At 34.3% G+C, this 144,179-nt stretch overlaps 1 protein-coding gene across 1 annotated transcript; it reads right to left on the bottom strand.

The window, feature by feature from the left end:
- Nucleotides 1-32,445: 32,445 nt before the first annotated feature.
- Nucleotides 32,446-116,109, bottom strand: Ndufs4 (NADH:ubiquinone oxidoreductase subunit S4). The gene is made up of 5 exons (XM_047556847.1): nucleotides 115,984-116,109; nucleotides 88,652-88,730; nucleotides 58,301-58,473; nucleotides 48,938-49,011; nucleotides 32,446-32,659 (listed from the first exon to the last, which is right to left on the bottom strand). Exons 1-5 carry the CDS (start codon nucleotides 116,079-116,081, stop codon nucleotides 32,556-32,558), a joined length of 528 nt encoding a protein of 175 aa, XP_047412803.1. The 5' UTR covers nucleotides 116,082-116,109; the 3' UTR covers nucleotides 32,446-32,555.
- Between the last annotated feature and the right edge of the window lie 28,070 nt (nucleotides 116,110-144,179).

The raw sequence follows: 144,179 nt of genomic DNA, 5'->3' as shown, positions 1-144,179 counted from the left end.
GAATTTCAGCATGCTCCAGTCAGAGATATAGACAGATAATTATTTCAGAATGTAGATACATATTCAAAGGAGAACAGGGCAAATCTCACAAAAAAGACCTTTGGAGTAACGCAATGATTATACGTTCATGGAGGATGCTGGCTATCTCCAGAGGAAGAGATAGTGACCCACTGGTGTGGAGGGATGGTTGATAGTGACTGAACTAAAGGTGGAGACTGAGTAGAGCTACCCAATTTCTTGCTAGTTTTCCCCATGCTTACACATTGCCCTGATATTTTAAAGGGTGTGGGTCAAGGACATGGACCCAGAGCAGGATGCTCAGGAGTTGTATTTGTTCATAGGTGCTTTCTGCATTTCAGTGGTTCATGGGTGTTTCTTTTTAGACTCAGTATTCTCCCTTTATTCTCAAGTTCCTATTTTACCACCAGCATGAGCTACAACTGAACCCATTTGAAGCATGGCTATCATAGATTCTGAGTACCCTTCCACCTGAAACAGATCTGTTTTAGTCAGCTTATTCCTTGCTGAGACCAAAGGCCTATCAAAAACCATGTGGAGGAGGAAACGTTTATTTGCGCTCATGGTTTCAGAGGTTAAGTCTGTAGTTAGTCAACTTCAGCTCTGGGCCTGAGGTGAGGCAGAATCATGGTAGAAGGGATGGTAGAGGAAAGCAGGACCTGGTAACCAGGAAGCAGAGAGAAGAGATATTTCTATGCATCAGGAGCAAAATATAAATCCTAAAGACATGTCCCTAGTAATTTACTTCCTCTGTCATAGTCTACCTGCCTACAGTTATCACCCAGTTAATCCATACCAGTGGATTAGGTTATACTGCTCATAATCTAATCATGTCACCTCTGAGCATTCTTTCATTGTTTCACACATGAGCGTTGGGGGAACACCGCATGTCTAAATTCTGTTCCTGGCCTCCAAAGCTCATGGCCATATCGTGATGCAAAATACATTTAGTCCATTTCAAGAGTCCCCATAGTTTTCACAGTTCCAGCATTCCCTAAAAGTCCAATCCAACTCCAAAATCTCATCTGAGACTCGAGGGAAACTCAGATGTTTTCCCCTATAAAGGTCAAAGAAAGTTATATATGTTCAATATATAATGACACAGAATAAATATTTCCATTTCACAAGGGAGAAATGGGGGCATAGAAAGAAGGGATGGTTACCAAAGCAAGACCAGAAAACAAGTCCTGTAATTTCATGTGCAGAATCTGGGGCCCATGGCATTGTGATGTTCTTCCCAAAGCACTTATGTAGCTCTGTTCCTGTGGCCTTGCTGATTGCATCTCACATGGCCTCTTTATTGGCTTATTTCTGCTTGATTACTGCAGTTTTCCTTGACAGTCATCCCACATTACTGACATCTCTTTTTTTTTTTTTTTTTTTTTCCTTCTTTTTCTAGGGCTTTGAGCTATAATGTTAGATCATTTTGTTGTTGACTTTTCATTCTTTTCTGGAATGCGCTCCATGCAATGAATTTTCCTCTTAGTACCATTTTAATAGTGTCCCAGAGATTTTGATATGTAGTATCATCGTTCTCATTGACCTCTAAGAATTTTTTTATCTCCTCCCTGATGTTTTCTGTTATCCATGTTTCATTCAATAGCATATTATTTAGTCTCCAGTGTTGGAGTAATTTCTGTTTTTTATTTTGTCATTGATTTCTACTCTCATTCCATTATGATCTGATAGAACACAAGGCAGTATCTCTATTTTTTTGCATTTCCTAAGGGCTACTTTGTGGCATAACATATGGTCTATTTTTGAGAAGGTTCCATGTGCTGCTGAGAAAAAAGTAAATTCACTCGTTGATGGATGGAATATTCTATATATGTCTATTAAGTCTAGGTTATTGATTGTGTTATTGAGTTCTATGGTTTCTTTGTTTGGTTTTTGTTTGGAAGATCTATCTAGTGGTGACAGTGGTGTGTGTCTTCTTTGAAGAAGAAGCCATCTTCTTCAAAGGCTACAATAATTAAGATCAGGGCATTTTACTATTAACACTTCTACAGTTACTCTTCATGTTTCAAAATGTTGGGATTTTCATATTTTCTGCCAAATTATAGCAAACCATCTTTCAAATGCCACTATTAATGAATATATTTTGAATTCAAATGCATTCATCCATAGGTTTCATGCTGCTAAGTGTAGATTTGCAGAACCTGCAGGCATATCACTAAGCTTAAGAACCTGTGTGCTGAGAGCTGGGATTACTGACATCTCTTAATCTTGAGGCTCTCCACTGAAGCTTCAGCTTCCTTTTCACACCTTCATGCATCACCCTCACAGGGACTCTAACCCTACTACACTTTGCCTGGTCTTCCATGCCTTCCTTTGAAACCTTGGTAGAATCCTCCATGACTCTCAGACTTCAGACTTCTGCATTCCTGAAGCTTCAGCACTGTGTAGTTGATGCCGAAGTCTGCCACCATCTTGAGCAGCAGCCAAACCTCCTGGGACCATGCTGTAACTGCATCTGTGTGCTTGGGTGGCTGAGCATGGTGAAAAAGCTTCCTAGGCCACCCTTGTGCAAGAAGAGTGCCCCCGTTGTATCTTCTTAAATTAATTTTTGTTTTATATCCTTGATACTGAGATGAGTGTGGTCTGTCAATTCCTGAGATGCCCTCAAGCCATCTTTTATTTTTTTCTCTGTGCAAAGTAGTTAGCATCTCTTTAGTGACCATAATGTTTAACAACTAGAACTTCCTTATCCCCAGTTTTACTCACACTTTTCTGGCCAAATTGATAATTTTCAAATGTTTCTCCTCTGATTTCTGCTCCTGATTATCACAGGATTATCACTGATTAAAAGGTTCCAGCAATATCTACACCATTGCCTGAATGTTGTGCTGTCTTGAAATTTCCTCTTCCTGATTAATTAGTCCATCATCTTTAAATTCAGACTCATAGAAAGTCTCAAGACACAGCAAAATGCAGACAACTTAGCTAGAGCATATCATGAATGACCTCTAGTCCAATTTCCAGTAGAGTCCTCCCTTCTCCCCTGAAACCTCATGGGCCCAGTCTTTACTGTCTATAGTCCTATTAGCATTCTGGTCTTTTAAGGTCACACCAAAATTGCTCATTACAACATTATGCAGCTTTTACTGCTTGCATTTCTAAACTTTTCAAAATTACTCTCCCTTCAAACTAATTTCAAAGGTTTCTGAACCACATAGTCAGGTTAATCACAGCAATGACCTCACTTGGTACCAATTTCTATTTTAGTCAGCTTTGTCTTTGCTGTGACTGAAAGACCTGACAAGAACAACAAGGAGGAGGAAAAGTTTATTTTGGTCCATTGTTTGAAAGGTTCAGTCCATGGTTGGCCAACTCAATAACTCTGGGCCCAAGTTGAACATCATGGTACAAGGATGTGGCAGAGGAAAGATTAGGACATGGCAACCAGGAAGCAGATAGAGATCTCCTCTCACAAGGAATAAAATATAAACCCCCAAGCTAGTTCTCCAATGACCTACTTCCTCCAACCACATCATACCTGCCTACAGTTACCAGCTAGTTAATCTAGACCATTGAATTAATCCACTTATTAGGTTCTAACTCTCATAATCTAATCATTTCACTTTTTTGTTTTTTTAAATATTTCTATTAGTTGTAGATGGACCTTTATTTTTTTATTTATATGTGGTGCTGAAAATCAAACCCAGTGCCTCACACATGCTAGGCAAGCACTCCACCACTGAGCCACAACCCCAGCCCTCATTTCACTTTTGAAGATTCTTGCATTGTCTCACATGCGAACTTTTAGGGGACATATCGTGCCTAATCTACAACAAGAACCCAAAGAAATAATATCTTAGTTGTTTCTGGACAAGCAGGTTACCCTAGGGTTCTCCTTTCAACAGACTTTGAGCATGAAAGTCTTTGAAACAAATTTGCATTTATACATATCTGAGAATTTGATGGCTATGACTTGACAATTTTCTGAATTCTCTTCAGGATTTTTGCTATTGTTCCAATGAAAGCCCTTGACTTCTTTTTAATGGTGCTAATGTCCTTAGCAATTGTACCTGCCTGGCTGCATGTTTAAATGTGATCCTTTTCTGACCAAACTGCAAATTTTGAAAGTCTTTCAACTGTTTCTCTTTGCTCCTGAGTCTCACTGTAAAATGAGCTAAAAGCAACCAGTAATACCCATGGTATTACCTATAGACTTTCCTGCTTTGAAATTTCCTCTACCAGATAAACAAATCCATCACCTTAAACACCTCCCACAACATAGGACATCAACGAATTGCAGACAATCCCTTTGCCATGGTTTAGCACAATCAACCTCTAGTCAAATTCCCAAGAGTCATCATTTTTATATGAAACATCATCTGCATAATCTTTACTGTACACATTGCCATAAGCATTTTGGTCTGTTGAACTCCCACCAGAATCACCCAGTAAGCTCCATTTCCAGGCTTCTAGGCTTTCATTAGTCTGCTTATCTAAACTTTTCTAAATTTCTCCCATAAAACAGTTTGAAAGCTTCTTTACACCATCTCAGGTATAATCACAGCAATAACCTCACTTCTTAGTACCAATTTTCTGTTAGTCAGTTTTCTACTACTGTAATGAAATACCTGAGATAATCAATTTACAAAGACGAAAAGCTTATTTTGACTTACAGTTTTGGAGGTTTCAGTTCACAGTTTGCCCTGTTGATTTTGGGACCTGTGGTGAAACAGTGTGACAAAGCAAAAAGTCACTCGCCTCATAACCAAGAGGCAAAGAGAGAAAGAAGGATCCAGGGTTCTAATATTCCCTTCAAAGTCATGTCCCCAGTGACCAGAAGACATACCAGTATTCCCTGTGTCTTAAAGTTTCCATCACCTTTCCATAACTCCAAGTTAGAGACCAAGTCTTTAAAACAAAACTAAAGCAACAACCAAAATCTTGTTCCAAAGTATACTGGAGTGATGCTGGAGTGTTTTTGTTTTGCTGGACAAAATAAGGAAACTTTTGTGCATGTACATATTCAAATGTGCACATATATATATGTGTATATATATACATATACATATGTACACATACATATTTTAGAAATAATGTTTACATTGATGCATTCAATTCTAATTAATCCCACAAAAGTTCTTCTTTTCTTTTTCTTGTTTCATATTTATATGTCCCTTCTTCCTTAGTGAAAACTTTATCTCCCAAGAACATCACCACATTTACTCATTTGGTCAGTCTTATAATAAAACCAAATTTGTTTTGGAATTTTTTTGTCCGTGTTATTATACAAAACAACCATAACAAAAAAAAGAGTTTGATTCATATGAAATTCTCCCTCACTTTCCAACCCCATTCAATACTGTAAATATAAAGTCAAATACTATGTTCAAAGCAACTTGAATAAGTTCTTTCTTTTCTCTTCACCATGGTTATGGTTTTCATTTAAAATACATGTGGGATCATTTGTTTCAGTTTGCTTTACATTTTAGGATTTCTTTTTTTCTTTTCATCTTTATTAACTTATTATTTTTTAGATATGTAGAATGTAATGAAACTTAAAGTTATATTTAGAGTTTATCACTCACTTTCATGTCCCTCTTTATGCCAATGCCTTGGAGGTAAAGAATTTCATAATTTTCTTTGTTACACAAAAAGTACACATGTTGTATGTATGTATAATGTATGTAGATGTGCACCTATCTCTATATCTGTATATGTAAGTGTATATAATGTATATTGTGTATACATGTGAATATACACACACTGCGTGGTACTTGTTTTTTTGGTAGATAATAACTCCTAAAAAAATCACTCCATATTTACAAGAGTTTCTCACACTTTTCTCACCATTGGCCCGTCCACTCATACTCCAGTAGAAAACTGTTCAATTATAGATTTGTGGTACATTTAAGTATCTGATAGAGATATAAACCCCTCAGGGTTCATTATTATTTTTATTATTATTATTATTTAGTGTTTTAAAAGGATTTTTACATGCAAACTGTAGTATCAAATTATTTAGACTCATTAAAAAACATTGAATCTTTTATTTGGATCACATGATATTCATAAATTAACAGGGAAAAGCAACATCTTCATGACATTGAGCTGTCCTATCAAAAGGATAATAGTAATGCATACACACCTATGATTACAGCAGCACCATTCACAACAAACTATGAAACCAGCATGGGTGTCGGTCTGGATGAATGGCTAAAGAAAATGTGGTATATATACAAAATTGAGTTTATGCAGTCATAAAGAAGAATGAAATTATGTCATTTGCAGGAAAATGGATGAAACTTGAGAGTATTATGTTAAGTGAAATAAGCTAAATTTAGAAAGTCATATATTTTCTTCATTTGTGGAAGCTATAGAGGAAAATGGAGGAAAGTAGGGGAGGAATATTATGAATATTGAAAGGAGGTCAGTAGAGTGAAAGAAGGGATGGTGTGGGGGAGGGAGAGGCAGAGGGAAAGGGGAGGTAGTGGGTAATGAAACCAAACAAATTATATTGTTGTATTGTGTGCAGTTATGAGAATGTAACAAATCCCACGATTAGGTATGATTATAATGCATCAAACTTTTTTTTCAATAAGTAAATAAAAGACACGTTATTATTTTTTTCTGACATAAATAATTTGTGTACTTCAGTTTGTATTCCTTCATCTAACTTGTTCCTCCTTAGGCATTTTGACATTTTTTTAAAATTCATTTTATTGTAAACAAATGGGATACATCTTGTTTCTCTGTTTGTACATGAAGTAGAGGCATACCATTTGTGTAATCATACATTTACCTAGGGTAATAGTTTTTGATTCATTCTGTTATTATTTTTTCTACCCCCCATGCCTCCCACCACTCTTATCCTTCTATATAGTTCCTCCTTCCTCCATTCTTGCCCCCCTTCCACCCCCCATTATGTGTCATTATCCACTTATCAGTGAGATCATTCGTCCTTTGGTTTTTTGAGATTGGCTTATCTCAGCATGATATTCTCCAATTTCATCCATTTGCCTGCAAATGCCATAATTTTATTATTTTTTATGGTAGAGTAATATTCCATTGTATATATATACCACAGTTTCTTTATCCATCCATCAATTGAAGGGCATCTAGGTTGGTTCCACAATCTAGCTATTGTGAATTGAGCAGCTATGAACATTGTTGTAGCTGTGTATCTGTAGTATGCTGATTTTAACTCCTTTGGGTATAGGCCAAGGAGTGGGATAGCTGAGTCAAATGGTGGTTCCATACCAAGTTTTCTAAGGAATCTCCACACTGCTTTCCAGAATGGCTGCACTAATTTGTAGCCCCACCAGCAATGTATGAGTGTACCTTTTTCTCCACATCCTCACCAATACCTGTTGTTGCTTGTATTCTTGATAATTGCCATTCTAATTGGGGTGAGATGGAATCTTAGGGTAGTTTTGATTTGCATTTCTCTTATTACTAAAGATGTTGAACGTTTTTTCATATATCTGTTGATTGCTTGCAGATCTTCTTCGGTGAAGTGTCTGCTCATTTCCTTAGCCCATTTATTGATTGGGTTATTTGTATTCTTGGTGAAAATTTTTTGAGTTCTTTATATATTCTGGAAATTAGTGCTCTATCTGAAGTATGAGTGGCAAAGATATTCTCCCACTCTGTAGGCTCTCTCTTCACATTGCTGATAGTTTCCTTTGCTGAGAGAAAGCTATTTAGTTTGAATCTATCCCAGTTATTGATTCTTGCTTTTATTTCTTGTGTTATGGGAGTCCTGTTGAGGAAGTCTGATCCTAAGCCGACATGTTGAAGATTTGGACCTACTTTTTCTTCTATAAGATGCAGGGTCTCTGATCTGATTCCGAGGGCCTTGATCCATTTTGAGTTGATTTTTGTTCAGGATGAGAGATAGGGGTTTAGTTTCATTCTGTTGCATATGGATTTCCAGTTTTCCCAGCACCATTTGTTGAAGAGGCTATCTTTTCTCCATTGCATATTTTTGGCCCCTTTGTCTAGTATGAGAAAATTGTATTTATTTGGGTTTGTGTCCATGTCCTCTATTCTGTACCATTGATCTACCTGTCTATTTTGGTGCCAATACCATGCTGTTTTTGTTACTATTGCTTTGTAGTATTGTTGAAGTTCTGGTATTGTGATACTCCTGCTTCACTCTTTCTGCTAAGGATTGCTTTAGCTATTCTGGGTTTCTTGTTCTTCCAGATGAATTTCATGATTGCTTGCTCTATTTCTGTGAGATACATCATTGGGATTTTAATTGGAATTGCATTGAATCGTATAGCACTTTTGGTAGTATGGCCATTTTGACAATATTAGTTCTGTCTACCAAGAATATGGCAGATCTTTCCATCTTCTAAGGTTTTCTTTAATTTCTTTCTTTAGTGTTCTGTAGTTCTCATTGAAGAGGTCTTTCACCTCTTTTGTGAGATTGATTCCCAAGTATTTTATTTTTTTCGAGGCTATTGTGAATGGGGTAGTTTTCCTAACTTCTCTTTCTGAAGATTCATCACTTATGTATAAAAATGCATTGGATTTATGAGCATTGATCTTATATCCCACTACTTTACTGAATTCACTTATGAGTTCTAAAAGTTTTCTGGTAGAATTTCCCAGTTCCTCTAAATATATAATCATGTCATCAGCAAATAGGGATAGCTTGATTTCTTCTTTTCCTATTTGTATCCCTTTAATCTCCTTGGTCTAATTGCTCTGGCTAGAGTTTCGAGGACTATATTGAATACAAGTGGTGAAAGAGGGCATCCCTGCCTTGTTCCAGTTTTTAGGGGGAATGCTTTCAGTTTTTCACCATTTAGAATGATATTAGATATGGGCTTAGCATAGATGACCTTTACAATGTTAAGGAACGTTCCCACTATCCCTATTTTTTCCAGTGTTTTGAGCATGAAGGGATGCTGTATTTTATCAAAAGCTTTTTTCTGCATCTATCGAAATAATCATGTGATTCTTGACTTTAAGTCTATTGATATGGTGAATTACATTTATTGATTTCCAGATGTTGAACCAACTTTGCAACCCTGGGATAAAACCCACTTGATCGTGGTGCACTATCTTTTAAATATATTTTTGTATGTGATTTGCTAAGATTTTGTTGAGAATTTTTGCATCAATGTTCATTAAGGATATTGATCTGAAATTTTCTTTCCTTGATGTGTCTCTGTCTGGTTTAGATATCAGGGTGATATTGGCTTCATAGAATGAGTTTGGGAGGGTTCCCTCCCCTTCTATTTCATGAAATACTTTGAGAAGTATTGAAATGAGCTCTTCTTTAAAGGTTTTGTAGAACTCGGCTGAGAACCCATTTGGTCCCGGACTTTTCTTTGTTGGTATGCTTTTGATGACTTGTTGTATTTCATTACTTGAAATTGATCTATTTAAATTGTGTATGTCCTCCTGGTTCAGTTTAGATAGTTCATACATCTGTAGAAACTTATTGATGTCTTGGAGATTTTCTGTTTTGTTGGAATATAGATTTTCCATTATGTTTTGTATTTCAATAGCGTCTGTTGTGATATTTCCTTGTTCATTCGGAATTTTAGTAATTTGAGTTTTCTCTCTCCTTCTCTTTGTTAGTGTGGCTAAGGGTTTATCAATTTTGTTTATTTTTCAAAGAACCAACTATTTATTTTGTCAATTTTTTCTATTGTTTCTTTTGTTTCAATTTTGTTGATTTCAGCTCTGATTTTAACTATTTCCTGTCTTCGACTACTTTTGGTGTTGCTCTGTTCTTCTTTTTCTAGGACTTTGAGCTGTAGTGTTAGGTCATTAATTTGCTGATTTTTTTCTTCTTTTATTGAATGTGCTCCATGAAATAAATTTTCCTCTAAGTACTGCTTTAATAGTGTCCCAGAGAATTTGATATGATGTTTCTTTGTTCTCGTTTACTTCTAAGAATTTTTTTATTTCCCTCCTGATGTCTTCTGTTATCCATTCATCATACAATAGTGTATTATTTAATCTCCAGGTGTTGGAGTAGTTTCTGGTTTTTACTCTGTCATTTATTTCTAATTTCAATCCATTATGATCTGATAGAATACAAGGTAGTATCTCTATCTTCTTGTATTTACTAACAATAGCTTTGTGGCATAGAATATGGTCTATTTTAGAGAAAGATCCATGTGCTGCTGAGAAGAAAGTGTATCCACTCTTTGTTGGATAGTATATTCTATAAATGTCTGTTAAGTCTAAATTATTGATTGTGTTATTGAGATCTATGGTTTCTTTGTTCAATTTTTGTTTGGAAGATCTGTCCAGTGGTGAGAGAGGTGTGTTAAAATCGCCTAGTATTATTGTGTTGTGGTCTATTTGATTTTTGGAGTTGAGAAGAATTTGTTTGACATATATGGATGAGCCACTGTTTGGGGCATAGATATTTATGATTGTTATATCTTGCTGATTTATGCTTCCCTTAAGCAGTATGATATGTCCTTCTTTATCTCTCTGACTAACTTTGGCTTGAAGTCCACATTATCTGATATGAGGATGAAAACTCCGGCTTTTTTGCTGTGTCCATGTGCATGGTATGTTTTTTACCTTCCTTTCACCTTTAGTCTGTGGGTATCTCTTTCTATGAGATGAATCTCTTGCAGGCAGCAAATTGTTGGATCTTTCTTTTTAATCTAATCTGCCAGTCTATGTCTTTTGATTGATGAGTTTGATTTTGTTGTCAAATCTGAAGGTAAGTTTTGCTGGGTATAAGATTCTTGGTTTGCATTCATTTTCTTTCAGGGCTTGAAAAATGTTGTTCCAGGCCCTTCTAGCTTTTAGGGTCTGAATTGAAAAATCTGCTGATATCCGTATTGGTTTCCCCCTGAATGTAATTTGATTCTTTACTCTCGTGGCCTTTAAAATTCTGTCTTTATTTTGTATGTTAGGTATTTTCATTATAGTGTGCCTTGGTGTAGGTCTGTTGTAATTTTGTATATTTGGAGTCCTTTAAGCCTCTTGTACTTGATTTTCCATTTCATTCTTGAGATTTGGGAAATTTTCTGATATTATTTCATTGAATAGATTGTTCATTCCTTTGGTTTGTTTCTCTAAGCCTTCCTCAATCCCAATAATTCTTAAATTTGGTCTTTTCATGATATCCCATAATTCTTGAAGATTCTTTTCATGATTTCTTACCGTCTTCTCTGTTTGGTCAACTTTGTTTTCAAGATTAAATATTTTGTCTTCAATACCTGAGGTTCTGTCTTCCAGGTGTTCTATCCTATTGGTTATGCTTTCTATGGAGTTTTTAATTTGGTTTATTGTTTCTCTCATTTCAAGGATTTCTGTTTTTTTTTTTTTTTTTCAGTATCTCTCTTTATTGAAATGATCTTTTGCTTCCTGTATTTGCTCTTTTAATCGATCGGTGCGATCATTCAATGCCTGCATTTGCTCTTTCATCTCCTCATTTGCTTCCCTGATCATTTTAATTATGTACATTCTGAACTCCCTTTCTGATATTTCTTCTGCCATGCTTTCATTGGATTTTATTGCTATACGGTCTAGGTTTGTTTGGGACATTTTCTTCCCTTGTTTTCTTATATTGCTCAGGTATCTACCCCTCTAGTAGTGAAACTCTGGGATATTGCAGATTTCCTCTATTGACTAATATTGTCTCTGTAGATTTCCAATAACTCACCTCTTAGCCTTCAGTAGCCTGAAGTCTTGGAGGAACTTGATAATGCGGTGGTCCACTAGGAAGCTGCCCCTCTAGGGGTGGTGGCCTTCAGGTGGGGTATATTCCCTGTCAGTGGGCAGAGGCGTCTCCACTTGTTGACTGATGGTCAGTCAAAGGGGGATTAGACTGCAGAATGGGGCACGTCTGATCTGGGCCTGTGTCTCTGGTTCTACTACCCTGGTGGGAAAGCCTCGCCCAGCAGGGAAGACTCACCCAGTGGGGAAGCTGGGTAGCTCTCCTCCGAGAAGTTCCCTTCGGTCCAGAACTACCACCTGGATTGGGAAGCCCTCCTGTGTGATGTTACCAGGGGTCTTGGTCTACCGCCTGGGCTGGGGAGCCTGTCCCTGTGAGGGACTACCTCTCTGAGCGCCCTCCTCTGCTATGTTCCTTGGGGACCGGAGCTACTGCCTGGGCCTCAGACCCTCACTTTGCGACGAAGCCTCTCGCTGTGCGGCCCTCCTCTGCAATGCTCCTGGTTGACTGGGTTTTCGGCTCCAGCAGTGGAGTCTCATGGGGCCACTCTACTCCATGAAGTTCCCTGCTTTTCAGGATTACTGCCCCATCCGGGGAGCCCGACCAGAGGGAGAGACTCACCTGGTGGCTCTAAGTTGGTCCTGAGTCTCTCAATACCTCCTCAACTCCTGTGCCTTGTCAAAGGTCCTCTAGCCTCCTGTAGGTGTCTCAGGAAGGGAGCTGCCCTTCCAATGGTGATGGCCACACTCTGTGGAATAATTCGAAATGCCTACGCCAGCCTATAAAGAAGCCTCTGGCTAGCTCCGCCATGCAGGCAGGCTGGCTCATCTGCCGGCTTGCTCCACGATGGCGACAGATCTTGGCAGTGGTGGTCAGGCGGAGTCGCTCAGTGATGGCGTCTGTACTTGGCCTGGTGGTTTGGCGGGTTGGCTGCCCGCCGTCTAGCTCCACAAGGCAGGCGGGTTGTGTGCCCACCTGCTACCTCCATGGTGCAGGCGGCCTGACTCACCTGCCAGCTCGCTCTGGGACTGCTACCGACCGGTGATGGCGCCGCCCCGGGTGCAGGGGTCAGGCGGGGTCCCTCAGTGGTGGCGTCTGTCCAAACATTTTTTAAAATGTCCAGATTAGTTTGTTTGTTTTTTTCCTTCCACATTTGATTAAGTTGCTTTTTGGTAACAGCAACTTAAGGGGAGTACAATCATTTATTTTACATGTAAACATAAAAAGAGGACAGTTCTCATAAGGTGAAAAAAATGTATTATCTTTTTAAGATTCTAATAAAATGTCATTTCTGATGTTTAAAAAATAAGGATATCTCATCTACTCTAGTATATTTTTGTGTTTTTCAGAAATGTTTTATAGTTTTCTTCATGGAAGTTTGGTCATTTCTTATTAACTTTACTTCTATATATTTTATCCTTTATATTCATTGTTACTACTACAAATGGGGTTCTCTCATTTTATATCTTTTAACTGGTTGTCATTTGTGTATATGAATGCTATCATATTTTTTTTAATTAATTAAACTAGTGGTTGATAGACCTTTATTTTATTCATTTAATTATATGTGGTGCTGGGAACTGAACCCAGTGCCTCACACACGCGAGGCAAGTGCTCCACCACTGAGCCACAACTCCAGCCCCCAGATTCTTTTATTGAGGTAAACACATCACATAAAATTCACCATCTATCAATTTTTGAGTGTATTGTCGGGAATGTTAAGGATATTCAGATTGTTGTGAAATGTATTTCCAGAACTTTTTTTTTTATCTTATAAAAATCATTCCTGGTCTTTACCATGAAAGTCTTATAATGGTTCCTAAAGGTAAACCCAAGAGAATGTGATAGACTCTTAAAACTCTGGGATTCAGGAAGTCCTCACTCTCAGGCTAGTCCATTCTCAAACTTCAGCATTGTCAAAATGACCAACCACATCAGTAATCCTGCTAGTTTATGGCTCCATTAAATTTTGAAGTCAAACTGGTCTGGGCCATGGCCCTCTCTCCTGTTATCTCAGGGGTCCAGGGAAAATTATTGATTTTCAGTTTGTCCACTTATTTCTCATAAGTATATAAATTAAAACTTCTCATCTTTTGATATATTGGAGCTAAGACTAAAGTATTTAATAATTTTAAAAGTTGCCCTATTTTGTCAACCTTAAAAGCAGTTGACAATTGCTATTTTTCTTCTTTGGAATTTTATTATTCTCTCCACATCTCTTTAAGAGCTGTAACCTAAAACAAAATGCTACATGGACTTGATCCTTGAGAAGCTTAACTGAAGCAATTCTTCCCTACGCCACACGTAGCCCTTGTCTAGTAGAGCGACGTGCCTTCTGTGCTCCTCAGTGCCTTTCCATGGTGTTACATATTTACTCAACTCATCTTATGGTCTCCTGTTAATTACCATTTGTCTCCTCATTTCTAGCAATTTTCCTCTTTTTTGTGGGAAGTTCAATTATTCCCTGTCTTGCATTTGTGTAATTTATGTTCCCCAGAGTAATACCCTGTGTGCCTTTGGGGGAGCTGCCATTGTGAGCAAGTCTAGAGCACATACTACTTCAAACACACATGGAAATCTCTGAGGAATCACTTGATAGCTCTACATTTTTACAATATTTTTCCCTATTTAGTATCATAAACGGGTGTCAAGAATAAGTTTGTTTTTCCTATTTGTTGGCTTTATTGATTGGCTCATGTTTTGTCAATTATTCTCACAATTACATATAAATAATTTATTTAGAAAGGTATAATACAAACCCTTGGCTTATCAAGTAATCAGAGGCTAAAATAAACCATTTATGAATTCTATCACTATCATAAAAACCAAAAAATGATGTTCATCCTGAAGAGGTGATAGGTCAAAATGTAAAGATAAATAAAAATCTATTCTGTGAGCTTCTTTTTCTATTATAAATTTCTTCATTCATACCTACTTTATCATTTCAAGATAAAATCTTCAAGCCTGACACATAATCAGGACAGGATCACCTGGGTGCAGGAAGGAGGTCTTCCTTTCTGCCTTACACATATACACATAGGGTATAGCCTGTGAGAATGTGGGGCCTCTCACCTGCAGAAAGGCAAGAATAAACATCAGTTGGGTGGGGTGGAAAGCTAGGCAGAAAAGGTGACACACGTCTGGGCTGCTCCTGGCGGGAGAGAAGGAGCACAGAGCCCTTGGTCACTGGTGGTTTCAATTCCAAAGAGGATAAGTGGGAAGGTGATGCTCTGGTTTGAAAGTCCCTTCCAAAACTCAGGTTGAAATTCAAATGCCATTGTAACAGTGCTGAGAGGTGGGACCTTGATGAGGTGATTGGGTCATGGCGGCACTTCCTTCATGAATAGATTAATGTCATGATCTCCAGAATGTGATGCCTATAAAGGGGGAGTTTGGTCTCCTTCCCACACACCATCTTTTGTGTGTGTGCACAAGCTGTCTCTCTGTGTGACGTTTCCACCATGTAACGATCCAACGGGGAGGCCCTGACCAGATGAGGCTCCTCAGTCTTGGATTTCTCAGTCTCCAGAATCATGGGCCAAACCAACTTCGTTGTTTTTAAGTTACCTTGTCTGTGGCACTCAGAGATAGCAGCAGAAAGTGGACCAAAAAACAGGGGACAAGGTGATGCTGTGTATTGGGGATTTGGAGCCCTAGCTCATGTTCCCCAAAAGCACCTCCAAGTGACAGCAAGAAATCCTCATGAGTTGACTGAGTCATTCATCAGAACACTTTTGGTCTAGTAAACAAAGTTACATAAAGTGTAAATGCACATGAAACCACGGGATCTGAGCAGTGCCTGAACATGAAAACACCTGGCACAGGAGAAGGACTTCATGAAGGTCAAGTTGTCTTCCCTTCCAGTACAGCCTAGGCTCAGACAGTCAGATGATGTGAGGCTTGCTAGTAGAAGTCACACAAGTCTGTATGTGTTGATGGGGAGGGTGGTCTGCAAGACTCAGGAGTGAGAACATGAAGTTCAGCTCTTCTGTAAGAGTAAAATTGGGCAAGAGTAAAATCAAAGATTCAAAAAAAGAGAGAGAAAATCTTCAGATTCAAGCTCTTCTAGGGGCTGATAGTCATGTACTGTTTTAGTCAGCTTTTTCACTGCTGTGATCAAAAGAATTGACAAGCATAATTAGAGGAGGAAAAAGTTGAAGTGGGGGCTCATGGTTTCAGGTCTCAGTCCATCGAGGGCCAATTCCATTTCTTGGGGCTGAATGTGAGGCAGGCAGCATGGCAGAAGAGTGTGGTGACGAAAAGTAGCTTAAAACACGGCACCAGGAAGTAGAGAGAGAGAAAACTCTGCACAACAAAGACAAAATATGTGCCCCAAATGCACACCTCCAGGGACTCACCTTCTCCTGCCACACCTTACCTCCTGCAAGTTACCACTCGGTTAATCCCTATCAGAGGATTAATGCACTGGTTAGGTTAAGTCTCTCACAACCCTGATCATTTCACTTCTAAACTATCTTGCACTGTCTTACACATGAAATTTGGGGACACATATCTAAACTATAATATGTGTTAATGTTGAAAAATGTCAGTAAATATTACTTTGTAATCTTATTGGTAATTTATTCAAAAGATTTTATTTATAAGTAAATTTGAATGAGATGCTAGTAACAAAATTAACTATCCCACATTACTCTATGTAATGTATAAAGCTGCTCCCCAGTCCATCAGGTGCAGTAATTTTCCCCACCTCCCAACCACTTGTCAATCTGTGAACATTCTGGCTAGCTATTGGTTCATCAGTCAGCTTGCAAGTATCCTTCTCCCATATTGGTCCCCTGTTAGCCTGGCGAAATTCAACTGTTTACTATAGCTACCCCGCCATCTTTTCCCATTCTTCTGTCTGTCCTACACACTTTTCTCTATCCTCCTGGCTTTCCACTCTCTCTAGCGCACGCCCTTTCTTTTCCTTTCTCTTTTCCTCTCATTTTCTCTCACCCTGCAGAGAGATACTGTTTGCTTAATAAATTCCCTTATGTGTTTTCCCATGTCCGGCGTGGTTTCGTGGAAATTCCCTTATACTCTATATCCACACATCGTTTCCAACTCGTTGTTCATTCATAGAATGATTAATTCAAGAATTTACAATTGGCCAGTGAAGTCGTCTTTATTCTCAATTATAAGCACAACTTATGCTATGTCTGATGAAAGAAGTAGATAGTTGTGAAGAAACATGATTGTACAAAGAGGGTATAATCTGATGGTAATAAGTTGGGGGGGCTTTCAAGACCTGTTTGTTCAGATTCTTCTTGGCCTCTCTATGTGGTATTTCTTTCTTCTGGGTATAAGGCAGGACACCCATCATATAGGGGTCTTATTGTTATAGAGTTGGGTCCTTCCGAGAAACTGGGGCAGTGCAAAGACCCATCCTTCAAACCCTGATTCTTGTGATCAACTCAAAAAGATTTCAGGCATGAGTTTATTGACAGGATAGGAAAATGGAAAGAGGACACTCTCAAGGGAGAGAGTAGTTCCTCTCAGGAGAGGGACAATGTGTCTCTCCTGCACTCCATTTTCTTGGGGATCCCAGAGATGTTTCCAGAGAGTCCCACCCAGGTCTACCTACTGACTTTTGATTGACAGCAGGGTGACATCAGGTACCAATTGCCATTACAATTCTAGATCACCTTGGCCCATGCTGAGCAGTTCTAATTGGTTTTACGGTTGGGAGGAATTATCCTTATCTTCCAGAATCTGGTCTGTGGAAAGGATGACTAAAGTCTCTCCCTTCAAAGTAACTTGGGTTCCTCTTATCAACGTTATTTCCTTCCTGCATTTCCTTGTAGATAACAAGTAGTGTATTGAGGAATGTGACATATCTTGTCCACTTAGGCCAGGAGGGGTTGTAGGTAAATTGCTTTTTGGCAAAGAAAGCACATGGGGATCAGCATAGTGGGCCCATTTTGTATAATTATTCTCGGAACCTCCTGTTCCCACCACCCTCATCTGTTTGTCCCCAAACATTATGACCAACTTTCAGTGGAGGTAGGTCAAAGAATGAACTCTCTAGATTTTATAGCTTGGATGGAGAGAGGAGTTCTCATTTCTGCGACCTGTCTCAGGGGAGGACCTCTGGTTTCAGTGATAGCCACTGAGGAGAAAGGAAGATAGGCCTTGATTCTGGTACACTTCCACTGCCCTTCAGTTGGAAGTACTCAGCATGCCACAGTATCATACTTTGAGGAATCATTCTCTGGACCCTGACAAAACCTAGCGATCTATACAGGTGTGTAGCCACTGAGCCTAAAAAAACTGTTCCTCTAAAAAAATTCTTTACTAGCCTCTTCCATTTCTTATTTACCACCTCTTCTTCTCCATTGGCTGGAAATACTTGTCCCAAGAGACTGTTCTTGAGCCCTTCTTTCTCTTTCTCATGATCTTGCCCTTATTACCCTATTTACTCCCACAGCTTTAATTATTACTGAATAGTCAGTAATCCTGGCAGTTGGCTCAGCTCCAGACCCACACTTCCTATTGTTTATTATGGACCTTCAGCTGGCATCTTGCATTTGACATAACTAGGAATAAATTCATCTTCCCATGCATAGGTTTATAAACAGAAGGCCAAACTACAACAAAAAGCAAATGCTTCATCAAATAAGATATGTTAAGAATTTTTCTTTGTTTTGTTTTACATAATAATGGAAACTAAAGAAGTATCTTATTCCTTGGTTTTCACAGATGCCAGTTTTGAGTAATACTTCTTCCAATATTTCTTCATTTTGCCTGGCTCCACATGGGCTATCCTAGTCATGGTACAAATGATTGCAAGGATGGAAAATCTGGCTTTTGGATTATTCCGTATGTGAATTCTGACAATATGATATTCTCCACCAAGTAAGAAATTAATTCAAGTAACTTGGGACACAGTATTCTGAACTATCTCCCCTATAAATGTATTTATGAATACAAAAAGATTTGTAGCAAACTCTTGAACCTCACCTGTATAGTTTGTTGCTAGTGGAATTACAGCAGCAATTTAAAACCTTTGTGTGTGTATTATGGGGAAGAGCAATTGATTAAATGCACTGGTGTTAGAAATGGGCAGGGTTGGGAGAATGCTAAGCTACTAGACTGGAATTGGTTATCATGACATTGTGTGTGTGTGTGTGTGTGTGTGTGTGTGTGTGTGTGTACAAACTGTCCATAACATGGACCTGTTAGTGTAACAATGGGAACATCTTAGTTTTGATTTCTACATATAAATTCACAGTAAAAGAAAACATAGCTCCTTGGAGAAATGACTGATTCTAGGTAGAAAGGACAATGTACAAGAAAAATCTTGAAGATTTTCTTCCAGAAATCAACATAGTGTCCCAAATAGATGAAGAAATGTTAATAACATAGGAGTTAGTTTGAAGGAGCTCCCAATGGCCAAGTCTGAGCCACTGAACATGATGATAATAAACAGAATTTTGCCCAAAATTCAGGTGGAAAAAGCATATTTTCTTTAGGAGAAAATATGCTGTTAAAATTAACATGCTGTTACCAAGTGCCATAGTGGCACACTTTGTTTACAAAATCAACACTTCCATTCTTCCTCCAATAATGACATCTCCTGGACTCATTCCTGTTAAATGCCTTGAACAGTTGGGGTCCTGAAGTTTCTCATCAGTTTCCTAGAGTTGCCATAGATCCCAATTTTCAGTTTCTTTAGACTGGATTTGCCTTCAACCAGAGTTAAAAAAGCAGTTGTATTGCTTCTCTATTTAAGGGTGATTCATTAAATTACAAATCAGAATCTAATTTTTCTTTTCAATTTTGGTGTTTCAATTTAGGATTTAGACTTATGCTCAAAGAAATCTACTCTGTATTAATTTTACATGGAACATTTTCAGTTTTTGAGAATTTATGGGAAATTATTTTTAAATTATTAAACATAACACACATGATTTTTTTTAAAAAAAAAATTGAGTCCTAAAATGACAAAATTCATTTGTAAAATAATTTGAGGCTTCAGTGTGATTTTTAGATGAGTATTGACAACTTTATATTCATATAGTATAAATAGAGTCCCAGTAAATATGTACTAATAATTTCAAAGAGATACCAGCTGAAAACTGGAAGAGAAGGGGACATACCAGCTTTGGTTTGTATTTAGAGTTGTCTAAACAATCAACCCAATCATGGTTTATTGAGTTTTCCTATGAGTAAGGCTTTGTGGAAGATATTGAGAAAGAAATTACAATTCTTACCCTTCTAGTCATTCACAGTCTGACGGAAGAGGTAACAGTTTACTTATTAAGATATAAAGGTAAAAACATTTAATCTAAATGAAATAATCTCAGTGTTTAAAAACATGGAAGATTATAAGGTCTAGACATTAATTAAATGCCATGTTGTAGAACCCTGTCACAGAAAACAAAACAGACTACGTGAAAAAAGTGTTTTATATTAGTGCAGTTTGATTTCTTTTTTTTCTTTTTAAATACAATGCAACTGGAACTTTATTTTATAAAAGCAAAAAATGCATATGCATGAGTAGAAAAAGGACTGGAAGCATATCCATTCAGTTGTAAAACAATGATAATCTTGGGAAGGTAAAATTTATGATCATATTCTTCTTTATGACTTTCTGTATCAAATACTTCTGCAACATTTTCATCATCAGAACACAAATATTTTAAGTAGTTAACACCAGAGGAATTGTGAGTTCTATAAGACCAACTTCATAGGACTGGAACACTCAAGAGTGACTTCTGGTTCTAGAAGACAGCTCCCACACAGCACAGGGAGTTCTGAATAAACACTTCAACAAATACGCTATTAGTGCTGAACAGTCATTCTGACTACTGTCTTTTTTTTTGGGGGGGGGGTACCAGGGATTGAACTCAGGGGCACTAGACCACTGAGCCACATCCTCGGCCCTATTTTGTATTTTATTCAGAGACAGAGTCTCACTGAGTTGCTTAGTGCCTCGCTTTTGCTGAGGCTGGCTTTGAAATCAAAATCCTCCTGTCTGAGGCTCCTGAGCTGCTGGGATTACAGGTGTGTGCCACTGTGCCCAGCTGACTACTGTCATTTAATCTTTACTTACCCCCTTGGGCAGATGAGGAAACAGAGACTCTAAAGAATGTAATTAATTTTATAAGGATCGCCAAGCTGGTAAATGGTTGAACAACAATTCAAAGTAGCTGAACTCAGTCTATACTAAATCACAAGCAATTACTGGTGGAATATAAACTCCCTATTCAATACAAGTTACATGAGAACAGGGACCACTGTGACCCCAGTGTATTACATAGTATATAGTAATCAACAAAAAAAATCCCTTAATTCTGTTAGTGAATTGATTTTTTTTCTGACTAAAAATCAGATTACATAAATGTGGGGATCAGATTCAGTCAGTAAAAACAATAGCTTGATACCTATGGATGCAATCAATTGAAATGTTAGTATTAAAAATATGAAATTAAAATAGTGTGAAAGAATAAAGCAGATGATATTAAAGATGATTAAAACATTTTTATTGCTTTTTTACTTACATTTAAACTCGTTGAAATATCTGTGGAATTTCTTTTCTTTTGGCTTAACTAATACAAGTTTATTTCTCAAGTTCTAGAGGCTGGGAATTTCAAGATTCAAGGGCTTGATGCAGTTTCCAGTGAGGGATCTGCTAGCACAGGGCCAGCTGTGTCTTCCCATGAGGGATAGACAGAGACCCTTCTCCCTCTTCTTATCAGGCCACAGTCCTATTAGATTAGAGCTTCATCTTTATGATCTTATATAATCACTTTTTTAACTTTAAAATCTTTGGCCTTTAATTGGTTAATAAAAATTGTACATATTTATGAGGCAGAACATGTTTTGGACTATACATGGAATATACATTTGGGTATGGCCAATTAGAGTCATTTAACATGATTTCAAAAGAAGATACTAATCTTGTTTTTTATTTTATGTATGTATGTATATACATAAGTACCAAAGATTGAACCTCGGGGCACTTAACCCCTGAGCCACATCCCCAGCCCATTTATGTTTTATTTAGAGACAGGGTCTTGCTAAGTTGCTTAGGGCCTCCCTAAAATGCTGAGGCTGGCTTTGAACTTGTGATCTTCCTACCTCTATCTCTTGACCGTTTGGGATTACAGGTGTGTGTCACTGCACCAGGTTTTATGGTAAAAACATTAAAATCTACTTTCACAATGCCTATAGTTCTAGCTATCAGGAAGCTGATGCAAGAAGATTGCAAATTCAAGGTCAGCATGGGCAACTTTGGGAGACCCTCTCTCAAAATTAAAAAAATAATGGTCTGGGGATATAGTTAAGTGGTAGAGTGCCTTGGGTTCCATCCCCAATTTGGTGGTGGTTGGGGAGAACCTACTCAATAGAGTAGCTGCTAAGAAGCCTCTCAGCAATTTTTAAGAATAACTTTGTCATTAATTCTAGCCACTGCATTGTACAATAATGTCTTGAATTCACTCTTCCTGAATTTTTGTACCCTTTTACCAACATGGTAATAGATTCTATGCTTTGCTTCTATGAGTTCAACTTTTTATTTCATTTTTTAAAGATTAAATTTTATTGTGTATATTTATGGTATGGAAGATGTTATGGTATACAAGAGACAGCAAAAAGTTCACTATGATGAAGCAAATTAACATCTACTATTTCAATTACTCCCACCCTTTTTGTGACAATAGCAGCTAAAATATACTCATCTAACATGAAATCACAAGTATTAGTTTTATCACTTGCAGTTCTAAAGTTGTACCTTTGAGCTCTCTAGACTCATTCATCCTATGTACTTGCTACTTTGTATCCTCTGACTTATATCTCCCCGTACCCTTCCAAGGAAACCACTGTCTCAGTATAGCAAATTTTATTTGTAGATTTAAAATCTAAGTGAGATCATGTAATATTTTTCTGTGTTTGGCTTATTTCACTTAGCATAATGTCCTGTAGTCTTATTCACATTGTGACAAATGGCAAGATTGTGTGTGTGTGTGTGTGTGTGTGTGTGTGTGTTTACCACAGGTTTTTTATCCATTCATCCACCAATGGACATATAGGTTTTTTCCATATTTTAGCTATTGTAAATAATGCTGCATGCAGTGAATGTGGAAGTGTGAATATCTTTATGAGGTGATGGTTTAAAGTTTCCTTTGGCTACCTGCCCAGAAGAGGAGTTGCTAGGTCATAGAGCAGGTTTACTTTAAGTTTCTTTGGAAAATGTAATAGTACTTTCCAATGGCTGTACCAATCAACAATCTCACCAACAGTGCAACACCCTGGCTATTATTTTACCTTTTGACTTTTTATAACACATCCAAATGAGGTGGTATCTCATACTGGTTTTGATTTATACTGCCTGATGTTTAGTGATGTTGAGCACCTTATCATATACCTGTAGTTTTATGTTTTTAGAGAAATGTCTATTCAAGTCTTTTACCCATACCCACATTTTTGTCAGGTGGTTTTTTAACTATTGAGGTATATGAGTTCTTTATAAATTTTGGGCATTAATTCCTTATCAATCCATAGGCTACTGTTTCATTTTGTTGATTGTGTCCTTTCTGTGTGGGAGCTTTGTACTTTTTATATAGGTTCACTTGTTTTTGTTGCTTTAATTTTTGGTGTGATAAATAAAAAATATGGACAAAGTGAAAGCACCCAGAAACTACTCTGGAGTTGGGAACTCACACAAGAGATTTTATTAAGTGGACAGGCAGAGTGTCTGCTGAGAGAGAGAGAGAGAGAGAGAGAGAGAGAGAGAGAGAGAGAGAGAGAGAGAGAGAAGGAGGAGGGAGGGAGAGGGAGGGAGGGAGGGAAAAGAGAGAATATGATGGTGGAGTCATTCTTAAGTAGTCGAATTTCTCAGGCTAATAACAAAGGACCAATGACTGACTAGGGAGTTCACAGGCTAGCAGTCTGGACCAATGACTGCCGAGAATGTTCACGGGCTGACGAGCAGACCAATGGCTGGCTAGGATGTTCACAGACTGACGATCTGGGTGGAGGGGGGCAGAATACTGGCAGCAGCTGATGTCAATACAAAGTACATGTCTAGGAGCTTCCCCCCCATGTTCTTTTCCAATAATTTAATATTTTTGTTCTTATATTTAAGTTTTTATCCATTTTGATTTGGTTTTATTGTTTGAAGTAAGACGGACAAGTTTCGGCTTTGTTCTTTGCCATGTGGAAACCATTTATTAAAATACTTTCTCCAGTGTCCTTTTGCCTTTGTCAGAAATTAGTTGACTACATTTTTTTTTAAATTGATTACAGGGTTTTGTATTCTGTTCCACTGGTCTATATGTTTGTTTTTATCAAAGTTCATATCATCTTGATTACTGTAACTTTGTACTAGGATTTTACATCAGGAAATGTAATGTCTCCAACTTAGGTTTTCTTTCTCAGAATTGTTTTTCTTAATCTGGGTCTTTTATGGTTTCATCAAACTTAAGGATTATTTTTCTGTTTCTGTAAAAAATGCCAGTGGGATTTTGATAAAGATTATGTTGAAACTAGATATTGTTTTGAGTAGCATGGACATTTTAATACTAATTTTTCTGATCTGTGAGCATAGGTATCTCTCCATTTATGTGTATTTCAAGTTCTTTTATCCATGTTTTATAGTATTTAATGTAGAGATCTTTCACCTCTTTGGTTAAATTTATTCCTAGGTATTTAAATTTTTATGCTATATTAAATAGGATTTCTTTCTTATTATTTCTTTTTGTTATGACATTATTTGTAAAATGTTATTGGTGTTTGCTGATTTTATATTTTGTAACTTTACTGAATTAATTAGTTATAATGTAGTTTCTGTGGAATCTTGGCAGTTTTTAGATATGATGGTGTCATTTGAAGTTGAGAATTTACTTCTTATTATCTGATTTGGATGATCTTTCCTTTTCTTTGTCTAATTGTTCTTGCTCATACTTACATTACTGTGTTGAATAGAAGAGATGAGAGTAGGTATCCTTGCCTCACACTGAAACTTAATGGCAAAGCATTTTCCCTATCGATTATAATGTTAGCTGTGGGTTTTCATAAAGAACCTTTTTTTTATTATAGATATTTTATTGTCATTTTAATAATTTTTAAAAATTATTTTCTTAGTTTTTGCAGACTGCATTTTGATTCATTGTACACAAATGGGGTACATCATTTCGTTTCTATGTTTGTACACGATGTAGATTTACACCATTCTTGTAATCATACACTTACATAGGGTAATGATGTCTGTCTCATTCCACGATTTTTCATACCCCCCCCTTATTTCCTTCTACATAATCTAAAGTTCCTCCATTCTTCTCTCAATCCCCACTCCCCCACCCCCATTGTGCAGTCACTCTGGAAAGCAGTGTGGAGAATCCTCAGAAAACTTGGAATGGACCCACCTTTTGACCCAGTTAGCCCACTCCTCCATTTATACCCAAAGGACTTAAAATTAGCATACTATAATAACGCAGCCACATCAATGTCTATAGCAGTTCTATTCACAATGGCCAGATTGTGGAACCAACCTAGATACCCTTCAATAGATGAATGGATAAAGAAACTGTGGCATATATACACAATGGAATATTATTCAGCCATAAAGAATAGTATTATGGCATTTGCAAATAAATGGATGGAATTGGAGAATATCCGGCTAAGTGAAATACATCAATCTCCAAAAAAACCAAAGATCGAATGTTTTCCCTGTTAAGTGGAGCATAAAAAGCCTTTTTATAATGAGGAACTTTCTTTCTATGCCTAAACTCTTGAGTTTTGATTAAGAAAAACTGTTAGACTTTGTTGAATGCTTTTCCTGAATCAACTGAGATGACCGTTTTTGTGTGCATATATGTATAGGTGATTCTGGGGATTTAATCCAGAGACACTACCACTGAGGTACTACCCCTACCCTTTTATTTTTGAGAAAGAGTCTCTAGGGTGTTGAGGCGCTCTTTGAACTTACAGTCCTCCTGAGTTCTGAGTTAGCAGTCATGTGCCAAATTGCCTGGTGATCCTGTGGTTTTTAATCTGTCTTTCAAATGTGAGGTACCACACTGATTGATTTGCATACCATCCTTGTATGTCAGGGACATAGCTCATTTGGTCATGGTGAAATCTTTTGGATGCATTGCTGGATTCAGTATGGAAATATTTTATTGAAGATTTTTGCATCAGTGCTTATCAGAGAAATTGGCCTTTAGTTTCCTTTTCTTGTAATGTCTTTGGCTTAGGTGTCAAAGTGATGTTGACCTCATAATGTGTTTGAAAGTTCTCCCTTAGTTTTATTTCTTTTTAAGAGTTTTAAAAGTATTATGCATTCTTAAAATGTCTAGACAAATTCAGCTAAAAAGCCTTCCTGGTTCTGGGCTTTGTTGTTGGGATGTTTTTCTTTTTCAATCTCTTTATTTGATATTGGTCTATTCAGCCTTTCTATTTCTTCCTGATTTAATCTTGGTAGGTTGTTTTTTTCTAGGAATTTATCCATTTCCTTTAGGTTAGTTTGTTGTCATATAATTGTTCATAGTAATCCCCTGTGATCCCTTTTATTTCATTAGTGTCTGTTGTAATTTCTCCACTTATATTTTTGATTTGAATCCTCTCATTTCTTAAACTAAGGGTTTGTCAATTTTTAGTTTTTAAGAAATCAAATAACAATTTTATTAATTCTTCCTCTGGTTTTCATTTTCTATTTATTTCTACTTTGATTTTTATTCTTTCTTTCCTTCTGCTAACTTTGAGTTTAGATCTTTCTCTAGTTCCTTGAAGCATGATGTTAGACTTGGAATTTTTCTTATTTTGTAATGTAGATGTAAAGTTCTTTTAAATAGCTCGTGCTGTATTCTATGAATTTTGTTTTTTTGTATTTCAATTCCTATTTGTCCTAAGATGTTTTTTAGTTTGTTTTTTGATTTATTCTCTGACTCAGTCATTGTTCAGGAACATGTTGTTTAACTTTCACAAATTTGTGAAATTTTCAAGATTTCTCCTGTGAAATCTTGTTTTTACCATTGTGGTCTGAGATTGTAGTCTTATTTGTTAAGATTTGTTTGTAGCCTAACATATAGTCTGTCTGGGAGAATATTCTATGTGCACTGAAGGAAAATGTGTATTCTGCTGAAAACAAAGCTCTATATAGGTCTGCTCTATTCATTTGATTAAAAGTACAATTCCAGTAAATTATTTTTCTGTCTGATTTAACTATCTTGTGTTGTAAGGAAGGTGTTAAAAGTTCCCTACGATTACTCTGTTACTATATATTTCTCCCTTCATGTTCATTAATATTCGCTTCTGCTAGGTACAATGGTGCATGCCTGTAATTTCAGAGACTTAGGAGGCTGAGGCAGGAGGATTGAGAGTTCAAAGCCAACCTTAGCAACTTAGTGAGACCCTGTCTCTACATAAATAAATAAAACAGGCTAAGGATATGGCTCAGTGGTTAAGTGGTTAAGCATCCCTGATATCAAAACAACAACAAAACAACAAAAAAATTATTTTCTATAGGTGCTCCAATACTGAGACAGCTTTTTATTTTATTTTATTTTATTTTATTTATTTTATTTTATTTTATTTATTTTATTTTATTTTTTTGTGGTGCTGGGGATTGAACCCAGAGGTCTTGTGCATGCGAGGCAAGCACTCTACCAACTGAGCTATATCCCTAGCCCCTGAGACAGCTTTTGACTCTAAGTTTATTTTATCATATACAAATATAGCCACCCTGGCTCTCTTTTGATTGTCATTTGCATGGAATATCTTCTATCCCTTCATTTTCAGCCTGTGTCTTTAAAGCATAAGGGGATCTTTTTAAAAATTTTTTAAAAATTTGTCCTAATTTGTTGTACATGACAGTAGAATGCATTTATACATAAGTGGGTCTTTATAGGAAGCATATCACTTGGATTTCATCTTTTATACATTTAACCTCCCTGTCTTTTGATTGTAGCATTTAATTTATTTACATTCAACATCAGTATAGATAGGTAAGCGCTTAATGCTATCATTTTGATATTTATTTTCTGGTTTTATAGTTCCTTTGTTCCTTTCTTCCTCTTGTTGTCTACCTCTATGACAAACTAACTTTCTGTAGTTTGTTTTATGGCTACCATAAGGCTTACAGAAAGCCTCTGATAATTATAATCAACTATTTTAAGTTCATAATTTCCAATACATTCAAAAACCATAGACTTTTACCCTTTCCTTTGAAAAATTTTGTCACAATTTACATATTTTTATATTGTGTACTCTTCTCAGTTCACTGTATCTTTAACTATTTTTCACCATTTTGTGTTTTAAGCCTCATAGTAGAGATTTGTGTGACTTCCACAATGCCATAATAGCAGTGAAGTGTTCTGGATTTGACAATGTATTTATTTGCCTCTACCAGTGGGCTTTATAATTTCATATGTATTCCGTATAGTAATTATTGTTCTTGTTTCCATTTGAAGAACTCCCTTAAGCATTTCCAGTAAGACAGGTGTAGTGGTAATGAATTCCCTCAGCTTTTGCTTACCTCAGAAAGACTATTGTTATTTTATAACCTTGTGGAGTATGGTATTCTTGGCTGACAGATTTTTCTTTCAGCACTCAGATTACATCACCCTATACTCTCCTGACTGGCAAGGCTTCTTCTGAGAAATCCACTAGTCTATTGGCAGTTCTCTTATATGTGGCTTGATGCTTTTCTATTGTCACTTTAAAAATTCTTTCTTCAACTTTTGGTAATAATGTACCTTACAGAGGACCTCATTGAGTTGAATATACTCAGGGACTTGTGAGCTTCAAGAATCTGGATATTCTTATCTATTCCAAGACACAGACATTTTCAGAAAAAATGTTTTTTTCCCATTGTCTCCCTCCTGAAGTGCTATACTGTAGATACCTGTTTGTGTAGTGTTGCACAGGGTGTCTTTACTCTTTTCCTTCCTTTTTTCTTCTGATGGAGTGATTTCAGATAACTTCTTTTTTCAAGTTGACAGATTCCTTCTGCTTACTTTTGCCTGCTGAAGCACCCGGTTTACTTTTTACTTCACGGATTGAAATCTTCATTTTAAACACTTTTAAAAAATAGTTGTTGACTTTCTCATTCAGATCATGAATTTTCCTGATTTCATCTAATTGTCTATTTGTATTCTCTTGTATTGTTTTCTTAATCATTATTTTGATTTTTTTCCCAGGTAGTTTGTAAATTCCCATTTCTTTGAAATGTTACCAAAGAATTTTGTTCCTTTGGCATTTCTTGACTATTTCATTTTTTATGTTCCTGTGTTACTGTGTATCTAGTAGTGCAGACATGTATTCCAAACTTTGGAGTGGCTAGGGAGAATTCATCCATAGACAGGCATAAGGGGGTCAGTTGGTAAAAGTGTGGTACTGGTTTCATGTGGGTGTGGTGTTTCCAAGCAGCTTCTTTAAGTGTGATCAGTACTGGCAAGGACTGTAGGTGCCTCAGTGATCTAGACAGTGACAGTGGCTGTGTAGGTTATCAGGGTAAGGGCTTTAGAGATGCTCCTTTCCCTGTCTTCCTCACAATGGGGAATCTTAACTGAGGGAATCTCTTTTGTCACTGGGTGTGGCCATCTCACAGAAAACCACACAGGTGCTTGGAGCAACAATGGAGTCAGGTTTCTGGGTTAGGCACATTATGAGAATACTGCAACATCAGTGACTTGAGTCCTGAGCCCCTCGATAAGCCAAAGGCTGTTGCTCTGAGGTATCCTCCAGCAGCTCAGGCTCAAGGGGCTGCAGTGTAACCTGATTCCTACCCCAGGTAGATGGGCACAGCACTGGTATAGCTCCAAGTGACCTAGAGGCTCAGGGTACAGCAGCAGTGTGGAACCAGAAACCAGTAGGGCACACGGCATCCTGGGTGATGAGGGATAGGATACCATGTAGTCATGACTCTGAACTCTCAGATGGTGGGACACAGCAGTAGGACAGGCTCTGTGAGCCACGGTAGAACAGTAACAAGGACCCAGAATTGGCTGTTCCTGAGGTGGGGGTTACAGAGTTGCAACGAGGTAGGTGGGGTACCTTAGGAAGCTCAGAATGCAGGGCACATTCTACTTCTAGGTAGGTGGGAAATGCAATATTTAAGGATGGTGTGGTTCCATTCAGCCAGTGCTCTTGATTCCCTGGCATGTTCAGCACCACCAGGAAGCACAATTACATGGACTGTCTGCCTCCCTGGGGATGTGGGTGTCATATCAGCTGTGTTACTGGTAGGTACACGTGCTCTGCTTTGATGTTCCAGGTGCCTGGAACCCCTGGGGGCTGCTTCACAGGAAGGAGAGCGGTTACCCAGTGTGTAGGTAGCCTTAGTCCCCAGGAGGCAAGGAGCCACCTCTGTTCTGGGGCCAAGGATATTGGCTCCCCACCTGCCCTGCCCATAATGCATTTGATCTGGCTTTGGGGTTAAGGGCAACGCTGGCTTTGTAAAATACACTTGGAACTATTCCCTTTTTTTCAAAGTTTGAGGATTTTTATTAGTTCTTTAAATATCTGGTAGAACTCAGCAGTGATACCATCAGGTTCTGGACTTCTCTTTGATGACCTTTTATTACTGATTCGGTCTCCTTACCTGTTATTATTGGTCTGCTTAGATTCTGTGTCTTCATGCTTCAGTCATGGTGGGTTATACATGTCTATGGATTTATCCATTTCTTCTAGACTGATTTGTTGGCACATAGTTGTTCATAGTTGTCTCTTATAATCCTTTGTTTCTGTGGCAACAGTCTCTTGTGATTTTGAGTGTGCTTTTTTCCATTAGTCTAACCAAAAGTTTATAGGTTTTTTTCCTGCTTAGTTTTGTTGATCATTTCTACAATTTTTCTAGTCTGTTTCATTTATTTCTGCTTTCATCTTTATTGCCTTTCTTCTACTGAACTTTGAGTTTAAGTTGTTCTTTGTCTAGTTCCTTGAAATTTAACATTTGTTTGAGATTGTTTTTATTTTTGATATAGGTATTTATTGCTATAATCTTAGAACAGGTTTTGTTGCACCCTGTAAATTCTGTATGTTGGAATTCCATTTTGTTTGCTTCAAGATATTTTTAAAATTTCTTTTTTTTTCTTCCATGCATTTGTTATTCAAGAGAATGTTAATTTCCATGTGTCTGTGAATTTCATGAAACTGTTAACTTCTTAACAGCTGTATTTTTTATCATTCCTTAAAGCTTACGTTTCATCTGAAATAAAATTCTAAAGTATTAGATATTAAACAATACTTATTTTCAAAATAAACTTAAGATAGCCAACATGAATTATAGTGGGACTTCATGTATACAGTTATAAAAATTAATACATTTGCTCAGTAATATATTCAAGTAGTATACAGGAATTTAAATGTGAATAATCTATGCTTTTCCCACAGCCAGTGGTAATCATTAAAATCTGTTAAGAGTTTCTTCTATATTCCCTAAAATATTCAATATATACACACATATATGTACATGTGTGTATATATATATGTACATATATGTACATGTACATAGAAACATTTGCTACCCCCTCACTCCCACAAATGCCATTTTTTTCACTTAGCAATATACCTTGAAGAAAATTCTTAAAAGTTTACACGTTTCTTGCTTTTTTTAATAGGTATATAATACACCACTTATAATATACCACTTCATTTCTCTTTGAATAGACAGATTGTTTCAAATTATTAGCTTTTTAGAAACAATTCTGTAATAATATCTTTGCATATTTATCTCTGTGTATATCCCTAGGCTATTTGCCTAAATTTTTTAGGATTAAATGAACTATGCATTTAACATTTTGAAAAAGGACTGCCAAAATGCTCTACAAAACAAAACTGTATAGATTAATACTCTGATGTATTTTCTTATTGAGCTAGATCAATGTATTTATTTTTATGACATGCAATTTTGAGAACAAATATAACTTTTAAAACATTAAAGAACATATTAACAATTCAAAAAAATACGCTGCCATTAATCAAGTCTATTTCTTTGTAACTACAGTAGTTAAGGGTATTGGTTTTGAAGACAGATATGGGTGCCAGTCCCAGCTTTGGCACATCAGATCTGTGTGATCATGAGCATGTTATATATCCTTATAAGCCCTGATTTATGTTTTTACTTTGTAAATTAGATAATAGTGCCTACCCAATAGTTATCATGAGGGTTAGTCTATGAGTGTTTATTAAAAAGCTTAAGAGTATATAACCTGATAGTTAATCAATAAAAACATGTATTTACTTATATTTTCAAAAAAACTATAGTGAATATTAAGAATCCCCAACAATAAATTGTTTATTTTCTTTGAGTCTTTCATTTCCTAACTATGTACATGTATGATTACACGAATGGTATGATCTACATTGTACATTGTGTACAACCACAGAAACAAAATGATGTACCCCATTTGTGTACAATGAATCAAAATAAAAAATAAATAATTTTAAAAATCTTCACTGGAAACTTCACTATCATGAAGTGTTGATAGGCAGATATTAGTATGGAATACAATTCATTCATTTTATAAAAGTTTAGAGAATAAAAAGTTCTAATTAAAGAAAAGAACTTCAGTGAGGAGATTTGGGTTAATGTTTATCAGACTGTAGTGTTATATACTGCTCTACCTATGACAGAACAAAATAATTTCTAAACATTTTAATAATGATGGTTGATACCTTAAACACCATTAACTTGGAATTGGCTATATAAAAAATAAGTACAAAATTTCAAGGTTGCAACTGATTTCAAGCATTCCCTTTAATAGGTTCTAAGTACCAAGATTTCCTAGAAGTATGATAACCTAAAATCTCTCTACACAGGAAAATGTAACATGTTTGAGACATCAAAAAACATTTAAAATAGTATCTGTAATTTAAAGGTCAAATTTATTAGGCGATTAAGAGATGTATACATGGGCTATAAATACTGCACAGCTGACTTTATTCACAGTCAAGCAGAGATACAGTTGGTGCCAATCTATTTTGTGGATACTCTTGTTCTTTTGTTCCAAGAAAAGTTTGCACCATAAGACTTGGACTTGGGTTTCGGAACTTTCCTCTCTTCAATGTCATAGCTCCACCCTAGAGGGGGAAAAAAACAAAAACATAAACAAACCCACAGGAACAGAATTTAAAAGGATAACTGAAGAACATATCAAGCAGTGGCTATTATAATTTAATTTATCATCAGGAGTAAATGTCAACACAACAGAAATATAAATACTTAGTAATTTGTTCCTTTATAATCTGTGCCAAGAGAGTCCAAACATCACCTGAATATGATTTATCGTATCTCAAATTAAAGGTGTAATTTACGATTTTATTTTTCCTTTGTCAAGTACTGATGGTTAACATGTGACTTCAAAATAACTGCAATGAAAAACACTGAACAATAAAGTCATCTCACTATTCTTCTAAAATTTGATCTTTATGTGAGTTTAGAACTCAACTGAGATGGTAGAGGAAAAACTGTGTGTGTATGTGTATGCACCTGCATACATTCAGTTCCTTCACTAGTTTTTTTGACATGTGTTTCAAGGGCTCTCTGTATTAGAATCATGTGAAGTACTTGATAACTGCAAATTCTTAGGCCTGACTAAAGGCCCATTGGCTAAGACTGGCTGGGAACCAGAGAGCTGTCCTTTAACTCAATTCTAGAAGCTTTTATGTATAGAAAATTGAGAACCACTGGTCAAAACTATCTTCTCTCCATATTCTTTTCAAGGTTTACAATTTTGAAAACTGGTTTTATTTATGTCTATATATTCTGTTCTTCAGTCCTCCTAAGAAAAGAGGAACAGGTTGAGCAATCCCTTTAACTTTTACATTTCATAATAAGATTCTTCTATCTCTCTGGAATTTATCATTCTTCTATCTCAGGACTTCATTCATACAACTCATCTTGAAACCTCTGATTCATGTCAGTCATGTATAAAATGTCCAAATTGAATATTATATAATTTAAATAAGGGTATTTCTTGATCTTATGAGTTCTGAGGAACTCTAGTGCCTCTAAATGGGTACAGCACTTGCTGCCACAAGGCTTATGTCTCAATAGTGCCTTAGCTGTAATTTGATTTTGTCACAAAGTAAAACCTATGAAACTTAAACCAGTAAAGTATACCGCTTTGTGTCCAAAAAAAGGAAAATAATAATATTTAGCACAATACTTCTTTTAAACTACCTTATTCCTACTGCTAGAACTCCATTCATCTTCAAAGAAAAGTTCATTAGCTATATGGAAATGGGAAATATGAAGGTAAATTAAACATCAGAATGTGAGAGAGAAAATACTGATTCAACTCACTTCCTCCACATAACCTTACTTTCAGAGTAGAAAAAAAAATGTTTGGAATACTCTCCTACTCATTAAAAACACATTACAAAGCTACAGCTTAAGAAAACCCAATCCTATAAAATAAGTGCATGTACAAGTAGTTATTTCCCTTTCAAAAAATACTAAAGAATATGGAATAGGACCTACTTTATAAGGTTGTCATGAGGATTAAGCAAATTTACTTAAATAGCTTAGAAAGCATCTGGCCCTTAATCAAAGATACTTTTTCTAAAATCTTTATATAAATTAATACTATTCCCTTTGAATACATGAGTAAAACAAGGGTCAGAGAGGTTAACTAATACAAGGTCATTCAGTCAGGAATGGGTACAATCAGGATTTGAACATTTGACTCTGGAGCCCATGTCTTAATTATTTTGCTATATTACCACTTGCGGTTTATCATAAGCACTCAATAAAAGTTAAGCTATTATTCTAATTAAAAACTTATGTGTAAAGTGTGATGTGAACACATTTCCATCATATTGGAGCTTCTTAAATTTTAATTTGCAATGTTTTGAGTAGTTGCTACAATTTAAACTCGTTATTTACTACAGACAAAGGTTTTGGGTTTTGAATAAGCTCAGCATGATAACTTTAACACTATAAACTTCTTTTTGTGTGTGTGTGTGGTGCTGGGGATTGAACCCAGGGCCTTGTGCATTTGAGGCAAGTAGTCTACCAACAGAGTTATATCCCCAGCCCCTAACACTATAAACTTAAGTATATCCCACATTAATCAGCGAATGTTGGTAATTACAAAAAAATACCCAATTCAATAAAGCAGGTATAACCAATAATATTTACTGAATATTTGCTATTCACTTAATTACTGATTGCCTCATTTGTGTCAAAGACAGTTTAGATACATGATATAAGCCAATAAATAAAACAAAAATTTCACAAACTTCTTAAAGTAAGTAGAAAAGAGAAATGAACAAGCACATAATATACTAGGTTCTAATACAGTAATACCTAAATTAAAAATACATATAGGCTAATGAACACTAAGGAGACATTTCAGACCAGGAAGACAAAGAAGCACTCCGTCTCTGAGAAGACAACATTTCAGACTTCAAGGAGGTCAGGGAAAGAACCGTGTCCACATCTCTATAAAGAGCTTTCAGGCAAGAGAACAACTACTACAAAGATCTTGATGCAAGAGTACACCTGGTGTACTGTTCTATGCTCTAGACCCTGTGTTAAGTGCTAAAAATGTATTTTTATAGTTTTTTTTTTAAGTTTGTTTGTTCCTTGGATTATGAGGTAGGCATTATGTATACCTTAATTTTATATTTAGCTACAAGGAAAAATAAAGCAAAGAGAAAGTAAGTCCTAAGGTCACAGGGATAGTGAATCCCAAAGTCAGAATTTTAATCCAAGTTGACTTTAAAGCTATGCACCTAACCACCTCATACAAAGAATAAATTTCTTTAAAAATATGAGAATTGCAATTTTTATTTTGCTCATTTCCCTTCAACTCATGTGACTGCATAACTTTTTTCCAATTAAAAAAATATTTTGAAAAGACTTAAGAATCCCTGGAAAATAAGTCAGCTTCCCCCTCTCTGCCACCCCATCCCCAATTATGGAGAAAAGAAATGGTTTCAAGTGTAGTTCTACCTTTGGTTATAATGGCCATCAGTAAATTATTCAAAACCTCTATGACCTTTTTTTTTGCCAAATAATGGGAGTGAGAACCTGTGTTCTCTCCACCATTAAATGCTTCCAAATACACCTGCCAGATCAATAAAGACATAAGAGAGGAAATACAAAAGAAATGAGAGCGCATTTGGAAATATTCAGGAATCAGAACTACATACAAATACGGACCTGAGAGAAAAATAATTCATTTTACTACATCAGAACTCAGACACAGTTCTAGTATCTGTTGTGGTCAGGAAGTTTTCAAAATGCTGCCAGGGTCACTGCAATGTGAGAAGACTGGAGTTGTTCCATAAAGGAACAACTGGTTTGGGTTTTCTCCTGGGAATTGTGAGCCAGATTCTAGTTGCTGTTGATGGTGATAACAATAAATAGAAGTATCATGATAGGGTTTGGAATGTGGATGTGAAAAACACCCTAGGAAAAATGAACAAAAATACATGTGGAAGAAACCTGCATTTGCTAATATAATCTCTATATTACCAAGCTACAACCATCTATAATTGTTAGGTTTACTTCCCTCACATTTTCCTGTGGAAAACAACTTTGTTCCTAAAGATGAATAAACAATCAAGCTTCTCTCATTACATAAAAGCAAAGAATGCCATGAGGGAGTTTGATGGCAATTCATAATAGAATTGGAAAATAAAGTAAGACTACAAAACCCTCCTTTTGGTTTATGTATCCATCATTCAGAAAACTTTTCTATTATGTAGGGCTGTTATTACAGTAAAATTTGCTCCTTTTTGCAATACTGTAAAGAATCTGATCATATTTCCAAGCATCAACCCTCCAAAGTATTTTACCTTCCAGTGCTTGGAAGAACACACTTACTGGTCTCACTGTACTTGAATGTAAACATTACTCGAGCAAGCAATAAACTTTGGCCAAAAAGACAAAATAAGAGTAACAGCACTTGAAAAGACATTAAACATATACTCATCAATGGGAAAGTTACATGAATGACACTCATCTTTTCTATACACCACTTGAAATTTGTTTGTAAAAGGGAAGAAAGCAATATATCTTACAAGAAATAGAATACTGGAATTTAGGAATGAAATAAGAATCTTTTTTAACTTTTTTTTTTTTTTTTAAATAACCCAAACATATTTCTGACAAGTTCAAATGAAAACACTTGCACCCCCTGAAAAATGCTTATATGAAATGAAGGTGTAGTCTAGGACAATGGTCCCATATGTTCTCTTATTAGGACACTCAAAACCAGCCCTTGCTCTTCCCAGCTGCACAACAGAAGATCAAAGCAACTGAGTCTGAGGCAGCTGCCCCAGGGATGGGGTAAATCTCTCAGGGCTGCCATCACTTCCCACTGAGGAAAGTAGCCATATGGCATGGATTAGCCACAAATCCAACCACCAGCACCTAAATGATAAGTAGCTGATCCTTTCACTGTTTCACACACTGGAATGCTTTCACAAAAATATTTTGAACTTTAAGCCCTAATATAAGAGCGGTACCTATGGAAAATGCTCTAGTAAAATTAAAATATGATCTTTAATAGTTAATGTCCAATTTCTTTTTCAAGAAATATGGCAATTTATTTTGTAGATCACTACATTGTGGTTGAGATGTTCTATTTCCTACAATATGACAGTTTGGTGTGACCTTTTCATACACCAAAGGAAGGAAAAGCCCCTGAACAAAACCAGACAATGGCAATGAACTTATAACTTCCATATATGAGACAAAGAGAAAATTAATTCCATTCATCTTTGTTTATGGAACCATTTCATTTATGATTCAGTAAAGCAAAAATAAAGAAAATTTCATTGGTTCTTTTACTGCTTGTGAAATAAATATCTTACCTCTGATAATATTAATTCCTGTCCTGTGAAAGGTCTTTCTCCTTTAATAATATAATCACAACCCTGACATGGAAGTGAAGTTTAATTTATGCCAGAACAAGAACCATCACATAATTTGGCACAAGCTGACATAACTGGAAGTTACCGCTAACTAACACATGAGATCAGAACAGCAAAACTTTGAGAGGCTAAAGAGATGGACATTGGTACTTGCAATGTTTCAAGATTCCTCACTAGGCTGTATACTGACATTATACCTGATTGAAAGCAAAGCATAAATCTAATGTATAATTTAAAGGGGAAACAGCTTTTCAGGAATTTCACTTTATAAAATCTACTTTGAAATTAACCAAGTATCTAATATAGAGCTTGGGCAAGAGAAGGTTTAAAATAATTTAAAAGTATCTTAAATCTTCTTTTAGAAAATATTATAGAGGAGATATAATAATGTTTTAGATACACTAGCAAAGCAATTCTTGCCATGAAAATTGTGTATGATTTCAACAAGCAAATAATGTGCAAATATGAGGCATCTGAAATATTTATTATTAATATCCTTCAGCTACAATACCTCTGTAAGCAAAAACAAAAATTGACGTTAGTCAATGGTCCCCTCGCTATATCGTTTATTCTTATTTTCAAAGCAATAAGAGGAATCATGGTATTCAAAATTTGCCACAAAAGAAACCAAAATTTTAATTATCGTAGCTTTGTGTTCCAAAAGTACATTTGAAAGAATTGTTAGAAATGTAGAACATGTTTTTTGAAAAAAGAAACTATACATGAATAGCCAAAAATCACTCCTGAAGATTTTGATGTAATCGATCTGGTATGGGTTAGGCATAGGGATTTCCAGAATTCTATTTAACCCATAATACACTAGGAATCTCACTAAGCCACTATGTATAACTCTACTACCATGAGAAAATTTATTTCAAATTTCTCTTTTTCTTCTTCCTGCACCCCTTTTTCTGCTTCCACCCTGCCTTCCTCTTGCCCACCTGGGACTAGGGACTGGGAAGAAAGAAGCTAGGTTAAAACAAACCAAAACCCCCCCAAACCTTTGCAAATACAAATAATGCTCATTATTCATGAATTCATTTACTAAAATTTGTAACCCCAAAATTAACACTCACAGTGTTTCTATGGTCATTTATGACACGCACAGAATGGCAAAAAATTTGAGTTGCCCAATACACATGTTCCCAGTTGAGGTCAAACAAGGCAACGTTCTGCCCTTCTTGTTTCAGAACTCACATTGTAAACAAGTGTACTTTTCAAGGTCTATTTAGAGTCACATTTTTTTGTGGCTTTTGTGTGTGTGTGTGTGTGTGTGTGTGTGTGTGCGCGCTTCTTGCTGGTGAGTTCACTTTTTAAAATGGTCTTCAAAGCATAGTGCTGAAGTCTGTCTAGTTTTCCTAAGCATAAGAAGATTGTGATATATCAATATGGGTGTTAAGATAGGCTTGTTCAGGTATGAGTTACAGTGCTGCTGGCTGCAGGTTCAATGCTGATGAATCAACAATATATATTAAATGAGGTGTCTTTAAAACAGAAGTACTTGGTATTGATCTGTTGATGAAAGGACACACATAACCAGAGACTTGTAGGAAGCTGAATATGTTACTTCCCTAGAAGCAATTGATATTTGCTAATTTGGTGTTCCCGGTGATTTTACAGAACATGATTATCATGAATAAGGCGAATCAACTGTAATTGACAGATAACAGAAATTCTGTCCTGTCTTATTGTGATTTAATTCACCCTCCCACTTACCCTAGTCCTGGAAAGACCAGTTCTGTCTCCATTTGCAATTTATCTCAACATTCCTTTACCCCACATAAACTTGTGTTGTCTTGACTTGTTTGAACTGGTTTATAACATCTGCCAGACTCACATAAGTAAAATAAATTATTTAATATATGTTCATTTTATGTTTATGTTAGAATCATGACTATTTTTCTGAAAATTTTCTCTTAATTTTGGAAATCTCTTTTAGACATTCAACTTATTCACCAACTAAAAGCAGGCAAACTTCTCCACCAAAGAAATGGCACACCTATTCTTGTAAACCAGTTAATAGTTTATAAAGGTCTATTCTCTGTTGGGTAAGAAAAGACAGAGAATCTGGTTTATTAGTTTTTTCTATTTTGAGCTCAAATCAATTAACAATTTATACGCAGTGAAAAGAGAACAGCTCTTTGGCATGAACCAGTACATTTCACAATTCTGTGTTTATTAATACATGGCTGATATTTTAGAATTGAGTTTATAAATTCTCTGTGTGACTGATAGCTCTATATCTATCAACATATAGTAATTACACAATACAGAAAAACCTTTCCTGCTCATGTGTATGTAGATAATGTTTTTCTACCTCCAGATGGCATTAATGAATTAAATTATAAAACCTCATCAAGGAGTTCTGTTCTGATCAGTTTATAGAAAAAGATGTTATATTTAACTGAATAACCCTAAACTTAAAAAAAAAAAAAAACCCTGAATTTCTAATACATTCAACTTCTAGATTTAAAAAGTATTCTTAAAGAGATTAATATAAACATTTTAAGAACTCAAGTTCACATAATGTAGGTAAATCTTTGGCAAACAAGACTAATAATTTTGGCTTAATAAAAACAGCTATGTTTTCTGACACTGTTAGGTAAAATACAAACATGAATTATTTTACTTCTATATGTTTTTCTAAAGTTATGAGTTTACTGATGTAATAAGCTGGCATTATTTGTTTAATGTTTATAGTCATGGAAATTGTAAAGCTGTGTTTTAACCAACTTGATGAATTATTCTGGAATCTTTGTTTCAAAAGCAATTATATTCTATAGTTATGTTACCTTAAAAATGATTTTTAAGATTGTTAGGCTAACTTGAAAACTTGGATGGACATTTATTAGACACTTAGGTCATTTCTAAGTAAGACAGAATAACTGAGCCATTGATTATGATGGGAATTCAGGACACACTATCCCCAAATGTGCCACCTTGGAATTTGAGAAAACAGCAGAAATAAAGGGCAACTCTGACTTCCAGCCTTCATCCTTTGAAGCAGTTCATAATAGAATTCCTTGGTCTTCCTGTAATTTGTCCTACACCCAGAAGAAAGGAATGTCACAGAGGGACAAAGAATAATCTGAACTAACCTGCCTGGTTAAGTTCTTCTAGTTTACTACCATTGGGTCATACCCACTTTGTCCAATCAAATTTTGGTACAACTATGCACAACTTCATTGCAACACACAGGTTTCCCTTTCTGAAAGCTCCCATGTCATGTCACATAAAATTTATATTTAATGAATTTGTGTACTCTATTTAATCTGTTCTTTGTTATAAAGGTCTTAGCCATGAACCTAGTAGTAGATGAGAAAAAAAATCTTCTCTCTGCATAATTACTAAGCTAAATTTTGAGTTCATATGCTCTATCTTTGAGTTTGTCTACTGAACATGTTCATTTTTGCCACTTGGAGAAGCTGGAGCATGAGGCATACATATGGCTAAAGAAAGTAGTGTTGGGTGTATTTATGAGTTCCATCAGTTGACTAAAATACTGGCAAGTTTTTAAATTATTCCAGTTTCCTTATGAAATCATAGTAATTCTGGTTAAAAGACATAACGTAAATGAATGAAACCCTACTAGAAGTAATAATGGCACAGAGGTTATGACTTTATATTAAGGTAATGAAATAACTGTGTGCAAAGTGAGAAGATGTGAATTGTTTACTAAGGGAAAAATAGGCACGAGCTAAAGTAAAGTAACTGTGCCAGAAAGAAAATGGTAAAAGACAAAACCTGAATGGACACAGAAAGTTAAATAAGATTTGCAAGAAAGGAAATTTTATTTGCCTTAGGTTAGAGTTTGTGCAAAAATAAATCTGGAAAGTTATAAAATGTATTAAAATCTTAGCAAAGTTTGCTCAATTTTGCTGGGCTTGTTTCATTACTGTACTGTTTCAACCTATAATATCATTATTCTCTATTATGTCTAATCTTTCTAGAATGCAAAGGTTCTGGCTTATCAGAATAACTTTATAAGTTTTATGCTGACTTTTTCACTTAAGAATTAAGGTTCTGTATAGAGCAGTAAGTTTTATTGTGACTTTGAAAGGAGTAGTGAAATATCATTTCTTAGGTACCCATGATCCTATACCTATCCTAAGTGTTTACATCTCCTGGTGACTTTTTTGTTTTTGCAATGCTGAAGACTGAACTCAGAACTTGTTGCACATGCTAGGCAAGTGCTCTGAGTTACATCCCTAGAACCACAACTTTTAATTTTTGCCTTTCCAAAATTAAATCCTAAATGTTAAATAAAATTTTCAGGATATCTTTGCGCCTAAAATTATCTTTGAGATTCTGCAAGAGGGCCTCTGAAAAATCACAAAGACATACTCTTTATTTCTGTAGAAAGAGAACTGCTTGAAATAATTAGGTTTATTTGTTACTACTAATGAGGTTCTATGGAAGAGATGTCAAGTGAGGAGATGCATAGCCACCCTGATATTAAATTTAAGCGGTAAAATATTATTTAAGTAAGGTTTTTTGAAATTGTGTGATATATGAAGATTTGTCAATACCCTCGTCCATAATATGTTCCATTCACAAAAGACCTTGTACTGCTTTGCTTGATAAATAGACAAGTATTTCAATTACTTTTTAAAATGTTAACTTGGTCATATCTTTAGTTTAAATCTTATATCTTCTAGTCTAGTAAGTTATCAATTTGGGAATCTACATCTCTTATCTGAGATGTACTAATATACAGATGTTTAGGACCTATCCCAGACTTAATAAGTCTCTTCTCTTGATGTTTCTCCACAATTTTTGTGTAATACTATATGCTTGGCATATTCAAATCTCAAGGTTTTTTTTTTTTTTTTTTCCCTCTGTAAAGTCTACTGTTGGGACTCAGAAAAAAATGATACCCAAAAGTACAGTGCTGTGGCATGCTAAGTATTCTGAAATAAAGGAAAGAGCTCAGAAGGAAGACCTTTCTGACCTGTTCCTACAGGTCAGAGAAATCAGAATTCCTCTTTCCCAAAGGCAGGTCATTGGCACTAGAACTCCTTTTCCTCAAAACTAGCCATAAAATCTTAAAATATTACTCTAACCGTCCCTGATTTTCCATATGAGAGCTAGCCATAAGGATATTCTCTGATGCGCCTTATCTGATAGATTTTAAGACCCTGCTTCCCAGAAGAGGTCCTTTACCTAGAAGAATGCCACGCAGAGAGGCAAAGAAGAATCTGAACAGACATACCTTGCTGCCCTACCCCTCAGTATATTACCATTATGTGGTACTCATTTTGTCATATCTACAGGTCTATCAATTTTTCACTGAATCAAAGCATAATGGGTCTTTATGTCTTCCATTTCTAAAGGTTCCTGTGTCATATTAAAACTTTGATTAAATAAATATGTTGTACTTTTTTCTTGTTGACTGTGAACCTTGTGATAGGGAGAAAAGGCAGCATCTGTGAAGGTATCATTTGTCTGCCCCTATACCAGGTTCATCCATTTTTAAAAATCAGATGAATGCTCACTGTCGTCTTTGAAAGTATGCTTCAATGATTACATTTACAGATATTTTCTCAACTTTTTGGATTTGAACTTAAGTTACATTTTTCTTTTTATGAACTCATATTCCACTTGTGAAAATTACAACTATGATCTATAGTTTTCATGCTTATGCTTCCCTAAAAGTTCTTGCAATCAGCTATAGGTCAAAGTACTTTATCATCAACAAAGGAGCATTATCTCAGAACCCCACAGAAAAAGACCAACGGTACTTGGGAATATAGGTTTTTGATGCTATCACTTCATTTTAAGACCATTACTAGTTGAATGAATCAGGATTTTGAGAACTTCAGTTAAGAAGCAAAAACATGATCCAGTAGAACAAGAATTATATAGGACTGAATGAACTGATGAAGAATGACTGAAGTTTTATGTCTGGAGTGTCACTGGTACTGTTTTACTAGTCTACATATTTTCAATATATCAGGAAATCCTTTCTTTTTCCTCTTAAGATGTTATAACTCATTACAATTTAGTAGAGCTTTCTTTGTAAATGGAAATACTATAAATCTCATTCTACCACTGTGACACCTCCAGAATTTGGAATTTCTTACAGAAGATTCTTAAATTTTATGGCAATATAACTATCTGCATATGTTCAATAGCAATCTATCCTCCTTTTATTAGGATGTGATCTGGAGCATGGGATATCTGAGAATAATGCTCTTTAACCAGATATGCGCAGATACTTTTAAGGAACGAAGTTTGACTTTATGCAGCCTTCTAGGAAAAGTGGTCTGGCACCTGGCTTATAGAGTTCCCCATCTTACAGGGAAAATATTCTGGGGATTTTGAGAAGAGAGGATTTGCCTAAATCAATAGGTACTGTAGAACACATACAGTGGCAAATTCTTGGCTTGGATTCCTAATCTCAAGAGATTTAAAGTACAATCCAAGATTCTTTATGAAAACTTTTGCTTAAAGCAAATTTAAGAAAACTTATATGGTAAATTGATATCCTTAAAAAATGTAATATTCTTGCTATATGTAAATAATCAGGGTAAAAAAGTATATTGATCTTATTTTGTGATCATGAATAATCTCTATTTGAGATTATTTTCTCTCAAATAGGGAGAAGCCAGGCACAGTGCTGTATGCCTGTAGTCCCAGTTACTTGGGAGGTCAAGATGGGAGGATCTCTTGAACCTAGGAGTTTCAGACCATCTTGGGTAACATAGGGAGACCCAGTCTCAAAAACCTAAAAAGCCAGGGCGGGGGAGGGGGGGTGTGCTGGGGCAAGAGCAGAACATGATTTCAATTGAAAAATATGTACTCTAGCATATCCTTCTCTTTTAGCATTATAAGGCTTTTTGCTCCTTTTCCTGTCTTTCAGCTATTGAGCAACTCTTTTTAAGTTGTATACAACTTATACATACATAGATTCTGTCCTGTGTCCCACTGGTTCTTATCAACACCCTTCTTCCCCAAGGGAAATAACAATTTTTGTCTGCATTTACAACTGACCTCAAATTCTTTATTCTACATAAATTTGTCCTTGTTAGAGCATCTGCCTTGTTTGCTTATATGATGAATGAAATAAATTCTTTTATTTGTATTTTGTACCTGTATGAGTCATGATTCTTACTTTTATTTTGAAAGTTAACTTTTAACAGTCACCTGGATGTGAGGTTGAGAGGTAAAAGTAGGTGGAAGTCCAGCCTCAACTAATAGTGTTAACTTATGGGAGAAATTCTAAGTTCTAAGCGGTATCTCCAGCCATCTTTTTCTCTTTTTCAGGATCCAGGGCTGGACCTGTCTGCTTCCTTTCCTGCTTCTACCTTCTATTACTTCAGAGGTGGGTTTTCCTCTCCAACAGACCCACTGTGAACACAATGCAGTTTCACAGCTTGTCCTCTGCCCTCCTAGTCCTGAATGAAACCTTCCTTTATTTTGAGAATTTCAAAGAGTTTTTATAGCTAACAGCAATGAGAAAAACACAGGGGGCAAAATGACATACCAAAGAAAAGTCACAAAGTTTCAAATCAGATCAAACGGGGTGGGGTGGGGGGTGGAGAGGGTTTTCTGGTTTTCATTAGCATGTAAATGGTAGTAGATCTTAGTCTTCTACTACCCACATTTTCCACAGCTGTTTTCTGCCTCCTCTCTCCATGATGCAGCTTTCTTCTCCTCCCCATCCTTCACATAACACAAGGAAAGACAAAAGCCACAAGGGTGAGAAAGGTGGGTCTTTTCAGTACACAAAGAATTGAAGTAAGGTTCATCTACATTTCAGAGGAAGCACCAGATATTCTCATCTCTTTTAATAAAGGTTATCTTTGAAGAGTTCCCTTTGGAATAGATGCTGAGCTTAAAGAGATGTTTAGGATGAGGGCTTGCATTAAAGCCACAGCCACAGGGGTACTTATATTTTCTTTGCTTTTTGTATAAGTATGTTGAGGGTGGGAAAGTGAAGGATGGGGAATTGGAGGAGGAAAGAAGCTGTCAGAGGCACTCAGCCTTCTTTTCTACTCTGCAATTTCAGAAAAACCAAGCTTTCTTAGTTATGGTAAGAATAGACAGCTGTGTAAAAACAACAAAAGCAGATGGATAATTACAGAAATGATCAACAGAAGGTAGGAAACTTTAGTTTCAGAGATGAGTACACTCTTATATAAAAAGACCTGTAGAAAAATGGTTAAGAAACTGAAAACAGGTAGTTAACAGGGGATTTTATAATATTGGTCTTAAACACTTTATTTCATTATTATACACAGTATAAATTTCCACTTATCCTTGATTCATAATAGAACTGTATTTCTTAAGTATGAAATTTGAAAGATGGGTGCATGCCTGTAATATCAGCAACAAGGAGGCTGAGGCAGGAGGATCACAAATTCCAGGCAAGCGTGGGCAACTTAGTAACACCCTATTTCAAAATAAAAAATAGAAAGGACTGGTGATGTAGCTCAATGGGAGAGTGCCCTGGGTTCAATCCCCAGTACCATAATAATGATAATAATAATAATAATAAGAAGAAGAAGAAGAAGAAGAAGAAGAAAGTCACTGGACTAAACAGTAAGAAATAATGGCATATGAGCTGGTCCAAGGACTTAAAATCCTGAAATTATATAGTTTTGAGAATCACCCAAACTTCTCATTTCAAAGACAAGATAAATACGGTTATATGTAGTGAAGTATGAACTGTTCAAGCTCTCCTGTGAAGGAGATAATTGTGGAATTAGAATCCAGGTTACCAGCCTCTCGATCCTATAGAACTTACATAATAGTACTTCTAAACTAACACCTTAAAATTATCAGAACATTAGTTCGCCCAATCTTCAACAGCACTAGCTCAATAACAAAATGTTTGGTCTGGAGGGAAGGAGGATTCACTTTTAAGTTCCTTATCACCTACCCAAGAGAGGCAAATCAGAACAGAGGGGATTGCTGCAGAATTTGGAAAACACCCTCCAACACATGATTCTGCAGCACTCCAGCACTGTTTACTTAGATCCAGTTTCCACTATAGCTGAAGAAGCAAGACTCATTTAAGTAAAAACACATAATGCTGCTGGGTGTGATGGTGAATACCTGTAATCCCAGTAGCTCAGGAGGCTGAGGCAAGAGGATCGCAGGTTCAAAGCCAGCCTCAGCAACTTAGTGAGAGGCCCTAAGCAACTCAGGGAGACCCAGTCTCTGAATAAAAATACAAAAAAACAAAAAAAACAGAACAAAACAAAAAGCTGGGGATGTGGTTCAGTGGTTAAGTGCCCCGGAGTTCAATCCCTGGTAACAAAAAAACAAAACAAAACCATAATGGTAAATGTTAACAAGGCTGATTACAAATGAATTCTAGGGTGTAATAAAAGGATTTCCCCAGGTGATCAGATTAGCTTCAATTTTTTGAGTAGAGCAGTATATTTTAGAATGTCTTTAATTTTATTTGATACTGAGTACACATCATATGTCAGCTTTTGTGCCAGCGGTGCTTGGGACAAAGAAGTGACCAAGACAGACAGTTCCTGCTATGAGGTAAGTTAGAAATCCTGATCTACTTTTAGTCTACAGTTTTCCTAGTCACTATCCAGAAATATTGGAAAGGCACCTGATTTCAATAGCAGCATTGGCTAGTTCACACCTACAAATTCACATGGCAACTGCAGTCACACAGTCCTTGTGACCACTTAAGAGACTAACAAGGGATTTAACAGTTTAATTAAATTTCCTCTTATTAAACTCAAGTTACAGACCTCAAATTAATAAATTTTCAAGATGTCAGTGTCATGAAATATAGTGGGTTGAAAGGATGGAAAACATTAATAAAACTGTTTTTGATAACTTGTAGTTTAATTAAAATATTATTCTAAATCAAATAATATTTTGAGAATATTATTTTGACAAATAATATTGTCAAATAATATTTTGACAATATTATTTTAAGTCAAAATAATAAAGACTGATCACTTTGAGAACAATTATGTAATTAAGAAATTTAGAACTTGCCAAACAAATATTAATACGGAATTGCACTTAAAGTACTTTTTAAGTTTTAAAAGTCTATTTGAAAAACAACCATAATAGGATATACTATTATAATTATATACTTACTATGTGTCAAAACCTATTTTAAGCATTTTGTTTTTTAACTCAATCCTCACAGCAATTCCCATTTTACGTATGAGGAGATAAAAATACAATATCATAATGACCCAACCGAGTTTGGCTTTATACTATTTTTTGTGTACAGCACTGGGAAATGAACCCAGGGCCTTGCGCATACTCTGCTACATATCTTGGTCCCTAGTTTTAAAATTCTAATAGTAAGCTGCAATACTAAGTGGGGAAGAAAAATATTTTAGATAATAAAAATCTTCACAATGCTTTCATAGTGCTTTCGTATTTATATGTAAAATGGATTAGAAAACACTCATTTTTTAAACATTTGTATAATGGCTTATAGTAACAATTATGGAAGATATTGTCTCATTCAAATAGAGAACTATATTAAGAGTCAAGTTCGATTTGACCAATTTGGGACATTTTCTAACATGTATTGCCAAACAAAATACACTAGGTACACACGTACAACAGCACATTTAAATCTATGGGAAATAAACAACAGAAATGCCATACTGAGAGAGATGAGGGTCAGAACTAAGCTCTACCAATTAACTATTATGTACCAGGTACTCTATCTTATTTCAACTATGAAGAAGCATTAAGTCTGTTACAAAATTAATTCAAAATCATACTGGTTCAAAGACTAGAACCCAGAGTGGTCTAACTGAACATTTCCTTTCACTATACTGTGTTGACTTAATAGCAGAAAATAATAAAAATATTTTGCACTATTGTCGATAGTAAGATCAACACAATCCAATGGTGTAACATAGCTGTCTCCAAAATTAATATACTTTTAGACTATATCTATATAACTGTATAGTTGAGATTATGCTTGGTATCAGAAAAGAAGTAAATGCAGACATTTAGGTTTAATGAAAATTTGGGAGTGAATATGATAATGATAATTATTTTCAATAAAAAAAGGTGCTAGATAGAATAATATGCATTAGATTTTGGATCAAAGTAAAAGAGAATTTAATAATATAGGTGTCAAAACTACAGTATGCTACCTTATGGCATAGAGTTTAAATAACCAAATGTTGGTAATTTAGCAGAGGAATTCAGAAACAAGGTAGGTGTTAGACAAGTGGTCTTATTCCCTACCCTGTCCCTACTTCAGATTACAGCATTTTGGCTTTTACATGTAACATTTGGCATTCCATTTTAGATTTTTCTTTGACTTGACTTTTCTTTTTTTTTCTTTTGGAAGGAGGGTTGTTCATCCTGTTGCAGCAAAAAAGCTAAGAACCACAGAATTAGATATATGGAAAGATTTCTTTCAACTCAAATTTTATATTCCTGAATGGTTTTAGTTAAGACCATAAAATCATATATTGACTTTATTTGTGAAAAGAAAAAACAAAAACAGACCAATCATACCATTTTTTTCAGCAAAGGCAGCTGCATCTTCTTTACTACTGAAGGTTAGAACCATATTGGACAAAGGATCAGCCCTGTAAGAAAGAATTTTTTTCCAGAATTTAATATTAAGCTTTGACTACAAAAATAAATCAGTATTTAAAATAAATGTTTAGAAAATAGTTTAGAAAATAAACAGTTGTGCTAATATGGAACACATACATTCTTGATGGAATATTCTAATTGTAACAATCTCTTTGAAACTGTTAGCTGGGCACAGTGGTCCATGCCTATATTCCCAGTGGTTCTGAAGGCTGAGTCTAGAGGATCACAAGTTCAAAGCCATGCTCAGCAACTTAGTGAGGATCAAAACAATTTAGTGGAACCCTGTATCAAAACAAAACAAAACAAAACAAAACAAAACAAAACAACAAAACAAAAAACTGGGCTGGGGGCACAGCTCAATGTTTAAGTGCCCCTGGGTTCTATCTCCAGTATATTCCTCTTGTCCCCCAAAAAAGCTTTTAGTAATTTACCTTTTTTTGTGTTAAATATTGGGAGATTTTAATAACAGGTATTGTCAAATAATACAAATTATAATTGCAAAGACATTCAGCTGGTCTTTAATAAAATCATTTATTCAACTCTTAAAAAGAGAAAAGAGCAGGATATGGTGGCTCACACCTATAATACAAGCTAAAACTTGGAAGGCTAAGGCAGAAGGATCCTAAATTCAAGACCTGCCTTGGCAAATTCAAGGACAACCTTGATAATTTAGTGAGACCTGCCTCAAAAGAAAAAAAGGCTGGAAAAAGCCCAAGTTCAACCCTCACTACTTGGGGGGGAAGGGGGTGCGCAAGGTGCAGGGTGTGGAAGGTGGGGATTAGAGTTGAATTAAAAATAAAAAGTCCATGAAGATTCTCAAACTGATCTTATAAATTCAATATCAAAAGATTATCAAAAAGTAGAACTGCCAGTACAGATGGTTCCCAGCTTATAAGGGTTTGACTTAGGATTTTTTGATTTTACATTGGTGCTAAAGCAATACATGTTCAGAAAAACTGTACTTCGAATTCTAAATTTTGATCTTTACTTGGCTAGCAAAATGTGGTATGATTTTCTTGCATTGCTGGGCAGTAGCAGTGAACTGCAATTCCCAATTAAGCACATGGTCCACAATGATACCAATAACAACTGACACTCTGCATTGTGCTATACTGCTAAGCTATGACACTGGGTAGTTTAATTGTATTAAATGCATTTTTTATTTATGCTATCTTCAATTTGCAATGGGTTTATTGAGACATAACTCTATATTATCATTACAACAAAAAATAGACAACACTACCCACTCTTCTTAACAAACCTTCCACCATTAACTATACTGTTTTAGGGCACAGGCCCAGTTTAAAAAAAAAAAAAAAAAAGCTTCAAGATATGACATCCAATTGAGTTCTTCTACACATGTTTACAAATGTTTACTGTAAGCTCTCAGAGGAACTTCATTTAGAAATACGCAAGTAAATTTAGAAAGAACTTCAGAAGTAATTTGGATAATGGAGAACAATGAAATATAAACAAAAGAGAACATGGAAAGTATCTCTCCTGGACTCAAGGTACCACAAATTGTTGCTGAAATTCTGGTCATATATTACAGTGGTTATTCTGGAACTCCTAGAACTCCCTATAATCATATATGTTCCTATCATATACCCCTCTTGTATGCAAAAGAATTTCAAAAGGTTGGCTATATTAGTATCCATAACTGATAGATTTATATTGGTGTTCTTTTTGAAAGTAAATTTTCTCAGTTTTAATTAAAATAGTTATACTGAGAAGTGCCAACATAAATATGATCCAATAATCTGATGAGTGTTGACAGGCACAATGACTTAGTTGAAAACATGAAACAATAGCAAAAACAATTGTACACAAAACTTAGGAGCCAAGAGAACTTAACTCTATTTCCTACAAAGGCAGGAAAGCCTTTAAATTATCCTAACTTTATTTATGAAAAAATATATAAGTTAAATAGTAACAACTTGTATCAATTAAGTCCCCATACTTTCAGCTTTTTACTTTTCTTAATCTCCTATATTTTGAAATTCTTGATGGGTATGTTGCCACCAATATCTTCCTAATTGATCTTTCTGCCTCCTTTCTTAACTCTGATCTGTTCTTTGCTTTTACCAGATTCAGCTCAAAAACTTGAAATAGTTCCCACTTTCCAGTTTTTTGTTTGTGTGTGTGTGGGGGGGTTGGTATCAGGCACTGAATTCAGGGGTGCTTCACCACTAAGCTAAATCCCTAGCAACCCCCTTCCCTTTTTTTTTTCTGACACAGGGTTTCACTAGCTATAGAGGCTAGCTAGCTTCAAACCTGCGATTCTCCTGCCTGTCTCTCAAGTAGCTGGGATTATAGGTGTGTACCTGGTTTCCAGCCTTCTTTTTAATTACTCCTCTTAAAAGTAACGCACCAATCAAATCAGACTCTTAATTTTTCCTATATTCAGTCTGTACTTTCCCATCAGTTCAATTTATTCCTTTCATTTAGACTATTTTGCCACCACTTCCACAAATGGAGTCCATCCCAACCATTCCTCAGTGTTCACCATAAATACCAATCTTTTCTATTAAGTCTTTCATACCGTACTCTCCTCCAGCTGTATATAATTTCTCCTTCAATCTTCACTAAATATAAATTTGCTTTTATTTTAATGCTCGATTTGCTCAATTCTCAGTTATTGAGGTTCCAATTCAGACAATGACAGCAGTTCACAACTCAGTATATCTACCTAACAACTACATATATAACAGTCATAAACTCTCAACAAATCAGAAAAAATGTGTTTGAAGGGACCTAAGAGTGATCAAGTTCAAAAACTCTGGAGAGAATTCAATCTTTCAAAGGAAGAGGGGGAAAACAAACAAACAAACACAAAAAACATACTGGATTAGATCCAAGTGTATATCTCCCCTACCCCCCACCCTCTGTGGTCCAGATAGCTAGAAGCATATAGGAACTCAAGCAAAAATCATTCTTATCAGCACAAGGAATATGAAGATGGAGTTTAGAACACAGCAGTTTGAAATTTTTGTTTGGGAAGCGGGGAGTTGCATAAAAGGGAGATTCTAAACTACATATGAATGGGTATGGCTCTAACAATAACTGGGAAGACTGAAAGAACTGAGCAGAGATTTCAGCAGCCACCTATTACAAAGCAAAATGAGTCTGGAGTGAGGACTTGGTAAACCACATGTTTTGCAGTAGAACCTCAAAAAGATCATGCCTTTGAAAAATTTTAAACATTATATTCTAGTTGTAAAACATAAAACTGAAACACATGCACCCTAACAAAGTATAAAATCAATCTTCTCCACAAGTTCAAGGTGATCTACCAGTTATTTTTCTGCTAGAATAAAATACACAACTGCTGTCATTAACTTGAGAATAATAAGGGATCAGAGAATTAATAGATTATTGATACTTCTCTATAAATTGTTTTGATTATTAACTGATGACTGATGTTTTAGGGGTTAATTTAGCATATCAGGAAGTCACACATTTACCTAGATATGTAAAAGATCTTCACTTTAGTATTTTACATGCTGCTTGTTAATAGTGCAATGGATGAATCTTGCAAACATAAAGCGAAAAGAAACCTGTTTCAGAAGAGCACATAAAGGATGACTGTCTTTAATGAAAAATAAATCTATGTTGTTACAAGTCAGAATAGTGGTTATTTTGGAAAGGGGCATGAAATGAAATTGGGACAGAAATGCTATTTCTCAATCTGGGTACACACTGAATAGACTTCATTGTAACCTATTATCCACAGTATAATTATTATTTTTTTAATTTTAAAGGGACGTTTTGTTCACATGTAAATTTTAAGGTTAATACATGAAAATTAATATAAGTACTAACTGACATTTGACTTTATCTGAGAGCTATGATTGCATTAAAAATATCTGCAAAATCTCTGGCACTGAGAATTTTTATTAGATGATATCTAGAAAGCAGAGAATGGAAGTAAGTGGGCTTCTATGTGGAAAGGTTTAGCTTATTATTATTTTTTTTTCAGTTTAAATAGCACTGGCTGTTAGAAATTATCCTAAAAGCTGTTTTATTTATTTATTTATTTATTTATTTTTTGTACCGGGGATTGAACGCAGGGACACTTAAACCACTGAGACACATCCCTAGCCCCTTTTTGTATTTTATTTAGAGACAGGATCTTGCTGAGTTGGGTAGGGCCTCACTAGGTTGCTGAGGCTGGTTTTGAACTTGTGATTCTCCTGCCTCAGCCTCCCGAGCTACTGGGATTACAGGCAAGCGCCACCTTGATCGGCCTCTAAATGCTGTCATTTGATTAGCATCATTTAGAAATATCAGATCATCTTTCTGTAAATGGAATAAGAAACAGAGATAAATGATAAAGACTATGGAGAAAAAAGTAATGTTTATAATCAATCTTTTGCTTTTATTGCTTTAAAATATTTAATATATTTCTGAAGAAATGTCAAAAAGTCACACACACACACTCTCACCCTTAAGCAAATTTCACTGATTAATCGAGAACATCTTAAATACATTAACAAATCAAATCAAGTCAATACACCTAAAAACAGAAATTATTTAATTGGATCAGAGAATATAAAATTAAAATTCATTACATGACAAAGAGAAAATGCCCCTTAATAGATGCTGGGAGAATATTTAACAAATCCAATACTCATTCCTGATTTTTCAGATAGAGTCTCCCTATGTTGCCCAGGTTGATCTTGAACTCCTGGGCTCAAAGGATCCTCTTGACTCAGCCTCCTGAGTATCTGTGACTACAGGATTATACCACTGTGCCTACCTAACCATTCCTACTTTTTTTAGAAAATTATTTTAAGTCAAAATTAGGAGGAAACTGTCCATTTTATTTCATAGGAAACATTTTCACTGAAGAAGGAAAGAGACAATAAGGATGTTGGATATAACTACTCCACTAACAGTGAACAATGTGTGCCAAATTTTACTCAATGAAGGCAAGAAAAAGAAACACCTGGAAGTGTAAGAAGAGAAAACAAACTACCACAAGTTTTAGATTATACAACTACCTAGGATAATCAAAGTGAATTCTTGGAGAGTCATGAAAACTAATGGGATAATACATGGGACAGCTATACGCAAATGTAACTTAAAATACTGGTGATACTCAACCAGAAAATATACCCCCCCCAAAAAAAAATCATCCAAAATACTAATAAAAACTAAAATATCTAGGAATAATTTTAATTCCTACGTTAAGAAAACCATCAAGTTTTGCTGAAAGACCTATGAGGTCACATGTATGCACATAATGCACTGGAAAAAAAATCCAGAAATTGTTGACAGGTTTCACTTCTAAGGAGGGAGAAGGTATGTAGACAATAGAGTAGTTTAATAGGTATGGAGAGGAGTAACTGGTAACTTTCATAGTTTGTTCTGTATATGTCTATACTATTTACATCTCCAGGGCAAAACACACTCATTTACTTGTTCAACAAAGTCAATAAAGAAAAGTGACAGAATCCTTTATTGAAAGGTAACAAAAAAATTGAATCATGTGATTAAAGCAAATTTTAAAAGTGCCTTCGCAGTGAGGTAAGACAGAAAGATTGGGACAGATAATACTTCCATTTGCTACTTATAAGCCAAAGGACTATCTACAAGCCTAAGTATCATATCCACTTTGATGACTTATTATGGCTTAAGGATCAAGTATACTATGTGAATAGTTAGGCAATGAGAGAATTAGCAACATCTAAATTAGCATACACCTCTGCTTAAATTAGATGACCTTCTATGTCCATGATGACATGGAACAAATCCTTATTTCCAGAAGCTGAATGACAAGGTTCATAATTCTCTACTGAAAATTATTTTTTAAATTAAATATGGAAGTCATAATTTTATATATAATGAATTTAACACAGAAGGTAATGACTTCAACTGTCAAGGATGTCAATGGCTAAGGTATACTGATATAACTGAAGAAAAACAAATATATTTAGGTTTTATTAAACTTACAAGTCCTACTTATAGAAATAAATGAAAAGAATTTATTAACCCAACAGACAAAAGAAACATTAACCATCTTAACATAAAATTAATAGCCAGCAACTAGCTGTAGTATTAAATGAGAATGAATCAACCGAGCACCTGCCTTTGCCACCTTACTGGATCAAGATGAGTTAAAGAGTAAAACCCTTGGGTCAAACTCAAGGGATGATTTTGCATCTTATTATATTTTTCATGTTTACACAAAGATAAACCTTTTACCTTTGAGTTCTAACATTTAAAGATTCAGGCAATTAAAACAGCATAAGAAAACTTCCACTACAAATATGAAAAAGAAATGTAAATATAGTATTTAAAAAATGTGAATTTAAAAATCTAAAAACAAAGATCAAGCACATTTATCTTAAAAACCTACATGTGAACAAATGTGGCCTTTAAAAATTGTAAAAAATACTGTACATAAATAACCATGAAATTTATTTAGTGTATTTTAAAAAACAACCTATGTTAATTAGTCATTCAGACAACTTTCACAATAAGGCCTGCCTTCTGCACTCACTCTAAAACATTTGAGATTTCAAACTTCTATCACAAAATTATCATAATAACTTTAAATTACCTTTTCTAGTAGCATTACCTCTACTGCTCAAGAACATAAGTGTTGTTTTCTTTGTATTAATAGCAACTGCATGGAAAAAAACCTCCAAAGGTATACAAAGATTATCTCTCTAGGTGTTATATTTATATGTCATGGTTTTTATCCGACTTACTTCTAACTCTCTCTAATACTCTTATGTCATCAGGGTTAGGTGTCTATTAAATTCTCCATGCCACTCCATTCATGTGGTAGATTCTAACCAGATAGAGGAAATAAGTATAGTTAAGCACCACATCTCCTATATTATGAAACTTTGTATCTTCAAAACAAAAATATTTTAGGTATAGGATTGACAGTTGGTTCTCTTTTAGCATATATAGGAATTATTTCTTTAATCAATAGCAAAAAATATTAAAATATTAAATCTATTTTTCCCATTAATAAAGTAAGTGTCTCATTAAAAGGAAAAATTACAAACCTATCTAACTAGGTTTTAAATACTTTTCCTATACTCCACAAGTTAATGTTAAATGAATAATGGTAAAACATAAGCAGACTAAACTCAAACAGTGATCAAGCTATTGATTTATCTGGGAAACAGATTTCTTAGATAAAATGATGAACATTAAATAGATGATGAGAAATCTTCAGTTTCCAATAAAACAATTTTATAAATGGGCTTAAAATGTGTCACGAAAAGAATTCAGCATGTTCAAGAAATACTGAATACTAACATTTTGTGTTCCAATGCTAAGAATAAAAAAATATAACTTTGATTCTAGTATCAGCAAATAGAGTTCCTGGTTTTTTTTAATTTTTTTCAATTTTATTTTATTTTTTATAATTGTAGATGGACAGCATGTTGTTATTTTATTTGCTTATTTTGTATGTGGTGCTAAGGATCAAACCCAGTGCCTCACCATGGGCTAAGCAAGTACTGCCACTGAGCCCCAGTCCTGAGTCCCTGTTTTAATCAAATAAAATAATCAAATATTTAGTAATAATTTCTTTATTTTTTAGTAATAATTTCTATATTTTTTAATGGTTGCTTTTAAATATCAGAACCAAAAGAAATAGCAAAGATATTTGTGTTGTTCTTATTTAAGATTCAAAACAATGTTTCAGATAAACCAAATTTAGAGAGGTTCTATCATGTCAAAAATACTTTACTCTGGAAAAACTACATTTTGAAAAGAACTTTATTTTATTTCCCAAACATGGAGTATAGCTCATTTTCAATCCATATGCAAAAAAACCAGTATTTCCATATTTATGCATAGTAGGTTTAGTTTTGCTCCAAAAGTAGGAGGGCAATAAATAATAAATATTTCAAAATTTAATTGTGATATTTCTAGAAACAATGATTATAATGATAATGATTATAAAAACATTTGTGCAAGCAGAGCAAAAATATGGCATCTTGGCAGTTGAGAAAAGAGCAGAAGCAGGAAATTATCTCAGGCCTTTGCTTGCCATTCTCCTTTGAAGTAGGCTGTAACAATTCTCTGACCTCTTTCTGAAATGACCTATGAGATCATCATTCTAGAAGTGCCCACCCTGTACCCAGAGGAAAGGGATGTCTTTATCTCTGAAGACACAGGGGCACAGACAAGAAAATAAACAGGCTTTACTAAGTTCCCCCCGCTTATTACCATTAGATCATACCAGCTTTGTCTAATCATACTTATACACAACTTTTCACAAACCTAAGCATAAAATACATGTCTTCCTGTTTCTTTGGGTGTTCATTTGAGGGCTATTACATAAAAATTCCTATAAATGAATCTGTATGCTATCTTTATTACCTTTTTATAGCTACCTCAGTCATGATGGATATGAGGAAAAAATATTACTTTTTCTACTCTACAACTCTCGACCTCATCGATTTAGCATATACAAGGTACAAATATTCAAACAATGATCTATTATTGAATGTTGCTGGAAATGTTTTATGGTGAGTCTCATATATAGATAAACACATTAAAGTCTCATGATTCAAAAAGAATGAGCATAACATTGCAATCACTGGTTATGGACAAAGTTTAACCTTAATTTCTTTAGTCTTTAGAAGCATGTGATTTACAAAAAGACTCCATATATTTCACAAAACAAAATCTAAAGGCTATACAAATATCTACAAACTATGCCTATATATCATTTGCCTAATAACAAATAATTCTATTTCAATTCCAATAGGGAAGAGGTTTTCAACAAAAATTCTCTCAGGTACACTGACAAGATAAAATGTCCCTGAAGAGTTTATTCCAATGCACTGTAAAAGCCATTTACTGACCTCAAGAATTTACAGGTTTTCCTCAAATTAGCTAATTTCTGATCTTGCTCATTTCCCACCTCCTTACAAACAAGATATATAAAGAAATTTTACTTTCATTTAAAAGCAAGTTTAAAAGTGTCAATAAATTAGCATTCATGTAGTATCTTAGACTAGTATACCTAGCTTGAATACCAGGCTAACAATCCTTATAATGTCTGTCAATCATTTTATCCAATAGATAGTATTTAGAATAATATCTCTGGTGTAATGTGCTGAGCCACACTTATTTGATTATGTATATAAAAGTTATATAAAGAAAAATACATATCTGTGTTTGGTTACAGTGGTGTCAAAAATATTGTCATAGACTACATAAAAGAATCTGAAAATCAACATAAAGAGAAATCTACATAGAAATAGAAAACTGAAAACAATATTTATGATAAGACAAAATACTCACGTTGATGCCCACCCCATCAAAGGATTTTCCCATCGTTCCCTGGTATCAAACTCCATCCTCCATTTCTTTGTGTTGTTTACTCCAGACTGCATGTTATTTCGAGCAGGAACAAAGATCCTGACTTTTCTAGTTTTGATATGCTCTTCTGGAACACCAGTTAATGTAGTGATATCCTGAAGAAAAACAAGCAAACAAGTTGTGTTTCAAACAGCCTAATATTCCCACTAACATACTCGTTGTTCCCTATAATCATGTCTATTCAGAATCTATTATCCTTATAATCATGTGTCATTTGTTTATAAAATGAGATAAACTCTCTCACTTATATAACTACTACTTTGATATTTGACTACATAAACTTCCATTCTAATACCTGTAAATGGTATATTTGAGAGGTGGTGTTAGGGAACAGTGGGAAAAGGGTCATAAAAAAAAATTAGCCCCTCTGTCCAACAAAGTGTTGATACTCCCCCCAACTCCCAATGCTGGGGATCTAATCCAGGGCCTCATGCATTGCAGGCAAGTGCTCACCATTGAGCTACACCCAACACTGAAAATTTCTGGAATCTGCTTGTAAAACCTGTAGTCAATATGCTCTTATTTTGTGGGCAGGTTCAACAGGTCAGACAAGGAAAAAAAATGTAAGTGGATATTAAAAGTAAAAGGATGTAAAAGACTTAATTTTAGTAGGAAGAAATCAATTACTAGTGTTTTCTGTGTCAAACTGCTTAAAAGACACTCCCTTCAGGGGGAGGACTGAGCCTCTTCGTAAACAATCAGAATCAAATAACTTTAATTGGTAATTTACCTCTCTCTGATGAATCCTACTGAAAGAGAAGCTAGTAACGCAAATCTAACCTTATAAAGCTAAGCAAAAAAGTTTCACAATTTTTGCAGAAACGTGAAATGAAAAAAACAGGAACTTTTTAAACTCTCATTTTGTATTCTTTTATCCAGTAACAAATGTTCAACTGGAGAGTGCATAGAATTCTGATGCCACAGATTAGATATATTTATTAAAACGTAGCAATCGGAACACAAAATAATAAATTCAGAGTTGAAATCTTCAGTTAGTAATGATAAGTAATTCAGAGTTTAAATCTATAGTTAATAAAGGCAAAACACTTTATTCTAGCAAAGTAAAATCATATTAGGGTTAACCATATCACTATTTATAAATACACCTTTTAAAAATCATTAAGGCAAAGGGTAGAGCTCACCAGGAAAGCAATTTGCCCAGCATGTGCTAGGTTGTGTTAGATCCCCAGTGCCACCAAAAAAAAAAAAAAAAAAATTCACTTACTACAGTACATTTTGAATAACTAGTTAAAACCAAGAAAGTTAACAATAAATGATTTTATCAAACTTGTAAATACTAGAGAATTCAACCCATTTTTTGAATTTTCATTTCTTTATCATATATCTCCTAAAAAACCTAATATCTATTTGCAGTTCTAATCTATCAATGCTATGAACCAAATAATTATCATAAATACTTGGGAGTTTTGGAGCTGCAGTATGTACTGGGAAAACACCTAGTATATTTCTGAATTGACTAGCTTCTCTATCCACAAGATTAAAAAACAATTCTTTAAAGTTATTTAAGTTGGCAACCCATCCCTGCTTAACACCGTATTTTTCCATCTGCACCAGTTAGGTGTTGCTACTTTGTCATAACTTGTTTGTTTAGAGAAATGATCCATCAAATATCAAAATGATTCATATAAATATTTTAAAAAATATGCACTCCTAATACATGCCTACATTAATTTTTTAAGTTTCTTTATACCTAGGATGAAGACAAATGAAATTGGTACATTAAAATATGAATGTTTTAATTGATTATTTTTAATTGTAAGATTAAATTTCAAATAAAAGTAATTTTAAGTATTATTACATTTTAATGACCTTCTAAAGCACAGTCCTCTAGTCAAGAGTTTGAAGTGACTCCACTCCTGAGAGGTCCTCAATGTTTAGTTCTCCTTTGGACACTATAATATTTGCAGTTTGCCATATAAGTTTATAATCTAATAGCATATATCATGAGATTAATATGTCCTATTTCCTCAGTCATAGATGAATCAAGAAATGAACAAACACTAGAAGCATGTTATAGAATTATGGGGTGGGATATCTCCAAATTCCACAGCAAACCCTCCATTCTAAGCTAAGTTCTTAACAGGATCAGTTACCTGACTTTTTAAACTACCTATATGAAGGAAATGTTAAATTCTTAACACTAGTTGCCTCAGGAAAATGAGACTATAGAAAATATATTTTTCTTTATATAGTTCTATATTGTGATGCATACATTAAAAAGCCAATGAAAAATTTTAAAAAATTGAAATAGGGTCTTTCGATTTTTACCACATAAAGTAGAAAAGAACAGTGAATTTTAGGATGGAAAAATCTCTTCATGTGATCACAAACAATAAGCTGTTTACATTTTGAACTCATCACTACCAAACTTTCACATCTTCTCAAATTACGGCAATTATTTATCGATATCTTCTGATTTAAAGTTGGCATTTAAGCAAACAAGTGTCTGAATTTTGAAGCCAAAGTTCTGACACAAAATCAATTTTTGTCTGCAGAAGACTCATAAGGTACTGTAACCCAGTTGAGCTGCTGCCAAAGATGCAGAATAAAAAGGCTTGGCATCTCTCACATATTTGACACCTAAGGGGCACAGAAGCTCTTCAATTTCTAGTCCCTGTAGACACACTCTCAGTCTAGACAAACTGATTTCTCACACTTTTAAAATGCATCAAGACACTCTATTGTTATCATTTCATCCACACAGCTTCAGCTAGTGACAGAAGAACCTGTTTTCTAAGAGACATTTCAATGGGCTAAAGCTCCCACTCCAAGATTCCATTAAAACAATGTAACACTTGAAAGGCACTATGAGGCACTATGTCCAACTCTACTTATCTTCCATGGTGTTTTCCCTCTAAATTTTCAGTTACCTGTGACTCATACTTTCACAAACAATAAACATATAAAACATCTGAAAATTATTTTAATTATATTGAACTGATATTCTCCATAGATTTCTACTTCAGTATTCTAATACAAATCACATATGATTTTTCTAAAAACCTATTTATAAGAGAAATGCATTGAGGTTTTCAATATTGCCTTTTATAATTTCTCATCTTACTGGCAACATAATTTTTAAATAATAACTCAAATGTTCTGATTATAAAAGCATTAAATCACATAAGGTATGAGCTTTTGAGTTGGCAAGTGAATAATCTCAAGACTCACCAGATAATAATTATCTGTATATTATAATGAAGCAAGTTACTCTAGAGATAATACCTAGATTTACTGAATTGTTAAAACTTTCAATTTTTAAACAACTGAGTCATGCATGAAATGTACATTGGTACTATTAAAGATTATGTACATATGCTATTTTAGGAAGTGGTACTGAGTTAATCATAATTCCCAGATGAAGGCACCCAAATCAAATTTTGCTACTGAGAAGAAGCATATCATAATTCCAAAGTTCTAATCTTCCAGCACCATCTCTTCCATAATTTAAAATTTTGGAAGAACTGATAGCTAACCTTCCATTTTTGAAGTCTAGGTAAAACAGGAATTTGAAAACTAAGATTATATATATATATATATATATATATATATATATATATATATAATATGTGTGTGTGTCGTTTTTTCAAATACCAATTTTAAAATATTTGTTTTTCATATAAAAACTGTATGATTCGGTTATCAACTGTCTCCATTTATCTTGTGTGAATTCAACTTTTTTTTTTTTTTTTTTAACAAAGGAAGCAGGGAACAAGCAATGGGAAGTTGGTGTCAAAATGCAGAAAAACCTCCCAGCAAGCTTCTTGCAACCACCCAGGATTTAGAGTCTTGCTGGCCGCTCTCTTTTCAATACCAGAATTTCACACATTTCAATGACTATTATAACTTCAAAGAATCAAATTTTCATCATTGTCCGTCATCTGCCGGTTGATTTGTATAAAGGAGTTCTTCTGCAAGCACTCCAAACAAAGGCCTCCTTACTTTTGTGGCTATATATCAAGTTTAAAAGTTTTGTTTGTGACAGTTGTGTCTCTGGTAAATTAGGGTAACACTGAAGGAGTGCAGCTGCTCTGCAGGAACCTCCTTTTTGGCACCATTTCACTTAAATAAAAACTGAATAATTAGCTTCTGCCTTTATTAAACCACAAAAATGCCACTGGCCTTAGTAATTACTTCCGGTTGCCCCACCCACTTAACCTTAATGGCTTACACTAGTCATAAAGAGAAATAAATAAAAGGATTTTGCACTTTGGAATGAAATTTTGCTAGCTTTCTTAGTATATCCAAGAAAGGCAAAATTTTTATCAGGTTTTTGGGTAATAAGTTAACTAAACATTGCATTAGTATTGATCAATGTCATAGTTTTAATAGAGCATATACTGGAACATTAAGTACAAACATTTCTTACAGAAACTTGGTCTATTGCAGGCTAAAAGCACCAATCACGTGTTCAAATTTATTTGAGTTTAAACTGATCTAAATCTAAGGCCTTTTTTTTCCAAATTTTTATTGGTGCATTATCTTGTACATAATGGTGAGATTCACTGTTACATATTCATACATGTATACAAGACAACAATATTTCTTGGTCAATTGGTGACTGTATTTATATTCTATTTCAACGATGAAAGATGCTAAAAGAAAAACAATTTCAGATCCATAATATAAACTTCCTTTCAAGTAGCCTGCAGATACTTAAAACAAGAAACTCATTAACGGTCTAATAATTAATGACATTTTACAAAATAAATTTTAAAGTTAAAATATAGTTTGCAGATAGCATAATCATACCTGTTTACTTACTGTGGAAGAACTTTACACACTTCTAAAAAGTTAGTGTTCACAGGGATTCAGATATAATCAAAAATGTTATGGTAAATTTGAATTAGGCAGGTAAAACAAAATTTTGTTTGTTAAACCAACCCAGTACTGGAATGTGACATCTGTTACATTTTGCATGCTGGGCAAAGGTGTCAAGGAATCAGAAATATGGTTTTAAATGGAATACTGTGGAAAATGTAGGAATGGATCATGCAAATGATGCTGCTAATCATATAATGAGAAAGAATTCAAGATGTTTTTCAAACTGAAAATACTTTTATTGCTCCTAGATCCTTCTGAGTAGGCCAGAGAAGAGCAATGGCTAAAAGCAAAAGGTTGTGTCAAACTGGCTGAAATCTCCAATTTTCAACTTTGTTTCATCTTTATAAATCATTTTACTATGTAAAATAAAGGCTAAATAATGTATAACTACATTAATGTATACTGGGCATTCCTTTGTGAAGGCTCCTGTATCACATAAAATTTGGTTTAACGTACATAAAGCGCTTATCTTGAGCCACAAAAAGATTCATTTATTCAACATATTTTTCAGTACATACTATATATTAGATAATAGATATGATGTTCAACAGTATAGATGTCATCTCTGTTAGTAAAATTACTGGATATTTTTTAAAAGGATAGGATGAACAAGTAATGGGAAGCTGGTGTCAAGATGCAGAAAAATATGAGTTAGTAATTAAAGAAAAGTTTTATAATTAGTAGCTTCAAGTATGGGGCAGGGGAAAAAAACTTCAGTTTTTCCTTTTCTAAGGGATTAATCTTCATTTCTTGTTTATGTCAGTAACTGTACAATATGTTAAGTAAATTTAAGTGTACTGGGCACATATGGAGATGCCTAATGACATTCATGAAAATGAATAAGATAATTTACCATTACTTATTTGTTTTAATTCAAATTCAAAGATTCTACTGTATGCAAAGTTAAGTAGCCTAGGGGCTGCAAATGATATAATGATAAGACTTAATTCCTGAATCTAAAAAGTCTATATCTATGTATCCATGGGGTAGGAGGATGGGAATAACAAAATAATTCTACTTCAATATTAGAACAAGAAATTATGATTCCAACAAATCTGGAGGAATCAAAGCTCCATCATTTGCTACCTGAGGGGTATTCACAAGTTAGTTGCTTAAACACTGTATGTCATTCTCTTCCTCTAAACTCTATAGAACGAAACCTACTTCATACCACTATTTGGAAGGATGAAATCCAGACATGAATAAGAGAGAGATCTTATTTGGTTTCAAAGATGGAAGAAAGTTAGAAAATACCGGACCAAGGAGGGAGGCAGAATATCAATTCAGGATGTTTACTTTTAAAAGCTATTATTAAACATTACAGTAATATTAGAGGAAAAATTTAAAACAACATTCCTATGTGAAATGCCCTAGTAACTGTCTCCTTAACTGTACTATCTACCAATAACTATCCATATGCATAGCCACTTTACAGTAGCTTTAATAGCTGTACTGCGTTGATCATTCCCAAGTAACATAATAACATCATTTCCCCATGTGGTTTTCCAGTCTTAAGATCCCATTTTAATGACTTCATTAATGCTCTATTAAGTTAATATGTCATAATTTCTTAGCCTATTTCTTTATACTGAAAAATCAAGTTTTGTTATTATTGCTTAAGTATATATTGCTGCAAGGAAAATCTAGTCACTTAATTCTTTTAAGTTTAATCACTAAGACTAGAATTACTGAGACAAAAGTCCTAAGAATTTCCATAGTCCCTGACATGTTATCCAATTACTTTCCAAAGGAGGTCAAATTTCATATTGCTACTCATAATATATAATTTTCCTTGGGGTGTCAGACAAGAACCTCATGATGGGTGTGGAAAAGAGATTACTTTTCCCCTATAGGAGAACATTACTGACACACAGTATAGCCAAATTAAGTCTACCATGAAGCTATTTTATGATAAAATGCCATAATTTTTTTAAAAATGACCTAAAATAATCCCTCCCCCAAATCAAAAAAATCTATTGCAAGACTTCTTTTATTTTTAGAAGATACTTGAAACTATCTGCTTTCTAACTTTGTAACAACTGAAAGTTAAGTTGTTAAAAAAAATTATATTTAACAAATAAGTACATGATCAATATTGTCTTAATGAAAACCAGTAAGCTCGACACATTTGGAAATTATTAAACTAATGTCATTTTTAAATAGTTAATAAGATAATAATGATCAATTTTAATATCTAAAATGGCTTATTTCTTTTTTTTAACCCAATATTCCAGAATGTCTTGGATTTTTAAATCATTGAGTCATATAGCTAGCTTAGGACAGTAACTTTTAAGAAGCTGTAATAAAAGGGAAAAAAGTTTTGGCCACTTGCAAGGCACTTATCACTTACATAACATTAAATTTTGAAGAGAATCAATTTGTTACTTTCTTAATCTAATAGTACTCTTCATCCCCGCTGGTAAATTAAAGGCAGAAATATAGTGCAAAACAACATGTATTATAAGTTATGAAAACAAAAGGCATGGTAGCAGAGAATTAACTATGAAATAACTGTTGAATAAACAAGTCAAAGGAACAGAACATACATAAACTTCTGAACTATCAAGTGAAAGTTTTAGCAGTAAGTGAAATTAAATCTGAAAAGGAAGCTAGAAATAATAGAAATGAACTTAATGGATCAAAAATTGAATGTCTTTGGTTTAAAAAAAAACATTAATGAGATAAGCTAGGTATTGAGGGCAAAAGCTCAGGAGTTCAAAGGCCAGCCTGGGCAACATAGAGGGTAAAAAATCATGAAACAATGATATGCAAGTCATACTAGATTGCAAAGAGGCACATTTAAAAAGTGCAAGTCAATTTCCTTATTAATTTGGCACAATAAAAAAAGTTAAACTGTGCAATAGAATTCTCCTTTCTGGTATTTGGTCAGTTAAATGAAAACACCAGTGAAAACAGGATCATATAAGTAATAGACACATATACCTGTGCCCATGTACACGTACATATACAACTCAAACATTGTATTATAACACAAAAATTATGTATGTACATTCTTTTATTCAACTTCTGATATAAGGCAATGCCTTTTCTTTGATAGTGACTAGAATTTCAACAAAATATACCCCTACAATTTAGTTTTCATTTTTACAGTGTAAAGTGAGAATTTAAAGATGACCGTAAAACAATGAGTCCAAAATCTAAAATTTTATGACATCTTTTTAAAACACAATCTTTTACAACTGTTTCCGCTCCAACTACTTTGATGAAATTGTTCCAGAAGGAAGGGAAATATATTTTCCTTTACCATGACAGCAGGTCCCATTAAAAAAAGGCAGATTAACAAAAGAAAAACATACCAATTTCTTTCATGTAAGTTTTATATAACACAGGAGTTTCATGAGGAAATGAAGACCCAAAGTAACAATTAAACCTGAGTGTTTTTATAGGTTTGATAAAGACTGGACAGTTGTAGAAAAATATAGAAAAGGTATGATTCAATGGCAATGAATTGGGGGACACTTAGCAAGCCCTATTTGTTCAGATTGTTCTCTGTGGTCCTTTACATTCTGAGATAAGGATGTTCCTTTCCTCCAAGCATATACAGGGAAGGAATGTCTCACATAAAGACCATAGGCTACTTCAGGAAAATGTTAGAAGAGCCTTTGTTTTAAAACAAACTTTGAACACAAGCTCACAAAAAGCATAACTACTCGGGGAGAGAGATGAGCAGTGGGGAAGACCAGCGTGACTTTCTTGCTGCTGCCATTTTCATAAAATATCCAGTATATCAAGGTGCCATATTTTGGGGTGGCATGAATTGAAAACCATCACTAGAAAATCACCTTTATTGTCTTTTCAAAGTATTCAATAGAACTGTTAAAGAAAGAACTCTCTTGTCCTCATGTGGCATCAAATTATATTATTCAATTAAATTATATAATTATAATGTCAAGTAAAATTGGCAGAGAAAGGTACTGGAAATAAGCATACTTTTGACTCAATTACTGAGAGCTGAGTTCAGCAGTGTACTAAAAAAAAGCCTAAATTAAGTCATACATGTAATATGTTTTAGAGATAAAACAGAGCAATAATCGAGCAAACCATCAAAGGTTGGTTAAAAAAGTAAGGATTCATTAACAAAGCCATTATTGCAAAGGAATTGCTACAATGTAGTACATGGAATTCTGTTACTATCCATAATGCAATAATAGGTACCAGACTACCACTCCTGACAAATACAAATTTAAGACTTGGAAAATTATTTTAAGCAACTACTTTTCAGATATGGAACAACTGGATAACAGGCAGTACAGTACTGAGTTTTTTGAAAGAAGAAAAACTCAAAATGTAGTCCTACAATTGTCTTAGCCTTATGCTACTGAGGTACATTTTAGACTAGTGCAGAGAGATGATGCCTAAGCAGAGCACACCATTCTCATTGAACAGAAAGGCTAAGGTCATGGGAGTTCAGGGATACTGAGCAAACTAGACATTTGTGAGGCAAAGTTCTGAAAAGGAAGAATTACACAAGGAATGCATGGTCTTTGAGTCAAAGGAGACCATGAAGTAAGACAGGTAATGAGAAACTTGCCCAAGTGGAGCACTTTGAATTCTCCGGGCTTTCAATGGAGAGGTCAAACCTCAGAAGTCTAAGAACTCTAAACCCATCTATACAATGTTTATTATTAATCACTGCAAGGATCAAATTGATCAGTCAGTAACTGGCTACTGAAACAAAATACTCTATAAAGAAAGACAGCAAAGACTAGATTCTCCCTACCCACTCCAAAAAAGCAGTAAGAATATCAATTACACATTCAAAAATCACTAAATACACTCCTAAAAAGGATAATCTGCCAAAGAAAAATCTACAATAACATAAATAACAGAAATATACCTTCAAACAATGAAGATGATGAGATTAACTCTAAGATTTAATTTAAAAACAGTTGCTATAAATGTTTAAAGATTTATACAAAAATGGACAAAATGAGTGAACGGATAGAGAATTTCAGTAGAGAAATGGAAACTACAGAAAAGAACCAAATAGAAATTCCAGAACTGAAATATGTATCTAAAATAATACTGCATAAGATTAACAAAAGTTGAACACTATGGAAGAAATGATCATTAAACTTGAGGACAGGGCAATAGAAATTAAACCAACTGAACCACATGGCTGAAAAAGACTGAGAAAAAAAAAAACACAACTAAGTGAACAGCTGTATAATAATTGGCAGTATAAAACAGTGTTAGAGTACCAGAGTAAGAAGAAAAATTGAGGCAGAAAATTTTCTGAAGAAATAATAACTATAAAATTTTCAACTCTGATGAAAAAAAAATCACCCCACCTCCCAAAAAATCCAAGGATCTCCCCAGCAAGGCGAATGTAAAGAAAATCACACATAAACACACAATAATCAAATTTCTGAAGTTTAAAGATACAAAGATAATCTCAAAAAGCAGTCTTAGTGAAGACATATTACACACATAGGAATAATGATAAAAGACGAAAAAAATTAAAAGTTTTTCCTCTAAGATTAGGAATACAACAATGATGGTCATGTTTGTTATTTCTATTCAATTTAATATTGGAAGTTCTAGCTAGATCAATTAAGCAAGAAAAAAATAAAAAGCATCTAAACTGGGAAAGAAGTACTAAATTATCTTTGTTTCCAGATTACATGAACTAAATGTAGAAAATTCTCGAATATTACACCAAAAAAAAGTTAGAGGTTATAAATTCAGAAAACTGACAAGATGCAAAAAATCAGCGATGTTCTATACAAAAACAATCTGAAAAGGAAATGACATAAACAACTCCATTAATAATAGTATCAAAATGATTAAAACAGGAATAATCTTAACCAAGAAGTTTCAAAATTTGTACACTGCAAAATATAAACATTGTTGAAATTAAATATATAAATGGAAAGGTATCCTGTGTTCATGGATCGATAGTCTTAATATTGTTAAAACTGACAATGCTACCCACAGTAATCTACGAATTCAATGCAATCCCTATCAAAATTCCAATGACATTTTTCACAGAAATAGACAAATGCATCCTAAAATTCATACAGAAGTTTCATTTTAAAACAATGTAGAAAAGGAAGAGCAAAGTTGGAAGACTCACTCATCTTGATTTCAAAACTTAATTTTGAAACTTTAATTACACTGGTAATTAAACCAGTGTGGTAATGGCACTGAACAAACAGACACACAGATCAATGGAATGGAAAGCCCAGAAATAAACCCTTACATATATAGTCAGTTGGTTTTAAACAAGAGTGCCAAGATCAAAGGGGAAAGCACCAACAAATAGTCCAGGAAAATTGGAGAACTAAATGTAAAGTTGTAAGCTTACCTTAGATCATATCCAACAACTAAAACTTGAAATGCATCAAACACCTAAATATAAGAGCTGAAGCTCTAAAATTTGGAAAACATAAGGGAAATATTATTGACATAAAGGAAATATTATTGAGATTTCTTAAATATGAAAACTGAAGTATAAGTAACAAAAGAAAAATAACAGAGACAATGGATTTCAAAAGTAAAATTTTCATTCATCAAAAGGCATCTAATAGAGTATTAATATTAGTCATTAACATTGATAAAATATTATTAATATTAATAAGAATCTCTTACAACTCATCAAAAACAACCAAATTCAAAATGGAGAAAGTATGTAAATCAACATTTCTCAAAAAAAGATAGGCAATCACTAGGAAACACATGAAAATATGCTCAACGTTATAGTCATTAAAATACGCAAATTCAAAATAAAAATGAGCTACCACTAAATACCTGGCAATTATTTAAAAAATGAAAAATAATAAGCATTGATAAGAATGTAGAAAAACTGCCCTTATGCATTGGTGGAGAGTGGTGCAGCTACCTCCAAAACAGTATGGCAGTTCCTCAGAAAGTTAAACAGAGATCACCACATGATCCAACAATCCTACTTTGGAGTATCTACCCCCCAAAACTGAAAAATGGAACTCAAATAGATATATGGACATACATATTCATAGCAGCATTACTCACAATAGCAAAAAGGTGAAAAAAACCCCAAATATCCATCATTATATAATATGATATATTACACACAATGAAATATTACCTAGCCTTCAAAAAGAATGGAATTCTGACACATGCTACATGAACCCTGAAAACATGGTAAATGAAGAAGTCACAAAAGGACAATTCTGATTATATGAGGTACCTCAAGTAGGCAAATTCATAGAGACAAAAGTGTAAATGAGATTATAAGGGGCTGGGGGGAAGGATAATGGAGAGTTATTGTTTAATGGGCATAGAGTTTCTGTTTGAGATAAAGAAAAAACTTTGGAAATGGGTAGTGGCTATGGCTGTGCATCATAAATGTGGTTAACATTACTAAACTGCACACTTAAAAATGGCAAAGTGATTAATATTATGCTGCATCTCTCTCTCTCTCTCTCTCTCTCTCTCTCTCTCTCTCTCTCTCTCTCTCTCTCTCATATAAACCAGGAATACAACCCTTAACATGCTGGCACCTTGATCTTGAACTTCTAGCCTTCCAAACTATGAGAAAATACATTTCTGTTGTTCAAGTCACCCAGTCTAAGATATTGTGTTATGGCAGTCAAAGCTGATACAAAATTTTAAAAGGGAAGGCAAAATAAAGGCATTTCCAGATAAGCAGAAGCTGAGAGATTTTGTCCCAACAGATTTGCACTATTAAAAATATTAAATGAGTTCTTCAGGTCAAAGGAAAGGGACAGAAATGTACATATTTATGAAGTAAGTAAGAGCAACAGAAACAGTAGATCTGTGAGTAAATATGAAAGATTTTCTTCTCAGATCTTACAACAATAACTGTTTATAGAAAAAATAATAATTTACTGTGGGATTTATAACATCAATGGAAGCAAAATGTGTCAACATTAACATGAAGGACTATGATAAATGGAACTACTGTTTTAAGGATTTTACCTATGTGATATATTATTAGTCCATGGTAGACTATGAAAAGTTAATGATGCATTTTATAATCCCTAAAGCAACTACTAAAAAATTTTTAAAAAATAAGATGGGACAAGCAGAAAACACCAAGATGGTAAACTTAAACTCAACCATATCATTAAATGTTGTATGTAGATGTTTTAAACATTAAATTAAAAGACAGATGTTATCAAAGTAGATTAAAAAAAATCCCAAGATCCAAACATACACACAAACCCATAAATAAGCTAAAAATAAGTGGGTGGAATAAGATGTACCATGCAAAACTAAGAATAAGTTGAACCAGTTATATTAATATCAAAGTAGACTTCAGAACAAGGAATAGCACTAGGACAGAGAGATGTCACTTAAATTCATCAATAAATACAATAAAGTTCACCAGGTGTGATAGTGTGCATCTGTAATTCTAGCTACTCAGGAGGTTAAGAAAGGAAGATGGCTATTTTTTGAGTGTAGCATCAGCAACTTAGTGAGATCCTGTCTCAAAATAAAAATTAAAAAGAGTTGGGAATGTAGCTCAGTGTGATAGCACACCCCTGGATTCAACACCAGTACCAAAACAAAACAAAATATAAATCAGGACAGACCCAAGGCTGGGGATATAGCTCAACAATAGAGCACTGACACAGCATGCACAAGGCCCCAGGTTTGATTCCCAGCACAACCAAAAATAGAGACCCTTTTCTGGGTGATTAAAAAAAAGCATCAAGGAATTTCAAGTGTGAAGTCCTACAGAGAATATAATTCACTACAATGAAATTAAATTTGAAATTAGTAATTTATATAGTTCACCAAGTAAATGATAAAGTTTTATAGATATTTCTGAGGAAGGTACTCATCACACAGTGTTCTGGAAAGGCTTTATAAATAGCAAAAGAACTAGACTGACATTTAAAAATAGGGAAAAAGTTTCATTAATTTACTCAGATTCATTCTTTACACTACAAACCATTACAATAGTGGTGGTAGTATTAGTGTAGTAGCAGCAGCTATAGTTAACACTTTTGTAGCACTAATTGCTATGCATTGTACTATTTTATATCTATGACAGAAATTCTATCAACTAGAATATTCACAAATTTACAGTACAATGATAACTAAATTCATAATGTCGATCCTTGGGATGTACTAAGCTTTGAAGTACTTTCTAATTCAATACCACATTGAATTATATATATTTTTATTGTTTTCTAATTTTATATATTATATAATATATAAATCATTACATATGACATATTATATATATCATGTGTTATATATTTTTATATTTTATATTTTTATTGTATATATTATATATATTACATATTGAATATTTTTATTGTTTTCTAATTTTTAGCTATATGGTATTTATCTATTAGGTGGAATCTGCTACACCCCATGTGTCAGAGTGAAGAAACCCACAAAACTAGACTATATGTACTAAAATATAGACTATGAAAAACTCTAGCTCTAAAATTATACAGAATCAATTGGTTCAAAAGCTCTAGAAGTATTCTGTATCAATTATCTTTAGGTTATCAATAAATACTTAAAATGTCAATGCTAGGTCCTCTGATTTAATCTCACTTGAAAAAGTTGAACTTAAAATAAAGATGCTATCAAAGATCAAAACTTAGGTATAAAGATGTTCATTCCAGCATTTTGTATAATTGTGAAAAATTGTAAACAACCTGAAGTATAACAACTGTATATTGGTTGATGCACTATGGTAAATACGATGAGTGGTCATATATTAATTTACAATTGTGCTTTTGAGCAATTTCCAAAACAACATTCACAGTAAAGTAGGAAAAAACAGGATAAAAATGATTTGTCATATGTAATTATGCTGCATATTAGTGTTTAAATATTCATATAAGAAGTAAATTAACCAAGACTGAAAAAGCAATTTTAATTTTCTCCTTTATATTTTATCATTTCTAAATTAATGTTTCCACAATGTGTGTTTGTATTTTTATTTTGAGGTACTGGGGCCTTGAATCCAGGGGTGCTCTACCACTGAGCTACATCCGCAGCCTTTTATTCTGAAAGGTCTTGCTAAATTGCCCAAGTTGGCCTCAAACTTGTAATCCTCCTGCCTCAACCTCTCGAGTCACTGGGATTACAGGTGTACACCACTGCACTCAGCACATATTACTATATTATTTTCCACATATTACTATTTTATTTTTTATAAGAAAACTATGTATTTATGATATATAATGTGATTCTTAACAGAGTCATGTGTTGCATAACATTTCAATCAATAATGAACAGCATAAATGATTTGACGGGGCTGAAAAATTCCTATCGCCTAGAGACATCATATAGTGCAACACATTACTCACGTGTGTGTTGATGCTGGCATATACAAACCTACTGTGTTGATAGTTGTATAAAAGTATAGCACATGTAATCATGTACAATAAAATGGTGATAATAAATGATTGTTATTCGTTTATGTATTTACTATATACAGTTGTCATTATACTCCTATTTATTTAAAAAAAGTTTACTGTAAAATAGTATGTCATGTTATGCTGCCAATGGCCTCATATGTATTATGTTTTCTGCATTTCTTGATGCATCAAGAGACCCTACTGAGTGACTCAAATCGGTTTTGTGTAAGTATACTTCATAATATTTGCACGATAAAACTAGCTAATGATGCTTTTATGGTTTGGATCTGGAATGTCCTCCAAAGCTTCGTATGTTCAAAGGTAGGGTTTTGGGAAAGTAATTTAGACTACTAGGCTTTGACTTCATCAGTGTATTGGTTCTCTCCTCTCTCCCATCTCTCTGCCCCGTTTTCTGGCTGCCATCAGCTGAGCAATTCTCTACCACACCCTTCCACCATGATGTTCTGCCTCACTTCTGGACTACAACAATAGAGTTGGCCAACCATGAACTGAATCCTCCAAAACCATGAGCCATAATAAATCTTTCCTCCTCTAAGTTGTTGTTAAGTATTTTGGTCAAAGTGATGAAACGTTCACTAATGCAGATGCACTTCTCAGAATGTATCCCCATTGTTACATAATACATGGAGAGATATATATACATTTTTATGCACTACTATTAAAATTGGTAAAAAAAGGTTTTAATTACATAGTTTAATAACCAAATATAGTGTATAATATGAATAGGTTGTATAGAAACTCTGGAATAATAGTTACAAATTTTCACCATTAAAAATAGATTATAGCCAGGTGCAGTGATGCACACCTGCAATTCCAGCAACTGGTGAGGTTGAGGCAGGAAGATCCCAAGTTTGGGGCAAACCTCAGCACCTTAGTAAGGTCCTGTCTCAAAAAATAAAAGGGCTAGAGATGCAGCTTAGTGATAAAGTACCCCTGGGTTCAACCCCAAGTACCAAAAAAAATAAAAGATTATAAATAACTAAAGAGATTTCTCATTGGAAGGATAATTATTTAGCAATACATTTACCTATTAAGGATTACAAAATTTTCAAACACTATGTAAAAGAAGTCATAATATTATAGGTCACAATAAAATTCATAGGTTAGAAAAGGCAAGTTTCATGACAAAACTCAGGACCATCTATATATACACATACATATACAAATAAATACACATAACTGATACAAAAATCAATGAAACTGAGGCTAACATCTTGCTCCCAAATCCCATAGAACTCAATATCCGAATAGCAAATATAACTCAGAAAAATGGTATGCTTAATTAATTCAGAATTAACAAAGAATAACAATTATAATCCAGGTTGCTTCTCCTTCCAGACTAAGGGCTCCAAATTTGGTGTGTGTGTGTGGGGGGGGCAGGGTATGGGTGGGGAGAAGAACTTAAATCAAATGATGAACACAAATAAGACATTATACTCTGTTGTTTAATGTAGGTATTCTCAATTAACATTCAAAAGAAATCTCAAAGTTATTTTCATTTTGTAAGATGAGGACACATATAGAGGTTAAATAACTTGCTTGAGATTGGTTACACAGCTAAGAGAGGGGATTGAAGATTTAAGGTTATATTATTCCATGTTTTTCATCAGGGTGAAATTTTTAAATAATGTAAAAACCACAGCATTTCTTTTTCCAGTTACTACATTACCCTACAAGTCTTATTTATTTATAAAAGGGGAAATAAAGAATGAATTAAAAGAGCACCTGTACAGTAGGTCTCTCCCATCTAGTTCAAACATAGTTCCCCAGTTATTTGGGGAGAGGAAGAAGAAAAAGAACAAAAGAAGCAGAAAGGTAGAAAAAAGGTGAGGGAGAGATGAAGAACGGGAGAAGTAAAAGAGAAAGGAAGAGTAGAAAAAGGAAACATGATGTTGTTTTATTCAGTTTGGCATCACTATGACCAAAAGACCTGGCAACTTAGGGGAGGAAATGGTTATATTGGGCTTGGTTTCACAGATTCAGTCCATGGTGGCCAACTCTATATCTCTGGGCCCAAGGTGAGGCAGACTATCATGGCAGAGGAAAGCAACTAAGAATGTGACATAAGGAAGTAGAGAATTCTGTTCACTGGGGACAAAATTTAAATTCCAAAGGCATGCCCTGCAGTGACCTGTTTCCCCCAGTCATGCCCAATCTGCCTACAGTTAACACACAGCTAATCCTATCAGCAGACTAATCCACCGATTAGGTCACAGCTCTCTTAATCTAATCATTTCACCTTTGAACCTTCTTGTGCTGTCTCACACATGAGCTGCTGGAGCATACCTGTGTCTAAATCCTAACAATGCCTAAAGAATCAGACCAGGCAGGGACAGAAAGGAAGGGCAAAGAAAGAAACAGGAAGGAAAGGGGACAGGTATGTATGGTGGGGGTGAGGGAGCACAGGTAGCCAGAAAGGAAAAGAGAGATGACTGTCACCTACAGAGTCAGCAAAAGAGGGACACAGAGTCATAAAAGCAGAGGAAGGGAGTTATACAAACAGCTGTGAAGACTGACAAATTCCAAGATAAAGAGAGAGAAGTAGAGTCAAAGTTAAGATGGAGACAACTATTACCACCAGGGCTGAAGCAAGGTGCAGCGCTTAAGTGTATTTCGGGTCTCGTCAGCACCTCTTTTGTGGACAGCAACTCAAATATTTTGTTTTTTCTTATCTTTCTTGAACACTATGATAAACCTCTTTTCTCCTGTTTTGTGGGGCTGGACAATGAAGGGTCATGGAAGTGAGAAATTAGAAAGGGATGAATTTATTGTTCCAGGTCCTAATACAACTTTTATCAAAAAGCAATTCATGAGCTGGGGGTATAAATCTCACTGGAAGAACATATGCTTAGCATGTGCAAAGCCCCAGATTTAATCTTCAGAAATCCCCCTGCCCACCACAAAGAAGGGCAAATTCTTAAGATTCTTTAATAGAAAAAAAAAAAAATTACTGAATTGTTATACCATACATAGCATTGAAAATGCAAAGACAGAAAAATTTGGTCTCCTGTTAGAAAGAATTAAAAATTCACTTTTATCAGTATGCAGAATGCTTTGTAAAAATCATAAAATGACTTCGTGAACATAAAAAGGGCATTTGAGCAAATAAAAACAGCAACAAACTAACAATCTAACCATTTCCTTTGTAAAGTCCTATGACGTGAGCTTTAACCATAACAGCTAATTCTCCAGTATTTATGATCAGTAAACCAAATCAAATCACTTTTCTACTGAAAACCTTATAAAAGTTTCCTATCAGAGATAAAATAAAATTCAGACTTCTTACCATGGACTTGAATTGCCTACTTACCTGATTCTACCCCTCTTCATCTCTGACCTCAATTTACATCATTTTGTCCCTTTCTTTTGTCACAACTTTCCTTCTGTTCTTTGACTACAACTAGCTAGTTTACACTTTAGGTCATCAGCTTTTCCTGTACATAAAATAAATGCTCTTGGAGTCGCACATAATTGGTTCTTTCCCATCATTCTGATCTTACTTCATGTACCACAACATCTCGAAGTGATTTCTTTGATCGCCCTATTTAAATAACCCTTAATCCATCTCAATTTCCAGCTATTTTCCATCCTGCTACCTACCTTTTATGTTTGTCTCTAACATTAATTAAATTATGGAATATATCTTAATTATTTATATAATTGGTATATACTTACACATGAGAATATAAACTCTAAGCTCAAGGATATTCACTGTATTCCCAAGGCCTAGAATATGATATATAGTAGATGCTCAAATGAATGAATGAATGAAAAAGAACAAAGGCATTTTTTATTATAAATAAATAAAAAAAAAAAATCTCTTGATGGATCTTCACTCACAACTACAGACTGTCTTATCTGAAAACCACCAGCCCTAGAGGAATTTTAATCTTTGAATATTCTAGGTACAGAATATATAAGCTATATTTAAGTGTTTGATATATTATGATGTTACAAAATCAGGAATCTGGTTTTAATTCTTTAACGTCAAATCTCAAACTACCCTATTAAAAAATGCTTTTCACTGATAGATTTAATTATAACAACAACACTCATCATTATAGATGTCAATCGGCACACTAAGCAGAGCCTCAGTTCTTCAATTTAAATTAGCATTCTGAGACCAACATTTTGGTATGTCTATGTTTTATATGTTGCTTAGAGAAAACGAGAAAAAAAATTTATGTCTATTTTCTTGGAAGCCTTAAAATTAAAAGGAAAAACGTCCTTCAATAACTAATACGCAATATACTGAAAGTCTTTTGAAGTAAATCATTAAACATGACATATCAACTGAACAAAATCCCTATTCATACATTTCTAGAAAAATATCTCTTTATAAAGAGGTATTTTTGTAGAGGCACACTATACTGCATACAGTAAAGCTTCCATATTAGTGCCCTCATATTTTACACCTACCCATCCTGTAAATCATGAATATTTGCAATCTTGGAGGTGGTATTCTGAAAAGTAGAACTGAAACACAGACTAGATCATACAAACTTAGAAGGTGTGAAAAAAGAAAATCAAAGTTTGCTGCTCAAACTTGGAGGTCTACATTCCTCTTTCCTCTGCTCTAATGAGATGCATGGCACAGAAGAGAAAAAAATAAACTGTCATCAAAAGACAGTACTCCTATTGCTTTACTTTCTCTTACTCCCTATCTTTACTGAGAACTTATTATAACATAATGGGCATGAGGCTTTAACAAGTTAATAATGGGTGTTTGGATGAATCCTTGTGTTTTGAAATTGCCTGGCAAGCTGGCCAATTTAAAAAGCTTTAACTCTAAAAACAAAATACTATCAAAAAGATTAAATTCGGGCTGGGGAGAAAGCTCAGTCGGTAGAGTGCTTGCCTTGCATGCACAAGGCCCTGGGTTCGATCCCCAGTACCGCAAAAAAAAAAAAAAAAAGATAAAAATCTAAAAAACAAAAGCAAAAAAATCAGTATAAATATAAATTTAATAAATGTAAATTTAATAATTAGATTATTACATTCAGTTAAATAAAAGAATTAGATAAACCATTTGCAAGGAGATAATATATAGTTTATGTACTTTGAATTCATTAAAGAGTAACAGACTAATGTATTTTCACATATGAATTGTGTCATCTTTAAAATATGACAAAAACCCTTTATATAAAATCCAAACAAATATCAATTCTCCTTTACTGAAAGCCAAAGCTTCTACATAATAACATGCAAGAATTTAAAATTCCTGAAAGCAAGTGTCAAGTACTATACACAATTTCCATACACAGCAGGTAGTAAAGCAAGGAAAGAAGGACGCAGTTACTTTCCTTAACAGAGACATACAATGGAGAACTGTTATACAGCCCTAGCATACTACAGGTCTATGCATTAAAGATGTTGTGGCTATTAACAGTTTAAATCTTTACTGTATTTTGCTAATTGGTACACAGAACTTTAAAGCTTTTCAAAGATAAAACATTCCAGTCAGTTCAATTCTCCAGCATTGTTCAAGTATTCCAAGTAGGAACAAAGAGGAAAATAAATCTGCTTTAATTGCTGAAGAATCACAGATAATAGAGATGCCTGAATACTGTAGAGAAAGATCTTCTGTTCTTTAAACAATTTAAATATAGAAAGATAATTCTCTATTTTAAATTTTAATGGTTCCTATGTGAATATAAAAACTATTTTTTCCATCACTCACCTCCCTTGTAATATTTTTAAAATGTAAGTTTTATATAACTTGAGAATATGAAAAAATAACTGGGCATATATTTAAGGAAACAAAAACAAAGTTCTGCAATTACCTATAGAATTTTTTAAAGAAACAATTGTATATAATAAGTAATATGACTTGGTTAATGATTATCACTATTAAAGAGTTAAGTGCAATTGTTTTAAACTGTTATGCCATTTAAAGTAGACACTTTTGTCTTAAATGACACAATAACTCTATTTAGAAAATTTTTAGTTATTTCCCAGCATATTTAACCCATAAACATTAAAACTATTTTAATATTAGTTCACATACTTAGGTATGTACATCATGTGATGGGAATTTGAAAAACAATAATCTTCTAAACAAATGAAAACAATCACTCATGATTAATACTGTGGGTACACAATATATGTGTTGATTAACCTATGCAAAAAGTACAGAAAGAACTTCTCCTTCTAGTTTTACTAAGTCTTAAGGTTTTTCATTGAGTCTTTGATATTTTCCAAAATCAATTCGCTCTTCCCTCCCATGCAAGATGGTACTAAAACAAAGTACAATTAAATAATGACTATTGCACTATAAAATTTATACTTTCAAAATCATTAGCCATTACTTCTTAGAATTTTAACAGCTTAGGTACATAAAAACCAAAATAAGGAAGTATGTTGTAAAACACTACAGTTGTTTTTAAAATATAAAATACATTACAAACTAACATTTATATTCCCTTAATGCTTTTTCTTTTGATTTTAACAGTCTTATCTAACTAGAACAATATAAATAAGCATTCATGTAGACTGAAAAACTTAAAAAGAAACATTATCCATATTTAGTAAAACTCTTCAAGAAAAAAAAAAACTCACATGCTCAACTGCCACCATGGTAGGTTCTCAAAAGCTGCTATTCTTTGATGTAAAATGAAATACTACTTAGTGAATAAAACATAAAAACTCCTGTCTTCCCTTCAAAGAGACATATCCTTTGACCCAGTGCTCCAGACTAAAGCCTTGAAATTTTTGCACAAGAATGCTGTGTGAGTAAAGTCCAGACAAAACAGACACTTGAGATGCTAGAAGGCTGTATAACCCCAATCGCAGACACTACTCCTTATAATCTAGCAGAGATAGCGCTGCATACACCAAAAGAAAGTAATCTCACTAAAAGAAAACTGACCCTTAAAGAAAAAAAAAAAAAAAAAAAAAAAACAGCAAACAGTCAAAGTAAATGTAAGCCTTTAACAGGTTTCTCTTTTTGTGGAGGTCACCTCTTAATGGCCAATTTTTAAGTCTGCAGATTTACAAAACATTTTCATCCATAAACTTTCAGTACATTAGAAAGAAAAACAACATAAAACATATGTAGCAATTATAATTGTTTATTTTTGAAGGTTTGCAAAAATCATTCAATTTTACAAATTTTAGAACAAGTTCATCATGAAAAATTTAAAAACCAATTGTGACAAAAATTTTTATAAACAATTTACCACTTATACACATTATAAAACACTAATATTAAAACCTCACTAAGCATGCTGCTAGTACTATATGCTTATTAATCAAATAGCAACTACTTAATGCAAGTAAAAAAGTTTTAACTGCTGTTTTACTGCTATTTGGAAGAAATTGTTAAGAAATAAAATACAACAAATTGGCAACATTCAGAGCACTGATTGTTTCACATGCACACCCAATTTTAAAATAAAGATAACAGGACTACTTAAATCATGTCCAAAATGTTGGGATTTTACATTTTAATAGTAGTGACATGATTTTTCAAAAACACTTTGAAAGGATAGCTGCCTTTCTCCATTCCACATCATCTCCCAACAGATTTAAGATTTATAAATTACTAGATGTCTCTTTTTCACATGCATTTAAATTGAGGATACACATATAACTAATCATAACACATTTATAAAAGTTAAATCAGGTGATGCTTAATGATTTTTAAGCAAAACCATTAGGATAAATAAAAACAATTTAAAGTATGCAAATAAACATAAACATAGTGTGTGAAACATGCTCTGTAAAAATTTATTGAATAAATAAGAATGAAGAGGACAACCAATATAATTTTTTACAAAAGTCATATAATAATGTCCAAACTATTAACACTTATTTTGTACTACTTTCAGTAATAAATTGAAACATTCTTACATTTTATGAAAGTACTTTTCTATTTTTTGTTTTACTATTTTAATTGCCATAGTAATAACTAATATAAGGCTATTGTGACAAATGAAATCAGTAGGTAAAAAACAGGTACTAAAAATGATTAAAAAGCAAATCAAAAGTGTACCTATGTAGGTCTACTTTATGCTTTGCATGTTTTCAGCAGGGAGCATCTACTCAAAATCTTTAAAGAACACTGCAAATTTAACTTCTCTCTTTTGTATAGTCAAACAGAATATAAAAAGACAACATGTTCATTGGACATGGGTATTCATCAAATGTACTGAAAAGGAGATTGGGGTGGGGGGGACACATAAAGGGAAAAAAGTTACCCTCTTAATAAAGCACAAAGGCAAAGACATTCTTCACCCAACCTCATGGCACAGCTTCTCCTGCAACAAAACCCAAGGGCCAAGCAAACAACCATTTGTAAGCTTTCCTTATTATCTGCAGGAAGTATCACATATTTGGAGATAATGTTTTGGATCCACAAAAGGGACTTTTTAAAAAACATTGTGCTTCTAAACATAAATTTATAGGATTATTTTAAAATGTTGTCATCTATTCTTTTGATATTTAAATTCTTATTAGTTCCAAGAGTAAATGAAAAGATTAGTTAGCAGTTTATACACAACAAAGACATTCTTAAAAGTAATTGATCAAAAATTTACCATGTATCCTGATATAAAATTTCATATTAATAGTAGCGAGGAATTACAACAATTTTATTCCCCGAAGATTTGTTCTCTACCAATGCCAACATTATATACAGTTCCAAAATGAGAGAATGTTCCTTATGCTGAAAAAATGCTACGCATATTTTTCACCTACATTTTATGCCTAAAAAAAGAACAGTGTACATATTATCAACATACAACTGATATTTATAAGAAAACAATTTTTTCTTCATACTTATAATGGTACTAACATCTGTAAAACACTATGAAAATTTCCTATAAATACTATATATATACTATAGTATTCTATAAATACTGCATGTAACAGTAAAAATAAAAAATAAGCTTCACTTGGTAACATGACCTTTGAGTGAATATGAGAACAACAGTTAAAATAATAAACAGCATAAGCTCAAGATAGGAGAAATATGACTTGATAACAGTACACATAAAAGGATCTGAGGTTCTACCTCTCCCTGAAAGCCAGATAAGAAGTATGAGAACCTAAATTTTAACTGGTCTTACTAGAACTGCTGTGATTAAAAGAAATAGAGGCAATAATCCTTATCACACCTTGTACCACATGTAGAGTATAAGAAACCCCAGCAACAATATTTTAAAGAGGTTTAGTGAAAATGGAAGGTAATCAAGATGATTAATTACCTGGAATACATGTGAAATAATTAAAGTCCTGGGATGGTTAACCCAGAAAGAAGAAGACAGGAGAACAATATCATCATCATCATTGTTTATTTTTACCTCAGGACTCCTTTACATCTTTAAAAGTTACTGGGACAACAATGAAGTTTTGTTTACTTGAGATATTTCTATAGATATTTACCATCTAATAAAATAAAATGGATAGAAAATGTAAAAGTATACTAAATTTAAAGTAACAAAATATTAATATAAACAACATCTTAGCAAAAAATAACCATATTTTCAAAATTGAAAACATCAAGAGAAGAGAGAAGAGAGGCAATAACTCTTCTAGGAAGGAAGGAAGGAAGGAAGGAAGGAAGGAAGGAAGGAAGGAAGGAAGGAAGGCTGGCTGATTCTTTAAGTCTAGTTTAATAGTAGACAAGATCAACTTTAACACCTGTTCTTATATTCAAACTATTGTGCTAGGTCGTTCTGATTGCAATAAATGTAGACAATCCATCATCATACAAATATGGAGTTAGAAAAAGAAGCATGGTGCTGGGCACAGTGGCATATACCTATAATCCCAGCAGCCTGGGGGCTGAGACGGGAGGATTCCGAGTTCAAAGTCAGCCTCAACAACTTAGCAATGTCCTAAGCAACTGCTCAAAATAAAATATAAAAAGAGCTGGGGATGTGTCTCAGTGGTTAAGTGTCCCTAGGTTCAATTCCTGGTACCAAGAAAAAGAAAAAGAAAAAGAAGCATGGTGGCATACAACTATCTCATCTACTTGGGAGGTTGAGGTAGGAAGATCGTGAGTTGGAGGCCAGACTGAGCAACGAAGTGAGACCCCTTGTTGAAATAAAATAAATAAAATTAAAACTTCATACTTGGTTACAATAAAATCCATTGTTCTGTCTTACACTTTATAGAGAAGTTTTACCCATGTATGAATATAACACCATATGGAAATAATGGTTCACAGAAATATGCATATCTTCTAAATGTTAACATGTTTCATTACTATATATATAGCATGTGTGTATATACACACACATATATACACATATATATATATATACATACAAATATATAATCTGTTAATGTCTTCTCCAATCCCATTAGAGCAGTTTTTAAGTCCTAGAAAGGTGTGAAAATGAATCACATCACTGGCAGAGTCAAATGCTATAAAAATTATAATTCTCCCTTGAAAGCTTGAAGTTTATTACAAGCAACATTTTTAAAGTGGGAGGTTAATTTTTGAGAAAATATCTGCTAACCATAATTTGTCATCTGTTGTTTTTTTCAATTAAAAGTTATACATAAACAAAGTGGCTAATTCAGTTTACAGTATCGATGAAAGCATACAAAGGTTTTTCCTTAAATATTGTACTCTGGTAGACAGTAGAAGGGTTTTATTCATACTTTTGTTTTGCTATATGGGACATTAAAAAAAGATGTATATAGAGGATTGAGATTTACAAAAATTAAAAATTTTCAGCTGGGTGTGGTGGCATAAGCCCGCAATACCAGTGACTTGGGAGGCTGAGGCAGGAGGATCACAAGTTCCAGAGAGCCTGAGTAACTTAGCAAGACCCTGTCTCAAGATAAAAGAACAACAAAAACAACTGGGGATGTAGATCAGTGGCAAAGTACCCCTGAGTTCAATCACCAGTACCAAAAGAAAGAAAGAAAGAAAGAAATAACAATTTCAGTAAAACTGGAGTTTGGATTTTTTTTTAAACACCTTGACTTCAAGAAATGAAGGATATAATGATTCACTGTCTTGATTAGTGCTAAGGTGCCAACAGTTTTATCACAATTATTTTATACCATCAATGTAAATATCAACACAGTAAAAAAGGCAAATAAAGATACAGTGTAATTATAAAAAAGGTCTGACTTGGTGGACCTCTTATAAAAATTCTTAGGCACCCCTACAGACTGTCCTTTAAGAAGCAATGAATCAGGAAACCAAAGAGCTGGTTTCAAATTCGGTTTATAGAAGGTTGTTACATAGAAAACAGCATGCCATATCTATTATTAGTTCAGATTGTGAATCAATGGATAGAAATTTTATAAAAAAAAGATTAATACCAAATTAAGAAATAACCTCTATCCCCTTTGTAAAAATTCATATAATTTATAAACAATGTTCAATTTTATGGTTTTTCTTATTTTACAAATGAATACAAATATGAGTTTTAACAACACCAACAAAAAATCACCACCTCAATCAAGAATAGTTACATAATTTTCCAAAAGTTCATGTTCCTTGGTTCCATATTTAGCCTAGATCAATTTTCTATTCCTAGAGTTTTGCATCTTCTAGGAATAAATGGAATAATGTAATATGTAGCCTTTTGAGGCTGGCTTCTTTTGTAAGTGTTATTTATATATTCTAAATATAATTCTTTAATCAGATATATTTTCTGCAAATATTTTCACCCAGTTTGTGGCTTCACTTTTCATTCTCCTAGCAATGTCTTTCAAATAGCAAAAGTTTTTAATTGTGAAGAAGTCTAGTTTTATAACTTTTAAAAAATATGGTTCACACTTTGGGTACCATAACTAAAAAATATTTGCTTATCCCAGAGTTACAAAGATTTTCTCCTATATATCTTCTTCTACATATTTAATACTTTTCTAGTTTGAAATTTGGGACAATGGATTTTATACTTAGAACCTGGGAGTTAAATATTGTCTATGGCACAAGTATAAATGAAGTTTCTTTTTTAAAATTTTTCATAAAAATACACAATTGTTCCTTCATCATTTGTTGAAAAGACTATTTTTTATCCACAGGAAAAGCTGTCTGACATTTATGGCTGATCAGTAAAAACAGCAGTTATCACAAATAAATGAATGAGTTAGGTAGAAATTTTTAAAACCAAAGTTGGAGAACCAGCTGTTCAATCTAATAAAAAAAGGGCAGAAGATTAAACTTTTTTTCCAAATCTCACTCCTTGAAATCTTCTCAGAAGGCTACTCTGGGGCCTTACAAGTGTTCATGTATGCCCTGCCCCCAACTCTTAACTCCTTTAGCAGTTCAGCTTTTATCTATTTTATTACTTATTGCATTCCCAAGTAAGATTTCGCCTGAGAAAAAGTTTGAGTCATTTTATAATTAAAAATAATCAGACTCAATAACATCACTAGATAACCTGAAGTTATCTTCTAGTTTTAAATTCCTGAGATCTGTTTTCAGGAAGTAGAAATACCTAGAAATAACCATTAAAGTCAATCCTCAACTAAATTTAATTCATACACATAAGCCCTGGGCTTCTTAGGCATCATTTTTATAAATTAAATAAATACATAATATATGAATATCCAATAAAAATCATGATAATGGCCAGTTTTCATAATTTTAACTAAGATCTAGCTTCCATCCAATTTCAGGTACAAATATGACCATTATCCAGTTTTGCACAGTTAATAAAAAATATTATACTAATCTAATAAATTGACTTATGTTACATAATAGTTATGTTAAAATGATGTTTCCACATCCTTAAAAATACTCATAGAATTTACCTCATAATTTGAAACATCTTTATCATTAATGTTGGGATATATTTATATTTCAATCTTTTTTTTGTTCAAAATGCAAATATAATGAACTCAATTACTCAGCATTTCCAAAAGGACCCTTCTGAGCCCCTGGTCTTGTCATTACACTACTTCTTTATTGATTGAGTCCTTTGTTAGAGGGTGTATAGAAACAAGATGCAAAAACCTATCAGCTTATGTTACTTACTGAATAACCTAATGTTTTAATTTAATATAAAACTGAATGGCTAAATCTCAGGTTTGAAATTTACCTATGGGTTTCATTAATCTATATTAAATATTACTACAATAACTGTAAATAAGACCTCAATTGATTTCACCTGGAATGCCATGACATTTTGATCCACATACTTTAAGAAAGATAAAACAAAACAGGAAAACCTATACAGAGCAACAAAATTCATCAAAGGTACGTGACTAATTTTATGATACATCATAAAAATACCACACTAACACCTCTTTGGTATTTTTAATAACACCTTGTTTAGAGCAATATGTTTACTGGCTGATTCACTCATTCCTTAAACTTGAAATAAGAGAACCTATAAGTATTATTGATAAGTAAACCATAACACTGGAATAAGAAGTCAACCTTTTGGGGCTGAAAAGAGATGATCATTGGAAAAATTAAAATACTATCCCCAATAAATAATGAATACATGAAATGTGAAAATCCTCCTCCTCTCACATGCTTATAACTGCCTCACTTTTTTATTCTTAACTAAGCAAGTGATGTTTCATTAATACTTAAGGAATAATTTTTAGATGGTGACTGGGTCTAGGGGTTAGTCAAAAGCATCTAGGTTAACATGAACAGGAACTCTGAATGCTCTGAAGCAGGAAAAGGAATAGTAAGTTCCAGGGTTGGTATGGCTGGTGTACTGAATACTGTTAAAAAGATAGTGGTACAATATAAATCAAGAGGAAGGCAGAAGCTAAATCATGTAAGACCTTGAGGACCATATTAGAATTTTAATGTTTACTCTAGGGGCAATAGGAAGCACTAAAGAATTTTACACAAGAGGGTGAAAAAAACAGCATTTAAAAAAGACTATTCTAGCTACCCTGGGGAATAGAATCAGAGAAAGATTAAAGTGTGTGAGGAGATCAACCAGGAGACTTGCATCAATGTAGGTGGAAGATGATGTAGTCTAGACCAAGATGATGGCAATGTCAGTAGATAGCCTGAGAGATAATCTAAAGATAAAACCAGTCAGCATGGGGCATAAGATAAAGAGTTTTCCAAACTGTCTGCTTATTTTTCTGTTTATTTATCTGTCTTTATCTTTAACGGTGCAAACAGAAATTTGAGTGTGACCTACTGTTTAGATTATACTAACAGGTTCAAAGTTAAGTGATAAAACACTACGGCCATTAAAAGGGAAGTAGTTAAGAAACATACCCACACATCTGATAATAGTAAACCAGGTATAAAATGCAGAGCACACTTAAACTATTACACATTTCCATGAGAAGTCTTGGAAACATTACAAATTGTGCTCTTACATCATATAAGCATAAATATCAACTGGTATCTAAAGTAACAGGCCACATACTGAAAAATTCAGTGATTGCTGCCAAAATTATATTTACTGATGAACAAAAAGAGCATTCATTTGTTTCTAGTTGTAATGTAATTTAACTTTCCTGTGCACCAAGAAATGTTATGTGTGTTTATGTGTATACAATATGTGTAACAATAACATGCATGGTTCTAGAAAAGCACAATATATTTAATTTTAGATAGTACTGGTAAGTACGTTACAACTTAAATAAGAGTGTTAAACTGAGAAAATAAAAAATATATCATTATAAAAATAAGCATTCCAATTGCTACTTATAAATATCACAAAAATGGAAACCTTTCATAATTTAAATTTAATATTTGTATATGGCAATATTTATGTATCATGTTTAACAATTTTTTTAAAGATTTATTTATTTATTTTTTAAGGTTTATGTATAATCATTGGGCATGGTATAATCCCAGCAGCCTTAGAGGCTAAGGCAGGAGGATCATTAGTTCAAAGCCAGTCTCAGCAACTCAGTGAGACCCTAAGTAACTCATCGAAACCCTGTCTCTATATAAAATGTAAAAAAGGGCCGGGGATATGACTCAGTGGTTAAGCACTCCTGGGTTCAATCCCTGGCACCCTCCTTCCCCCCCAAAAAATTATATATAATCTAGAAATTCAAACTCAAATCACTTTCCTAGAAGAACCAAGAATACCACAGTGAATATTGTACAAAAATAATCCTAAAGGCAAAATCACAACAGGATTTAGTAAAAAGTTCTTACCAATTTTTCATCAACTGTTATAAGTTGAGTATCTCGAGTCTGATCCTGTGCCAACCTCCAGGTGGATGTGCTCAACAACCTGCAATACAAGACTTCAAGTTAAAAATGATCTATGCAATGAGAAGAGAAGCAGACAAATCTTACATAAACAAACTACTTTAACAATATCTGTCTTATTAAAAATAAAAAAGAAAGGAAAGAGGAGAGGGCACAAAAGTCCTTTTTCTCCCCAATTAGTTCTGTCTGCTAAGTTTCTGGCAGACTCTCACTTCACAGTTCATAACAGGCAGCACTTTATGTCAGTCTACAGGCTCTCTGTCACAGAAAGGCCACCAGTGACAAGTACTGTACAGCTTGCTCTCTATGAGGATACAGTGGCTGGTTTGTCAAGACTAGGCAAAAATATGCAAAACTATATCAACTATGCTGGAATGTTGATTCCAAAATGATGGCATCAGAAAGGAGGAAAATCTCAATCATAAGAAAAAATTTCTTCACTCTAAGTTCAAATCAAAAGTACTTTACATAGAAATGATATGTGTGATTATTTTAATTAATGTTAATAACTTAGTCCTGTATCCAGTTCAAAAAAATTGCAAAAAGCCTAAATGGTTAAAACAGAAATATTAAATTGGAGGTAAAACAGGCTTAGAGTCTATTTTAAGCATCTTCCCATTTCATTGCAGAGAAAATACTTAAAACCAACAGGCTTTTTGTTTCATGTACACAACGTCATTTATACTAATGAATGTCATATTAACACTTAATTGTGACAATTTAACACTTTAGAATTATCCAAACTATTAATCAATTTTACACAGATTTTTCTTTCAAAATCAAGTTAGTGCCAGGCATGGTGGTTGCACACCTATAATTCTAACTACTCAGGAGTTGAGGTCAGGGGGCTCACAAGTTCAAGGCCAGTCTCAGCAATATACTGAGGTCCCAAACAACTTAAGAGAGATCCTGTCTCAAAATAAAAAAATAAAAAAGGCTGGGAATGTAGCTCATTGGTAAGCACCCCTGGGTTCAATCCCCAGTGCCACAAGAAAAACAAAACAAGACAAAATTCAACAACAAAAGAAAATAGAACAACCCAGTTAAAAAATAGGAAAAGGACCTACATTGAAATTTATACAAAAAAGACATATGGTCAATAGCATATGAAAAGATGCTCAACATTACTAAGAATTAGGGAAATGCAAAGCAAAATACAAGGACATACTATTTCACACCATTCAGGAATGTCAGGCAAAACAAAATACATGTATGCTGACAGAGATGTAAAGAAACTGGAACCTCTGTGGGAATATAAAATCATAGAGCTCCAGTGGAACATAGTATACTGGTTTTTCAAGGTGTTAAAAACAGATCTAACCATTTTTCTGGGTATATACTCCAAAGAAATTAAAGTAGAATAGAAACTTATACAGAGATGTTTATAACAGCATTATTTAGAATAGTCAAAATCAAAAACAGTCAAATTAATAGACATTTTTATTGGGTAATATAACAATTAAAAGCATACATGTAGAAATAATGATTAACATTTAATCATCAGAAAATAAATGGTAATTTTACTTTAGTAAATTTATTTACTATTGAGAACCCTTCTGATAAAATAAGAAAAACTTTGTTTGCCTCATATTTGGCCTTTATTTCTACCTATTTATTAGTCTCTTCTCATTTCCAGGTTTCTGAAATATCAATCTTAATTTTGACCCAAAGGATAATCTTGAGTCTGAGTGCCATGACTATTATTATCAATTAACATTATTAAAGTATACAAGTCACTTATTATATTTAGTTTGTCTGTATAAGTTCCTATATATAAGAAAGAGACTGAGTATCAGGAGATCTATCTATCTATCTATCTATCTTTCCTTTCTTTCTCTTTTTTTTTTTTTTTTTTTTTTTGGTACTGCGGATTGAACCAGAGGTGTTTAATCACTAACCCACATCCCCAGCCCTTTATTCACAATAGTGAAATAATACTGCTCATCTACTAGAATAGCTAATTCCAAAACATTGACTACACCAAATGTTGGCAAGAATAAGAACATGAAGTCTCATTCATTCCTGGTAAGTACTTGGAAGACAGTCTATTTCTCACAAAGCTAAACTGCAGTCTCAACACATCATGAGTAATTGTGTTCCTGAACTGCAAACTTATGTCTATACAAAAATGTGCACCAGAATGTTACGGAAAACAACAAACCAAAAAAACCCTCAAGATACTACTTCACACTCATTAAAATGGATGGCTATTTGTATTGGTGGTATGCACTTGTAAGCAACACAGTAGGCTGAGGCAGAAGGATCATACGTTTGAGGTCAGCAACAGCAATTTAGTGAGAACCTGCCTCAAAATAAAAAAGACCTGGAGATGTAGCTCAGTGGTAAAGCACACCTGGATTCAATCCCCAGTATGGAAAAAAAGGGGAAAAAAAAAAAAAGAATGGTTGTTATTATTAAAACAAAGTATCAACTAACTATTGGCAAGGATGTGGAGAAACTGGAACCCCTGTATTCACTGCTTTTGGGAATGCAGAATGATGCAATTACTATGGAAAATAGTGTGGCAATTCCTCAAAATATTTAAAATGACTATGATTCAGGAACTCCACTTTGGGGTATTTAACCAAACAAACCGAAAGCAGGCATTCAGACATTTGTATATCCCAAAAGGTGGAAATAAGTCCAGTGTTCACTGACGGATGAATGAATGAATAAACAAAATGTAGTATAAATATCCAACAGAATATCATTTAGCCTTTTAAAGGAAGAAGATTCTGACACATGCTACAACATAGATAAACCCTGAAGACAATTAAGTGAAATAAGCTAATCACAAAAGAAAAATCAGTGTACAACTCCATTCACACAAAGAGTCTAGAAATAAAAGAAAATAGAAGAGTGGTTGCCAGAGGCGGGCTGGAGTTATTATTTAATAGGTAGAGTTTCAATATGGGAAGATGAAAGGGTTCTGGAGATGGACAGTGCGGATGGTTTTGCACAACATGAATGAACTTGATGTTAATGAATTACACTTAAAGATGGTTAAAATGGGAATTTTTATGCATATTTTATATGCATATTTTACCATAACTAAAAATAAAGAGTATACCTTGTGAAAAAACTGTGGAACCCTGGTTTATACTACCAATAAAGAAAAACAAATGCAAAAGTTTGTCAAAGCTGAAGATTCAGAACTTTGCCTAGAGAGAGCCTCTTCACATATGTATGTAGAAATACTATGTCTGTATATATTAACCAACCATTTCACAAAATTTTAGAAGTCCAGATTGAAGCTGTTGAACTTCAATATAATTATTCATTTGTACTGCCTCATGTAACAAATTTTCCAAAATTATACACTTTTTAAAAACTTCTAGTGCATGTCTATATAACACAAAATATGGTGATACTTTTTGTTACCATATGTTCTACCAATTACCACCCCTTGTGATTTTTTAGACCTTACACTGGCACCACTATTCAAAATGTTTTGTATAAAAATAGAGGATGATTTTGAATCTTTCTTTACTAATAGATTTATGTTATAAACAAACACAAAATCAAATCTTCTTTAATATCCTTATGGAAATGTAATGAACAAGACAAGGAAAAGTAGGCCCAATAAATCAGGTGACTCCTCCAGTTAAATAACTACTAGTTACCTAGTTTACCTTTTAGTATCAAAACCCATGATTCAATCAAAATAGTATTACTTCAGAGCAACTTAGCATCTGTTTAAAAGTGAATGTACTAATTAACTATGAATAATCTGTATATTCTTCAAACGGCTTGTGTTGGGGCTATGCACTAATATTTCAGTTCTTCTAGGCATATGGTGAGGTTACATTTCCTTGCCACCTCTGAAGCTGGGTATAAGCATGTGACTTACTTCAGTCAATGAAATATGAGAGGAAGTGACAGTATTTAGCACTATTTTTTTTTTTTTTTCGGTACTGGGGATCGAACCCAGGGCCTTGCGCTTTGCAAGGCAAGTACTTTACCAACTGAGCTATCTCCCCAACCCTAGTACAAGTTTTAAAAGTGAATACCTAACTCTATTTTTCTGTCATAGAAACCAAAAGTGGTCAGTCTAGGACCTCAAGTGTGAACATATGGAATAGAGCTCCTAGTTGTCCTACAAAAAATATGTATACCATGAACAAGAAATAAATGTTATTTTAAGTCAGAGATATTTGGGGGTTTAGTATCATAACTGTTACAGCTTGATAAGCAGTTCTCTAATTATGTATTTCTTTATGAATGCCATATGATAACTTAAGTTATATGATATCCATTTTATACTGTATGATAAAAGTGTTATATCTTGAGAATTTACTATTTTCAACTTAATCAAGATGTTACCTTTTAAAAGCTACATTTTTGATCTTAAGGGCAGCATGATTTATTTTCTTATGCCTTAGAAGCTCAAGAGAGGTCAAGCATTTGGATATAAACTGAGGAGTGGGATAACTGGGTCAAATGGTGGTTCCATTCCAAGTTTTCTGAGGAATCTCCACTCTGCTTTCCATAATGGTTGCACCAATTTGCATTCTACTATCATGCACAATTAATTAGAACAAATAAAATTTTTAAAAATAAAAATCATTTATTTGGATGATTCACAGCAGCTCTACAGTTACTATTTCATCTTGAACAACCTACCTCCTAATTCAAGAAGAAAAGGCTATATATTATATAAAGTTTCCAATTTGTTTATTTTTGCTTAGTTTAGGAATCTTTTGGAATCTGTATCAGTCATTAAACCACTAATATTATTTTGCATCATAATACTTTAAAATAGCCAGACATGGTGGCACACACCTATAATTCCAGCAACTCAAGAGGTTGCAGCAGGAGGATCCCAAGTTGAAAGCCAGCCTCAGCAAATTAGCAAGGCCCTAAGCAATTTAGTGAGATCTTGTCTAAAAACAAAAAATAAAAAGGTCTGGGGCTGTGGCTCAGCACACCTGGGTGCAATCATTCACGGTACTTAAAAAAAAAATTTTTTTTTTTAAATAAACAGTAAATAAGATTGAAGAAAATACGCTGAAATTATAAATAAGATATGATGGTAATTGAACAGATTAGCAACATTACATCATAAGCAACATCAACAAAAAAGCTAGTGGTAGGTGTTGCTCTTCAATTCAAAGACAATGTGTCTGTTCATCAGCAAATGTGATATTCTTGGACACACATTTCTCAAAGGCTGATGATCACATGATTATGACTTACAAATATATTTAGAAGAACAATAGCATTAACATTTGTAATTTTTTCACTTCATGAAACAAATTAGAAAAGAATCATGTAGTGATTAAGAGGGTTAGACCCATGTTAAAATTCCAGATCTGCCACTTAACAGCAATACGATCTTGAACAAATTACTTCACAACTCTGAGCTTCAATTTTCTCATCTGCAAAAGAAAGTATAATAATACCTCACAGAGTTACTGGTAGAATTAAATAACATGTTAAGTAATTGGTATGCAGTGCCTGGCATAGAAACAAATGTTCGTTTTTTCTCTAGGAACAAGCAGGACCAATTCATTTAGTGATAAGAGCAGAGAGAATACTACAAAAAGATGAACAAGCACATCTTTACCAGACTTTCTCTGAACAAATGTAAATAGGTGGTTTTTTTTTTTTTTTTCCTTTTTTTTCTTTTCATATCATCAACTGCAAAGTACTACCACTTTTTGGTTTCTTCCGAGGTGCTGGGGATTTGAACCCCGGCCCATGCACAAGCTCGGTGAGTGCTCTACAGGGTGAGCTATTTGCCTGCTTCCTGCAAAGTACTACCAAATCTACTGCTGTTTCTGTCTCCATTCTTTCTCACCTGGACTAAAAGAACAATCACTTAATTGACCTCCCTGCCTCCAGTCCTATCTATCTCAAAAATATCTTTCACCCCATCATGCCATTCTTTGCTTAAGTTTTCATTTTTACCTTGAAAATGCAAGAATTTAGGGATGGAGTCCCATGACAATTATAATTACTGCAAATGGCTTAGGTAAAAAAGAATATATGTATATATGCATCTTATTCATATCCATATATGTGCAAAATAAGCAAAAAATAGTAAAATATTAACAATGTGAAATCTAAATGGTGTATTTCTGGATTCACTGTATTCTAATTTCTTTGCATGTGTGGAAATTTAAATAAAGTAGTAAAATTGAAATAAAAATCATAATTAGTATGCTTCGTCTGAGGAAAAATGCAGAAGAATAAGAATATATTTTGTTGAATATGCATAAACAAACTCCAACATTAGAAACTAATAATAATGATTTGGGAGGTGGGAGTGGAGAGAGCAGTAATAAATGAACAGGTGGAAGATACAGATGAGATGGAATTATACAGAATTGATTTTATGTATATGCATATGCATATATATGTGTGTATATATATATGGAGAGAGAGAGGGAGGGAGGGGTAGAACTCTTTGCCATCAACTATTCAAAATATACTGAAAAACCAATGGTGACTGTATTTCTCCTTATGACATATGGTTACTGTGAGGATTAAGTGAGACAATGTATATAAAAGTCTTTGCAAGTGCGTGGCACTTGGTCAATAAATGTTTGCTAGTCCAGCTGTTAATTAACACAAGAAAAAAATCTTCAGTAATAATAGCACCATCTAATGTGTACAAATTAAACTATACCCTAAGGATAGTTATTTACACTTTCCAGAAGAGGATATTCATGGACATGAACTTCAAATACCATTATTAAAATTTATATCAAATAGAGTTCTTTTTTTAAGTTATTATAAATCAAGATAGAAAATATTTTTCCTTGATGAAATAAGTGGTATTTGAAATATATGTTGTTGGCTAGAAAAATTCTGGGCACCACTGAACAAGGTTTCACAATTTAGCAAACACAGCACCTTAAGAGTAATGTTGAAAGCTCGATCTGGGCCTAGGCTCTTCCACATTGTGGAAGACATTGTTCTATGATCTAACTAGTCCTGCCATCAAACTACTGTGGTATTTAGTTTGACTGAACCAAGATTCTCATCACAGGACCTATGAGTCTTCTTCATCAAGGACACCCTGTTCGATTTGACCATATGGCTAACCAGTCATACCTTAGTATTGTCTACTTCTAGTCAACCAAAGTATCACCTCATAGAGCTACTGAGAAGATTAAATGAGATATAAATGTCAAACTCTTAGCACAATTTCTGACATATTCCAAGCAAAATTATTAGGAATAATCATCATTAGGTTTGAGAAACTAAAGTTGTTAAACTAACAACTGAGTTCCATTTAGAAGTTTTGAAAGTTTATGTTAGCTTAATATTAAAATCCATGCCAACTCTAAGTCATGAATTCAGCTAAAAAGAGTTCAGATTTGAAAAAAATAAATTCATTTCCTAAACAATTATATTTTCTATCTGTGGCCTATTCTAAAGCAATCACTGTTTTGAAATCAAATACATATCAAGGAAAGATTTTATAATAAATTACTCTGTCTAGGGCTGGGTTTGTAGCTCAGTGGTAGAGCACTTGCCTCCCACATGTGAGGCACTGGGTTCAATCCTCAGCACCACATAAAAATAAATAAAGATATTGTGTCCATCTACAACTAAAAAATATATTTTAAAAAATTATCTTTAAAAACTATCTAGAGGTAAACTGTTAATAAAAGAAAAGCTGAAAATATTCTGTACTAGTTGGCAAAGCAGTGCCATTTAAAAAAAAATAATTCATGTCTGTAAACTTGATGGACCTACTAATTTATTTAAACTTAAAAAAGAAAATCCCAGTAGAATTTTAAAACAAAATTACAAATATAGTCTAGATTCTATCACCTCAGAAATGTTACAGAATGAAATATATATGCATACAAGTAATAATAGTGACAAAAAATATTATGAGAGATACACACAAAAAACTTCACAGTAGTTAGCTTAGTGAAGAAAATAACCTGCTTGTTATTAAATTTAGTTTTATAGGACTTCGTACCATTTAAGAAAAATTCACTAATCATTTTAAGATTCATCCACTTCCAGTCGATTACACTGTGACAAGAGTAATTTAAACTCCCACTGTCTTCTCTTAGTAAATACCCAACTAGAAGCCTAAGCCAAAGACTTTTTAATAAGAACTACTATCAGAATTGTATATGCAATCTGATTTTAATCACAAAACCAACATAATAAACAAGAAAATAAGACATGAAAACCAGTACTTTTTCCATTGACTAGTCATAATAACATTTCTTCATTTAAAAAACTATTAACCTGGGCTGGGGATGGGGCTCAGAGGTAAAGCACTTGCCTTCTATGCACCAAGTCTTGGGTTCAATCCCCAGTACCAAAATAATAATAATAAAGAGGAAAAAAAAGAGGAAAAAATTCACCTAAAGAAGCTATTTTTTAACTTTAGAATAGTTTTCATTATATTGGTAAATACCGAAGCAATAAAATACATGGGGTCTAGGGATATAGCTCTACTTGAAATCATGCTTAGCAGGCTTGAGGTCGTGGATTCAATTTCCAGAACTGAAAATGAAAAGAGAGAGAGAAAGAAGAGAGAGAGAAAGAAAGAGAGAGAGAGAGAGAGAGAGAGAGAGAGAGAGAGAGAGAGAGAGAGAAACAGAGAAAAGACCAAAGAAAGAAAGAAAATATAAAATACTCTGAAGAGGAGTTTTTAAAAATTTGGCAAATTTAAAACTGATTAACTATATAACAGTGCATCTACTTTTTTAAAAATTCAGTTTAACTTTATAGACAATATATGCTTAAGAATAGGGGGTTGTGGCTCAGTGGTAATGTGATCCCCTAGCATTGTGAGGCACTAGGTTCAATCCTCAGTGTCACGTAAAAATAAATAAATAAATAAAATAAAGGCAATAAATAAATAAATAAAAGAGGTCCATTTAGAACTAAAAAATATTTTTAAAAAGAATGTATTCCAAAATTTTAATTGCTATTCTCAATTCATCAAACATCTACTGAAACATCTACTATATTTTATGCACAATGCTAGCTAGATCCGATAGTTGGCTTTCAAGATTTTATAGTTTACTGGGAGAAGTTAGACATATGAACAATAATTTCAATGTGGTTTGAATGCTAATGGTAATTTCTATGATAAAGGTATATACAAGGTATTTTCTATGCTTAGAGGAAAAAACTGTATTTGAGAGTAGATGTGGGGTCATGATGCAGAACTGTCAGGAAAAAATTTCCTTAGAAAACTACACCTATTTGCTTGTCCTGTCCAGATACTTTTTGCTTTCACCAAGTATTCAATGCCTCAGGATTAGAAAAGATTTTTAAAATGTTTAGAAATAGTACTGGAGAATGAAATTGATCAAATTGTTATGTGCATGTATAAATATGGTTCAATGAAACCCATTATTCTGTATAATTATTATGTGCCACTTAAGAAATGTTTAGCATCATATTACTCTGAATCATTCACATATTTAGTACTTGTTATGGTTTAAATGTGAGGTATCCCTCAAAGCTCATGTGTGGGACAACACGAGAAGGTTTGGAGAAGGTTTGGAGTCTTAGGTTGAGGCTGTAGCCTTAAATCATTGAATTAATCCCTGATGGGGTAAACCAGTAACTAGAGGCAGATGGTGTGTGGCTGGAAGAAGTGGTTCCTTAGGGGTGTGGCTTTGGGAGTAGAGACCTCTCTATCTGCTTCCAGATCATCATGAGGACCGCCTCCCTCTGCCACACTATTCCACTGTGATGTCCTAACTCACCTAGAGGTCAGAGGAATGGAGTCTGCTGTCTATGGATTGAGACCAGGAGCCCTCAAATAAACTTCCTCCCGTGAAATTGTTCTGGTCAGATCTTTAAATCACAACGGAAAAAAAGGTAACTAAAACAGTACTTATTATAAATGGTACAGTTTTATCAATTAGATCCATGATTTATTTTTAAACTTAAGCATAAAATAACATAACCAGTATTTTAATTTTGGTTGAAAAGACATGAATCCTTCATCTTCCCAAATATTTCCACCAATACTTATTTTGTCTCTTCCCAATTCCCTTCCAATAAATTACAAAATGGTAAAATGCAACAAACCTACAATATTCAAATATGCCTTAAGCCCTAGGAGATTTTGTTTTTGACTTGTTTTTTATTTCTAACATAAATACAAATGAATAAATTTAACTAAATAAAATCATGTGGTTATTCTACAACAGAACCTTTTAAGTTTTTAAAGTTAGTCTGCCATTCCAAAATCTACAGCATAACAGCTGTATCATTATTTGTTACAAATTATAATAATAATAATGCTTTATTACTAGAAATTCATTAGATTTGAAATACATTTCCATTCTTTCATGGAAAACTTTAATATTCTGATAAGAACCCAAATCACACGAAGAGTTTACCTTTCTGACAGAATTCCACTTGTACCTTTTAGTAAACATTGCCTTAAGTTAAATGTTTAAAAGAAGCATCCTAAAACCACAAAAGTTATCATTATCTGTGACATTACTGTCAAGGAAGGTTAAATTTAAAACCCAAAGTTATTTCATGAGAAAAATAATACCTAAAATGCTATAATGCTTATAGAGAAGATGCTGTGGAACATTTTGAAATTTCTACACTATTCCATGATTAAACGAGTCTGCAAATGTATACTAAAGATCTATTATACAATAAGCATTATGTTATGTTGTGAAAACACACTGGTGAAGAAAAAAACAGTTCCTGATTTCAAAGATTTTAGTCTAGAGGGAAACAAAGACAAGTAAATAGAGAGTCACAATGAAGTATAGGAAATACAAGTTGAGCATTCCTAATATAACAATCCAAAATAGGAAATGCTCCAACATCCAAAACTTAATGAACATCAACATGATACCATAAATGGAAAATTCCATAGTATAAAACTTTGTTTCTTGCACAAGTTATTAAAAATATTACAGAGAATTATTCTCAAGATATGTGTACAAGGTATATATGAAACAAATGAAATTCATATTTAGACTGGAGTCTCATCCCCAAGTTATAGATATGCATATATTTCAAAATTTAAAAAACTTCAAAATCCAAAACTATTCTGGTCCCAAGCATTTTAGATAAGAGATACTCAATCTGTACTAGAAAGAGGTAAGACGTAACAACAGGGGCTCTAAACACACAACAAAATAGTACTTAATCTAAATCTGTAAATTCAAATAATGTTCCTCAAAGAATGTTTAAACTATTACCTGATGAACTTATTAATAGAACTTAAATGGGCAACACAGATCCAGAGACAGAGGAAGAAGAAATAATCTAGGAAGACAGAATCTTAATTATAGAGGAGGAAAAAAGCATTCAGGAATTGCAAGTAGAGAGATCAGTCCAGAAAGAAAGTGATGAAATTATGAATGCCTAGGAATGAACAGAAGATGTGAGTAGTGAACATGAAGGACTCAGTGGCATTGAAGTTTGAACTTTATCCTGTATGTAACATGAAGTACAAATTGACATTGATCAAATGGAGACCAGTTAGGAAGCAGGAAGATCCTAGCGATGACTGCAGCAAAGATGGAAATTGAGAGTTAAGAAAATGAGTACTAGAATTTAATAACTAGTTGATTTGAGGCCTAAGAGAGGAAGGATATAAGAACAATGCCTGGGTTTCTACCTTAGACAACTGGCTGTGTACTGGTGACAATAAGAAGGAAAAAATGATCATCAAATTATTTTAGATATACTGAGAAGGAAGCATATGCCTGTGGAAAGTCCAAAGTGGATTAGATCTAAGCGTCTAGAATTCAGAAAAAAGATACAGAATCACATCTTAAGTAGAAAGCGGTTTTAAAGTAAACGTTAGAAACAGATTTAGATTGGCGAAAACAGTGAATAGTAAAAGTTACCCCTGAAAGTTATTTAGGAAGTATCCCCCAATGGAGATCCACACCATATCTCTTAAGACAGTTCCACAAATTACTCTTCCTCTAGTTCAATACTAAATGATTACCAAGTAGAAAAAATGTGATAATCAACTTGCATTTTTACATGTTTTTAAACATTCTCTACCCTTTTCTGGTTGACATGTATGTGTGTTGAATTTCTTGAGTTAAAAGTACATATGATGAAAATGAAGTATACATAGATGGTAAATTGAAATCATGGTAGATAATGAGATACAAGGAGAACATATCAGTTTACTACAGCTGCTGTAACAAATTTACCATGAAGTTAGTGCATTAAAACAATATAAATTCATTCTCATATAGTTCTGGAAGTCAGAAGTCAAAAATGAGTTTTGCAGGGGTAGTATCAATGTGTAAACAGGGGTGGATACTTCTGGAGGCTATAGGGCAGAATCTGTCCCTTTCTCTTCTAGCTTTTAGAGACTGCTGGCATGCCTTAGTATGTGATGGCATCATTCCAACATCTGCTTCAGACTACATTGCCTTCTCCTCTGATGCTTCCTGTGTTCTTTTTATATGGACCATTGTGATACCACCAGGATAATCTCCCCACCTCAACATCCTAAACTTAATCATTAACTATAAAGACCCTTTTGCCATATGGTAACTTTCATAGGATCTAGGGCTGAGGATATGAACATATTTGAGGGACCATTATTCAATGTTAGAGTGTACAAAGGAAAAAGATACTGATAATTCAACGGTGGATTCACCAGAATTCATTTTGCTATTATGCTTCCTAACACATTGTTAAATATACTCGTGTATATGAAATATTACACAAATTAAAATATTTGAAAAATTTTTTAAAATGTAAACAGCTATAAATCAAACTCTTAAGAAACATTGACAGTTCAACAATTGATCAAAAGATAACAGTTTTTTTTTCAAAGGGAACTGAGAAGGAGGAAAGTCAAAATAGAAGGCAAAGGAAGAATCTTTTGAGAATGAGAAAGTCATCTGTGTGGACTGCAAAAGTTATGTAAGATAAAGACTGAGAAAAGAGTCTATTCAATCTAGCAACAGGGTCACTGCTAACCTTGATGAAAGCTAATTTAGTGGAATGGTAAATGTCAGAGAGATTGCTTTGGATTGAGGAGTGCATGGGAAGTCACAATCTGGGAAAAGTAGGTGTAGAAAATTCCTTGATATACATGTGAATAAATAAGACAAAATTAAGGATGTTCTGACAATCTAGGAAGGGAAATTTACAAATGGAAAAAAAGGAAACGAAGAAAGGAAACAAGAAATCATAGAAGCTACAAAAGAAAGAATAATGATGGTGTTCAGAAGAATGATTATAACAATGCTGTTATTGCCAGGTACCACACTATGTACTTTATATACTTTGCAAAATAGTGATTTTATCTCTATTTTACAAAAATGGAAATAGAAACACATAATTAAGAAGTATTAGAGCTGGGACTCAAATGCGGATAGAGCTAATCACAGAACAAGTGCTCCAAACTACTCACTAAACAGATATGATAAAGTAGTTCAAGTATGAGAAGGCTAAGAATACAGCCCAACAGTATGGCTAATACCAGGATGTAATAGAAAATCTCTGGAAAGCAACGTTTCCCAAAACTAGGATCAAGGATTTGTTAACAAATTATTAAGGAAGTTGGCCACATCAACAGTTTGAACTCAAAAGCCAAATGATTAAATTTAGGACCAAAATTAAAACTTGAGGCCTAATGAGGGACCACTTGTAAGAAATAACTAGGATGGACTCATCAGTGACAAATTAATGTTTTAAATCTCAACTAAGGAATGAGGGAACTAAATTTGTGAAATAACCTCAGATAAATGTTGTATTCATCCCAGTGCTAATCATGCATTAAAATAGTATGCTACGACATTAATAAGATGGAAGACAAGACTACCATCACAGTTATCTGTGAGAGATAAGCAGAAAGGCAAGAGCAAGAGCCTAAAAGGCAGCTGTTGAAGAAAATGAAAATACGTGCAAGAAATGAGCAGTCTATCATATTCTCAAATTTAAGAGAAAACTATAGATTGATGTTTCTTTGCTGGGATGTTATACTGTATACAGTTTCTGGTCAATCCTGGCACATAACAGTTGTCTCACTAGGCTCAAACACTGTTTACCCTGAGAGCAAATATGCCAAAAAATACATATACTACCCAAGCACAGTGACACATGCCTGTAATTCCAACAGCTTGGGAGGCTGAAGCAGGAGGATCACAAGTTCAAAGCCAGCCTCAGCCAACTTAGCAAGGCCCTGCGCAACTCAGTGAGACTCTGTCTCTAAATAAAATACAAAATAGGGGATTGTGGTTCAATGGTTGAATGCCCCTGAGTTCAGTCCCCCATACCCATTCCTGCAAAACAATACACATACTAGTAAAGTCTATAGAAATCAAAGTTTTTAAAACTAGAAACAAATTTGTTCAATGAGTGAATAAACTCTTACAAAGTTTTAGAGTTCATTAGAAAGGAGGTCTATACAAAGTCTATATAATATTATACAAACTTTATTCATTCCCTAAAGGTATTGCTATATAAAATATTCCTGGTCTTCATTTTTGAAGGCAGAGGGCAGCTTTCATTACATCTGACTTCCAAGGCTCCTGTGAGCCACATGCATATGATACAAATAAAAAGCAGAATTACAAACATAGAGTATATTATCGTAAACCCTGAGCTGCAAATCAAGTCTTTCCCTAAGACCAATCTACAAATCTATCTTTCCTTCCTCCCTCTCCCCTTCCCTCCCTCTTTTTTTTTATTTATTTTTTTTCCTTTCCCTCTTTACTTATTTACTTTTGATCAGGTTAGGGATTGAACCCAGGGCCTCATGCATATTAGGCAAGAGCTCACAACTTCAGTCCCTCTCCAGGATTTTTTTAAATTTGGTATCAAAAAAATGAGATTTTTCAGTCCCTCCCTGGTAATAAAGCTATGAAAAATAAACCTGAAAAAGCTTCCATCAGTTATGATATCTGCAATACATGGAAAAAAATGATCTGAAGTAGTAATGTGACTCAGAGAAAAACAAAGATATATTATAAAAGAGAGCCTGGTAGCTTTCAAGCTCTTTTCTCTGAGACTAGTTATCCTTTCCATGGCTTGGTGATATAGACCAATTCCCTCTTCCTGCCAAAACCAGTCATCTGAGTTTCTAGCCTTCTGACATGTTTAAGTAAAAAAGATCTAACATAAGAGCTGGCAGAAATAATATAAGGTCTGAAACTATTTATGGAAGAGCCACCAACCCTGGGATCCCTAAATCCCCTAGAAGTAATTCTGATTGTGTGTGTATGTGTAATGTATTCATATAAGTACATATATACATATATGTGTATGTACTTTATTGATTAATTTCTAGAGAGAAGTCACCAAAACTTCTACTGGTTATTCAAAATAGATATCTGATCTTCACATTCTTTCAAAAAAGCTAACAATTATTGTTTGATGGTCTAAATCAAAGATTCAACATATTTTTCTGCCTCTAAATCACTTATAGACTTCCCTCTTTTATTAAATGTCACCATTTTCAACCAAGAACACATGTATTTTGAAACTCTGTGCCCCATTTCCAAGATTCTGATACATAAATCCTTTCATTTCTTCCAAGTTGAAATCAACTGGTTGAGAATCTGACCATATGAAGAATTTTTTGTCATTTTAATCCTTTAAATCTATTCAGATATGCTAGAATGCAAGAAATATTCAAAATAGTTTTGAAAATAATTTATCCTAGGATGGTAAGATGTAATCAGCACATTCCCCCTTGTCTTTTCCACTGAATGAATAATAAATGTGGACAGGATGCATGCAGTGGCAATTTGGAGCCTAGGAAAAGTAAAAAGCAGGCAGATCAGACAAGATCACCAGAATTCAAAGTCTCACTGAATCAACAGGGTTTACCTTATTTTTTTTTTTGCCTCAAATGTCCTCTGCCAGAATTTAACACAGCTGGAAACCAGAATTGCTCTTAGGAGAAATGCTCTAACCCAAGCAGCAAGAAAGGGAATTTATGCTGAGAGACTGTGGAAACTGCCCATTTATTTTCTCTTTTCCTTTTATCATTACACACCATGGACCAGCCTTAAGCAATACTGGGACCACATAGTGACAACAATGGAAATCTGCAAGAAGAGTTCTTTCCATTCATTTAAGCTGTGATTCTAAGAAGGTAGGGTCAGGATCCATTGCTCTTTTTCATTTTTTCCCCTCTGTCCTCCAGTTCCTTCACTCCTGCTTTTGGTAGAACAAATGCTACAGAGCAAGGTAAGGAGAGCCACAAGTTTTGTGACGAATACTGAAAAGGAGAAGTACAAGGAACCAGATTCTCAAAACATAATGAAATTAAACTAGAAATTAATAAAAAAAAAAAGAAAGGAAGAAAGAAAGAAAAATCTCCAAATACCTGGAAATTAAGCAAAACACTTCTAAATAATCCATGGATCAAAAATCAAGTCTTGGGGAAAATAAAATACAGCATATCAAAATTTGTTTCAAGTTAAAGCAATTCAAAAGAAAACAGTTTGAGGAAACACTTCCTAGCTTATTTTATGAGTCTAGCGTCACTCTGATGCCAAATTTAAATGATAGTACAAAGAAAGAAAACTAAGAATTAGTACTCTTCATAAACATAATGTATAAAAATCCTCAACAAATCAAATATGGCATTATACAAAAATAATAAAACAACACAACTGTGGGGTTTATTCTAAGAATACAAGACTAGTCCAATTTGAAAATGAAATAGATGTAATCTGTCATATTTAACAATTTAAAGAAAAAGACTCACAAAAACTTACCAATTGATATACAAAAGGCATCAGGCAAAAAATATGATATCCATTCAAGAAAAAAACTTTTAGCAAACCAGAAGTAGAAGGGAACCTTCTCAATCTAGTAAATGGAATTTCTATCCAAAAAAAAAAAAAAAAAAACTTTGCCTAACATTGTACTTAATGGTAAAAAACTGAATGTCTTACTTAACAGCCTCTTGGAAATAAAGAGATTAGAAATGAAGAAATAAATTGTTCCATTCACAGAATGCATCATTGTCTACTTAGAAAATAACAAAGAATCTATTTTTTAAAATTACAGAACAAGTGAATTTAGCAAAGTTGCAGGATATAAAAATCAACACAAAAATCAATCATATTTCTATATACAGTAAATATACAATTTCTAGTGAAATTTAAAAAGCAATGCCATTTTATCACAGGCTCCCAAATTTGCAATACTTAAGCATAAATCTAATAAAATATATATAGGATGTGCATATCCAAAGTCACAAAACATTGATAAAAGAAATCAACAAATAAGTGAAAAGATGCTATGTTTCTGAATTAGAAGACTCAACACAGAAAAAAAGTCAACTCCCCCAAATTGATCTACAGATTTAAAGCAGTACTAATCAATATTCCAGCATGATTTTTCATAAATAGAAACAAAGTGATTCTAAAATTTGGATGGAAAGGAACTAGAATAGCTTAAAACAAATTAAGAAAAAGTAAAATTGGAAGAATCATAACTACTCAACTACAAAACACGTTTAAAATAAAGCTACAGTAACAAAAACTGTGTGATACTGACAAAGGGATTTAGGCTAATGGAACAAAGAATATTAAAAAAAAAAAAAAAAAAAGGAACGATTAAATAGTCTGAGGGTGTGGCTCAGTGACAGAGCACTTGCCTAGCTAGTGTGAGGCTCTAGGTTCCATCCCCAGCATCACAAGGAGAAGAAAAAAAAAAAAAAGAAAATGTGAAAGGAAAAAGGAGACTTTTTAAAATAAATGATTTTAGAACAGTGTACATATATATACACAAAAATATTACCCTTGACTTAAGCCTTGGATTTTATACAAAAGTTCAAATGAAATGGATCAAAATGCAAACATAAGACTTCAAAACTTCAAGAAAAAAATATTTTTAAAAATCTTCATGGCCTATGGTTAGGTAAAAAGTCCTTAAATACAATAAAAGCACGATTCATAAAAAGAAAAAAAACTGGTAAACTTGACTTAATTAAATTTTACAGCTTTTGCTTTATGAAAGATATTAAGAAAATGAAAAGCTACAGATTTAGAAGAAAATGTTTATGAACGATATACCCAACACACTATGCCCCCAAATATGCTACTTTGGCATACTGTAGAAGCAGGAAGGGCTCTCTCATCTCTTTCTCCTGCCCCTTCTTCCTCAAAGCAGGTTATAAAATCTAGGAAGGGATTTCCTAATCTTCCCTGCTGCAGATCATAAGACTCTCAAGTGAGTGGTGCTCTCTCTATGCCTACAGGTAAGGCACCTCTTTTTCTCTGAAGTGTCACAGAGAAGAATCTGAACAAACAGGTCTTGCTAAGGTTTCCCTACTATCATCAGATCACACCCTTTTCCCCATGGCATCTCTCCTCACTATTCACTCTTGATCAAAACTAAGAATAAAAAAACAGGTTTAACTGTTACTCAGGGTCGTTTCCTTAAGAAAGCTCCTGTATCAGGTAAAACATATTAAATAATGTTGTATGTGGTTCTGTTAATCTGTTTTGTTATAGGATGAGTCATCCTAGTTACCAAAGATGAGAAAAAGAACTTTATTTTTCCTCCCTTAAGTGACAAAAATTTTCATCTAGAATATTTAAGGACTGTCAAAGCAAAGGAATAAGAAAACAAGCAGCCCAAATAAATTATGGGCAAAATACAAGAAGAGATACTTCACCAAAGTTCAACATGATTAGCTACTAGGGAAATGCATATTAAAATCACAATGAGCCAGGCAAAGTGGTGTGTACCTGTAATTCCAGCTACTAGGGAGGTTGAGGCAGGAAGATTTATGAGTTCCAAGCAAAACCTTGTTCCCAACACTAAGAATAATGACAACAGCAACAACAAAATAAAAAACAATGAATTAGTCATCACAGAAATGCGAGTAAGACATGAGATATCAGTTTATACTCAAAAAGGTGGCTATAATTAAAAAAAAAAAAAGTAAGAATTTGAAAAGATATGACAACACTGAAATCCTTATTCACTGCTGGTGAGAATGTAAAATGCTACAGCCATTAAAGAAAGCAATCTGCATTTACCCAAAAAGCTAAATATAGTTATCAGATTATTCTGCAATTCCATTCCTAGGAATATGACCCATAAAATTAAAACATATGTCCACAGAAAAGCTAGTACACAAATGTTCATAAAATATTATTTGTAATAGCCACAAGGTGGAAACAACCCTAATGCCCACCAATTTATCAGACAAATTAAATGTGGTATATCCATACAACAGATGATTCATCAACAAAAAGGAATAAAATACTGATACAATCTATAATTTGGATGAATCTTGAAAATATTATGCTAAGTGAAAGAAGCCTGTCACAAAAGACCATATAATACTATATGATTCCATTTGTATAGTATGTCCAGAACAGGAATATTTATAGAGACAAAAAGTAGAGTAGTATTTACTCAGGTCAGAAGGAAGGGAGAAACAGGGAGTGACTGCTAATATACACAGGGTTTCTTTTTGGAGTGACGAAAATGTTCTAAAATTGTGGTTATGGTTGTTCAACTGTGTCAATGTACTAAATATTATCAAATTATATCCTATAGGATGATAAAGCTGTTACAAAATAAAAACTCACAATATCATTACACACCTATTAGAATGGCTTTACCAAAAATACCAATGTTAATGAGGATGCAAAACAACTAAAACTTTCATACACTGGAGATGGAAAGCAAAATGGCAAAACCATTCTTGTAAAATGGTTTGCTAATTTCTTATAAAGTTCCACATATACTTACTTACCTTTGACCCAGAAATCTCCTCCACAGGTATTTGTTTACTCTTAGAGAAATGAAATAATGCTCACACAAAACCCGGTAAACAAATGTTTACAATAGCTCTATTCATAATTGCCGAAAACCAGATATAATCCAGATGTCTTTCAAAATGTGAATGGATAAATAAAATGATACATCCTCACAATGAACTATACTTAGCAGTAAAAAGGAATGAACTATTAGATATATACAACTTGGATGAATGTCAAAGACATTATGCTGACTAAAAGAAGCTAATCTCAAAAGGTTGTACACTGTATGATTTCATTTATATTATAGTCGGAAAAGTATAAATCTATAAAGAAAAGATAAACGTGATCAGGGATTACAGGTATCAGGGAGGGATAACATGAGGGAGTGGGGTAATGAAGTCTTTTGGTATTCTGTACTGATTATGGTGGTCATTACAGAACTCTATACATGAGTTTAAATTCTAAGAATGGGGGTGGGGATCGGGGGGATTCTAATAACTATATGCCACAAAGAAAAAGGTAAAATTTCTTCATGATAATCTTTAAAATAAAATTTTTAAAAATTTAACCTAGTGTCAATTTTCTTCAATTCAAACTTAGCTAAACCATGATCTTATAATCTCATTGAATTACAAGTATAGGATATAGTTTAAAAAAAAAAAGACAATGGCAAAATGGAAAACATTCAGTACCAAAAGGCAGTAAAGATTCAGGAAATCTAGTCACTAACAGACTAAGAGAACTGAAGATGCGAAATCTGGAGCACAGATCTGGAGAAAGAATGAGTGATGACCAAGTCTTCAATTATGTGAAAAGCTGACAAGATCACAAGAGGTTAAACTTGTTCTGTATAGTTTCAAAGAGAAATGTCACTTATCAAGTAATCTAAAAGTACAGAGCATTTTCTAGAGCCACCATAAATTCACCATACTTCCTTGACAGACGATCAGGAAGCAGAAAGTTCTCAAGATCCTTGCATTAACAAAAGGGTTGGGTTGGATGAACCTAGAGTTTTCTTTTAACTCAAACATTATAGGTATCTATGAAATATAACTTGTAGAGCTAACCTATGATAGAAGGCACTGAACATACAGAAAGGTATTCCTTCCTGTCAAAACATCACTTCTCATTACACAACAGTGTAACAAAGCATTTTAAGTTCCACATTTTTTAAAGGTCGAAAAATACATGAACAAAAGCTACATTATGAGATGAATTTTACTTCTCCAAATCTCATTTGTAATAAGGATGATAAAATTAAATTCAAATTACTGCTGTCTAATTAAGGCTAGTGAAATTAGAAACAAAGGTCATAGTTTCATGCAAATTTCTATAAGTATATTGAAGAAATCGCTTGAAAAAAGAAGTGTTCTTTCCACTCAGAATGGTAGTCCTCAAAAGAACTGTAGTCCTCAAAACATCTGTGTTCACTTTAAATCTCATCAAGACAGACTGACATTTTTAGGAGAACCATATGGTTTTCTTAACAGTCATCTAGAACAGATCTTTTGTCTAGTAAGCCCTATTGAAGGAGCCTTTACTTATGTATGGAGCAGCTGAATAAAGGAAAGAACATATTTCTGAGCCCTAGAAAACACAAAGAAATAAATTCTTCATCTAGCTTTGTTAAGGATATAGCAAAACATTACAAAAGCAGTCAGATCTTTACACTCAAAGGTGGTGCTCCCAACAACTGAAACAATTCTAAAAAAATCATTGAAACGAGAACTCTAGAGAAGCAAGAAACTTTCTTAGAGAACTATAGCCAGCCAACGACCACCTCCCAAAAAAAAAACACATTTCCATTTTAAAGGATAAAACACTTTCTTCTTAAAACTTTGAAGGGCAGAGTTCAACAGCTGTACTATATTAAACCTGAGCCCTTCCAAAAGGAAGAACAAGAGTCTCTAGAGAGGAGTAACATGGTCTGCTTTCTCCAAAACTATCAAACTGCCTTCTCTCCCTCTAACAAAAAAATTTCCCCCTAAAAAGTCTTTGTATAGTACATGAGTGAAAAGCATAAAACTTAATTTAGATTAAAAAAATATGCATCAATGGAAGCAACTTTATTTCAGGAGATTTCCCCTATTCCTCTTCCAAGGAAAAATATTTCTGAATAAAAACTTTAAAAAAATAGTTTTCGGCTCTAGTTTCCTATCAGAATATCAGAATCACCGCAGAGCTAAGCCTCAACCTGAACATACTGGACCAAAATACTGGGGCCAACTGGTAATTTTGATGCACAGCAAACATCTAAAAACCATTAAACTAAAAAATGATCTCAGAAAGAAAAATTAAGTCCAGTGACTCCAGACAAGAAAATTACATTTAAGCACTCAGTCCTAAGAACCTAAGGTTGTATTTAACTATCAAAGTAACAGATAAAAAGAAGAGAACTTGAAATAGGACTTCTGAATTACTCTCATGTCAGTAGTTAGAGAAAAGACAAAATATTTTACTCAAATATTCAAATATTTCAATGAAAGTCACTATAAAGCAAGTAGCCACCACTTAACTCAGTTACAATAAGGTCTACCAGATTCTTTGGACCCTATAAAGAAAACAAAACAAAAAAGTTATAAGAACTCAAATATTAACTGTATAATCCCTCAGCTTTAAAAAGAGTTCAAGATTTTAATCACAATGAAGTTCAGCCATCATCAGAGCTTAATTAAGACTACATGATTTGACATGTAATTCTAATATGTTTAGTTACTTGATATTCAAGACCATGAAAAATGAAAAGGGGTGGTAAAACTGCTAAAGGAAAACAGGCAGGTCAATAAAGAGTACAAAAACACTATTAGGAACCACTATTTGACACAGCTATCCTACTCCTTGGTTTATACCCAAAGGACTTAAAATCAGTGTACAACAGTGACGCAGACACATCAATGTTTATAGCAGCTCAATTTACAACAGCTAAACTATGGAACACCTAGGTTGGTGTCCTTTAACAGATGAATGGATAAAGAAAATATATACATATATATACACAATGGACTAATACTCAGCTTTAAAGAAGAATGAAATTATGGCATTTGCCAGTAAATGGATGGAGTTGGAGAATATCATGCTAAGCAAAATAAGCCAATCCCAAAAAACAAAAGGCTGAATGTTTTCTCTATCATGAGGATACTAATTCACAATAAGGAGGTGGGGCACTAGGGAATTCGGTTACTTTAGATTTAGATACAGGGGAGTGAAGGGAGGGGTGAGGTTATGGGAGTAGGAAGGATAGTAGAAACACATTATTACCTTATGTACATATATGACTGCATGACTGATGTGATCCTACAACATGTGCAATAATAAAAATAAGAAATTATACTCCATTTATGTATAATTTATCAAAATGCATAAATGTATTCTACTAATGTGTTCTACTAATTAGAACAATTTAAAAATGCTATAAAAAACTGACATAAAGTGAGTTGGGATTGTGGCTCAGTGGTAGAGTGCTTGCCTAGCATGTGTGAGGCACTGGGTTCAATTCTCAGAACTATACATATATAAATGAATAAAACAAAGGTCCATCAACAACTAAAACAAAATTAAAAAAAAAAAACTGACAAAAGAACTCCAGTGTCATAGTAGATACTTGATAAGGTTTTGAAGGTAACAGAATATAATAAATGCTTTTCCTAATTATCACTGCATTAAGGAAAACAAAAAGTTATGTTCAGTATACCTCATTTAACACATATACTACATGTATTTTGTTTAAGAGGGTAAAAAAGTATAATGAAGTCACCTATGATAAGTCTCTCACAAAATAATTATAAAATTGAGGGGAAAATCCATAGCTTAAAAATATTAACTCCTTTCACTGTAAAAAAGAACAAGAATAAGTGAAGATAAGAATATCAGATAGTTTTGCAAATAAAGAACACAACTTCCTGAAAGGCAGAAGATACTGAGGCTTTAATTTACTATTGTCAGATATAATATTCCCAACTGTAAAAGTCAAAATATTCATTTAGATAACTAAACCAGAATATTTTCCAAGCAATATGAACTTAAGTAATTTCACTTTTATAAACTCATCTGGAAAACTGAGAACACTAAGTTCATGGGGTTACTGTGAGAAATACATGAGATAATGTAAGGGAAATCCATGACACATTAGTCAATATTCAGCAAGTTAGAAATAAATGCTAGCTGCTGTTATTCATTTGAGCTCAAAATAAATATGTAAAAATGATAATCAAGCTAGGAATATAGCTCAGTAATAGAGTGCTTGCCTAGCCCGGTTTAATCCCCAGGACTGCCCCTCCACCCCAAAAGATCAGCTTTTTCCATGGGATATTATACATTTTAGAAGCTGTTCCATTTGAAGTTGTCTGTATTTTGTACATCTGTATCCTGCCTGAATTCTACATTTACTCCATCCCCAAACTGACCTCTTCTAGCAGGTATTACATAGGAATCAAACTGTTGCATCTTTCCCCATTAAGCCCTCATACTATTAAAAATTGCAGATGAAGTTAGTTACCCTAATTACAAAGAGGTTGTTATGTTCCAATGAGTACGCTTTCCCAAATAAATCCATTTCCACCTCTTGCTTTTTAAACTGAATACAAGAGGGGTCAAGATGCTTGTCAAAATGTATAAGTACAAAATCTATGAATAAGATACCTTCAATCCAGAAAGTAATAGAATTCAAGGTGAGTATCCATTGTCTCTGATGTGTTAACAAAGACAGCAAAAGTAGCCAGCTGCACCTGAGGGACAGGAATTTGTTTATCCAGCTTATCTGAAGTAGAAGCCAATCTCTTGGTTTTAAATGTTCTAAAAGTTTCTCAAACTTGGGCTGAGTCTGTTTCCCAGACAGGTTTACAGAACTGTTGTTAACCTTAGCACTCCTTCCTCATTGGTGGTCCCCGCAGACCCAAATGCACACTAGAAAATAAAGCAACAAGAATAAAGCAACACTCACTAAGGATGTACCACCCTAAGAAAAGTTTGAGGTAAACACAAGATCAAGTGTAAATTCAGAAGTGATGATATAGGCCTAGGTGAGATAAATATATATGAAAACATCAAAATGAATAAATAACACATCAAATAACCTAAGTCCCAAGTATTGCGATTTTGAAAGAATGCAAATTTATCTGGCTGATGCATTAATATCCTAAATAGTTAAATTTACCCTGGAAAATTCCTTAGGAAAGTAAAGATAAATGTAGATGATTCATCAAGTTTTCTCTCAGGCTCAGTCCAGGGACATGGAGACTCTATAGCACAAGTTCAGTCAATCAGTTGAAATCACTGGTTCTATTTAAATAACCTTTTCGCAAGCTTGTGTGTATATGTTGTTGGATTTTGTTTAGCTTTTCGATTTTTAATGATATAAGTGAACTCAACGTTAACGTAGCAGCTTACTACTTCCTTCCATTGATAGTTCTTTTCTCTGTTCTATTTTACAAAATATCTGAAATGTCACTTGCAAATTTTTAAGCATTACAATAAAATAAAGTTTGAATGCATTATCTCCCCATTAATTGGTTCTTTTTCTACTCAACCTTTTCAGAATCTCATTACTTTCAAAGTATAATGGTAAATGAGTGCTTCAAAATAATATTTAAGGGAAAGAAACCTCAAATTTCCCTCAACGTAAGATGAACATCATCAGCTTTGGGGGGGGGTGTGGAGTGCATAAAAAGTAAATAAACATATTAATTTGTATTTTAAAACTATTTTCCTTGACTTTTAAGTTTTTTAAGATGTAAAACGAAAGTCATCTTGGATGATTTAAAATGTTATTTTCAAATCTCTTGTTAACAGTTGCAAGCAGAAACTCTTAAATTTGTAGTCATAATCATCAGAGTTCTCAAAATCAAATATCTTAACTTCATCTACTATAATCTGGGAAAAATGGCTGTGCCCTAAACTCAGATATACAGACATGTTTTGATTAACCATACAGCAGTGATCCCTTCAAACTTGTTTTCAGTTCTAGGGCTACCATGAGTACATTACTTATGAAAGGAAAATCAATCCTTACAATGTCAAAGGGGGAAGAACTAAAGGGAATTACTGCTATACTAGCCTTAAGTTAACCTATGGAGTATTTTACCTTAGAGAACCATTTTCAAGTTCCCCAAATGTAGAACACTAAATTATAATTTATCCTTTATCTTTCCCCAATTTGAGAACCTTTATTTTTCAGCTATTCTATATTATGTATTGTTCTACTATTGCCTTCAAGTCTTTTCAAGTCACTAAACCTATCTAGCAAACTCTCTTCATTTTCATATTACACTATTTAAAAACCTTAAGTCACCTCCAAAAGTTCCAATTAACTCATTTAATTCCACATTCCCTTTATATTTCTTTAGAGTAACACTAATAAGCATTGAAACACATTTTCTATTCAGTTTTTAACCACTCACATTCCTCCTCCCGCCCAACCCCACCCCTATCCAATCTTTCCAACTTTAGTCTAAGCATTTAGTGTAGTCTCCACAGCATGCAGTAGACATTCAATGTAAGTCCCTAGATTGTATTTGTACTAAGAGGCTGTGTAAAAAGCGACATCAAGATTCTGCTGATAAAAATGCTAACCTGTTGTATAAATGCATTCTACTGTCATGTACAACTATTTAGAATTAAAAAATTTAAAAAATGCTAACCTGTATATGTATGTGTGTACCATATTAATACTACAATGAATTCAGAAAAATTCGGAGAAATATGGAAATGAAGGATTAAGTAATGCAGTTAAAAAAATCACCATCACATTGTATTGCTTTAAGACAATACAATAAAACAATGCCTAAATTATTGTGACACTTTAGTAAAACTGGATGGGCAAGGTTCAGGGACTACCTTCAGTACCTTCCCTTGAGGCCGGGGTTGTGGCTCAGTGGTAGAGTACTTGCCTCACATGCATGGAGAGTTCTATCCTCAGCACCACATAAAAAAAACTAAATAAAATAAAGGTACTGTGTCCCGTCTACAAGCAAAAAAAATTTTTTTAATTACCTTCCCTGGCTCGGGATGTAGCTCAGTGGTACAGTTCGTGCCTAGCATGCGAGGCCACGGGCTCCTCACCAACACCGAAAAAAATAAAAATAAAAAATGTCTTCCAATATTATTAGCAGTGATATTTTTATTAACGCTAAATTCCTAAGAAAAAGTTTTTCTGCCATGCGGACTGACTAATAAAACAATCGTTCTGTGCAGAAACCCAATCAACACCACTTACAGCAAAGCCTGGAGGAGTGGACAAACAGGTGACAAATCGAAGGGATGCGAAAGTGGGGAGAGAAACCCGTGAGATTCCTCCCCTTCTCTGGGGGCTAAGGTTCCGCTCAGCGCTCCCAAGACAACCGCTCCCCGGAGACCCTCTACCTCAGCCAAGGACCCAAAGTTTCCAAGAAACCGGAGATCCTCCTCCCCATACTTGCATTCACGCCCCTACTCGCAAGGCCAGCGCCAGCGAAAGCAGCTAGTCCCAAGTCCGCCGCCCTCTCCCGAAGAAAGGGTCAGTGGAGGACGCTTTCCCGAGGCCTCCTCCGGGACTCGGCCAGGAAGGACTCCGCAACAGTGGAGGGACCTGAGAATCTTGAAGGAGAAGCTTGACAATTCTGTTACCTGGTTGGAACCCTGGAAACGGAAATAGCAGCTGTAGCCGCTGCCCTTCTCCCCAACAACGCCTGCCTCAGCGCCACTGACATTGAGACCGCCGCCATCTTGCTGCAGGCAAACAGCAGGACGGGAGTACGGATCCCCGCAAGGGTCTAACTTCCTTCGTTCTCAAGCTAGTGCAACCGCAACGTAACGGATTCGTGTGGTGTCAGCTTTCCTTCTAATACTGGTGTTTAGAAAAGAGTTAAAAGGTTTGGTTGAAAGAGGTAAGAAGGAAAATGGATGAAAGAAAAATGAAGAAGTGCATTAAGTGTAAATATTACCCTCATAAAGAATAATCCCTGCTAGTTGGTAGGACTGATTATTTGCAATGATAATGAAAAGACCAAAAGAAAATACTTGAAAATTTAAACACCTGCAACTCATAATTTTTCAAAGAACTGAGAATATCAGGGACTGAGCGGCTTTAGTCCTTGAGAAACTAAAGTAGTACTTTCCCAAAATGTTACCAGATTCAGTTTGCAAGCCCCCAGGACAGAACTGTATTTAGTTTCATTTTTTGTAGTTGTAATGATCATATTTTACACACAAACAATCTGGCCTCCTGAAGGATTTTTTTTTTCAACGTGTGGACTTATATGAAATCCAATGGAACATAATAAGTTTTAAAGTTGTAATGTTTGTTTTTTATTTACATAAACATATTATGAAGTATAATGAAATATTGTGTTCCATATGCAATGTATACACAATATTTGATATTACTGTTTCCTTAGAAAATCCTGAACGTGTGATCATAATCCATAGACATCAAGAACATTATTATTTTAGTTCTGGGAATTGAACCCAGGGCCTTTTTTATGCTAAGCATAAGTACACTCCTAGTCCCCCAAATATTATTAATAATATTTAATTAATTTAATTTATTAAATAATAATGCTCAGTGCATATAACAAAAATTACCTTCCAAAACAGTGTTGGACATGTGTTCGTACGTGGACTGCTGACCTTTAAGAACAATGATTAGCTGTAAAAAAGTATAAAAATGGAAACTGTAGGTTGCCAGTGGTTAGTAGGGCAAGGGTTACTAGAATAGAGTAGCTGGAGGGTGATCTTTGTTGTGATGGAGTAGTACTGAATTTTTATTGTAATGGGACAAATTGACATATGTTATAGAATAACATAGGACTATACAAACACTCAGTATCAACATCAGGTTTCTGACCTTGATTGTACTACTACATTTTGAAAATGTCATAAAAATAGACTTATGTATTATGGGACCTTTTGGGGTTGGCATCTTTCTTTCAATACCCTTGAGAGCCATCCAAGTTTTTGCACATATCTATAGTTCATTTATTATTTTTTTATTGCTGAGTAATATCTGTGGTATAGATAATTTAACCTTTCACCTACTACAGAACATTTTGATTTTTTTCCCATTTAGGGCAATTAGAAATACCTGCTTTGAGCAATCGTGTACAGGCTTTTGTGTTTTTATTTCTCTGAGATAAATGTCCCAAAGTGTAATTGCTAGGTCATGTAGTACATTTATGTTTAGTTTTTTTAAAAGAAGCTACCAGACTGGGTTGGAGGTATAGCTCAGATCTGGGGTAGGGGTGGGTTACAGCTTAGTGTTAAGAGTGTTTGCCTAGCACGCATGTGGCCCTGGGTTTGATCTGAAGTACCACAAAACTACAACAAAACTACTAGACTATTTTTGAGAATAACCATACTATTTTACATTCCCAGCAGCTAGTTATGAAAATTCATTTTCTTCATATATTCACCAGCATTTGGTATTGCCACTCTTTTTTCCTTGCTAAGCTAAAATAAATAAGTCTAGTGATATGAGTCTTAATTTGTGTTTCTTTAGTGATTAAAGTGTTAAGGGTTAGATGTATCCCATTTGTTTACAATAAAAATAAATTAAAAAAAAAAGGGTTGAGGTTTTTTTTTTTTTTTTTTTGGTACCAGGGATTGAACCCAGGGTCACTTAACCACTGAGCCACATCCCCAGCCCTTTTTGTATTTTATTTAGAGACAGGATCTCAGTGAGTTGCTCAGGACCTCTCAAAATTGTGGAGACTGACTTTGAACTCCTCCTGCCTCAGCCTTCTGAGCCACTGGAATTACTGTCATGCACCACTGTGCCCAGCAGTATTCAGTATTTTTATGCTCTTATTTTCCATTTGCATATTCTGTTGAATGTCTCATGTCTTTTGCCCATTTTCTAATTGAATTATTTGCTTTTTTTCTTGTTACATTTTGAGAGTTCTTTCTGTATTCCAGATATGAGTCTTCTATCAGATATGTGGCTCAACTTGTCTTTTTATCCTATTAACAGGGTCCTTCTCAGGAAAATTTTTAAATTTTTGATGGCATCCATTTATTAACTTTTTAAACTTATGGATTGTACTTTTGTTGTCTTTTCTAAGAACTGTTGGTCACCCTATTCCCTAAAGATTTTCTTCTAAAGTTTTTTAGTTTTATCTTTTACATTCAAATTTATGACCCATTTTTGGTTAATTTTAGTGAAGTTTAGGGTCAAGGTGCAGATTTTTACTTTGTGCATACCCAGGGCCTGCCGAAATCCCAACTGTTTAGGAGGCTGAGGCAGGAGGATTTCAAGTTCAAAGTCAACCTCATCAGCTTAGCAAGACCCTAGGTAACATAGTGAAACCCTGTCGTAAAATAAAAATTAAAAAAGGACTAGAGTTGACTCAATGGCTCTGGGTTCAATCTCCCGTGCCAATTAAGGAAAAAAAAAGTCATTTGGCCAAACAAATACATGAAAAAATGTTCAACATTGCTAACAATTAAGGAAATGCATATCAAAACTACACTGAGATTTCCTCTCACTCCAGTCAGAATGGCAGCCATCAAAAATACCAACAATAATAAATGCTGGAGAGGATGTAGCGTAAAAGGAACACTTCTACACCATTGGTGGAATTGCTATTTAGTACGACACAACAGAAATCAGTATGGAGGGTCCTCAAGAGACGAGAAATGGAACCATCTTACATCCCAACTATACCGCTCCTCAGTATTTATCCTAAAGAATTAAAGTTATCTACTATACATGCCTACCACATATATAGGAGCACAATTCACAATAACTAAAATATGGAACCAGCCTAGGTGTCCATCAAAGAATGAACGGATAAAGCAAATGTGGTGTAAATGTACAATGAAGTTTTATTCAGCTCTAAAAATGAATGAAATTATGTCATTTTTCAGGAAAATTGATGAACTCAGGAACATTATGTTAAGTGAAAGATGCCAAACTCAGAAAGTCAAGGGTATATATTTTCTCATGAGGGTATATATTTCTCAGAGAAGAAAGGGAAAAAAGAAAAAAAGGTGTTGGACTGGGGTGGGGGTCTTATGAAAATTGAAGGGAGATCAGTAGACTAGTGGAAAGAAAGGAACCAGGGGGAGGGAGAAAAGAGGAGGGAAGGAAAATACTGGGGAATGATATTGGCCAAATTATACTGTAATATTTTGTGCATGTACAAATATACAACGAGTCCCACTTATGTACAACTATAATTCACCAATTAAAAAAAATTAAAATAGAAAAAAGGTCAGTTGACCATATTTGTGTGTGGCTATTTCTGAGTTCTCTATTTCAGAGGAAATTTAAGCCCAAGGGTGGTTTTGATGTTTGGGTTAAATTTTAATAATGATTTTATATATCAAGGAGTAACTAATGCGTCCCAGTGTTGAATAAGGCAACTAGCCCTGTTACTAGTTCGATTGACCAAATTCAACCTGTTCATCTACTGATATTCTTGTCCCCTCTTCTACGGATTTGGAATCCATAGGAAAGCCTCCAGTATCTGGTCTTTTTATCTTCTACATATCCTGTGATCCAAGATCAGCACTGCCAAGCATCTACGCCAATAGAATCTCTGGATCTCTTCACCTGTGCTGGATTCCCTCAACCATGTATACCTGAGGTCCTTACTGACTTTACATACAGGATATAGGCTTGGGGAAAAAACAGAAGTAACTTGTGTGTGCCTTGATTGATTGATTGATTGATTGATTGATTGCTACAGTGTTCACTTAAACCAGAGATTTGACCATTAAGCTTAATAGAATGACTAGGTCTAAACACTACTTTATTATTTCATCAGAACTAAAATGTGAATTGGATTTACTTTTTTGCTTGCTTTTCATGCACAATGACGAGAATCTTCCTCCTGAGCTGTTCATCATTGCTAAACAAAAGAGCAACCTGATACACTTGATTTACTATCATGGGTATTAGCTAACTTTTTCTGGTTCTTCAGTAGTTTGACATAGCTTTGCTTTTTTATTTATTAAATTTTTTAGGTGCTAGGGATCAGACCGTGGCTTTGAGCATGCACTCTACCACTGAGCTACCTTCCCATTCTTCTTATTTTTCTTATAAGAGACTGGGTCTCACTGTGTTGACCAACCTGGCCTCCAACTGATCCTCCTGCCTTACTCTCCTAAGTATTGACAGTTTTTCATTCACTGAATATCCTTAACACCACTCCCAAGTGATATTCTGGGGAACACTAATTTTGAGAGAGTTCAACAGGTGTTTCTGAAAAATGATTTCATATTATTAATATGTGCCTGACATGGGAACATATAATATTCTTGGAGTAATTCTTTTTTTAAAAAATTGTTCTTATTAGTTATACATGACAGTATAATGCACCTTGACACATCATACATAAATGGAGTACAATTTCTTATTCATTTGGTTGTACATGATGTAGAATCACATCAGTTGTGTAGTCATATATGAACATAGGATAATAATGTCAGACTCATTCTACTATCCTTCCTACCTTCTTACCCCTCCCCTCCCTTCACTACCCTCTATCTAATCCAGAGTAATTCTATTCTTCCCTAGCCCCACCCCCTTATTGTGAATTAGCATCCTTATATCAGAGAAAACATTTGGCCTTTGGTTTTTTTGGGATTGGCCTATTTTGCTTAGCATAATATTCTCCAGCTTCATCCATTTACCCTCAAATGCCATAATTTCATTCTTTTTCAAGCCTGAGTAATATTCCATTGTGCATTTATACCACATTTTCTTTATCCATTCATCTGTTGAAAGACCCCTATTTTGGTTCCATAGTTTAGCTATTCTGAGTTGAGCTGCTATACACATTGATGTGGCTGTGTCACTGTGATATGCTGATTTTAAGTCCTTTGATATAAACTGAGGAGTGGGTTTACTGGGTCAAATGGTGGTTCCATTCCAAGTTTTTGAGCAACCTCCCTACTGCTTTCCATAGTGGTTGAACCAATTTGCAGCCCCACTAGCAGTGTATGAGTGTACCTTTTCCCCCACATCTTCACCAACATTTATTGTTGCTTGTATTCTTGATACTTGCCATTCTGACTGGAGTGAGATGAAATCTTAGAGTAGTTTTGATTTGCATTTCTCTAATTGCTAGAGATGTTGAACATTTTTTTCATATATTGTTGATCCATTGTGTTTGTCTGTGAAGTGTCTGTTCAGTTCCTTAGCCCGTTCATTGATTGAGTTATTTGTTTTTTTGGTGTTAAGTTTTTTGAGTTCTTTATGTATCCTGGAGATTAATGCTCTATCTTAGGTGCCTGTGGTAAAGATTTTCTCCCATTCTCTAGGTTCTCTGTTCACATTATTAATTGTTTCCTTTGCTGAGAAGAACCTTTTTAGTTTGAATCCAACCCATTTATTGATTCTTGATTTTACTTCTTGTGCTTTAGGAGTCTTGTTAAGGGGTCAGATCCTTGACCAAAGATTTGGGCCTACTTTTTCTTCTATTAGGCGCAGGGTATCTGTTCTAGTGCCTAGGTCTTTGATCCACTTCGAATTGAGTTTCATGCATAGTGAGAGATATAAGTTTAATTCATTTTGTTACATGTAGATTTCCAATTTTCCCAGCACCATTTTTTGACTATCTTAATTCCTCTCTTTCTTTTATCCTCCACCTGAATCTTTAAAATATATCCAGATTGACTGCTTTCCTAATTCTGCTGTTACTAAACCACTTGTTGTCTATCTTAATTCCTCTCTTTCTTTTATTCTTCACCTCAATCTTTAAAATATTGACTGTTTTCCTAACTCTGCTGTGATACTGTAATCCAAGTCACCATCACCTCTTCTATCCATTCTTGCAATGGCCTCCCAGTTGCTTTCAACTGTCTGATTTGACAGACTTCACATGCTCTGTTCCCGATTTTTCTCACCAGTCCACCTCACATCATGCCAATACCTGTGCTGTCCCTGAGCCCTTCACAGACTGTTGCTTACTGGACTGGTCTTCCTTTCCTCTTAGCTAGTCTTCCTACTTGCCCTTCATTCACAGCTGAGTTACTTCCTTTGGAGTCTCTGCATGTAGTGAAAACTGTATCTTACAGGCTTTTCCCACCTCCCCTTTCCATACTGACACAGACTGACTCCTACTATAGGATGTGGAGAGTAAATAAATGAGTGAATGAAGCTAGTTAGAACTTTAAGAATATCATAAATAAGAAAAAAGTGCTACTTTTGCTTAGAGAAAGCTTGCACAAATTATATTTAATGTGATTGTTCTCTCAGGTCTGTGAATCTTATTGTTTTCTAAAATTTCATCTCGGATCAAGTGCCATTTCCTGAAGACTTTGATGGGATATCCGGGATAAGGGCTGTGTATTGCTGGTAAGAGACCTAAAAGCATAAATCAACTTTTTACTAGGCTTGCATTAAAAAATTAATAATACCTTTCATTTCCTTATTTCTCACATTTCAGATACTGGATATAGACCTGAGAGTGGAACAGAAATAATTTGCTGCGTATACTTTCTTTTTTACAATTTCAGTCAAACTATAGATTATAACAATGAGCTTAATAGAATGTCTAAGATCAAATGTCACTATATTATTTCAAATGGGAATATTGAAATGTGAATCAATCTTATTTTTTCCTTCATTTCATGCTTGAAGGCCAAAAGAAGCATTTAACTTATTCTTTCTGATAGCATGTGAAATTTACAATGGATTTGAAGCTCTCTGTTTTTAATTTTTCCCCTCGCATGTGGGTCTTTAATAAAGCACCCAGAAAAAAAATAAATTAAAACCAGACATTTCTCTCAGAAGTTTCACATACAAACACTATAGACTGACAAAATTCCACCATCACTTATTTGCCACAAACTAATTTTTAAAAGCATATCTTATTTGTCCCTCCTAATTTAATTGAAAACCTTGAATTAATATCTTATCATCTTAAAAAACTGTCATAACCGGGTAGGGTTGCTGAGACTTTGGCAACCAACAAAATTAGTTCTACCTACAGTGCGAAACTGCCACATTGAAATCATCTTTGGAAAACCAAAGATACAGATAATCAAAATTCCTAAGAACTCAAGGAATTTTCCCACATAAATTTGATCACATGCCTCCTCACATTCTCAGTTCCAGTCCTAAATTTTCAACTGCTTATGTGGCATTCTCAAACTTAACATGTAGAAAACCAAACTAATTATATTTCTTCCCTTTCTCTTAGTCCAAGCAAATCTGTTCTCCCCTCTAGTATTCCCTATCTTGGCAAAATAATACCATCTTTCTTCCAATTGAAGATGTCGTCAACTATAAAATGCATCATTTTCTTCTGTACTATTAAGAAAGAAAAAAATGCAGCAACTGAACCATGACACAGAACCAATTATATATCTTGATTTCAGAGAGGGAAAATGCACAGATCAGAAGCAAAGAAATTTAGTAATTGGCTATCCGAAAATATTTTCTCCCCTTTGTCCTTAGTATTAGAACCTGGTTGTTGTTGTTGTTGTTTGATTTTTCTTGTTGTCCTTGTTGTTGTTTTATTGGTCTCTAAAAGAAAGACTTTCTTCTCAGCCTCCTTATTACTAGAAATACTATATTACTAGGTTCTGTCCAATTAAAAATAAGGAGAAATATAATGTGGCAACTTCTGAGCAATCATCACAGTCACATCTCCCCCCACTTCTATCCCTGACCCCATTCTGCTACCTAGATGTAAATGTGAAAACTCAAATCATAAGGATAAGATTTATACTCTTTGAAGAAAGAATAATAAGGTGGAAGGAGCCTGGATACTTAACTATACTTTGATTCCAAAAGAACATTGATTTTTATCACCATTTATTTGTTTTCTCCCTGGATGAGGATTCTCTGCTTTTATTCAGATTAAATTCCATGGTCAACTATTATAATCATTTTCTTGCTTATACACACAATACCCTTGCTTTTTCTTTTCTTTTCTTTTTTTTTTTTTTTTTTTTTGGTAGTGCTGGGGATTGAACCCAGGGCCTTGTGCTTGCGAGGCAAGTACTCTACCAACTGAGCTATATCCCTAGCCCTACCCTTGCTTTTTCACCCTTTTGTCCTCAGCAAAACTATCATCTACTTTGAATCCAACTCTCTTCTCCACCTACACGCATACAGCTTTATATGACTGGAGAAGAGAACTGGACCACAGAGATTCATCTCACTTGGTTGCAAACTTCAAGTTGACCCTAGTGCTATTTGGCAATCATATTAAACTTCCCTGTTTCCTTATCCTCATTCATTTTCTCACTTTATTGAGTGGGTCTTTCACATCACCTTCTTTTCTCTCCTCAAATCTGTTACTGTCTCTCCTATCCTCACTTCTTGCTGATGATTTACTACTTCACTAGGAAAATTGAAGTAATCAGAAGAACACTTCTTCAAACATCCACTACCCTATCACTTACCAGCAGCTACTCACACACTCTACCTTCCCTCTTACCATAGATAAGCTATTCATACCATTATCAAAAGCTAATCCCTCCACTTAGGTATGGGATCCAATCCCATCCTGAATTACCTACCTGTGATCTGCCCTTTCTCTTTTTAGTGGTGAATATTTCACTCTCTGTTGGAACATTCTGTCTGGCTCACAAGCATGATGTTATTTCTTTGATTTCAAAAAGACTAAACGTATTTTGATCCAGTGTATCCCACCAACTATTGTCCTATCTCTCTGCAACAAAACTCCTCTAATGAGTTTCCCTACCTCAGTGTTTCTCTCTCAGATCCACACCAGTCATACTTTCCTGCCGCTGAAACCTCTCCTTCAAGGTCATACAATGTTCTCTGTGTTGCTAAAACCAAAAATCAGTTGTCAAATTTTTTTTATGGTTTGACACAAATTTGTAATTGTTTTCCTTGACTCCTCCCTTTCTCCTTGGAATACTAATTCTGAAACATGTTGGGATATTTCTGAAAAGTGATTCTATACTACAGAGTGACTACAAAGTTCCTATCTGTGAGATTTGACAACAAAGACCTAAAAAACAATTTAATGACTTTAATGACTTTTGCCATTAATATTGGTAGATGTCCAGAAGAACATAAGGAAAAAATAATTTGTACCAATATTTGAGAGCACAGTGATATTCACATCATCAAAGTCCTCCATAACTACCCTGCCACACACACCTCTGGCACTGGGAATTGAACTCAGAGGAGCTTTACCACTGTGCTGAGTCCCCAGTTCTTTTTTTACCCCTCCCTTATTATTTTTTATTTTGAGACAGGGTCTGACTAAGGTGCTGAGGCTGGCCTCAAACTTAAGATCCTCCTGCCTCTGTCTCCTGAGTTGCTGGGATCACAGGCATGTACTACTGTGCCGAACTTGAACTCCTCTCCTGTTTTCATCAATGAATTGCTTTGTCTCTGTCTTCAAAGTACAACAACAATATGACCACTGCTCAACACATTCATCTCTGGCACATCGATCCAAACTATCACCATCTCCTGCCTGGATTGCTCCAAGTCTTTTAACATGTCTCCTTTCTTCCATCCTTCCTGCAGTATCTTTTAAATACAGGTACCATGGAGGTTTTCTAAAATATAATTCATGCCACTCCCTTGATCTGTACCCTCCAATGGGTATTCACATTGCAGTTGATCTGCTCCATTACCTCTACTACCTTATCTGCTACTATTCTTTCCTTCCTCGCTCTTGTTTTCTTAAACATGCCAGACATGTTCTCACATTAGGGTTTTTGCTTTTATTATTCCCTCTGCCTGGAATACACTTACCCTATATATCAACATGGCTAACTCCCTCCTTAAGTCTTTGACCAAATGTCGCCTTTTTAGTGAATCTTTCTCTGATGTATGTATTAGTCAATGTCCTGTTGGGAAAATAAACCACTTTAGATATTTCAAACAGAGGACATTTAATACGGGGGAATTGTTCATACGGTTGATTGAATTGCTGAGAAGACAGACCAGGAAGATCCTAAGTTAATTCAGATATTAGAGTCATCAGAATGTGCTATCACCCCTAGGGCTAAAGCACCACAGGGAATTAGGGGTGTTACCAGAGCTCCAAAGCCTAGGTATCCAAGGCAATCTGAAACCATAGCAAGGGCTAGCCAGTAGAAGCTGAGATCAGAGAGGGAGAAGTTGTCCAGCAGGAATTAGAATCATGGGAAAAACAATGAATGCACTGTCAAGCAAAAACCCACCCCGATGGGGTAGAGTCAGGGGAAAAGAAGAGGATAAATATTCCTAATTTGCCCTTCAATCTGCCATTGCCCCCCACTAGGTAAGGCTACCTAGAAGCTGGAAGGAAAAGACAGAAAAGGAATCTAACAGTGAGCGAGCAAAGGCCCAGCATACCACCTTTCATAAAACCAAGCGCCAAAACAAGTCCCATGAGGACTCCAGTATTGTTCTAAATACAGAGGCACAGCTGCCCAGGCCTCACTGCTGGAGCCACAGCCACTGCTGTCCATGAATACTGTACCCAGTGCCACCTGGCTCCATAATTAGGTTCTCCACTTCCCTGGGCCTTTAGTAGGAAGGACTCTGTAGCCGTAATCCATGGCAAATGTGTCTGAATGCCTGAATCTGAGCTCATGCTCTCTTTTGGTTGCTTGCTAAAAGCACTCTTACTTTTTCCAGTCATTTCCACTAGTGCTGCAGGTTCAGTGGTTCCATAGTCTTCCTTCAAGTTATTCTTGGAGAGAGTTTTACCATGTGTTCTGTTTCTGGAAATCATGATTCACAGTCTTTGTAGATTTGGGTAACAGTTTCCTCATTGATTGATGCCCAACTACTAAGCCAATGTCACCGAAGTTCTTATTTTCAACATTATGTCAGTTCCAATATGAAATGTGTAATAATTTAGAAATAATATACTTTTATTTCTCACTGACATGAAGACCAACATATGCATTCCCAATTGCTGATTCTCCTCTAAAATGTTTCTAAAATGAAGGCTTGTTCTAGCTTGTAGCTTGATCTTCTTCCTCATGAGTTTTCAAAGTCACCGTGCTCTGACCCATGTTGACAGATGGAGAGAGGGCATAAACCACCATGTATGAGAGACTTTTATGGACCAGAACTGGCAGTGAAGCACATCCTATTAGTTAAACACATCCTGTTAGCTGAAACTCAGTCACATAATTACACCTGACTGTAAGGGAGGCAGGGATGTGTGGTCTAGCTGTGTGCTGGAAAGAAAGAAAGAAACAAAGAAAGGAAGGAAGAAACAGATTTTTGGGAAAGGCTGCCAGTCTCTGCTATCTTTGGTCACAGAAGTGATAAGATTTGCTCAGTGCTCAGTTATTCACCAATTTGTAGAAAATGTAAATGTCAGTAATCTAAATAACATTGTGTATTGGACTTTGGGAGGTATGTTCTGTCTGCATTTGAATATGTATGTGGTTGATATTCTTGTACTACTCCTTTAACCAAATCACATGCACTGTATAGATATTATTTGTGCAAGGCCAGGAGACGGGTCAGTTTTGCCCACTAGTCTCCTTTAAAACCATTTGGACACTAATCTAAAGACTAATGTTTTGAGCTATTTCAACATATTTGGTGAGCAGATTAAATGTAGAGCAAGCGTAATGCATAATAAAATAACTAATCAGTCTGTATAGAACCAGAAATTATCTGGTCCACTTCCTTTAATTTTGAAATGACTTTTTTGCGCTACTCCATTGTACTCTTGGTGCTGGCAGTTAATAAGCATGAAAAGAATAATTTCAAGAAATGAAAAAAAAAAAAAAAACAGTGCTAAGTATTTAAAAGTTTGCAAAAAAAAAAAGTACTACAACTTTTTTATGGTTAATTCAACTTTGAAAAATTGCTTTCAAAGTCTAATTGTCACCAGTTTTTGTAGAATTTTTAAAAATGAAGAACATGATAAAAACTGTCAACAGATTCTCCAAACAGATTAGATTTGTCTTTTTAAACTCTTTAAACCTCATTACGAGAGAAACTAGCAATTTTATGTGCTGAGTCTTCACTTTCCTCAAAGCTCTGGAGTTACCTCCTTTTAGGAATTAAAGAATTGGAGCAAGAGGAGTCACTAGATTATATTTCCAGAAAGAATATTAATTTCTGGAAGACATCAAGATTCCAAAGCTTGCCTTGAAATCATCAGTTAATCACGTGGCCCAATTGCAACAATTGAGGAAAGCAGGATGGAGCTATCCCATGCCACTAAAAGGCTTAGCATACTAATGGCCCTTTGACACTACCAGCCATTCAGAAACCAGACTTTGTCATGCTGAAGAATAGACCACTCACCCCCAACAGGAAGCATTGGGGAGGCAAACGTGACAGTAATTCCCTGTCAGATAAAACTGAGGTATTGTTTTGGATTTCATCATATATGAAAAGAATTACCCAGTCATAAATTTAAAATATTCTTTCTTTACCTGTTAGTCACTCCACGTTAGAGTTAAGTATTTGTGACAGATTAACACTTTTTAAAATCTAGGTGTTTTTGAACAGGTCTCAGAAATTGGAATAGGGCCACCTGCTATATTTTGGTAATCTAAATATTGCTAACGATCACAAATACAGCTAGTGAAAAGAAAAATAATCAAGATTCAAGTACTTCCCACATTTCATTACCCAGAAGGCAAAAAATAGTGTGAGAAAATAAGGCATGGTAAGGAATCATCTGCTTCAAGGTTACTTTTCTCTGTATTTACATAGTTCTGAATGAGCTGGTATTAATGTGCAACAAAACACAGAAACAATTCAGAGCAGAGCCTGCATAGAAACCTAGTAACAGCCCATGGAAACTTAGGGAGTTGGGGAGACTCGCACATTAACACATCAAAACTAATTTGAAGAGGATTTAATTGATCTGTGAGTTGTCAAAGGAAGACTTCAGCTTGTAAATTACAAGTGGTTGTCTGCTCATTACCTTTTTTCTTTTGAAAATAGAGCGAGAGATATAATCTTAGTGTTTTAACTGTTTTTATTTATTTATTATTTGCAACTTTAATCATGTATTAGTACCTTATTTTGCCCAATTATCTTTTGTTTAAATCATTTTTCAAAAGGGGAAATATTTATTTCAGAGTGATTATCTCTTGTGCCATGAAAGAGGAAAAAACAGGTTCAAATCAGGGAGACTTCATCAAAGCGACTTGTAATCCCTATTGTGTCTATGTATTCTTCCCATTAGTTTAGAGAATGTGATAAATATCTCTTTGAATCAAGCACCAGCACTTATTTTTTCAGGCTCCCACAATTTAAATGTGGTGCAAAAATAGGATATTCAGATACAGTAATTTATTTTACTATGTGAAGTTGCTTTTGAAGTTAAAAAAAAAAAAAAAAACTACTTCTAAAAATGCTCCTTTGGGTAGAAGTAGATTAATTTTTCTCTATAACTTTTATTGCACTATTTTGAGGGGGGTCGATAAAAATAAAATAAGATTATTCTTTATGGCTCAACATGCTTCAATAAATGAATAATTATATAAGAAAAATGAACTTTTAAAGGTTTTCTTTAGCACTGAAAACACTCCCCAAGACTGTCAGCTTCCACTACATTTCTCCTGCAAAAGCAAATATCAGAGTTTTGGAAAAGCATGTGTTTACAACAACATGGATTTTACTTTTCCACAAATTCAAAAAAAATTAATTTCCAACTGTTAATTTTGTTATGATCCTCTTACCAAGTTTCCACATGGTTTTAATTTAATATTCATCAATAGGTATCTTTATTACTCCATGCCTCTCATATGCTGAGTAATTTTTTGTCTTTTGAAATAAGAAGAGTGATCAAAGTTATGGGTAGATTTTGAATTATCAAAATAATTTTTTGAAGTTTTTTTTGAGGATTGTGAGAAGTTTTTTTAATTAGTATATTATAGTCATACACAATAGTGGTGTTCATTTTGAAATATTCATAAGTGCATATTACTTAATTTGTTCCATTTCAATCCCCAGTACTTTCCATTTCTCTGCCAGCCTCTCTCCCCCTAATGAGAAGAGTTTTCTTAAGAGAAGAAAAGTGCATACTTTATAGGATTCCATTGTCTGGAGGACATTTACATATTAAAAATTTTGTTTTGTTGTCCTGGGAGGGAAAAACTCCTCATTTTAAAATTTAATTTGGTATTATGGATGATTTCTGAATATCATGGACATTATTCATTTGCTAGGATCTGTAAACATCTAAATTTCACAAAAAATCTATAGTAAAGATATAATATTAACAGAATACCAATAAGATTATCATACACATAAAATCTTTGAAATAAAAAATTTCTATCAGCTTTGCTGATTTTTTTTGACATACTAAAATCAAAGTTCTTAATGTATAGTGACTATGTTTTACTAACCCTTACAATCCATATTTTTCGTTTTTAAATTTTATTTTAATTGTAAGGACTTGGATGTTGAAAAGAACTGGTAAGATAAACAATATATATTTTTTAATTAAAAAAATTTTTTAATTGTAGATGGACACAATACTCTTATTTATTTTTATAAGTGTGCTGCTGAGAATTGAACCCAGGGCCTCACATGCGCTAGACAAGCACTTTACTTCTGAGCCACAACTCCAGCCCCTGAATGATATTTTAATGGCAAATAAAAGCCAATGCCTTCTAAGACATTCTCATTGTGTGTTCTCCCTCCCTGTTCTGCAATTTTCATCAGGGGCTAAGAAACCCTGGGCAAAGTTGGAGCCTCGGTTCACGAGATCATCTGGTTCCTTGATGATTTTGTCCTTTGTACCCTCAGATTGACTTGCTTCTCTAGGGGGATGAGCGTCCCATTCACTCAGCCTATCAGGCACTTAAATCTGCAAGGAAAATGTGGTTGGCTGCTTCTTGGAGCACGATTTTACTCTAGGATAAGTAATTGTAGATATTATTTTGAATTGAAAATATGGAATACAAAGCAAAATTCCCATAATTGTTTAGATAAAAATTAAAACTTAAATCTCATGGTTCGAGAAGTCATTCGGTTATCTTCTCAAGTTCATTCTTCCTCTACTTTAAGAGTCCCCAAGTAGGAAAGTATGAGAAACCGTGAATTAAAACAGAAATGTGAAGTCATTTTGTTTTTCTTTCTAACTTTGTGGCAATTCACTTACACATTGTTATCTTCAATGAGTTTTCCTCATTCAAATTCCTCCATCTCTAAAACTTGAGCTCTTGAACAAGAGAAATCTCAAAACAGTAGCATGAACTCAAGCAAAATTCTAATTGAAGGAGTAATTGCATTACTGAGGCACATGTTGAGAAATAATGTTATTATTTTTGTTTTTTTCTTCTTTCTTAAAAAATGAAAAATTTACTCTACTTGTAAAAGTATTTTTTAGTTGAACATATAAATATAATAATGTAGAAAAAGATAGAATTAAAATTCACCCTAGGACTTATCACCATGAAATTGACCCTATCTATTCAACAAAATATTTATCGGGTGCTCGTGTACAACTGAGATTCTTTCTACATACAAAAAAAAAAAAAAACAAAAAACAAAAAACAAAAAACCAATTTTACGTTGATAGGAACATATCACACATACCGTTCTATTATTTGCTTTATATAATAAAAAGTGTCAAAGACAAGAATGATGTCTGTGTTGTCATTTTAAACCACTGTCTAATATTCCTTCATGGAATCCTAGACTACTTATTCTCTTATGGCCCTTCTTAACTTCTTCTTCTTTTTTTTTTTTTTTGGTGCTGGGGATTGAACCCAGGGCCTTGTACATGTGAGGCAAGCACTCTACCAACTGAGCTATTTCCCCAGCCCCCCTTCTTAATTTCTTAATGAAGAGATGGATGTGAGAACATCAGTCACATCAATTGATGCAAGAGGAGTGATTGCCTCACATCACTCTCTTGGATACTAGAGCCTTCTCAGGTTTACTCCAAAACTGAACATTTCTATCCTCTCATGACTTTTCAGCTGAAGAGTACAAAGGACAGTCCTTACAGATATTCATGAGTTTATATATGTATGTTTGAAATATGTATGTTTATTTTTTGTCATTTATTTTTAGACTCCATTTTTAATTAGAACAATTCCCTCTAAAGTTTAAGATAAGAAAACCTAAATACCTTTGCCAGCTCCATCAAATAGTTTTTTTTTTTTTTGCCCATCTAGACTACGGAAGTCCCCAGCTTATAGCACAGTCACTTCTTTTAAAAGATCTCCTTCAGAACTGTAACCAGTGTCTTGAGGATGAATACACCTAACTGGATCTTAATTCTCAGCATATTTGCACAACTTCAGCATGTCTTCCTTGGTTATTCTTGTCCTTTTCTTTGTGCTTCATCTTCTCATGGAGTTAGTCACCCAAACTGAATTTCCTTTGGGGAAACTGTATGCACATTTTCTGCATAATCTCTTTAGGTTAAAGGCTTTGAGGATCTCTTTACATAATGGGAGCAGAGAGTCCTTTGACTACAATTGTCTTAATCCTTAAGATGTTTTGTGAGTCATGAATGGGGAAGCCATCATTTCTTCTAAGGACTCCTGAGACAGGATCTGTAAGATATTTGCTTCTCAGTGATTTTATTGAGTAATGCATTGAATGGATGAAGTTAATAATTACTAAATAAGCTCATGCTAAATAAATTCTCTAACTATATTTTAAGGCTAATTTTCATTCTCAGGTCATATCTAAGTATACATTCTAACATATCATAATGAAGAAAGCATTTGCCTTGTTGAGCTAAGTAAGTGATTTTAAAAGTTGATGATAGGGCTTAAATAGCTGAATTTGACGTATAAAAAACCTCTAATTGCAGGGAAATTTTACTTTCTGATCTTTTACATAAGAGATAACACTTTGCTTAACAATTATTTTGTTATCAATATCATCATCTGAAACCAGAGTTCATGCAGGAGTCTGTTATAAATAGAATCATAAAATAATTTTGTGCTGTTTGTAACAGCTAGATTGAATGCAGAATCAAAGGAACAGTCTCTCCTTTGTTTCTTAAATTGTTCCCAAAAGAAAATTCATAGACTTACATCTCTCCTCCAGTTACTTAACCTGCAGAACATTGTCAAATATAATTGATATATTTAAGAACATAGAAGCCCAATGGAGATATTAGATTTCTTTTTCTAAAATACTTCTTGTAAAAGAGACTTTAAAATTTCTCTAGAGTACAGCTTGCCATTAGTCAACAAAATGAACAAGGTGACTTCTTAAGGTCCCCTTTACCCTTATTAACTGGGTGGTCCTAGCAGGCCATTCCAGTTTCACTTAACCTGCCTCTTATTTTTAATCTTATCTAGAGAGAGATGAACCATGGTATCTTTGGTGGCCAAGTTACAATTCTCCAGAAATTTTGTTTCCAGGACCTATTTTTTTATTCCATTTTGTTTTGGCTCTGGAGATGTAGTCAAATAGAATTTTAGATATTTTGGAAAATCACTTGCAACTCTTCTATGGTTACTCATTCATTACTTCACTGTGAATCCAACTCCAATCCACATTTCATATGATTAAACTTAAAAATAGGCTTAAATGATTATTAAAATAACACATACTCATCATAAAATAAATACCATACACAAGAATAAAAATCGTCCATAGTTATCATACAGAAGTAACCACTATAGGCATTTTGATGCATATTTTCTAGTCTTTTCTCCCTAGGTTTGTAAATTTTTTTACATATATGAATTTGAATTTTTTGTTTGTTCATATTGAAATGTATTTGTAGTTCAGTTGTATATCATCTGCCTAGCACGGGCAAGGCCCAGGGTTCAGTCTCCTAAAACAGATTCCTAGGTGAGGGATCATTAGATATGAGAGCATGGATTTTTTTTTCCCTGCAGGGTTGGGGATCAAATCGAGGGCCTTGTGCATGCTAAGCAAGTGCTCTACCACTAAGCTACATTCCCAGCCTGAATATGAATATGTTTAATGGTCTTCATTCATGTTGCCATATTGCTTTGAATAGAGTTGTACCAATTTATCTTTCCAATCTGTGTGCGCACACCCACGCATGCCTTTTTTTTATTTTTTTTGACTCTTGCCTACGCTGAATTTTCATTCAATTTAAGGCTCTACTAATTTGATTCCCCCAATAGATATACCCACATCCTAATCCTTGAAATCTGTGAATATTACCTTCTATGGCAAAAAGGTGAATATTGCTTTATATGGCAAAAGATGTGATTAAGTAATGGATTTTCTTTTTCTTTTTCTTTTTGTGGGGACTGAACTCAGAGGCACTCTACCACTGATCTACATTCCTAGCCCTTTCTATTTTTTTTATTTTGAGACTCGGTTTCACTGAGTTGCCCAGGCTGGTCTGGAACTTGTGATCCTCCTGCCTTACTTTCTGAGACACCAGGATTACATGCCTGCACATCCTGCCTGGAAGTAAATCTTTCAAAAATGATTGAGAAGAAGTTGGGAGAATCAGAGAAGAATGGTTTCTAAGGATAAAGTTATCAACAGTGTGAACACTACGGGATAATTTTTTTTTAAAAATGAAGAGACTTTTTGGTGGCAGTGGCACCCATGGAAGGTACACTGCTCAGACTTTTCCTCCAGATAGAACTTCACAGCTACCAGAAGTGCAGTGTGTGTAGTAGAGTCCAGATGTTGGACCCCTCAAGAGCCACCTCAGCTTTCAGACTCAGTCCAAACTATCTTTGAGCAGCTCCAACCAATGATGAAAAGAGGCATCAAGTGAGGACACTTCTTTGTCCCAGAGTGTCTCCTGTGACTAGCCAGGAATTTTCCCCACCTTGATCATTGTATAAAGGCTTTCTGTGCTATTGATTCTTCCCCATTTTATATTTCCCAAACAAAGCCCTTGCTCTCTTAGCTCTGTCTAGTGTTGTGGGACACAGTGATCTTGCAAGAGCAGTTTCCGTGGAGTTATGGGAATTGGAGGAAATGAAAGAGTAGATGCACAGTGAAATTCAAAACATTTGACAATGCAGAAGAAGGGAGAAGAAGAAGTTGAAAAAGGACATGAATCAACAGGACTTCTTTTTAAAGATGGGATAAGCATGAAATGATTAAACCTGGTATCTTCAAGTCAGTAGAAAAGAAGCATGATAGCCTAAGATCTCTCTAAGTGAGAGGGATGGAATCCTAACCGTCGCTAATACCAGAATTAGAATTTGGCAGAAGGAGAAATTGCTCTTCAATTGTGGGAGAAGGTAAGGAGGAAGGATGCACAGGCACGTTGGCAGGTGCAGTGGCAGGAAATTTAGGATATTTCTATTGGATGGCTCTCATTTTATTTACAAAGTAGTGGGTTAGATGATCTACTGAGAGGGAGGGTAGAGATGGTTGGATGGATGTTAAAGGATACTGTAGTTTGCTGTAGTTGCAGTGGGTTAATGGTGGAACACTGGAAGCTGTCTGATTTAAGTTTGCCTAGATAAGTGTTTACTGTAAACCATCTTATATCCTTTAGGTTCCCAGCAACAAATAGATCACACTCAAATTGGGATACTGAGAGGCGACTGTAACAGAGGGACTGTTTATAAAGATCTAGGCAGCATTTAAGGGAAATTGGAAGGTTTAGTGCAACACATAGGACTGCTAACTCAGGGCATTGTTATTACTCCCAAGATAAAGTCTACGGAGAGCAAACATGAAATCAGAGATTAGCTAGTGGAAAGGCTGGCTTTTCATAGCAAGAACTTTTGAAAGTTCTAGAGACACAGTCACCCATAGGGACTGGGTTAGGGAATTGGGAGAATAAATACTTAGACCTCTCTATCCTTAATCCCTTTAATCTGTTTGTTGGAAGCCCCAACCAGAAATCAGGGGGACCGTAGAATCTATGTTGTAGTTCCAAACAGATCAGCCTCATGGGAACAGGTTAGGGTAGATAGAGCAGGCTGTTTGGAGGGTTATGATACGACTTACCACATGGTAAAATGTACTATAAAGCTATGAATAAAGACAGTGTGTTATTGACTCAGAGCTACATAGGTTTAGAGAAAAAGCTGATAACTCTAGAAATAGAAGCAAGTATGTATGTATAGTCATTTATTATATGTAAAAGTGCATTCAAACCAGCAGAGCAAAGGATTATTCATCAAATGATATTTAACAGTTGACTAGTGACTTAGAAAATATATATTAAATTTCTACATTCAGATTTTGAGAAACTTAAAGGTAAATCAATGATTTAAGTATAAAACAGTTTGGAGAAAAAAGTTGGAGCTGGTGGTGCACGCCTTTAATGCATTATTCTAGAAGACTGAGGCAGGAGGATTACAAGTTCAAGGCCAACCCCGGGCAACTTGGCAAAACCATGTCTCAAAGAAAATAAAAAGAACTGGGATATAGCTAAGTGGCAGAGTACCCCTAGGTTTAACTCCCTATACAAGGAGGAGGAGGAGGAGGAGGAGGAGGAGGAGGAGGAGGAGGAGGAGGAAGAGGAGGAGGAGGAGGAGGAGGAGAAGGGGGAAATAGCATATGCTTTTATTTCAGTACTTGGAAATTATCAAAGAAACTAGAAATTGCATTAACTTTTAAAACATCTTTATGGCAAAGAGCACTACAAACTAAATGATAAAAAATTAAAATTAAGAAAAATTCACACATATTTTAAAGTATGAATACTAATGTACGAATGAATAATTCTATAAGAAAAATCACCAAAAAAAAAATCATTGATAGGCTTAACAGGTGAGTATTATATGAAGAAACAAGAGTTGGTAAGTAAATATAAAAATATATTTAATTTTATTAATAATCACATACATGTAACTAAAAGCTGTGAAATAAAATTTCCATATCTACAAAGTTACTTAAACGACCCACTGTTGTAGGAGGTGAAGGAAACAGACACTCTCATTCAGTGCGGACATATAGATCAATACAACCCTCCTAAAAGGCAATTTGACATGATGTATCAAAATGTAAAATTTGTATGGCTTTTGATCCACCATCTCACTTCTGGGAACTTATCTCAAAGGACAAATTGTGCAAAATAATGTAGGCATTAAGGTGTCTGTTCTGGTTTTGTTTATCATTTCACTCACTAATCTGTTAATGTGGAACTGGACAAGAAAAAGGCTATAATTCCACAGTGGAATATTATATGACCCTTAAAAATTAATATGCGATTCTACATTAATACATATATCCACAGGAGTCTGTCAGTGAAAAAAAGAAAAGTACAGAATGATTCATGTATTTGCAATTGAATACTAGCATAATAATTTGGAATAATAGTATCTGAAAAGATAGCCACGAAATTGTTAGCAGCAGTTTTCATCAGGTGTTGGTGCTGGCATTTTGGGTACTTTTCCTTATTCATTTCTTTTTATATGTTTCGGTTTTTAAATTTAACATGTATAAGATTATAAAAATATGTAGCTGTAGCTATTTTTGACATAATAAAGGGATGAACTAACTTATGTGAAGACTAGAAGCAGGAAATTTTGATTTTGGTCTGGGTAAAATCAGAAGTCAGTAATGTGCTTTTCTTCAGTAAAGATCAAAGGTTCTATAGTTTAGGTTTCACAAGCTCTCCTTTGAATATTGACAGCCAAATCTCATGAACTCAGATTCAGAAAGTTTTACCATAATCAACAGAATAAAAATCATGAATAACATGAAAGATAACAATTACACAAAAGCAAGGAGAAATTTTTTGTGGTGGGGGAAGAGGAGATGGAACAGGAAGGGGTACAAGCAGAGAGAAGCTAAGCATTAATTAAATCCCTAAATGGATGTGGGGAACCATAATTCTGGTATGGCAAGGAGGGTATAGCAAGATAATAGTAGCCCCAGGAGCTCAAGGGGAACCTGAGGACTTCCATGATTGTACTCTGCTTCCCTAATATGTCCTCGAAGAGAACTCTGGAATGTTAGATCAGCAAAAGTAGAGGGAAGATTGTAGAAAGGAAGGCCTAGAATACTGTCAACAACCAAAGCCTTCATGTGCTACTTAGTGGTCGGTAGGAAGTGGAGATGCTTCAACGACTGTCAGATCAAAGTGGCTTGGGTTGGGCAGAAAAGGCTGGAGTTGGTGGGGAACTGACAATGGGAAGCCATGCAAGCTACCTATGTAATTTTAAAATTGGCTAGTGGACACATTTAAAAAGGATTTTGAAAGGTTAAATTAAGCCAGGACTAGTGGTTCACACCTGTAATTCCAGGGTCTCGAACTTAACATATTTTATTTAATCCAATATATCCAAAATATTTTTTTCAACCTATAATCAATGTAAAATATTAATGAGATATGCACACATATGCATGCACAGCTCCATGTCCATCCTCCTGGTTTGCGACATGAAGCACTGTAATGAAATGTTTTATAATTTTTTTTCATTCTAAGTCTTCAAAAACCTAATGTGTGCTTTAAATTCACAGCATATCTTTTTCTTTCTTTCTTCTTCTTTTTTTTTTTTTTTTTTGGTGGTGCCAATTATTGAATCTAGGGCTCATGCATGCTAAGCAAACACTCCCTTACTGAGTTAGATCCCAGCCCTGACAGCGTGTCTTAATTTGGATTTCCACACTTTAAGTGTTCAGTGGCCACATGTGACTAGTGTCTGCTGCATTGGATAGCATGAATCAAGAGAACAACATGAAGACCAAAGTTTCTTCTCCTTTCTACCAACAAAAATACATGGGAACTTCTTTCTCTACCCAGAAACCATAATTAGCAAGAAAGAAGGGAAGAGGAGGTCCTTCTAGCAGTAAGAATTATCTTTACTACAGAGTTAAAAATATAACTAATAGACTTTTAGTAAAAGAAAATAGTTAATTTTAGGTAGACCTTAAAGTTTTCTTTATCATTGGCAGTGAGGACTCAAGAACAACATGAGATCATTAAAAAAAAAAAAAAAAAAAAAAAAAAAAAGCAATTATTGCACATCTAAGTAATTCTGGGTACATATTGACCCATATTGCAAAAGTTTGGAGAACTGCTTTTTCTTTGAGGGAATCCAGCAATTATTAAACTTATTGCTTAAGTAAGTCACTGTGCCTTCCATTGCTGGTCTTGAATTAATCCTCAAAAAATGCTAGAATTGAATCAATTAAGTTTTTCTTAATGAATGAATTTAAAAATTAAAGAAGCAAAATGTAACTATTTTAATGTAGTCATTTGTTATCCCAAGGATGTAGTTACAGAAAGAAAAATGCTAAGTGTAAATAGATAACTACATGGAATTACATTCTGAATATGGTTATAGACAATTTTTGATTTCCTCTTCTTCAAATATTCTGAAACCAAGAAATATTCTCTATCTTATATTCTTCAACCACTATTCCTAAAACTGCTGGTCGTTTCTTGACTGCAGTGAGGTCAAAGATTGATCACCAATGCTAATGACCCTATTTGCCATTCACTAGTTCCTAGAAGCTGCTCATCTTCTTCAAGCACTTGAACACAGAAAATGACTCCTTTGAGGCACCTCTAGTTCTACAATGTGTATCTCTTTTATCAGTGACTCTGGACTGAAACTATTTACCAGAACTGAAGTAAAAGCCAACTCCTCCTCCCCAAACTTAAATTTTTTTTCCCCTTCATTTCACCAGGCTCAAATTTAAAAACAAAACAAAACAAAACTTTAAACAGACTCACTTGAATTGAGTCAAAGTCAGTATAGTACACGATAATGTAGTATTTGTTGATTCATCAGGAAAACAAAGCCTACAAAAGCAGTGTTCTGTGTTTTGACACAATCACACACACACACACACACACACACCATTTTAATATAAAATATTTGAGAAACAAGAGCAGTGTTCAAGGAAGCATGCTTTTAGTACTCTGGGGGGTCATTTTACCCCTTCTGGCATACTATGAGACAATAAAGATATTTTTAAAAGGTGATAACCTTGGTTTTGACTTTGGATGACTTTATGAAAACTTGTGCTTATCATTTGTTTTTAATTATAGCCCTTTAACATTTGCCAGACACATGACTTATTGTCCTCTCTTTCTTGAGAATTTTGATTTTGGTATTGTTTGAGGAGCCAGAGGTATAGTTCAGTGGTAGAACACTTGCCTAGCATGCATAGGTCCTGGATTTGAAACGTAGCACTGCCAAAAAAAACAAACAAACAAAAAAAAAACTTTATACTCTTCATTGGTGTGTGTGTGTGTGTGTGTGTGTGTGTGTGTGTGTGTGTATCTGTGCTGGAATAATAATTCTCTGACCAGAAAGTCGTCTTTATTTTGTTAAAAATTCCATTAAAAGAGCATTTTGCTTGCTCAAAGTAATAGACTAATTTAGTAATTGCAATTCCATCACAGATCCATAGATTTAAAACAGGACTTCTCGGAGATTTCAAGGAATGGTTTAAGCTGAATGATTTCCTTATATGTAGGTCCAAAATAGGGAAATAGTGTGAATTAGTCAGGAATATGATAATTCTCAGGTGTGGAGAATCATATACACAAATCTATGTAATGATGGGTTATTTTAAAACAGTGTAACAATTCATTCCACAAATATCTGTTGAAGGTTTCGTATATGTCAGACCCTGTCTTAGGTGATGAGTGAGTTGTAATGGAAAACACAGATATTATTCATGAACTTGGAAGTACAGATAATTGTAAGATAATAATGTATTGATAATACATGGGATGATACAAACTTATCTCAGATGACCAGAGGTTACATAATGCAAGACAATGATCCTTAAAGTGATGGAAAACAAAAGAGTAATTTAGTTTCCTTTTTCATATTCCATTTTAAAGGAAAGTCAGATTTGGTCATATTTTATATCCTACAATATTTAGTTCTATGACAAAGGAAGTATACAATTTTAAGTTCTTGACTGATTTAGGTGTTAAAGTGTAGACTGTTGGTTTGAATTTTTTTAAATTTGTTTTCAGCTTAAGTAACATCTTAAAATAGATGCATCTTTTTTTAAAACTGTAAAAATTAGGCTTTGGGAAATGTACTCTTTATTTATCTCCGCATATTTCAGAGATATCAGACAAACTTTTAAATATTGAGAAGATATAAGATTAAAAAAAAATCTCAATTTTTGGGCTGATAACCTAAGAAAATGAAAGTAATTAAGACTAAAGTCAACTATGAGGTTGAGGGAGCATGTTATGCCAACATAGAGAATAGAGAACAAGAATCAAGTAGAAGTGTTACAAATTTTATAAACTCATTCATGGGTCAGATAAGACTTTGTGGATATGACCTTCATTTGAATATGAAGAGTTTAGTTAATTAGCACAGAGAAGGGAAACTTGAATAAATGTAAGCAGTTAAGTTTTAAAAATAAAAACCTCCCTTATTGGCAAAAGAACCATTGCTTAGAATTTTTAAGAAATTATGCTTCACGAATAAAACCTTGAAAAAAATAAGGAAGAAACCAAATGGAATGAACATCAGTAGGCATACAATAAAAAATAAGTAACTGGGAAGATGAACAATTAGTAAGAACCAGGAAGCTGTCTTCCCACCTAGACAGCAATTGTTCTTGCAGAATTTGTTTGGTGTAACTACTTTGAAACCAAGCAACCTATTGAAGGTTTGAAAATCCCTAGGAAAGGCTTGGACTATATTGTATTGTAGCAGTCACCCATTTTCTATAACCAGCTGGAGTCAGGCATCTGTGCATTCCTGGAGCAATCTGAGCATAGCTCACAGGAACCAGGATGGGCATAAAGGACCATGTCTGCCAAATATTAGGGATCTATGTTTTCAATACTGATTGTTGCTTCAGATCACAGACATGAACTGTGGGAGGAGGTGGGCAGTTATAGGTGTTGCACCTCCCCCCATTGCTGCAAATTTCCATCTTATACATAAGATAGTTTTAGGGGATTTAGAGGGCCTATTTATAGGGCCCATTTAATTCCCCTAATTCTTTCTTATTCCTCTTTTATAAAGACTAAGACATTCAGAAAAAAACTACATACTTGGGGAAAGGGGGGTATTAAAAATTGATCATGCATGGCCAGGGAAAGGTACAGGCTCAGAAAGACCCAAGAAGATCTTCAGTTTATGACCTAGGTTGATATTTGGCACAGAGACAACATATAGCAACAGATAAAATCAAAATGAAAACATAAGTAAAAACAATAATAAAGGAGCAAATCCTCAGGCAGGGTGAAATTTGCTTCTAGAGTTACCATGTTATTATACTCAAATATTCAGTTTTCAAATAAAAAAATCAAAAGGCATAACAAATAAACAGGAAAGAATGGCTCATCCAAAACAAACAAAAAACACCAATAGACATTGTCCATGAAATGGGCCTGATGACAAATCTAGAAAAAGATTTTAAAACTACTCTCTCCAAGAGGTTCAAAGAACAAGAGGAATATGTATAGAAATATAGGGAAAAAATGTGTGAACAAAACATAACTATCAATGAAGAGCTATTAAACCTAAAAAGAAACCAAAAAGAAATTCTGGAGCTAAAAAGTATAATAACTGAAATGAGCAATGCGTTAGAGGGATTCAAGGGCAGAGCTGGGAAAACAGAAGAAAGAATCGGTGAACTTGAAGGTAGGACAATGGAAATGATTGAGTCTGAGGAAAATAAATAAAAAAGATTGAAGACATGTGGACAGAGCCTAAGGGACTTGTGGAATACCATACCATCAACCAGGAGAATATATGCATCATGAAAGTTTGAGAAGAAGGGAAAGAGGTTGAAGAAATAACAGCTGAAAACTCCCCAATTTTGATGAAACACATGAATATAAACATTCAAGAAGCTTAATAAATTCCAAGTAAGAAGAACTAAAAAAGGCCCTCAATGAGACACATTATAATCAAAGAAGGAAGGAAAAAAAGGAAGGAAGGAGAGAACTTAACACTATAAACCAACCAGATCTAATGGAGGTTATATAGAGCATTCAACCCAAGAAAAACAACATTCACATTTTCTCAAGTATACATGGGACATTTTTTAGGACAGACCATATGCTGTACCATAAATGAAGTCTCAATAAATTTAAAATAAAAGATACAATACAAAATATTTTTTTCCAACCACAACAGGATGAAGTTAGAAATGAATAGCACAAATAAAGCCAGAAAATACACAAGTTTTAAGAAAAGGAGGGGCTGAGGAGATAGCTCAGTTGGTAGAGTGCTTGCCTCGCAAGCACAAGGCCCTGGGTTCAATCCCCAGCAATGAAAAAAATAAATAAATAAAATAAAAAACGATGACATCCCAAGGGAAATTAGAAAATACTTAGATATAAATGAAAAAGAAAACATACCAAAACTTATGGGATGCAGTGATAAGGGGAACATTTTAGAACCATAAAGACTTACATTAAAAATTAAGATATCAAATCAACAACCTAATTTTGCCCTTTAAGAAACTAGGAAAAAAAAAAAAAAGATCAAACTAGATCAAAGGTAGCAGAAGGAAGAAAATAATGAAGATCAGAGCAGAGATAAATAAAATGGAGAATAGAAAAACAATAGAGAAAAATCAATGAAAACAAACTTTGGTTCTTTGAAAAGACAATACAATGGACACACTTTCAGCTAGATGGACTAAGAAAAACAGAAGTCTGCTAAAATCAGAAATGAAAGTGATGACATTACTAATTCTACAGAAATAACAAAGACTATAAAAAACAATTATGTGACAACATATTGGATAATCTTGATGAAATAATTTCCTATAAGTACAAAACCTACCAGGTCTAAATCATAAAGAAATAAGACATCTGAATAGACCTAAAAGTAACTCTATAAGTAAGGAAAGCAAATTTAATAAGGAAATGGAATCAGTAATCAAAAATCTTATAAAGAAAAACCCTGGACCTGACAGTTTCACTGGTGAATTCTAGGAAACTTTAAAGAACTAATGCCAATTCTTCTCATGCTTTTCCAAGAAATTGAAGGGTAGGGAGAACTTCCTAACTCATTCTATGAAGTCAACATTACCCTGGTATTAAAGACACCATAAGAAAAGAAAACTACAGACCAGTATTCCTTATGGACAATGA

The sequence above is a fragment of the Sciurus carolinensis genome, chromosome 6, assembly GCF_902686445.1.
Source record: "Sciurus carolinensis chromosome 6, mSciCar1.2, whole genome shotgun sequence".
In the NCBI taxonomy this organism is placed as follows: Eukaryota; Metazoa; Chordata; class Mammalia; order Rodentia; family Sciuridae; genus Sciurus; species Sciurus carolinensis.
This window is presented reverse-complemented; position numbering and strand designations above follow the sequence as displayed.

Excerpts from the sequence above, each read along its gene's own strand:
- Ndufs4 (XM_047556847.1), bottom strand. The coding sequence starts at position 116,081 with ATGGCGGCGGTCTCAATGTCAGTGGCGCTGAGGCAGGCGTTGTTGGGG. Across the intron at positions 88,731-115,983 it reads GTTTCCAGGGTTCCAACCAG|GTTGTTGAGCACATCCACCT; the intron begins GTAACAGAATTG and ends CTTGTATTGCAG. Across the intron at positions 32,660-48,937 it reads TGCCTTTGCTGAAAAAAATG|GGTGGAGCTATGACATTGAA; the intron begins GTATGATTGGTC and ends TTCCCCCTCTAG.